At 42.1% G+C, this 144,179-nt stretch overlaps 2 protein-coding genes across 2 annotated transcripts in view; both read right to left on the minus strand.

The window, feature by feature from the left end:
* Positions 1 to 15,303: 15,303 nt before the first annotated feature.
* Positions 15,304 to 63,532, minus strand: LOC137881667 (PDZ domain-containing RING finger protein 4-like). The gene is made up of 8 exons (XM_068723701.1): positions 63,231 to 63,532; positions 33,757 to 34,010; positions 30,694 to 30,796; positions 24,690 to 24,788; positions 22,463 to 22,525; positions 20,631 to 20,732; positions 19,605 to 19,733; positions 15,304 to 18,556 (listed from the first exon to the last, which is right to left on the minus strand). Exons 1-8 carry the CDS (start codon positions 63,297 to 63,299, stop codon positions 17,084 to 17,086), a joined length of 2,292 nt encoding a protein of 763 aa, XP_068579802.1. The 5' UTR covers positions 63,300 to 63,532; the 3' UTR covers positions 15,304 to 17,083.
* A 64,292-nt stretch (positions 63,533 to 127,824) lies between these two features.
* The window catches only part of LOC137881140 (contactin-1a-like), a 62,400-nt gene continuing 46,045 nt past the window's right edge, over positions 127,825 to 144,179 (minus strand). The window contains exons 8-24 of the mRNA XM_068722922.1: positions 143,480 to 143,579; positions 142,792 to 142,973; positions 142,353 to 142,477; positions 141,734 to 141,851; positions 141,268 to 141,415; positions 140,203 to 140,330; positions 139,329 to 139,501; positions 138,354 to 138,477; positions 135,864 to 136,025; positions 135,410 to 135,559; positions 134,753 to 134,823; positions 133,481 to 133,715; positions 132,287 to 132,390; positions 131,886 to 132,075; positions 131,665 to 131,777; positions 131,399 to 131,555; positions 127,825 to 130,295 (exon numbers count right to left, since the gene is read on the minus strand). Of these exons, the coding sequence (XP_068579023.1) occupies positions 130,219 to 130,295; positions 131,399 to 131,555; positions 131,665 to 131,777; positions 131,886 to 132,075; positions 132,287 to 132,390; positions 133,481 to 133,715; positions 134,753 to 134,823; positions 135,410 to 135,559; positions 135,864 to 136,025; positions 138,354 to 138,477; positions 139,329 to 139,501; positions 140,203 to 140,330; positions 141,268 to 141,415; positions 141,734 to 141,851; positions 142,353 to 142,477; positions 142,792 to 142,973; positions 143,480 to 143,579 (2,357 nt within the window). The 3' untranslated portion in view covers positions 127,825 to 130,218. The remainder of the gene's footprint in view (positions 130,296 to 131,398; positions 131,556 to 131,664; positions 131,778 to 131,885; positions 132,076 to 132,286; positions 132,391 to 133,480; positions 133,716 to 134,752; positions 134,824 to 135,409; positions 135,560 to 135,863; positions 136,026 to 138,353; positions 138,478 to 139,328; positions 139,502 to 140,202; positions 140,331 to 141,267; positions 141,416 to 141,733; positions 141,852 to 142,352; positions 142,478 to 142,791; positions 142,974 to 143,479; positions 143,580 to 144,179) is intronic.

Below are 144,179 nucleotides of genomic sequence, written 5' to 3' on the forward strand. Positions count from 1 at the left end.
TTTTATTAATATGCAAATGTTTTATTTCATGTTGAGAAAAGACATTTTTGTCACTTTTTGTGCTCGTATCATAATGTTTCAGGGGCAGAGAGATAAGTGTACTTTTTGGGGCAAGCACTGTAGGCCTGCTATTAAAACAAAATGATCTGGGGGAAGTTCTTGAGTATCAGTAATGGCTTACAGTAGAATCAGTGTACTAAGTGACAGATGCTTGACTCTAAAGATCAACCTCATTGAGCCTCTCTGCAAACTTAATTTCCCAGATCCATGTGGCACGTGCCAATGCTGTGTGTGCAGAATACATTTCAAAATAAGAGATCCGAAACACACAGGCCACATTTTCAGCATTCTCCATCTGTTGTTAGATTGTTTGTGGAGCTTCTGAGGCCCCATGTATAATTCTGACAGGTGCCTTTCCCCATCCCACATGCAGCTGCCAATGAGTCTGTCAGCAAACAAAGAGGAGTTGGCATATTAGAAAGAACAGCTGGTGAGTGCTAATATACAGGCCCACTGAACTGCCAGGGTCTCTGTGGTACACATATGTACTCTCAGCGACATGCTCAACCTCAGATTTGAGCCCCTCCAGGACCTCCAGACAGGCTTGCTGTCTTAATCTTAAATCCTAGGTTCACACCTCCTACAGCTGTGTTGCCATACATACTTTCATCCAAAGGCCGATTTAAGCCAAACATACAGGCACAGCTGGCATGTAATTGGAAAAAGACATGATAAGGTACATACATTGCAGTTTGTAGGGACCATGGACACAAACACAGCGGTATCAGATATTTAAAGAACAAAGTTGAGTTACTGAAAGGGAGCATTATCATAGTGCATTTACTGTTTTATGGCAGTATTTCTTCTCTTCTTTTTTTCAACCCTTCTAGAACAGTGGGACAAGCTGTAAACAACACTGACATATTGTCATCTTATAAATTAATATGAAAAACATGTTCGTACAAAATTACTTATTTACAAATCCAGCACACACATTAGCATTCATTCGCAGCTGTGTGTTTCTGGCGTCCCAGTAAAGTCCACAATTAGCTAGCTCTGGTATGATCTCAACGGTCTCCTGAGAAAAATATCTGGCTTTGTAGCAAATGCTTTACTGTGTCCATTAGCTAGTTGCTAACTTTGTCTGCTGTTTGGTGCTGGTCCAGTAGCAGAGTGTGGGTGTTTAGAACCTTTTCATGAAAAACAGCTGCCATTGGAAATTGATAGTTGTGAAAGTGAATCAAAACAATACTGTACAGTTGAGGGCTGTGAAACAAAACGAAAAGCTGAAATATGCTGAACCACTTTGTTAAAGCTGAGGGGAACATAAGGGTCGGGTGACAGTTTTTTCCGTGGCTTCCTAACCCCTTTTGCATAACATAGTCATATGAACCATTGTTAAGGTTGAGATCAAATGAAATAATGCCTTTTTAACCCTTCCTAGATCACATCCCGATCATATTGTGCACCCATTGAATAATATATAGAAAAAAGATTCCTTTGTAGTTTTCAAATTCCAATCATCTTCCTGTGAAACAAAAATATGTGCTGTTACGTAAACTAGTATCAACAAATTTAAATCAATAATATCATGAGATCTATCCATCCATCAATCTGACAAGGGAGGAGTGTGTGGAGCACGCCCACGGCTTTGAAGCAAACTTTAGTAGTGGCTAAACAGTGGAATTACAATTTTTCGAGTCACATGATGCCATGTGGCCAAAAGAGATTTTTTTTTCCCCCCATAGACTCACCAGATCCCCACTCACATTGGAAAAGAGATGTTTGCTACTCAGTGAGTGATTTCTTTTTACGAACGCATGAATACCTCTTTAAATCAGGTCCTAAAAGTTGTAAATTGCACTAATATCCAAATCCAGAGTTATTTTTCCGTCCTCCGTTCTTGTCAATGAGCCCGAAAACGAGGCTGGACAATGGGATGGGAGGCGTTAAAGGAAACGTTAGTGTGCAGACTTTTTTTTTTGCTTCATGTGCTACTGAGCAACTTTCATAGGAATTGAAGAGGCACTGCCTCCATCGCTGTATCCAGTTCTCTTTTTCCATCCATGTTGTTGAGCCAGTCCTCCGTAGCTCTGTTTCATGCTACATTCTAAGCCCGCCCACTTTTTAGATGCCCAATCAAATGCAAAGGATTTGATTTAAATCCCTCTTGTGACCGCATGCTGCTCAACTATTCCGTTTCACTGGGGAATAGGCCACAGTACAGAAGCTAAAGACGCTAACTTCTGTTTAGCTCGTACTTTAATATTGATTAGTCAAGCTTTAAATAAGGCCCATAATAGATGTGACTGACACACGAGACCCCCTGTTGACATCAAGATCCAAACACACACAAGATAGGTGGAAATAAATTAATGTAGGCTAAAACTAGGCTCAAATCCAGTATCATTCCTTGTTTGAACCTTATATCTCCATCAGTCACCTTCTGCTCCAGTTATTCTCAGCCTCAATCCGTAATATCCAGATAAATGAAACAAAAACCACAGAGAAACAGCCAAGCACCATCCGTATTCACTCCAACCGGGGGTCCCAGCCAGGTACACAACCCTGTGATGTCACATTAAAGCAGCGAGAGTCTGGGGATCTGCAAAAGACATAGGGGAGCGGAAAGTAGGACATGAAACAAGAGGGTAAAATCAGCTTAGAAAATTTCCTCAAGGTCTTCTAAAGGTATCTTCACACAAACAGTTGCCACACACACGCTCACACAAACAGATGCAAGGCACAATGGCTGTTGTGATCCATTAGGGGATGGATAAGAGGGGCGTGTGGCAGGGAGAAGACTATAGATCTCAATGCAAATTCTCTGTCTCCTGATGGAATGAAAAGACTATTCTTTAGGGAAAGCATGCTGCTGTGGCGGTAGCGGGCGGCTTCATCGGGGCGAAAGAGGAAGGCTGGTAAACAAGAATTAAATGATGCCGAGTGTGCACCGAGGCTGCCGGCATGACATTTCTGCTCTGTGAGATTAATAATGAAGGAGATTACAGGCATCTCGATAGGGACACACAAATGAGACAAAACCCAGGAAGATTATTAGAAGGATGACAGCCCACGTCAAATAAAGGTGCGCCCCAGACCGCTGTTGTGACATTAATATTTTATGGCCTTCCATCAAAGCCCGCAAAGAGAGTTCCCGCTATTCACAACGTGATTGAATTTATATCGGCACAACTGAGGTGCATTTTTGTTGAGAGTATGTGCCACAAACATTGTTTTTGTAAAGCTCACTGTCTAAACCTATGGTTTTGTTAATCACATGGAACACCAGGTTTTCCAAAGGAAGGAAGCAAGGCAGCAACATCTGAGGAGCCAGGAAGACATGCGAGGGAGCAAGTGGAGGTCAGGAATGACTTAAATGCTGATAAAGATATATTACTATCTTTATAATGAGCTATCTTACAATTCAGAAAATGATTTGGAGGCAATCACACATTTTGTGGGCATCCTTTAAAGAAAGGGAAACAAATCTTTCTGTGCTATTTACAGCTGGCTGAAGGCGGACTAACACGTATGAATACACTTAGCATGCCTGTTTTCTAGTCTTCAAATAATGTTGTGAGGAATCTTGATGTAGACTGACAGTGAGACAGGATCACACAGATGTGGATTGACAGGTGAATTTAATTTGCAATTTTTTCCCCCTCATTTAGGGTGTTGATTTTGACAGACGCATCAGCTTTCACTCCCTATTCCACTCCTCCCAAGAGGTGGGGAAGTCACTGCTGATAGACATCTCATAGACCAGTTCTATTTTTTTTTTCTGAAACAGACAATGTCTTTGCTTAAGCAAAGCCCCAAAGGTGTCATGCTAGAGCAGTGTTAGGGGACAGGATGTTTGTTTGACATATTGTATCCGCATACCCGGCTAAACAGTCACCACAGAAAAATAATTGCCTCTTTTGCAGATGACAGGGCGTTGTGAAATGTAAGACAATACGGTCGCATAGCATCCCTGGTATTTGAACGTGCAGCCTAATGTAAATAACAAGTGATGGGTGGTGATCCACTGTTATGTCAGGCTCCATCTCAGTGTAGCCGAAGGTCATACAGCTTTTGGGAGGATTGTTCATCACCTGCCATGTTCGTGTTGTTACAATGGAGATAGAATTCATTGCTTTGTATTTGCCAAATCCATTTCATTTCACCAGACTATGAACCCCATAATGCATCCAGCAATGCGGCATCATACTTCAGATGAGATACGGCAGCGTTAAGTGTTATTGCACCATACAAGAAGCTCCGATGATTAACAGGAAATGTGTTGGGTGATAACTTTACTTTACTAACCAACAGAATCACGTCTGTTATCACCACTGACTTCAGGATCAATAGTTGAAAACCAGCTTCTTAACATTGGTTAACATGTCTGTCTGAGATTAACAGTCTTTCAATTAATATGATACAAACTAATATTTGCATTTAGTGAACACATTTCCAATTTGACCTTTTTTAGTGTATGCCAGGTCAGAATAGTTTCAAGGCCTGTTGGAGATTAATAGCAACATTAGAGTGAATGGGCCATGAGATGTAATGATGTCCATCATTCTCTTAAAAGACACTGGTGGATGTCAAGTTGTCCGCCAATGCATGTCTAGAGGCTGTAGAAGCCGAATAATGCCTTATTGTAGTACGCTTCATAGGCCTTATCGCACCTGTTTATCACCATATTGCTCTCATTACACCCACTCCCCACTTTGGGAATTGCCAGAGATGTGCTTATCTACATAGCTATAGTTCAGATTTTCGCATCATGAGGTTTCACTGATATGGCTGTCGGTAAACTCTAGGGTGTGTTTGACAAATTTATGTTTGTAGATCAAAGCCCATGAATTACGTTGTGTATTCTTTTTTTTTAACTTTGTGTCATAGATAAGGGGGACCAATAAAATGCCTTCCATTGTCTACAGTACAGAAAGGTTGGAACAAAGGAGGAAGACAAGACGTTAGGGAGTAAGTAACAATAAGTAGGATAAGTAACACAAACATTTTGTGATTGAGAGGCATATAGAAATAAATTACATCAACCAATCAATACTTGAAATATTTCAAGTATAATACCATTAGAATAAATTTGCTAATTCTGATAATTCCATGGCTGAAAATGATTGATTGAAATTGATTGATTGGAAGGTTTCACTTTTAAAAATCGGACCGTTGAATCATACAACTACGGGGTATTATTTGTTTACAGTTATGAATGAATGTGGCTGTATTACGCTGTAAGTAAAGACAGCAAGAGGGCGCCTTTTAAAAGGAAAGATGATGGAAGTAGCAATGATGAAGCTTGTCGCCGGCGTCAGAGGGACAACTGCAGGGGAAAGGACAGAGGACGGGAGAGGAAATGCAACGAGATCTTTATGATGGATCAAAATCATGCCTCTGCTCTCATGATGGCACTTTACAATAATTACTCATTATGCACCTGCTATGGTACATCCTTGGAAATGTTCATTTATAGAAAGTTAAACCTGTATTTATGTCAAAAATACAACATGGCATAGCCTACATTCATTTAATTTCAGATCTATAAACTGAATCATCTGTACATTTCTTATACCTTATATTTAATATTTCTTGTATTAACATCAAGATGCTTATCTGACCAAACCCTTTACCAGTACCTTTATGTGCCGGAATTCTTTGTGTGCACCGTTTTCTGATTCTCATAAAAAAACCTCCAAAGATATGGGAAATTAAAAAGGATGGGATATTTGAAAAAATATTGAGCTCAGTGGTAGAATTAATGCGATGCATTAGCCCAACAATATGACTCAAATGAATGGCTAGCAGGTCCCTCTGTGTTTCTGATCATCAAAAGAAATATTAGCCAAGCTATTCAATTCACTCTCCCTGTTGAATGGAATCTAATTTACAATATGCCTACAAGACCTTTTTTTTTTTTAATAGAATGAGATGAGCATGTGGATGTGCGAGAAAGAGGACTAGGCAATAGAATAAGAGAGAATATTAGAGACGGCTTCCATTTGGTTGCACCCTACAATACACTATGCTTATTTGATCAAATAATAAGACGAACAGAGCCAATCTGTGGCACACCCACTTGTCTTTTGTCTGAGCAGCAGCATATTATGTCAATGTTGAATGCCTGGCAAATAATAGAGTAACAAAATTGTATTTAATGTAATATAATTTTTCTTAAAGCCACAATAGATTTAAATATCCAGTTCAGTAGATACCCATTGTGCTTACAATATAAACAGAAAACCCGAGAGAGTATGATTCATCTTTTAAAAGAGAACACAAACAAAATATATTAATTCTGTTTTATAAAAGACAGGAAACATATCAAACTGATGTTGAAATCAGGAAAAAAAAATGTGTTCATTTGATGTGCATTTTTAAAATGTGTTACCAACATTTTCATCACATGTTGGGCAGCCTAAAATGAACCCATGTCTGTGTGTTATCTTAGCACACTTTCAAACCAAATAAAAAGGAAACCCTTGACAGCAATATTTTAGGTGAGCACCACCATGGAAGGCAACACATAAATAAGCTGTCTAAACCCATACTTATTCTTTCAGTGTGACTTGCCAACTCAGTCTCTAGCAGCTGCTAACCAGTTACCTTTACTGATTACTGATTTTTTTTTGCAAAGCAAACTGATTCCTGGTCTCAAAGGGAGGTAGTGGCGGTGGGGAAGAACTTGTTTGGATTAAGAAACCAGCTGGTCAAAGGGCAGATCAAAGGAGGGATGTGAAAGGAATATATTAAAGTGTCTGACATCTTGACAGTACAGGACCGTCATGTTGAGGACAACTGCTCTTTTTTCTTTTTAAGAGTTCCTAGAATCCGAGAAGGAGGTCTTTTAATGTAAAGTGTTGCAAAAATGCTGCCTGGTTACTGATTATATTAAATCCACTTTTTTTCAGAGCTGTCAAATGTGACAGCCTTTGAAGATCCTGCATTTAAACCGTGCATCTTTATTTGCATTTGTATTCATTCTGTTTAAACCTTGACACATGGGGCAAGGTGGAGCACAGCCTGAAAAATCGACATAGCGTGAGCCTACCACTCGTAGGGATAGGAATTGGGCTAGGCTGCATTGTGAGCCGGGCGGCAGGCAAAGGCGGGGACTGACCCCTTGCATTGTAGACTGGCTCTAGGGACGTGGAATGTCACCTCTCTGGTGGGGAAAGAACCAGAGCAAGAGCGGTACCAACTATTTATAGTATAGTGTATCCATAGTACTGGTTCTGAAATCACACTCTTGGAGAGGGGCTGGACTCTAGCCTTTCCCAGAGTTGCGGACCTGGGGATACTCACGAGCCCAGAGATCGATGATTTATGTTGTGTTCGTATCATCAGATCTGTGGCCTAAGAGTTGTGGAGAAGGTCATCGGAGCCTGTCATGGCGGCAACCTAAGAAGGAGGTTGTCAAGCTGAAGAAGGAAGCCTTTCAGGCTTGGCTTGTCCAGGGGTCTACAGTAACAACAAACAGGCACCGGTTGGCTGGAAGGGCTGCAGCTGCAGCGGTTGCCAAAGCAAAAACCCAGGTGTGTGAGTGCGGGTAGACTATTTAGAAGGACTTTCGGTTGGCCTCAAGGAAGTTCTGGAAAACCGACTCAGAAAGGGAAAGCAGGTAAGTGCGGACCTGAGGTCTCATTTATAAAACAATGGGTAGGATCCACAATGAATGTTTGCGTACATGCAAAATACACCAAAAACAGTGTGCAATTTATTTTTATAAATCCCAAATCAACCTGTAAATGTGTGCAGCTGGTTCAGCCTCACATCCCGCCCTCTCTACACGCCCACATTCAACCAAAAAGAGTCAAAGCACCACATGAAGGTTGATGCATAGAAATGAGCTGCTGATCAGTGGGTCTCAACAGTGAATCACAGTGAATCACGGCAGCTACCGAGAGGAAGAACACTCCTTCCCTCCACACATCACCAGTGTCACCGCAGTATTTATGTTTACAGCAGTCAGACCGATTGCTTCCAAAACGATCGCGACAATCATATCCACCACTCATTTGAAAAAAAAAAAAAAAAAAAAGGAAGAAGATTGATAGGTGAACACAATTAATTTATTTACTTATGTATGTTTTCTTATGGCATTATGGTTAGGACTGATAATGAGGACATGGAGTAATCGTATGAGAGCTGTCACTGGCTTTGTTCCCAGACTTTGCTAATTTACACAATCCTTATGTGCAGGTGGTGAAGATTTGCAGGTGAGGTGACTGGAGAAGGTGTGTGACATCACCATGGTTACTCCTCTGCTCCAGTGAGCTGTGATGCTCACATCAGAGCGCTGTTTACAGTTTGTCTGTGTACAGTATGCTGAATCTGGCACTATGGAATATAAACCATAACTGAATAAATAAAGTCGTGTTCACTGCAACGATTTTACTCAAAAAGACTTGATGAAAACTCATATCGTACTTGGTGATTCATGCACAGTATTTGAAGATTATTGAAAACTATGACGCTCTGTTCTGCAGTTCTTTAACACTAGTTGATAATAATTTTATCAGCTGATGATAATTTCATCAGCTGCTCCACAGCTGACCATGAGTGTCGGTGGTTCGCTCGCTTCTCTGAGCTCCTGGGTGCAGACAGCGCTGATGAAATATTAAGCAAAATTTGATTTGAGGTTTGAGTTGGTTTAAATCTTTATAATTTAAATGTGCTTACAGTTATCTACGCTAGTAGAAGCACACATAACACTGCTGGTTTGACTGTTAATGTTCAAAGTCACGTGTGATTTGAAGTGAAATTAAATGTGAGAGGCATCATCATACGTGTAATATTGCCTCTCACATTTAATTTCTACCATCCGGCTTCAATTCACCACCTCACCATCTGTGTCACCAGTTTCCCGTGTCTCCAAAATGTCCGTATCCATAAGTCAGAGTCTACGTACAAGTGCGCACATTCTCCCGGCAACTTAGATCACAACGTTTGCGTGGGAAGTGGCGTGCGCCTCTTTCAGACCCCGTTTTGTGCCTAGCGGTTATAAATTAGACCCCTGGACTGGGGATATTGTGCAGCCGTAGAAATCCTGAACCCGACCAACATGTTCTCCATGGGGAAGTCAGAGCTTGAAGACTCGCGGGAAAATCCATCCAGGGACATGGATAATTTCCTCACCAATCAGAGCTAGTGTTTTCAGATGCTCATACAGGCAGATTTTCCCTTCATAGGTGTTTCTTGTTTCCTAAAAATGCTGGCATAAACAAAATCACAGTCACTTAAGATAATGGAAATACCTACTCTACGATGGCTGTGTACACCAATCTCCTTAAAACATACCCTCCACAAGCTGTTTTAATTGATTGCACTGCAGCACACCAGTTATGCTCATAACTTTACATACTTTATGATGACATATCTTTTTCTCTTTTTGCTCATATCCCCTACTGGCTAAAGAGCAGAGGGCACACCTGAGGAGTTTTGATCTCAAGGGTATCCAAGATAGTTATTCTCAGAGTGAAAACAGAACCACTGCGGCAGAATATATGCAGCCAACGATTCAAAATGAGATTCAATATTGCATTAAAAAAAGATTGAAATCCCCAAAAGCTATTGCTCATGCACAAACAAATCCTGGAGTCTCTGATGACAACACATTTTTCATTACAACATTAGATAATTATCCAACTCAAACATATGAATTGTGTCTCCTTAACCTAGTTTAACAGATAAACAGAATTATCAGCAAAGTCACATCTCGCTGACATCTATTGGAATCCATGCATACTGAAGGTACCCACAGGAGACAAATCCTTTACAACCAGTGTGTCACGCAGATGGGATATTCCAAAAAAAAGAGCATAGAGGCGACAATGATGTATAGCCTGTTTGCCATTGGGAGCATCAGTACATTTTGTGGTGTATGTTGCTCCCAATGAGGATTCTACTGCTCCACTTTTTGAATCTGCACTGTTAGTGAGACTGCAAGTGTTGATATTAAAACTAATAGCATCTGTGACGTATGTGTTGCTCCACATTCCCTCAAAATGTGACCTTTTCTTTAATGTACCAAGGGGGTATCTCAATATTAGCAATGTTTTTTAATGGAGAGAGGAAAGTAAAGACAGGGCCAGGAGGATGCATGGATATAGTTTTAGCATGCTGTGCTGTGGGATTCTGACTCATTCTGTCAGTAGTTGTGTGGGCCACTGTCACAAAAAACTTTACTTTTTGACAACAAACTTGCCATTTGAAACCAGAAGCAGTTATCCTCAGTGGCTATAGCCACTCCTCCGTCGTAGACTTTTTTTTCATTTTAAAACTCAGCAGAGTCAAATGGTCTGCAAAGCACTATGAAATCAGTAGCCATGAATCATTAAGCCTGCACAGACTTCTGTAACCTAATGTAATAAAGTATAATGGTGCACTCCAGCCTCAAGGTCAGTCACTGTGTAAAGACTCACTGTCGTGCAGTTGAGTGTATCAGCCACCCTTTTGCATTCACTTAGTCCCTCTGTTGTTCATCAACCTCCTTTGGACAGCAGCGCACCTTGTTCAGCTCACTTCAAAGGCAATGCAGATAATCATATGCAGTGGACACCATCGTCTCTATAAGGTCAAATGATAAAATAGTAAATGCACTTTATAATGGAGGAGAAAGGTGCATAAAATAATGAGGAAGTTTTGAGTTGCAGAATTGTGGTGGCTAATTGAGCAAAGGCACTTTTTAGCTTTGATGTGTGCAGTTTTTCCATTCTTTCTCCAAACAAAGCACAAGATGAGATGGGGCCATTACCACTCCCACATAAGTAAAGGCTAACCCTCAATGAGGGACAATGTTGGCCATACTAAATACAAAATGTACTCTTAATCACAATAACATGTAAATCAAGCTGCACTGGGTTCAAATTCTTTGATCTGTGAAAAATGAACTCACTTAGCCTTGATGACAAACTGGGGCTACAGTAGAGCAGAGCATTTCACCCCCTGTAAATGTGAAATTACCCTAACCTTTGCTTTAATAAATGATCACACACCAGTTGGCCTGATAAAAATGCTGCTGTGTGCAGTTTCCTGATGTCACATTATGTAATGTGGGGACATTGAGGTTTGAATCTTTGAATGGATTCACTCAGTCATCTGGGGAGCTGTGCATGTGCAAAGTTCGTCAATGCAACTTTACTTATTTGCAACATGTAGATGATCCAAAAGAAGCGCTGTCTACATATAGTGAGGTCATTATTCACTCGCGCTCTCTCGGCAGACGCACTGTGTGGAACTTACCAGCTTGACTCGCCTGTGGCAAAGCCTGGAAGCAGTGAAGAGCTGAGCTCTGATCAGCAAGGCCTCTTGGCAAGATTCTCATTACTCACAGTGCAGGTGTTCTGCTACCCATAATGCAACTGAACAAGCGAAATATCCTGCCGCTTGACGCTGCACTGCATCAACTTTTAAAATAGCAGGAGGGCAGATATGAGTTTCACACTCTACAAGCTACAATTTCATTAGAAAGCACACTAGGAGCCAATTAAATCAATGTGAAGATGGGTCCAGTTAATTCCTTCATGACAGGACTACATAGTGTAATACACATCAATATGAAATTGGAACTGATGAGTTTACCGTGACTAATGAAAGAGGCCTCTTTTCAGAAACTGTGCTGACACTGAAATAACATGGGAAGGGGGATGGGGATCAATGTTTGCATTGTGTAATAAAAGTGAAACAGAGCCTATGCACTGACTGCCAGACATTATTTATTAACTCTCAAGCTCAGCGAGGCAATCACAGAGTCAGAATCACATTTGTAATTTCTATTGGATACGGACTCTGATCCACAGCTCATGAATAAGGAAAATAGAAACTTTACGGGAATCTTAATGGAATTCATAGAAAAATGAATGTGCAAAGGGGCAAGTGTTACATTTGTATCCAACATTTTTGTATGGTTGACTAAACTTGTCAATCATTTCCACCTGGGAGGTTAGTAAAAACACCGGGGTGAGAGTCGGTTTACCAGTTTCCATTGGGGAGGAGTGACTCCTGCAGAATTTCTTCAAAACATTTCGGTGGATATGATTTAGGAACTGTGAAAGGTAATACGTGTGTAGGGCTGAGTGGGCAGTGACAGTCAAAAGACCTGAGGACTTGCATTGACCCCAAGTTAAAGCCTAGCAGTATTTAAATGACTGACTAGTGAAATAGTAGTAGTTTAAAGCCGTGCTACATTGTTGTTTGGTTGTTTGTATACACTGCAGTAAACCTGTTGTATAACTTGAGTAATATTCTGAGCTGAATGTTGCAGAAAGATTATGTATCCACCAGCGGGTGTTACACAGCTCTTAAAATCTGCTATATCTAAAATAATATACTAGCCGATCTTCGTTTTGGGCTAACAGTAACACAATATTCTAATTGTGATCCAAATAGTACATGTTAGGAACCTTTGCAGTTGTATTGCAGTTTGGTGTACCCATTTTATGAATAATGAATTGTAATTAGAGCTCTAATTATGCTCTGAAATATTCACAGGTTTTTGCTGAATAGGTCCCCTAATGCATTTGGTTGGGGTGAAAATGAAACAACAAATGACACATAAAGCAGGGGGTGTGAAAAAAACAAAAAGTCCAAATTGTTCACAGAAGCAATAAAAGATCTCTGCCAATAATGACACACAACCATATCCAGCAGAGAGTTTGTATTCACAGAGTTGTGATGAAGCAAACAGTGAGACAACAGAAGATTAGACTTTCAAACTAATCCTTAAAACTATTAACTTGTGTAACTTTCGTATTATATTCACAGTCGGCTGTAAACACTTGGCTATAAACCAGGTTTTTCTGCACAGTTTTGTGATGCTGGAAATGAAGAGTGAAACAAACTTGTTTCAGCATAACTAAAAGTGCAGAGGCCCTCGAAGTGTTTTTATGAGTTTTTCTGGACCACTAACCACTGTAGGCATTACTGAAAGTGATCAACACACGCCATTGCTTTCCACTTTTCTGCAGCCTAGAATCTCCAAAGTTCATAGTACATGTAAAGAAAGAATATCTGAGCAAAAATGTCACCACTGTGCATTTTTAATGTGTTTAACATTTAAGTCCAAAGGTCTCTCTCACAGACACGTTTCTAACATTGTTCTTCTTTTTAGCCATGGAAGTAGCATTGACTGTAAGAATGGTCGGTCTGTTGGTTAGTTGGTTCTTTCCCCTACTTTGGTCCAGACTGAAATATCTCACCTATTGGATGGATAGCCGGGGAATTTTGTACAGACATCCCCCGTTCCCTCTAAGGATGAAGCATAGTGACTTTGGGAGGTGTTAAGTGATTCCATGCCCCATAATTCCCTATCAACGAACTCGTTATGGTCTTCTGCTTGATTAAGGCATATAAATTCAGAACAGCTGGCTCAGCAGAAGCAGTCTGTCCGTATCACCCGCATACACACCGCTACATCTGGCACGATAGGGCCAATTATTACAACACAGCAGTTACGATATCAAAGATCAAAGCTGCCATCAATTTCTAAAGTGACATCGAGAGACGCATGATCCGAGGCAATTACCAGTTTGTTACAAGCCTCTGAGATTAGGAGGGAGAGGAGGCACTATGAAGTAGATAGCACCATCACATGTCAAGTGGATCAGCATGTCAATAAATATGGGCCTCCATGGATGAATAATGGGAGAGAATTTGTAGTTTTTGCTGTTCAGGGAATCCTAAAGGTTATCAGCAAACATTTATAACCGAGGCAATGTGCTGTGCTTGTGTTTGTGTGGCGCGCTGAAGAGGAGATGAGCCACTGCTATCTGTTTGACATTTCTGTCAGTACTGGTATTTGAACTGCTGGGTAGCTCTGACAAATGCCATGGCTGTCACAGGCTGGATTTTAATTACACCTGACTGGGTCTATCAGGGGCTCAGGGATGAACTTAATTAGTTAGCGAGTACTCGGGCTAGTTCAGGCGTTAGTTGGTACCACTCACACTGCTTTTTCTTCTGCGGCTTTTCATTGGCATTTAAATGGTCTCTGTCTATACAGACTGGGATAATTAATAAATGAGGGGACAGCAAATGGGCTCGGGGGACGGCAGGAGTCTACTTTTCAATACCAACTTGGATGTTAATGTTTGGTCGCTGTATAATTGGAGATGCTTTTAAGTGCCACAGACTTTTATGGAAATGGAAGGCATTGTCATAGAGCACAACCTTCGAATCACGCTAGATGTGATTCTTTGGAATTATAAAACAGTATTGTATGTAAATTAAGTAGTGTGTGTCGGTAGAAAGTGCTTTCATAGTTAAACACAGCCTGAACAATAACCTTTTTGTCTTGTAAGGAGTTGGGTGGAGTCCTTCAAAGGCCAGTTTGAAAATGTGAAAATATTACATACATAGAAGAGTGAAAATAACTGCTTGGCTACAAAAACATAAGACATAATGCCCATGGGAAACAAGAACAATTTCTACTCAAAAGAAAACATCAGGAGAAAGACTTGTTTCATTAAAGAAACTAGTCAAATATAAAAAAGGAACCAAGTTTTCAGTGAAATGGAAACACAGAAGTACAGAAGAGTCTTCAGGCAGTGGCGTATCCGTGACACTCCAATTTCAGCTATAGCACACTGACAACTTTAGATAATACGGAGACTAGAGTATCCCAGAAGCTCTCCCCTGCATATGACAAGGCCATAGCAATGATTAAGTGGTTGGTACATTTTAATGAACACAAAGCCATCCAAGTGGAAGGTGCTTTTAATTGAAATCTCCTTCTGTTGAATCACTTAACATGCTCACAGAGGGGAGAAAAAGACGTCACTCTTAAGGAGATAGATGTGGTGAACGTGTGTTCAGTGAACAAGTAATTTTGTTTTATGTCACCAGACTGGTCTTTACCCCAGTGACTTAATGTAGCTTTGTTACTGTTGTTTGCACCGTTAACTTTTTCGACGCCACTATTTCCTAACGCCACCTCTCTTCTTTATCCATTGTCTCTCAGAAGAACAGCACAGACTGTTGCTAAATTTCACACTGTTCACACCAGCCGCTTTACAGGTCAAATTATAAACACATTTGAAAGAAAACTAGGAAAAATACTTTCATTTAATTACAATTTGTATGTGATGAAATCTGCTGGGTTTAGCATCATGTAAAGTTTATGGTCAAGGTTCATCATTCACCGGCTAAAAGCTTTCCTACACAGTTCAAGCGCCTCGTAACAACTGCAGATTAGAAGCAGATTCTGGCTCTCCACAACAAAAAAAACATGATCCTGAGCGATGTTTTTTTTACCAAAAAACAATAATTTATTATCATTTCTTTTGCAAAGATCACCATTATCACACATTTTACCCGGCTACAAATGTGCCAACTACGCATTACTCAAAATTAGACCATTGACATTGACTCAAAACAAATACAGGGATCGGTTTAAAATTTAAAATGTACAATATTTCAGTTAAAAATGGGGCATTTAGAATGAGTATACTGTACATGTAACTGGACTATGAAGTCTGTTGATAAATGCAACCCATTCATTTCACCACTTTAGTTTTTCAATGATCTCAAATGATGTGTTTCTGAGTCCTGCTCAGTGGCAATCATCCTAACACATGTTTAATGTAACTGCAAACATAATTCAGTAACGATTATATGATATTTTCCAGTTGCTTAAAAAACTCAAATTATACAATGTATGAATAAGGCTGAATAATACCTCACTGTTGCACAGAGATATCCAGAGACAGTTTGTTTGTGTATGAAATCAGTTTGCTACACAAACGTGTCATTGATTCAGTTTTTGCTGTTAAGGCTATGCTGAGTAAAGGTGTATGTTGATGATGTACAAATACTGGTATGTAAAAGCTATGAGCAGGTCCATCTGTTGTTGAATATGTAGAAAAAACTCAAAATATTAAGCCAAAATAAAAATACATACAAATGCAAACGCTACACACAAAGCTGCAGCACTGGCAATGAGTCAGACAACGTTGGGACGTTTGTGTTCCTTTACACCAAAGAATCTTGTCATGTTTTTCCATTGACATGTCAGTGTAGCAGCTTCTGAAGTATTGTTTACTTGTTTGTAACTTTGCAAAAGAAGTGGCTCAAGTTCACAAATTACAGAAACAACATAGAAGAGTTTAGCTGTAACATGAGGTATTGAACTTTCAACGGATGCTTTTATAAAATAGCCGATACAAAAAAAAAAAAGAATTGACCAGAAAACTTTTGCTCATATTAACATTTACAATGTTCAGTAATTTAAAACCTCAAGGATTTCTTTCCCCCCAAAAAGAGACATGGCAGTATGGTGAAACACTGGATTTGATCTCTTTCAGGTGATTGGATGAATTAAAAATTCCTTACATTTTCAGGATTAAGCACATTCTTGCTGTAGTTATGGTCAAACTTTTACCAGAAACAAGTTATACAGTAATATGATTTGGAATGTAAGATATGTGTCCCTTTTTAAAGCTGGAATTTGTACCTTATTTTAACTTACCTATTTATTTTATTTGTTAAAGTAAAATGTACTTAATCTATTATAATGCTCTGTTATGTGCATGGTTAACTGTTATACTTTGTGAATAGTGGACTTGTAGTCCATGTCTAAGCACCAATAGTCTGAAACATTACATCACCTGCCTCTCGACAACATTGAGACATTTACTGATTTCAGCTTTAAAGGATAAGTCGATCTGCAAATGTAAGGAGCATTCAAACGTAAGTGAAAGGCAGGAGAACCCACCGATTCATTTTGTGTACATAATGCATAAAAGAAAATACTTTTCTTAATATGCTCATACAACCATTTGAGTATATGGCTACAACATAAATATGAAAATAGAATTGAAAAGATAAAAATGTTAAGAGCGAAGTAATAAAATAATTATATAGTCATAATTTCATAGAAAAATGCTTTTTTTCCCGGCAGAGTGATGTGAAAAACCATACTGAAAAACATGAAGAAAATGCCATGACACCACTGATAAATTCTTTACAAAATGCTTTTTGGGTTACAAAGTGTGAAAAATATTCCTATTGTCCTCATAAAAACGCCACATTGAACGAGGCAAGTATATTATACCGCATGGGGTAGAATGTGTGTGTTTTTTTATACAGTAGTGACTGATAGGAAGGCGTTGTGCACTTTGGCTTCCTCAGGGGCCTTAGTACCATGAGTCATCAGCTCCTGGATGGTCATCCAGTTGTCCAGGATCTTCTTGTTGCGTTTCTTCATCATCTTCTTCTGACTGAGCTCTATAATGCTGACCTCCTTGCGTCCCTCACTGCTGCTCTGAGGGTTCTCCTTTAAGCTTTCCAGCCGACTACGCTGCATGAACTCTCGCCTTTTCCTCTGTTCTTTTGCTCTGACCAGGTGCTGCTTCCTCTCCTCTTTACTCCAGTACCTCCCCATCTTCATTTCACTCATTGCATCATCATCCGTGGTCATTCCCCCACTACGCTCTTCTTTAATCTTTAGCGCTCGCTCCCTCAGGATCTTGTCTCTCACAGGCCTCTTGGTGATGTAGCGTGTGCCGTCGCTGCGGATCTTGACCTTCCACTCCATCTTGGGCTCATCAGTGGGCCTCTGAGGCTCTTTACAGACACTGAGCAGGCTGAGCTGGCTCTGAGCGTACTCCACAGCTGAGCGCTGCTGGATCAGCTGCATGTAGCTCTGGTAGTGGCGGGCATGTGCTGGGATGTTGACCTGCCTCTGCTGGGAACTGTGCGATGGAGAGAAGTAAGGAATATGGGAGGCAAGTGGCTTTAATTCCCCCCTACTCTCCTCCTCAGCTTGAGTTGTCTGGTTTGACTCAGAATGATTGCTGTGGTCAGGGCTGCTTCTTTTCCCTGGGACTGGAGCGCGGCATGCTGGGATGGGGCTTGGGCTAAGAGAAGGGCCAGTGGCAAGGCCGCTGCACAGGTTCCTCTGGTTGGTAAGGCTGACCATTCTCTGGAGTGAGTGCTCCGGGGAGCGGTCCATTGCCAGAGGGGTGCTTCGTGAACTTTCCGCCGTGTTATAGGCACTGGAGCTGTCCTTGTCAGATTTCTCCAGCCTCCCATTAATGTCAGTCAGCTTACCCCTTGTGGGGTCACTTCGATGGAGGCTTTGGTTTTTGGTTGAGGGTGCAGTGTGGCCCGTGGAGGGAGACTGCTGGCCTTTACGAAGGTTATGGGCCTGCATGATGTTCTGACATTCTAGTTCGATGCTGCGCAGCTCCTCGTTGAGCATTCGTAGCTCATGCTGGACGCCGCCCTGCTCCCCAATGCTGCACTCGATGGTGCTGCGGTGGCTGTAGAACAGGTCGTACTCGCCGCTGTTGCGTATCTGACACTTCAGCTCCAAGAGCTGCTGGAAACGATCCCCCTCCGTCTCATCATCGTCCTCATCCTCTTTGTCCTCCAGCCGCGTGGAACCGGTGATACGATGTGTGTCCCGATTGTCTCTCAGGCACTGGGACAAACGTCTCTGGATGTGAGCCAGGACATTATGCTCTGAGCTCTCCATTCTGTCTTTTATACTCAGTACGCTATCCTTATGATGGGGGAGTGTGGAGCAGGTGGGCTTGTCATCTTCTGCTCTCTGAAAATAATGAACAAGACCATACTGAAATAGGCAGATTTTTTGTATTGATGTATAGAACACTCAACACATGCATAATAATGATGATTATGATTTCTTTCTTATAATGATCCACATAAGGACACTTTATCCGATTACTTTCGGTGGCTGTTTGCCTTTATTAGATACACTGGAAACTTGTTGTTATCTGTATGTTAGCCTGTTTTGATTATTTCAACTCATATGCAATTTGCAAGTATGCTTGCAAATATGCTTGCAAATTAGTTTTAAGTGGTTAAACATATTTAAAAATGTTATATATGGCAATGAACTTTGAATGGCACTCCGGTGTTTTCTGTTTTGGCAGCCTTTTTGTGAAATGAGGGCAGAAAACAACAAAAAGTCTACAGCATTTAAGAGTTCAAGAAGTGCAACCCTATTCTGCATTCTCCTGAAGGATTACATATGCTGTTGTGCGTAACTCTATTATACAGCTCTTTCACTTCAGGGATTGTTTCCTCCCCGCCATGTCTTTGAAGTTCCGTGGATGTGGATTTTTGTAGCATGCCATTCTCCCGACAAAACAGAATTTAAAGTTCTGATTGCTAATGTTTGGAATTTAAATGGTTCAACAGTCCCCTTCCATAAATATTCATAATTATTATTTTTAGGGCTGTCCCCAATACGATTTTCTGGGCTCTGGAGCTTCGGTAGTAATCAATTCAAAGGGCAGAGCTTGCTTTCACCGTTTCAAAAAAGTAAATGAGTTTGATTCCATCACTGCCACCAGCTAGATCTGTAGTCATTTTTAGGTTAATATTGACTGTGAAAGCAATTATTGGTCAGTCTGATGGCATGGTATTCATAACACACTGGGTACTATGTTCTGTCAATCAGGGGAAAGGTTACCTTACATCTATTGCTTTCTGACTCATTAGTTTTTAGGGGCTCTATTCTTACTGAACAGAGCAAATGAAAAGGGCTCTCCAGAGTTTCTTAAAGCCAGATAACAATGCTTTGCTATTGACTCGCTAATCCAGTTAGGCAAAGCATGTTTTGTCTGTCTGACCTGCTCATTCTCCTGCTCCTCCTGTAGGGCAGCCAATTCCATCTCCTCTCTCTGTTGTTCCTCTAACATTTCCATCTTCAGCTGCTCCAGGAACTCGCTGTGCTCATCATCCAGCCAGGCCTCCTCCAGCTAATGGTGAATGAAGAAGGAAAGCATATGGAGAAAGAGAAAGAGAGAGAGAGAGAGAGAGAGAGAGAGAGAGAGAGAGAGAGAGAGAGAGAGAGAGAGAGAAAGGGGCTGGTGTTATTTGTCAAGACCTAAAGCTTGGGGCTACATGAAGTCTCAAAACAAATACTTTAGTTAGGTGTTCCAAATGGGATTTTTTGACAGATCCCCCCCTTCCGAAAACCCCCCAGCAGGCATTGTTTTGAAATAAGGCACAGCTAGCATCAATATGATGTGGCGTTTGACTGATATGCTGCTCCCAATGTCTTAACCAACAAAACGCCACCCCTCATCTTTAAAACATACATTCTGATCTTAAAATCAAGCCAATGCAATTTAATGGACATAAGACTGCCACCTTTGACCTATTTGCTCCAAACCATCCATCATCTGTTTGTCTGCTCGATGTGAGCCAAATGGGATCCATATCTGAAGACATCAGATTTACTACTGAGGGACACATTTAATTACAAAGAGTCTACTACTGCTCCTAGCTCATCTGCACTGCGGCAGAGTCCCTTCACTTATTCGCCATCGGCCTTGGGCCTGAACTCACTCCACATTAGCATGCCATTAGCTTTTATGGCTTACCGTTGGAAGTCAATTACAGTGGCGCTACATAAAAATAAAACATGATGAGGTGTCTCAGTGGTGGCTTCCACTTGGAGTGGTTTTGGTGGAGGGGAGGGTTGGCTACCCCAGATTGCAAAAGGTTTACTCTGAGCAAATATAATGTAAATGACAAACCTTCAGGGCAGTAATCTGTGCTTCCCGTTCTTTCTTTACCCATGCTAGGCCAACAGTAGGTGTTTTAGTCAGTGGCAAAGAAAGATACAATATATCAGCGTGGTCATTTCTAACCTGCATCTCAGGTCTGGCAACCAGCAGTACGATGTTCCTACTCTCGTCATTGGAGAGTGCAGCCATTGCTTCCTCTCTGTCTTGTACATCTTGGCCATTAATCTGAGGATGGCATACAAACACGATAAGCACACTCATTATTAAGTCGGACACAAGCGAGCAAACATGTATTGTATACACAAATGAAAATATTTGAACACAGGCACATATATATCCACACACACTGGGGCAGAATTAATTCTCTCCAATACAAAGACCCTAAAGAAAAACAAAGTACCACAATAAAAGTGGCTCAGCACAATAATGCCTTTTTTCCTGGGGAAATTGTAAACACTCTGTGATGCTCTCTAATATGAAGCAGGACCCAGCAGTGATTATGAATGGGACAGTGGCCGAGGGCCGACAGAGCTGTTGTGTTCACCAAAGTATCCGGCAGCGCACATGCATCTCGCCGTACAATTAACTGCCCACTGACAGGGGGCGTCCATCTTTTTGCAGGCAGAGTAATGGCCCTGTCACTGGTGGATAATAGTGCCAGAGTACTGGTCTGCCTCACAAACACACACACACACACACCTCCCTCCACTGGCTCAAATCAGTCACACAACACATGGTAGACACCGGTAGACAATTAGAATTAAACAGTGCTTATGCATCTGCCCCGCGCATGAAATGATCACTTGCACATCCCGTTTCCCCTCTTGTTCCACTGTATTGATTAAAATGCATTCTCTCCATAGCATACTACTGTGTTTCTCAATGTATAGATCTTCACTTATGTTAGAATAGTTCATTGCCTATTTGTGTTGATAAAATGACCAATCCCAGTACACTACTTTCAATTGCTAATCAGCAGCTAAAGCTACACTAATCAATAGTGTTTATATTAGCAATAGATCAAACGATGTGTAATTGGAAGGATGTTGTCTCTAGTGACAAACCCACAGACCCTCATCACCCTACTCTGCTGCCCCCCCCCCCCCCAAGCTCTACTGGTTTTCTGGACCTGCAAACTCCCCTCTCATCACTCATGTTTCCAGCAGCAGCAGGCAACTGTGTGTGGTGAAAATGCTCTGATGAACCTGGGAAGGTAGGAAAGAGTGCTATGCTACGTGTCAAAAATTGTTAGCATCTAGCAAGCTAAATAGCCTTATGTTTCCCTCAAGAGACGGTGGTGACCAAAACGTAGCTTAAAATACAGTGAATATCAGACTTGTATTCATCAGGTGGCTAAACACACTGCTCCAAGAAAATGCTAATGTTGCTCTGTCTCCAGAATGGTTAAATGGGCAATTGTTTGTCATAACATTTTAATAACGTTAGAAATGCCATTACAATTACAGGGTATTACTTGTCTAAACAAAAACAATAATTACCCACTTTACACACAGAGGCAACACTATATAGCCATCAACCCTGACAACTGCTGCTCCTTGTTGGTAGCAGAATTCCTCTTAATCTCAGGCCTGAAGATGAAGTTAGGGGCTAATAACAGTCATAGTCTCTCAGCTATCCCACAGGAGCACGGCGCCATCCTGAACCAGAACTCTTAAAAACCCCTGTTGGTGCTGAGTCTGTAACTAAAACAGCCAGGGGGGCAGTTCTCCCCCTCTAACAGTCACAGCGGGGCAGAGTTCCCCCTTTAATGTGCTGCCATTAAAAATGAATGGGCACTCGTGCTGGGAGACAGTGGTTGAGTGCGACAAAATAAAAGCAGGTTTTTTTTTTTTACATTGAATCTAATGAGAGCTGGTGTGGAAGGGGGCCAGTGAGAGAGAGAGAGAGAGAGAGAGAGAGAGAGAGAGAGAGAGAGAGAGAGCGCCCTGCTGTACCTGTAAAATGCGATCCCCCTCTCGGATGCGTCCATCTCTGGCAGCAATGCTGTTTGGACTGATCTGTGAAGGTAGAAGGAACAAAATATACCACTTTTAGCCTTCATTAAAGAGAACCAAGGAGTGCCTGAAAAGAAGGGGTTTCAACTCATTATGTAGACATCAACCGGCTAGACATGTCGAGACTGTTATTATTAATGTGAGCAGCAAACAATAGGTATGCCAACATGGGAACATCTTAGATGTCAAATGGCGTTCCTGCAGCTGCCTGGTGAGTTTTCAAAGCCATTAACTCTGAGCATCACCTTAAAACCTCAAATGTTCCCCGCCTTAGTTGTAATATAGCAGAAAACTCTGTATACAGCATTTACAGCCTGTAACTGCGCCTCAACACATGATGCACATGCTTCTCCTGTAAATAATGCCTGTGGACAGGAGGGCAGGACACTCTTTCATCGGCCAATCAATCGGTGTCTGGGGCCATTCGTTTCACTCTATCCTAACGGGCGGGATTTCTGGAGATGGTGAGGTGCTGTGGTACTCCATCTTTATGATAGTCCACTCCTACACAGAGGGACACTCATTAAAGTGGGAGGAAAGTCACTGGACAGAAATGGAGGGAACAGAGGAAATTGAATGTAATCTTTCTGCAGTTAAGGGGAGAGAACCCAAACCCTGAGAGATCTACAACAAACTGGAAAGTGAAATACAGATAAATTAAGGAATCTATTTGTTGTTGAAGATATCATTGTGAACGGCTTTGGTTACATTTTTGTTAGACTCTCAGCTTTGGTCCTTTCTGTTTAATTTAAAAACAATCTGGAGGACAACTAAAGAAAAAGAGGGTGAGGATGAACAGAGAACTCTGAATTGTCCCATCGGTGTGAGCGATTTTGCCTGTTGGCCCTGCGGTAGACAGGATCGGTGACCTCTCCAGGATAGACTCTGCCTTTTTGCCCTTACATGCTGGGATAGACTGCAGCCCCCTGTGCTCCTAAACAGGATTGAACAGGTATAGAAAACGGATGAGCCTAAGGAAATGTACCTTTCAGCTCTTGTTCTTCTGAATTATTTAACCACTGTGCTGTGAGGTACAATGGAAACAAAGGGAGATACACTTAACTACCAACATGGAGTAAAAGACAATGTGGCCATTCATCAAGCGCTACAAAGTTGGGAAATTTAGCTTGTTGTAAAATGACCTTGCATTGTTCTTAAGTCCATGTTGATGTGCTCTCTCTACTTATGCGAGATCAGAGTAACACCTTCTCGAACACATCCTGTATACAGTGACATTCAGCCACCTCATCTAAATGCAGCACACACCTCTTAGCCCTACTTTTTTCCAGAACGAACGCTTAAGGATGCTGCCGGGAGCTACGGACCGCAGTGATTTATATTCTGCTCAGCTCTCAAAGCGAACACCTTGCAGGGTCCGACTCAACTTCAAACGAATCGGAGAGAAAGTTGAGCAGAATGGAATACAGTATTTTTTTTATGCTTCCAACAAGTGGGAGATGAATGGATGCAAGAGTAAATTTAGCTAACATGCATATCACAACAACAACAAGACCTGAAAGTGTTTGTTTTTTATCTGTCATGGCAGTCATTTCATATTTAGAACTGACAGTGTAGTCCTGCAGTTAGAACATTGCCAAACTGTCCAATAATGCCATTTGTGCTCGATGAAAGGGTTCAATTTTAATTGCTGTACCCAATAAAAAAAACCTGCTTTGCTGGCATGAATACTTAAGTAAATCATAAATTGGAAGATGAGTATTAAATGTCACAATTGATTTAGTCTTAATTTAGCTCTCTCAGTTGTTTAGGCCTACTGACGCACTCTAATCTAGCCAAGATAACAGTCTGTTTCTACAACAGAGTATGATATGTAAATGTAAGACTTCAAAGAACTGAAATCTGAAGAAGTCTGTAGAATATGCATATACCTTTGGCCCCAAGAGTATTCATATTTCATTCAGCTGGCAGTCCTAACTGTGGTGGTTGGCAAAAACAATAGCTAGCAGGAGATGGATACATTTATCTTGCATGTTTCTCTCACACTATCTCCAGGAGCAAAGCATAGCACAAAAAGATGAAACAGAGACGATTCTGTGTTTAGAGAGTTCTCAAATGAAACACCTGAGAATGAAAAGTTCATGCCAAACCAAGTTGGAGATACAAGTCATTCGAGTCTACAATCTTGAGGGGGACGCTATCTACTCACCTCACTGACATAGATGGCTACATCCTCCTCTTCATCTGTTCTGTAGCACAGAGTTAGTCCCAACTTCTCTTGGCTGTTGAGTCGACACAATTCCACTTCCTATGTAGATAAGAGGGAAAACACAGAGCATGTAACAACAGCAACAAGAGCCTGCAGACTTGCGTGCTTTGAGCTAAATTATTGTTTGATGCTAAATATAGTGATGCTAACATGCTGATGTTTACCAGGTATAAGCTTTACTATGTTCAACATCTTATTTTAGCACGCCAGCATGCTAAAATGTACTAGTTAGCACTAAAAGTATACCTGAAGCTGATGGGGATGTCATTAGTTGAAGGGGGCATGAATGTCTTTGCCAAATTTCATGGCAATCCATCTAATAGTTGTCGAGACATTTCAGTCTGAACTAGAGGTGCATCGACAGACCCTGAAGCAAAGGCAACCACGAGGTCCATTTAGCAGCTGTTCAGGAGTTTTTTGATCACATCACATAATCTTCCTCAGGAGATGGGGATTGTCCAGTTTTTCAATTTCCATTTTATGATATTGTTTTGCTGACATAGAGGACCTCTGTAACCTTTTATGAAGAAACAGAAACTGATCGGACACTTGAAATATATTCTATACACTTATCATGAAGCTCGATGCACTACACAAAGACTAAGTTTCTGCTCCACTGAAGATCAAATAACATTGTTCTTCAAGTTTCAGCACAAAATCGGACTTGTTTTTGAGATGCTTATTGAGTGTGGATTGCCAACTCCCGTCTGAGGTTTTTGAGTCTGAAAGTGTTTGATCATGAAAGACATTCTCAGCTCAGAGTTTGATCGGTGGGGGCTTTGATAAATGCCAGAGGACCTCAAGTGTTTTTCTTTCATGCCTTTGCCAAGATGTCGAATATTAGACTATAAATAAACTATAATTATGCTAATGCTACGAAATATACATATTTGCTGCAGCGCTAAAGTATTCCTCATCTTCCCTCGGGTAGAAATCAACAAACTATTGACTTACAAATCAGTGGTCGTAAAATTTCCCACGAGCCTCTTGGAACACAGCAAAGTACCCTGGCGTCAACATGAATTCTTCATTTAAGTTCATAACAGAAAGTGAGATTGCTAGAACTTGAGTGAGTGGCACAGCCCCCGTTCATCTAATATCTAAAGTATGTTGTGAAGATGGAACCAAATACAAGTTCCAACTTTGAAAGACAGTTAATGTACATAAACCACTTTTCACTCTGGGTTTCCCACAACAGAGGTGCAGCCAAACACCAAACAGCACAAGCCTGTGGCCCATCTCTAAATGCTGAAACATATCAAGGGTGTTGGAGGGAATCAAGTGTGAAATGGCCTCGCCTCCCAAAGTCTTCATTAGAGCAGAAACACACCAATGCGCAGCAGCAGGAGCGAGGTGTTTGAGTGGAGAGGAGGATGGAGGCGGCTGTGATGGTTCTGGTGGGGCTCGGAGGGGCCTCACATAGAAACAGAGAGATTAATTTCCTCTGTGACAAGCGTGGGTTGGCTGGTTACACGTGTCAGATGTGGCTTTGGGAATGGGACAAGGAGGGGGGTGAAGTCTGACCACGGATAGATGAGGGGAAGATGGAGAAAAGGCCAATACCGCTGCCAGAGAGTCGCCACCTGCTGCCTCTGGCTACCCCTGCAAAGCTGTTTATGACCCCCCCACTTCCTCTCACACACACACACACACACACACATCTTTAGGCTCAATTCCCGTTTCCTCCTTCTCCCCTGTCACTACTTTCATTCTCCACTTCTCTGCCTCTGCTTTTCTCACGTATCGACAGACTGTTGAGGTGTTTTTGGACCAGGGAGCTGCTGTGGCTGGGCTACACACACTTCCATACTCACTCATACACACAAAAAAAGTAATTCCTCCATCCCTGTGCAATCCCCATGCTTACACACAAGTGTTGTCAGCAGAGCACACATATTCGCACAGACACAGTGAAAAAGAGCTGAAGTAAAACGACATCATCTGAGCTTTGTCGTTTTATCTTTCGCGACAGCCTACACCTGACGGGGAGCTCAGATCTTTAATTGACTGTCTCAGAAGCGATGATGACAACTTCAAAACCCGGCTGATAAGTAAGGATACAACGTGAAAAGGGTAAGAAGTTCTGGTGCTGACTACCTGAACAAAGGTTAAAAAAAAAAAAAAAAACACTCATTAAAGCTCCATTAAAAATATTGCTAATGAGCTACCACCATTTTTGTTGGTAGAGATATTATTAAAGAGGCACATCTGATGCAACGAAGCAGTCATGGAGGTAATGGGAGCTACGGAGACGGCGCGCATCTTGCATGCTAATATGATGTGAGAAGATGTCGGATAACCGTGAGAAATATTGAAATCCCTAGCAATGTCTTGGAGACATCTGTCTAAAAATAAACCACACAAATTAATTGCTGAGATGGAGGCATAGCAGAGGTGTGAGCAGGTAGTACATCATCTCTATGTGGCTCTGTGGAACAAGCCTAAAGTTACTTCTGACTAATTAATGGCTAGATATAGTGCAGTAGACCTGAGGCTAAATGATCAGAGAAGATAGATTGCTACAATTACTGCATGTTGGATGAAACATCAAGCCTGTGTGTTGGTTTAACTATGTGCAGCACACTTATTTCACCCATTTTTTTTAACCAGATGTTCCTTTGCGTTCTTGTTTTAAAGACAATATTGTGTGGAGAAAACACCCACTCACACTCAGATGCCTCAGTAAAAGGAGGTTGTCTCCTGATCCATCAAAAGTGCATTCACCAAACTCCATCTCTCTTCTTGCCTTTTGATTTTTTTCCCCTCCATTTTCCAGGCGAGCTCTCTGCCTCTCAGGCAGGAGATTGCAGCGTGGCACGGGGACGACGGCTGACAGTAAATTAAGGACTGCGATGGCGTGATTAGGGGAAGATTGCCGCCCACCATCAAAGCACATTGGATGCTGTCATAATAATCCCGCCTTTGATTACCGGTAATTGAAAAAGCAGTCAAAAATGCATGGATGGCTACCACTGGCAGGAAAAGAGGGGACACTATCTCTGTGCTTGGAGTACTTTGCTTCTTCAGAACTCACCGAAACTAATCAAAGGAATGGTTACTAACGTGGTGTTGTGGCTGCATTCACATCAAGGGTTTGTAGAAAATGTATGATGTTTCTGTGTGAAATTCTAGCTATCAGACATGGCCTGTGTTTTTTTTTTTTTATGAATCCAAATAAACCAACCATCAGAAAGGACCGACAGTTTATGGTTTGTTCAGTTTTTGGGGTGGCAGAGAAATTCTCCATCGCCTTTCCTACAGAATGAACAATTAAATTAACTGAGATACAATGTACTTTATAATTCCACTCAAATCCTCCTCTCCTGGCTTGTTCAGTGAAGTAGGACTTATTTTAAAGAGGTTTTTGAGATAGAGGGAGTCATAGTGCGGTAGGGAGAAGCACTTGGAAAATGTTATGGTGGAATACGACTGTCAGTCCCTGTTGAACATATACAGTACAGAATTAAAGGTTGCTGGGGGAAAAAAAATCAGCATATGGTGGGAAATTGGAGAATGATTTACATGAACTGAGGTAACTTGGTCAATGTAAAACCAGTCCCTAATGAGATTTCTTGACCCACTACCCCTGAACATATTTTAAATCTATGCAGCCTTACTGACCATGTATACGATTCTGTAGCCGCAGACTTAAATTGAAAATGTCTGACTTTCACAGATAGTCAAATTTTCAACTGTGGAAATTTACCTTTACAGATATGTCTATTGTCATTTCAGTTAGACTCGGATTTGGTTGGATTTAATTACTTTGGATGCAAATGTGGTGCTTCCTTTCATCTAGCTACATAGAAAGGACAGCGATACTCTCCCTGTCTGCAGTCTTTCATGAACATGTGCTCTTGTAAAAACCTAGTTAACTCATTTATGCTACTGTATGAGTACACGAGTCTAGCTGCACTAACTGAGTTTCCCTAATCTTGTACTCCAGTTACATTTTAATCACTAGCCATAGAACACCACAAGTAACCCTGCTCCATAAACCTGCATTCACTTTTTTGCCAAGTAGGTGCAGCACAACAAGCTGTAAACAGCAACACATCTGCCTCTTTAACTGCTAAATGCTCCACTTTTCATCAGCTAGTTGCTAACTTTGTCTGTCTGCGTTTTGGTGTTCTGCAGGTGGCATCCAGAGGATCTATCAAACCTGTTTAGCTGGAAACAGCTGCCTGCACTGGCTGACTGGCTTAAGTCTTTTGATCGGATAAAAACTAGCAGAATGTGGTGTATCCTGTGGCCGTCAATCTATTAAGTACAGGAAAAACAAGAGTTATCACGAGCCAAAACAGCTTTAAAATATACAGTAGAGTATGAATGTGTTTTTCTGTGGTGGCATCTGGCATATCTCCACCTCATCAACCACCGTACTCCACGACTCTAACATGTTGATTACCCTAAACAGAAACATCAACGTCCCGGTGTTTTAGAAAGGTGAACTAGATTTAGATGGTTTCTCTGTGATGTGGTGGCAAACTGCTCTCACCCACTGTGCGTTTTCAACTCAACAAAAGGTAATTTAAAGAAATGTCTTTCCTTTATTCTCTTTCGTCTCCTTCAGCGGGGAGTGAGGGATCACGTCGACTCTGAAAGTGGCTTTTCAGCTTTCGCCTACATCCCCCTCGCAGCGTTTTCAGTTGACATACAGTAAGTAGGGCCGCATTAGCTTGATATCTAACTCACAGAGCATGAAATAAAAGAACGGTGCAGGCCACAAAGCATACACAAAATAATAGGATTTGTTAATAGCAATGAGGCATAAAGAGAGGCTTTAATATATTATATTTGTTCCGATTTGACTCTGGGATTCAAGCGGGTGCACAAATCTCTTTAGGATGTGAAGAAACAGCTTAAGCTCAGTGGGTGGAAGCATTCAGAACAAATTCAAATGAAGCAAATTTGATGAGGGAGGGGTGAGCAATCATCATACATCAGACCAGCCGGGGCCCTCGCTGGCGATATGCTCGCACCTCAATGACTCGGAAATAAAGGATATTGGAGAGCGGAGACAAAGTCTGTTTATCTCTTCCTGTCACACTTGAGTCTGCTCATCAGTATCCATCTGTATGTGTCAGAGATCAACAGCCTTCGAACCATCACCTACCCAACTGCTCCTGTTACTTACACTCCGGTAAAGATACAGAAGCAGAGAAATGTGTTTCTATATTTATTTTTTCTTACTAGCACCTACCATACACACTTCCCTTTAATTGGATCTGATCAAGCTCATGGTTACTCGCTGTTTCCTTACAGAGTTGTGAAAACAATTAGTGAGTCTCAGGTAACAACGTCGCTGTTTGAAGGTTTTCAACTTTCTCTGTTTGACTTGTCGACAAAAAGTAAAAACATGGAGGCGTCTCATCATTTCCGACGGAAGCAAAGGCTTTTTCAAGCTGCCTGCAATGTGCCTCATCATCTGCCACTACTGTCCCCCTGGGATCTGCCTGTGGAGTCAATTAGTGTTTGGGACCTTCCACCAATTGCTAAGCATCATTAAATATGGAGTGTTAAGGGAGTGTGTGTGTCCACGTACTGGAGAGGTCATATGTGTGTTTGCTTTTGTACACGTGGGTGCAATTCTGTGCTAAATTTCATCAATTTATCACTGAACTTGTTTGTTAGCAGTAAAGCCCTACTGATACTGGACTTTTGAGTCCAATATCCATAACAATAACAATATTATTGGCCACTACTCATTTTGTAACCTTAACCCAGAACCCTTAAGCCACTACAGAGCAGTAGCTGTTTTCATTGATGATGTGTACTAGGCTTACATTTACAGTCAAAATATAAACTTTTCCGTGCTTTCTGGTGTACAAACTACATAATGGCAACACTATTTCTCTTTCCATCGTTGGTATCCGACAATATAAGCCATGCCAATGAGTCTGTGAGGTTTTTAGAAATCAGTGGTGTGAAGTGTGATTCCTACCTCATACTCAAACTCCTCTGTCCTCTCTCCGTCAGCTGGAACAGGGGAGAGGTAGCCCGTCCCTTCATAGTAATCCTGGTCCATTGTATGAAGAGAATGACAGCTGACGACAGGCAGAGGGAGAAAAAGAGGGAAAGACAGATGGGGAGAGAGGCAGAAAGAGGAGGTGAGTTGGGCGTTACTTTCAAATGCATTCAATACCTCTAAGTGACAGAATTCCCTTCGCCTTTGTCTTTGCTGGAATCGGACGAATAAAGGATTTGTCAAGGGCTTTCAGCGCCGCTGGAGTGTGTGTGTGTGTGTGTGATAAAAATACAGCCCCTTGTTAATAACAGCATATCCACATAATTTGCTTCCTACTATTGACAGACAAAACCCCCCACAATGTACAGTGTAATTCTATTATGCTTCCCTGAGTCACTGAACAAGACAGCATTGTGAGGGCCTAACACGATGAGCAGCTTCAGTGCCACACAAGATAATCACGGTGGACAAAAACTTCAGAAAGAGACTCTGTTGAACACGTTGAGTGATGTGTTCAGGGGCTGTCTGACTCTCAGATTACCCGGCGCTGTAAATTTGTCTCAAACAATCTTCCAGTCACAAAGGCAGACTGGTAAACGTCAGATTGCTTTATACTGTGACGCTTCGATATTACACATATAACAACATTTGGCAGAAGGTGCAAAGAATATAATTACAAATTTACAATCTAGCCTCAAAAATAGGAGTGACAAACATTTGTTACATTGATGAAATCTGCTGTATATTGGATTGTGCACCTGATCTCAGATGAGGAGAAGAAAATGTGAGTTTTATGGGACACATTGATTACATTTGGGCTCGGCCCGGGGCTGTGAGTAGCCTGCGAGCACACGATGCACGTGTTGCCTAGCTTTTTATTAGCCCATTTGCTTTAATCACCTTGTAAACCCTCAATGAGTCAAAATGGATACGCCAAGCAGCTCCAATTATGGCAAGAAGGCCCCGTGGGGGATTGTATGGTGATATTGTGCGAGATATATAGGTGTGGCGATGATTTTGATCAGGTCATGTATACGGTACTTCAAATCTAGCGTGTAACACTGACAATAACACGTTTTTTTAAATGTTTTTTATAATGATCGTCTAGGCCAGCAATAATCAAAGCAAGTCTACAATAACAAATGGCAACAGATACTTAAAGAATTCAAGATGTTTATGATTGTCGAGACCGTCTTGACTTCCCTGTTCTGTGCTATGAAGCTCCTGCATTGCCACCGTCTCAGTTTTTCATTCCCAAGAGGTGAAACCCAGATATTCCTTTATGCTAAACTTTTCTTGTTCTCAGTTTACTCCTCCTTTGAGATGAAGAGAATATAAACTAAAATGCCAGAAGAGGAAATAATGAACCCTGTTCCTTTTGTTGTTCTCCAGGAAAACCTCTAGCTGATACTTAAAACTCTCAAGATCATTTTTGTGCATATTTTTATGCCTTCCTCCCACATAAACAATAAAAACATGTCTTTGAGGTATTGTACTTCCCAGCATCCAGATGAGATGTGATTAGACTTCTAGTGATACCACACACACACACACACACACACACACACACACACACACACACACACACACACACACACACACACACACACACACACACACACACACACACACACACTGTTGTTTTGAGTCACTTTGCACACAAAGCAATCCAAGTATGTCCTTTCATCTCTTCTATATTTATAGACATATACAATTAAACAAACATAATTCATTTCACAGCTGAGTTATGTTTCTTTGCATGATCATCATCTGTAAAAATAGTACAGTATCACAAAGAGGGTGAAAATTGTAGAACAGTTAAACCGCATGTTCTATATAGTGACTGGGGAAACCAGATTATAAAACTGAATATTAAAGTCACTTCAGGCTCGCTTCAAATGTTGTCATAAGTGACAACATTTAAGTGGACCTGAATAGCTTATGATATTCTCAACTTTATCATACTTAGTGATACATTTAAATAAATGCTAAGCATCGAAAAGGCCCACACACTACACACATGCATTCTGTGTTAATGTTTAATTGGGAGCAATTAGCCCTGTCCTTTATTTCTCTTTCTTTTTATTTAGTGCGTCCTATTGGTGAGAAGACTTGAAGGACATTGAGAGGCTCATTCATCAAACAACTCTATATTTGTCAGACTATACAGATGGTTAGATAATTAATTTATATTTTACAGACGTCTTGCATACTTGTGATGCTAATCCTGCAAACACTGATAATTCTGCTTCATAGCTCAACGTGTCTCACTACCCCCCCCCCCCTCCCCCCTTAATTACCTCAAGTCTCAGCCAAAGTCATAACAAGGACACAACAACAAACTCTTGAGGCATTAAACAGAAATAATTTGTAATTGTATTGAATTAAATAAGAATAAGCTAAATGACATCAAATCACTGATATCCTTCAAACTATAATTCCTGTTTTGAGTCACAATCCTGATTCACATGTATTTGACCACCCATGGGTGAGCCTCGGAGCGCCATCTAGTCGGCAAAACACAAAGCTAGTTATTTTTGTATCTAAATGTGCTCAAGAATTCACATAAATAAAATATGTTAAACTAAACATAATTTCAATGACAAGTTACGTTTGGATATCCCCGATATATCGCAACATCATCGGGGAGATAGAGAAGTGTTTTGCCGCTGTTAGCTCACTAATGTTCCCTTGGATGCAGTGCCACAAAATGGAGAAAACACTGTGCTAGTAAAAGCTCCAAAGCCTGTGGTGAGGAAATATGACTGAATACATTAAATATGGATTCATAATGGAAGGCAGTGATGGGTGAGGGTAATTTATTTTGGTCATTACAGCTGACAGTGGCATGACAGAAATTAACAGCCCAGTTTATTTTTTTCTTCTTTTTTTTTTTATCATGATACTTTGTTTTTTCCTCATATATTTGGGAAGGTGTATGTCAGAATTTTTGGGACGCCTTAAGTTACAAAAGTTGAGAAGCCCTGATTGACGTAGATGAATAAAATGAAAACAAAATGCATTTCCGATTGTACGTACCTGTCAGAGAGCAGGAAGGGACAGACGTCAGGCACAGGAGGGGTCGAAGGCCGGAGCTTTGCCAGCGCCATGATGTGTTCAAAGGTGATGTCGGTCTGAGTGCACACATCCACCACATGGATTTCCTGAGGGGGGCCATGGGGGCGGCCGCTAGGGGTCCGCCTGATGACCTGCACCACGACGGGGTCCTTGGCAGCGCGAAAGGCCTCCACAGTCTCCTCATGGCTGGACTTAGACAACTCCTTACCATTCACCTTTAGAGGACAAGGAAATATTATACATAGTGTGTGTATTTTGTCTGTGAAATGAAAACTTTGTGTGCTTTTTTGTTGACTGTTGCTATAGAAACATTTTATGGAAGCAGAGCCGTTGTTGCCGATGTGGTTCAGCTAATCTCAGTATGCGCAGCCAAAGAACCAGAGTTTTCTGGCTGAGTGACATTAAACTAAAAGCCAATGAAAAATCCAAGAGGGAAGACTAGATGGAGCTTATATTGCTCCTATTCCTGCTCTTTATACCAAGTAAAAGATGCAGGTCGGAGAAATGGATGTAAAAATTCGATAGAACGGAGCCTCAGGCATACACCCCCACATACATCCGTGTCCGTTAGTCTGTATAAACATTTGGTGCTCATTCAGTCCGCATACAGAAACACCGAGTTCTACATTCTCGCTACTACACAACTGCCTGCTTTCAGAAATGTACCTCCCCAGCCTCCTTTATTAGCACATAATCATATATGACTTTTGGTTGTTTATTTTAATGTGTTGTTGATCATTTAATGTTGTGCATCGGAGCCTCTGCCAGCCTCAACCTTTACTGGAAAACTTTAGTATCAGATCCCAACAAAAGACCTCCATAGTCTCTGAAAGAATTTGCAACAAACTGTATGAAGACAACATTGTGCGCTCAGGGCTGTTTCGCCGTATTGCTTCTGCAGCTCTACAGTTGTGTTCAGGGTGAGTGCATTTAGAAAGAAATGTATGTTTGTTCCTGAATATCTTCTTAAATGATTATCAAAAATGAAATCTGTACAAATATAACATTGGAAAACTCACACACACAAGCATAGTTTGATGCAATAGTATCTGAATGTTGGTTCAAAGCCCAAATGGCTTCTAGTTAACTCTGTCCATCTTCAACCTCATCTTCACAAAATGAACTGGATTTTCTGGCAGGCTGAAACCCATTTGCACTACAGCTGGCACATATAAAGAAAATCATTGCTTCATTTAACACCAGTAATTTCTCTGGAAGAGAAACCATGATGGGAGAATACCTTAGAGAGTGTGCTTTGGTACAAACGCTGAAACCAGAGATTATAATATAGATAACAGCAAAAAGAAAAAAAGAAGGTAGAGAGCATAATTACACTTGCTTTTGTATTGAAATACAGTTTTAAAGTGGGGCATTTTGCTCACACTGCAAACTGAAATCACTTTAAATGATAACTAGAAAAGCCGTGGAAAAATACAACAAGGTCGGGCCTGAATTCAGTTTGTATATTTGGTGTCTGAAACGATAGAGAAGTTATGGGGGAACTCCTACAGAGAGAGCGTTCATTTTCAACCCTAGATGTTCCACCACTTACTCTTCACGAGTGCATGTGCTATGACACATCTCACTGAATTTGACACGGTAGATTTTGAAAAATGACTCGACATGTTTCAAGCAGCAATAAAGTATTGACAGAACCTGACAGCATAACTGCTAGCAGAAAGCCAGGCTCAGCGTAGATGTTTTGTCTTGTATAATAAATGTCTGTCTTGTTTCTTTGCACAGATTTCCTTTGACTTATAGTAACAGATCAGTATGTGGTTATAAAGTATTGTCTGTGCTTCCAATCTGTTTTGGTTTGTGACTAGGGCTGCATTTTACTATTTTCTACATAGATTTATGTACTTAAGTTTTGATTAATCCATTTGATCTTTGTAAAAAATATTAGTGATATTATTTCCTAGACTCCAGGGTGACATCTCATCTTCAAGTGTCTTATTTTGCCCAACCAAAACTCTAAAGCCTACAAATATTCAGCTTACTATACCGTGTATGACAAAGAAAAGTAACAAATCCTCCAATTTGAGAAGCTGGAACCAGACAATAAGCCCCTTTTATTCTTTGATTGATTATATTGATTATATATTAATATATTATATTATATTATTATTATTATTATTTATTATATTATAATAAATATTATATTATTATATTAATATATATATTGATTATATTTGATTGATTATAAAAGTCAAAATTATTTTTATATTGATCAATTTCAATCAGCTTTTTGCTTCAGCTTTACTTGAAAACATGTCTATACCAATTTGGTATCCCTCATTATAGGATGCATATCTCTGTAAGCATTTACAACACTCTCAGACTGTTGTTTGTTGAAAAACAGAAAATATGAAACCACCCAGTATTAAAAAAGACTAAACACTGAAGAAAAGCCAAGAAAAACAATTGTGGCAAACATTGATACTTATCTTCTCTATTGATCATGCCCAACCCCCAATTTAGGAACCGCTTCATTATGTGAACAAAAGAAAAACAAAGACAACATATACACCAAAATGTGTCTCTGTTGCTCGAAAGACATGCAGGTTAGGTAAATAGTCGACTCTAAATCACCTGTAGGTGTGAATGTGAGTGTGAATGACTGTCTGTCTCTGAGTGACAGCTCTAAATAAGGATGGCGACCTGTTGGTGTACCCTGCCTTTGCCCTATGTCAGCTGGGATCGGCTCCAGCCCCCCCCCCCCCCCCCGACAGATAATGGATGGATATATGGGTCTCTCTCTCTCTCTCTCTCACACACACACACACACACACACACACACACACACACACACACACACACACACACACACACACACACACACACACACACACACACACACACACACACACACACACACACACACACACTCTCAACTGGATCTTTGCATTATACAGCTGGTGTCCCAACTTAAAGAGGTACTGCAGCAATTTGGCATTGCACCTCTGTGAAGTTGAAGAAAAACAAAGAATGTTCAAAATCTTTCAAGCTTTAGAAGGCTCCCTACAGAAATTACACAGAAGATATTATACAACTCCAAAGTCAACTGATCCTCATGAGTAAAATCAGTGGAGAGCAGTGAATTCATTTTTTTTATTTAGCAGACTTCCTAACTAATTCAATCATTATCTGCTAACTGAGGACATAAAAAATATGTATGATGTAATAATGGTAATAATAATGGGTCATTTGTATATTCAAACATGTATGTATGTGTGTGCGTGTTTTATTTGATTATTTTTTACTTTCACTTCTCAACGTGTGTCTTTGGAGACGGAGTTATGTCCTACAAAACAACAAACAACGTGTTCTTCTCAGCCCCAACAGTAGCCGTAAACAAATCCCTGAGCTCTTGTTGTGCTCCCCTGCATCCTGATGTGACCTTTGTTTGTAGCGATATTGCATTAATCACCTGAGTGGGAGATAAAGTGGGTCAACACCACCCCAATGGAACTGCTGGGCAATTTAGAGGAAAAGTGCAGTTGCGCAGCCTCCCTCATCCCTCGTTCCCTTATACTCCAAACCTGCTTTCATTCAGTTTTTAGCCCAGTCAGCAGGTATTAAGCACAGCAGCATGTACATTAGAGTTAAGTACTGTATTAAAGAAACATGGAGCACTATAAGAATAAATTATAATATAATAATTTGCTTATATAGTTCCTATAGTACTCTGTCTCTCTCTCGGTGTTATTTTCCTGCTTTTGTCTCGCTCCAGGCTAATCCTGGAACAGGGAGCCTGGTGGAAACAAAGGAGTTGGAGCAGACAAATGAGGCAGCCTATGGCGTATGACAGTCCCGAAAAAAAAAATGATCAAATTTCCCAGCTCTCCCTCTGGTACACCCTGTCCGGTCCAGGCTCCTCCTACCAAGCCTCAGTGCTTGCTAGCCATACTCCATGACCATAGTGAAACAAGAGGAAACACGTCAGGAAAAAGAAGAGGGAGTGTCGTTTTTTTTTTTTTTTATTCTCTTGAATGGTTTTCATAAGAGCCAGATGGAACAATTAATCCCCAATCACCAAGAATATAAAGTAGTCTTAACTACTGCATGAGGGACTTTTCCATCCTTGCGGTGTCCCGTTGGCTGATGTCTTTCCAGCTAAACAAACTGCCTCCGTTTGCTGTGTAGGATCTGTAGTCCTATCTGACAGATGGGAAGGGTTTCTATAGGCCTGGCTGCAGCTTCCTAGATACTCTCAGATATTCTCAGAGTGATGGTCTGTCTTCAGCACAGTCCTCGAGATGTCTTGCGACAGCTCTGCAAAGTGCATCATCAGCTAGCATGCCTAAAGATACCGAAGGTGACTACACAGCAGAATTTCAATGGGAATCATTTTTGCAATTGGCTTATTTCCCAAGTATCTTTAATCTTATCAAATTTAAAACACCATTTCTTCCCACATTCACTCCCTAACACTCAGTACAAGCTTTAGCCTCTTAAAAGTTTCATCACACATATGTTGATGTAGTCACACTAGCACGAACCGTCCTCTTCAAGTGTGGATGCAACGTATGCAAATACATATTCATTCATAAACACTTGCTGGTAAACAAAATCTGTTTGCAACAAATTATTTAGCAGCTGTTGCGTTTATCAAGTGAAATGCAGCTCTGCAAGTGCTTCAAGGCCGAAACTGCTCCGTAAGCACAGAGTCAACATGAATCATCTTCTTGGTGTGGAACAAAAAAAAAAAAGGTGATTATTCACGAGGGATCATTTGCTGTACAACTGGGCCAGGTGATGATCAGGAAAAAGTGAAGTTGGATAGAACTTGGGGCGTTGGGATGGAGTAGCTGGACCAAGACACATCTGCTGGCTGTTTGAACATGGATTTTGCAGCAGCTGTAGCCAGAAGAGAAATGTGTTTTCACTGAAAGCCCCTGAGACGACCACCAGCCTTCACACAACAAATGAAGTAAACCAGCTTAGTGGAGTGTAACGAATGCATGAAACCTCTCTTTCTTTTCTTTCATTTTCTCTGTGGCGGAGTCCCGTATTGACAGAGACATCCAAAAATTGTGCACTTGTGACGCAGCCGAGTGCATTAAGTCTGCGCCTCAGTAAATATCACGCGTCACTTTAAGCTCTCCTGAGCTGTTGAGCGCAACAAACAGACTCACTGGGAAACTTCACCAGAAAGTCACTGTTGGTACAACTATGAGCCTGTAGTCGCCTACAGCAAAGCACAATCCTGAAGGTTCCCTCATCTGTGTCCCATCTTATTGAGCATCCTCCAGGTATGAGGACAAGCAAGAAAGAACAAACGCGTAACAGCCTAGCTGGACTCCTCAGGCGTCTCCTTTGTCAGTGCTTTTGTCTCGTCGACTGCTGCCTTCCATCAATATCTCCAAAGACCGAGGGCAGAATGTAGTGACAGTGGTTGTAAAGTGGGGCCAGTTTATCTGTTAAGATGTCAACTTCAGCCACATCTGATGCTGCTTCTGCCGAGGGACCATTTCTATGGCAGGAGGCACAGACTCCGCCGGCAGCTTGCAGGGGATTACTGATAGAAGTGATTGATGTACTTCTTCTGCGAGGAGAAACGGCAGCCCCAGGCAGTAGACTCTAATAGTCCATTAGCTTTTTTATGCCTTCGAATTAACTGCATACATTGCTTTATGGCGTGCATGTGGCACTTTGAATCTTAATGAAATGTTTTTGTTTTTAATTTTATAGAGTTGAGGCTGTGCACAAGGAGAACGTGTCCGTCGTCACTCGTATCGTGGTTTACCTGGAAAAAACGCTGAATTGAATGAAGGTCATCCTTTCTGCTTCAGCTACACAGACTAGTAAACATGGCTTTCAGAAAGAGCATCGGAGGCTATTTAACCAGCGTGTGTAACCTTGGGTGTTGTGCTTAACATCTGTACATGCAGTGCGCCTCCGTTACACAGTCTATATCTCCTGTGTGCCGTCACCTGCTGGTTTGAGTGGCAGCCTGTGGGGTGTTAAGTGTATGCAGGCAGATGGAGAAAGTGTAACATGTAGGTCATCCAGCCCCAGGAGTGGAGCGCTTACAGCCGTCGATTACACGGCTGTTCTCGCTCCTCATCTTTCGAGGGAAAGCAACCTGTCAGCGTTAGAGAGCACGGCCACTAAAGCTGTGCTTTGGAGACAGAAGAGGGACCGCTGCCACTGAACTGAAGGCTGATAGAATTATGATAGAACTCATGAAATGTGGATAGGTCAACCCACTCTGGGTGAGACATGACAAGTCATAGTGTGGACACGCCTGCTCACACAGGCAAATAGAGTTGGGAGGTTGAAAGGGGCAGTGGTATTCTTCGCTTCTGGAATGACCCATTTCAAAGTTCTTCTCTCAATTGTGTCATCAGTAACTCTCAACAGAGAACCACACGAGTCTCTAAGATAATGAAAAGCCCCAATTTGTGCGGATTTTGATACCTTGGGATAGAGCAGGCAAGTGGCTTCCTCCTGCTTCCAGTCTTTTTGCTAAGCTAAGCTACTTGGCGGTTTGCTACATCATCATAATTAGCGTAGAGAAGTGAGTGGTATCCATATTATCCATACAGATGAGCATATTTCCCGAACAAAGTAGCTGCAGTCACAACATTTTGAATTTCTGATTGGATTTGTACTAAAATGCTCCTTTGAAGTCTTAGTTATTTTGGGGAGCATTTTATGTCTCAATTTGTGAGACAACAGAAGAGAGGCGGCAGCAAATAAGGGAAGGAAGAGGTAGGGAGCACTACGCAACAAAGGGCTCTGGGCGGACTTGAACTGAGGATTTTGCAGGTCATGGTTCATGCCCTAAACCCCTCGGCCACCAGAGCGCATCTAGGAAGTCATAGCTGACTTCTCTCCTTAAGTGTTTATGTATACAGGCCCGCAGCTTTGGCTTTTTATCAAAAAACAGATATTTTGGTACGCAGAGGCTCATCTTTTGTACTGATAATTTATGTCCACACAAGCCTCAGAAATCCTTCAACTACCACTAATGTCACATTGTCTATGCGGAACATGAACTTGACTTCGGGACCCTGAGTGTCAAAAAAAAAAAAAAAATGCTCTCACTTTGCTACTCTATTGTTTGTTGATTTTCTCAACTGAGTCTATGAAACAATAGAGCTGAGACCACTGCTGCCTGACTGTTGCCTCTTCTGCAGCTCTCAGCACCTGAACAGCAGCAGCTCAACATCAATGTGTTGCAATTCCATCTTTAAACCGGTGAAACTCAATTTGCATTTTCAAAGATAAAAAATACTGTACACGAGTGAGAAAGGGAGCATTCAGTAGAGACGTGGAATTAAACACTCCCTGATGTAATTCCAAATGCTGGAAGGCTGAGTGTTCATATGAGCATGACTACCTCTCTGTGAGAAAAAAAAAAACGGCTTGGGTTCCTCTTTACACCCAAATGTCTCATTTCAATAATAAGTGTCAGAATAAAATATGGGCTAAGGTCCACTACAGTACAGCCCTTATGACGGCATAAATCACTCCCAGACAGCCAGCGCTACTACTGTCTGAGCAACTCAAGCAACGCTCCAATGACACGAGAGAGAGGGACAGTGAGAAAGAGAGAAAGAGAAAGAGAGAAAGTGAGAAAGAGAGAAAGAGAAAGAGGAGAAAGAGAAAGAGAGAACCACTGGGGAAATCTGACAATCCCTCAACATCTTTACATGAACCAATGTACAGGCCTCCTTTAACCCCTCCAACCATATAAAACACACTCCACACAGCCCCCTGGGTTATTTTTCACATTAAAGGCTCTACACGCTGCTGCTGCTGCTGCTGCTGCTGAGGTTTTATGCCCGCAGAACATTTGATGAATTCTGCCAATTTTCTTCTCTGAGCACCAATCGTGTGTGGAGTACTCCCTTTATTGCGCAACCCGTTCTAAGTGTATCAGCTCATTCTAGCCGCTCTAAAATTCATGGTCCGCCTTTTTTTACACGCTTTTATTATCCAATCTCGTTCCGCAATCGCTCAGCGCAAGGACAACTGGACAAAGGGAGATGAGATCTTATGATGAACTCTCCCAAACACTCAAAGTCAAAAGTGTTGAGTAGCAGTGTTAGTGAAGAAAGCTCTAAGCTCTACTACCACGGCCTCCACTTCCTCCTTTGCACTTGGCCTTGTCTGCTGTGTTGTGGGCAGTAACACATTACCTTATAATGTAATTCATCAACATTTTCAAGTAACTTGCCAAACACTGATTGTAGGTCACTGTTATTGCACTAATTAAAAGCTGCTGTCGAAACCTGCAACAGCTTCTCCAGAGCATCTGATACTCACAGCATGGCCATAACACACGCACACGCCCCCACACACACACACACACACACACACACACACACACACACACACACACACACACACACACACACACACACACACACACACACACACACACACACATTGAAGTGTGCTCACAGATAGGACAGGCAGAAAGGCAAAGACTCACAAGCATCCAGTGGTGCTCACAATGCTGCAGCCGAAAGGCTGTTGGGTAAACATTTCATCAGATTTCATGTTGTGCTTTGCCCTTTTTGTCAGATGCTCAGTGTAATAATTTCCGCGATATCCTCCTGTTCTGCTTAGGATCACTTTCCCAAAAAAATTAGATCAATACGACGTTCCATCTTCATCATTAACAGATTACATTTGAATGCGAGATAATTGCGCTATCCTATTTTGGCTGGATTATGAAATTCTGCGAAATACGATTTGGGACTGGTGAGGGAAACTGAGTGCTAGGTTAATCAGCTTGTTCAAGGTTAATGGTACATGCAGAGTATATTTGTTAAAGAGATTTAGAGATGTGCAGTTAATCTCTGTGCTTAACTTCTAAGATCTTGCCATCTTGGAGTGAGTTTTAATGTAAAATGGAGGGAGAAAATCGAATTAGAGTAAAAGCGGCACTTGGGTGGATGAATAACTAATGGATGAACAGCCTCCTCCTCCTTGGTGATAACTGGTAATTGGTTTGGGGGGGGGGGGGGGGGGGGGGGGGGGGGGGGGGGGGGCAGGAGATGGGTAGTCGGATGATGCTATGTACTGTGCAGATCAGCAAAATGGCCTGGCTGGCGTGAAAAGATGTTGTAAGGAGTAATGGTGCCATCCATATGCTGACTGAAGAAAATCAAGTGGGTACTGTCATGGAAAAGCCCTAAATGTGCTGGAGTGAGGCAGAAAGGAGGTACGATAAATGAAGGGGACTAGTAGGAGTATTTTCTACACTAAAAAGACACAAAGTACACACCAATCATACCAAAGTGCAACCACCGCTCTTTCCTCACTTTGTCTGTACCCCATTTCTGCTGTCTTCCTGTGAAAAATACTTACAGAAGATGACCTGCCTAGATTTTAAAGGAACATTCTGGTTTACAACAATTTGGTTTTTAGTTTTAGTTTTGACCATAATGTATCAACAATGAAAACATCGGCACCAAAGTAATTGCTGATATCTAGGGATGCAGCACAGGTTGTAAATAAGCCATTTTGGGAAGCTGCGAGTTCAATGAGAAGACACCACTCTCATATCTTTTCTTTTAAATGTGAAGCTACAGCCAGTCTCTCCCAACCTCACGGTGACAACAAAACTCAAGGAAGTCGCTGCAACCAGCCAAGAAATATTTGCACTTCGGCTTTAGTACAGATTACTCAAACTTAGAACATGTCAATTAGTGGAGCTGGTAGGCTGATTTTTCGTATCTTGGAGACAGAGTTAGGCCAGCTAAGCTAACCAGCTGCTGATAGCAGTGGTGTCAATCTTATTGTCTAACTCTCAGTAAGACAGCAAATAGGTGCATTTCCCAAGCTGTCTTCGTCAAAATGTCTACTATAACTACTGCTTTGATCATATTATTTTATTTTGACTTGAAACGGAAGGTGGTTGCACGTGACATGTCAGTTATAACCCCTTACTGCACAGGGAAATGTTGTATACAGTAGATGCTGACAATGAACACTTTGTGTAGTCATTTTGCTGATCTCCTTGGATGTTCGCCACATTCCCAGATCACTGCAATCAACTTGACGTACAATGTTCTTATTATAGAGACAGATAATGGTAAAAACTAAAAAAATAAAACCCAAGTTGTAATGAACCAGATTTATCCTTTAATTATCAGCCATTTCCCATTACGTTTTAGAGTGCAGATGAGATGACACAGGTAGCAGATGGTGCTAGCAATGCCTACAAATGCAGGGCCGGTCTTATTCACGGTGGCCTGGGGAGACTTTGAAAGCGGTAAATTGTTTCCTTCACGTTTAATATGCTCATCCTAGCAGCAGAGGCAATTAACACCGGATAAGCACTATTTACATAATGCCAGACACACTCGTGATCACAACAAAGGCAACTCGTCTGACTTCCCCGTCTCGCCCCTCTCCTACCGGCTCTTTGTCTGTGAGGCCGTCGCACGGTCGCTGGTTTGGAAATGAGAGCTGAGGTCAGACGGTGGCACGTGGAGCTTTGACAGTGCAAATAATAAACTGGGAGGGTTTGAAAGGTCATTCAGGACCCCTGCGGCTAGCCACTGATCTGCCTGTTAGCCATTAACTGGGAGCCAGTTCAGGTGGGGTGTCAAGGAAAAAAGGAAAGAAAGAGAGAAGGATGGAAGAGGCAAAGTGAGAAGATGGAGGAAAAAAAACGAACCTAAACTACAATTCTAGCCTTCCTGCGGAAGAAAACAAGATGTCACTCCACAAAACAATTCAGTTTTGCACATAATGTGTGTGATTGCGAGTATATTGAGCCTGAGGCTGCTGTTTTTAACCCCCCCCCCCCCCGCCGAGGCAAATAGAGTCATTAGTGTCCCATCACAAATGTCAACCACCACAAAGGACTTGACAATAGAGCGGACCGGTAAAATCAAGAGTGCCTCATGGGCCGACAGCGAGCAGGTTTGGTCAATGCTGCCAATGTCAAAGAGAACAAAAGGACAGGATTACAGATGATAGCCTGAGGCAGAAGGGCTGAACTCTCATTCAAGCTTTCTTTGCACCAAACTCATCCTCAAATCCTAATTCAAACACTGGAAACGTTTCAGTGAAAGCAAAGCTGAAGGGGATGTCTGGCAAGTAAATGGCTGGTGTGTTTTGATGAAATGACAGGTTTATGGAATATACTGTAAGGCCTCTCTGGTGCCCAATGAGTAAACACAAGATTATTGACTTCTGAGCACTCAGCAAAGCTCAACGCCACAGGGATCAAGCTAACATACTGCAGATAGCGCTAACTTTTTGATTCTGCAAAGAGACGTTTTAGAAGTCCAATGGAGTCATTACATTCACCTAATACCTGTACACTCCAGCAGTAACAATCCTTGAATGTATTTCTTAGAAAGCGAAGCCATTACATTCGACTTCTCTGTGTGATGCAGAAGACGGCACATCGACCAGAAGACGGCAAAATGTAGGCATCCAAAAGTGATCCCATTTTAGCTGAAGGACGGTAAATAAGATCAAAACTTCCAATGGAAAGCAGAGCTGTTCAATTAGGAAGGCATTTACAATGAGACAGTGATGAAGTTGCTGATGATAATCTTATCCTTGTAAAGAGCAGCGGCACAAAGCATGATTAAAAGGAAGGACATTATCTTAGAAGAGTGATCACAAGTGTAATCAATCTCCTTCAAGGCTCCCCGCCGTGTTGTTCACGGCACAGGGAAAGTGCCAGCGAGAGGTTAGGAGAAGTCGATGTCTGCGGTTTCCTCTCGACCCACTCGAGTCTCACTCCTTGTCAGGTCCCTGAGTCAATAAACAAAGGGAAGTGAGAGGAAATTGGAAGCAATTCAGTGCTTCCTACTGTGTCCTGATTACACAGTGGGAACAGTGGAGGCAGAAATGATGCACAGAAGAGCTACAGTATACTTGATCAAAAATACTGTATCTGTGTACATCAGACCAGAGAAGGACATGAAATCCTTGCCGCTCACATCGGCCTCATTTTCTCATGGACGGCTAAACAAATGCCATGATCGGGCCACAACCCACAAAAACTACATTCAAGTCAGCCTCCTAGTGGTGAATACAAGTACAGTACTGTAAGACAAGGCACGTCTTTTTAGGGCCTTCACTAATACGACTCAATTTAATTACTTTTTCAATTTTAGTTACTTTTTCAATTTGAGTTACTGTTCATTATGGTTTTTGGATATTCCAAACAAAGAACACAACTGAATTTTTCAATGACATTTCAATCAATTTATTTATTTCCTCTAAGAAATATAAACTTGGAATTATATAAAAAAAAAATATGTTGTGCAACTCGGGTCGATTGGACCCATTTAGGCACATTTAGCTGCAGTATACAGTATAGCCTACTTCAGGAGAAGACCGTTAGCCGTACATAAGAAGTGGACTTAGTCACCATGCCATTTTTTAAACCAGAAGGGGAAAAAAAACAGACCTGTGACTAAGACATTTAAAGGCAACCGAAACGTTACACGTAACTTTCAAGAACTGAAAACACACTGTGAAAGAGTTAAAGTTCTAAGACGAAAACACTGACAACTCCCTGACCGAACAAAGCCGTGGTAGCGGCATGTCACAAGATAGCCACGCCCTAAAGCATACCCTGCTTTATCGTCTTTGTTACTCTAAATGGGATCATAATTTACTAAATCAACATTATTCTGTATTGAAGAAAACTTGAAACTACTGATTGAGACCATAAACTCATGTTTACAATGTTTAATAAGGTAATAAATCACATAAGAAGTAGGGTCACTTTCTCATAGACTTCTATACGATAAGACTCCTTTTTGCAACGAGAGGCGTCGCCCCCTGCTGGCCATTAGAAATAATGCAAGTTTAAGGCGCTTTCGCATTGGCTTTACTTTTCAGACAAGGAGGTTTACGCCTGTTGCAGACGTAATATAACTGATGAAGGTTGAATGTGAAACGCTAATGTGTCAAGTTCTGGACGTTTTGTTAAATTTTGCCCCTTGCTGTCTGGCAAAGATTTGGAGAACGTTTGTCATTGTCAATCCTATATCCAAAAAAAGTGGTGAGTCAGTTTTGTGTTATTAGTCTTTGCTTGGAGTTCTGGCTGTCTCACAAATGTTTAGTTGAGATCTATATTACCAATGTTACTTCATCATGATGGACATATTATGCTGATGGTTAAATATTGGCTTAGGGACAAAGCTTTTATATGTTTTTTTTGTATAATATTTTGTTGGCCCTGTGCCGGACTTGGCACAAAATGTTATCTCTATCTATTATAATCAATTAAATGGCATTAGAGCTCTACAGGCCAACTGCTATACTTAAGATTTCATGACACAGTCCAGTGCTTCAAACGGAAGTCCCTACATCGCTGTCTAACAGCAGAGATCAAGTAACCTCTGATAGAAAAATGCAACAAACAATGTCAGCCATATTCTGGATGTAATGAAACACCTGTCAAAACATGTTTATATGACCTGAAGCTTTGCACAGTAAATGAGCTGTAACATTACCGTGCTCTTGATGGAGAATACATTAATGGAAAAGTAGTCCACCTGGCAATTTTAATGTATGCAAAAAACAAGCAAACAAACCAATCTTGATTAACAACACCTGGCGCTGTTGTTGTTTGAAGGGTGCATCCAGGAATGACTGAAATGATTTACAGGCAATACACAGCAAAGTTCCTGATTAATGATTCTGCCATCGCTTGAAGTTACTCCAAAAAAAAAAAAAAAAAAAAAAAAATGTGTTGATGAACATATTGAGCTTGTGGAGGCACTCCAGAGCTGCACTTATTAGCCGGCACTTCAGTAATATTTTGACATTACAAGAAGTGCGCAGACGGCTGCAACGCATTCCACTGCTTGTGCAAACGGATGGGAGATTGGGGGCGGTTGGTAAAGTGGTAATGGTATGCATGTGTGGTGGTGGTGGTGGTGGTGGTGATGATGATGGGGGTAGTGGGGGTGTTCACACTGTCATGGGAACCATAAGTAGGCCACGTATGTGACGACTGGGCTGCGCGTTTGGTGTCCCCTGCTTCATAAGGCTCGGCCTCCTCCGCTTAATGGGTGTCATAAAGGATTGTTCATGGCAGCGTCCGCTCATTTATTCTCATTCCTGAGAGTGAGAGGGGACCGCTACAGCAATCAGCCACTACTCACTGGTTAATTCCAAAGCAGATTTATCGTCCGGCTGTGTAATGGATGCTCCGTGTGCACGAGCATGTGATTGTTTCTGCGTGTGTGCGCGTACAAACTCATCCTACCTGTGCACAAAGTCTTTATTGTTTTACAAGGTTTTATCTCTACCACTGCGAGACCAAGATTAAATTTTAATCAGCTATTAAGTGCAATCACAGCCATGATTTGGATCCCAATGAAGCTTATACCCGGAGCCCACACCGGGGCCGTAGAGGCTGCAGCGGGGCTGTCATCTGTCCTGGCTCAGAGACAAGAACAGGTCACTTGTGGCTGTGGTGGAGAGGAGAGACTCTCCTGCCACATTGAAATGACAGCTGCTCTGCCTCCCCAGAACAGGGTGTTTGGTACGAGGGGTAATGAGGCCAGGAGAAAGATCTAAACACCGTAGGGAAAGAAGCAGCCTAACAAACAAGTCCCACTTTTCCACTACAGGAACTTAACTTAAGTAATGGAACAAGTAGCCATCTTCATGGGCTTTTATTTCCATTGTTCTCTGCACGCTTTGGCAAGGCATTCCTGGAACTAAATCCTGGCACTACATGGAAGTTAATACTCTTATCTAGATTCCAGGTACGATTAGGCATTGCCAGCAAAGCTGTTCATTATAACTGGTCAAGCAAAATGTGCAATTAAAGAGAGCATCTGCAACAGCAAGAGAGTTATTTTATCAAATGGGACAAGTTGAATATGGACTATTAATGACAACTAAGCGATGACAAGCATGTGGGGAGTGAAGGGACATGGAATCAGATCTGTTTTCTTTCTGTCTCCCCATCTTCCCCTATCGTCTATTTTCCCTATTTGTCTTCCACCGCTAATAGCTGCCTGATTGTGGCACGTCCCTGCCAAATGGAAGGTGCAAGGACACTGAAGCTATTATTCATTAGACGGTAGTGCAGCATCCTCTTGACACTGTCACACTCATGCCTGCTCACTGCAGACTTCTAAACTCCACAATACGAGCTTTAGAAGTGAGCCACGGCGGCAGGGTGTAGCGCACCACTTTAGCTGAAGGGGAAGTTTTTCTTTTGTTCTCGTCTGCCGGACAGTGTGTAGAGCTGGCGAGCGATTAGGTTCATTTATACCACGGCAGCCACTTGGCAAGGATCACCACTCCATGTGGAGCCAATGTAACACTAGAATGAGACCAAATGTCTCTCTCAATTGGAAGGCAGAGAGGGGGGTGGGTGGGTGTATTGGTGGAGGGCATCTGCTCAACATTTACCTAGTGTTTTATAATTAGATGAGCGCAACTGCTCGGGAGCAAAGCGTCTGTTCCACTGTGATTTTCTGATAACAATTCTATGACTTGGAAACAGGCGGAGGAGGGCTGTAGATGGAGACAATTAGTGAGGCTAATAAAATATGAACCATATTGCAAGTGAAATGAAATCTGTGTTCAAAACATACAGACTGGTGCTGGGGTGGAAGTTGGTCATGACAAATGCTAATTGTTCCCAAGCAGCAGTAAGGCAACCTGTTAAAGCCCGCTCACATCTGGCACTTTTGGTTTCCCATCTCTCCCTCTCTCTGTTTTGCACATTTAATGCTTTGCCAAACACCAACATTTAGCACGGGAGGATAACAGCTCAGTGGGTGCAGAAATATGTCCATGTGAAGACAGCATGATGCTCAACAAAGAGCCTCCCCACCGGTTCATGGAAATACTTAAGTCACACAAAATGTATTTTTAGGATAATCAGACCTTTCCGTCAGCAGGCAGTTTCACTTGTTACTGCAGAAAAAGCACAGGTGTAACGGTAACATTAATTAATAACGGCTCTGTCCAATTTAGGTGTGCCAGTAAATCATTCTAGAGAGTCCGCATGCACACCACCAGGGCCGTACAACTGGAACACCTGAATGGAGTGCGACCATTATTCATGTTATCAATTACACCTGCGTTCAATGTATCAAAATGTCTGTTGTAAATTAGGTCAGCTGCACTGACTAGCACACACTGTGTTGGTTTTAAATACAAAGATTGCAGTTGCATCATAAAGCAACACCACAACCAACACACTAAACGTAAACATCTTTCAGCTGTGAAATAACATTTTACATTTTGGGACATATGCCCATTGCTTCTCTTTCCAAAAGTTAGATAAGAGGTTAGATACCACGCTCACACAGTATCTGTCCATCAAGTTATGAGGAGTTATGTGCTGTAACCGTTTCTTGGCAAAATGACTTCCAGGAGTCTCCGCTCAAGAAATAATCCAGCGCAACTAAAAATTATCATTTGTGAATGGATTAAACAAAGAAGATATGAAGATATAACAAGATATATGCCTCCTCTTGTGGTCTATCTTTCAGCTAATGCCATTTTTTGTTTTTTTAGGACATAGGAGATTAAAAAAAAAAATAACTGTATCTAATCGACTTTCAAATTAACCCACCTGTTCACCCAGCAGATACAGCATTCATTAATAAATATGCTGCTTTTGCAATTTTGCCAACACATGCTACAGCCAGAATTTGGCACTCCACAGATGAGAGCTCTTCTTCTCTCACCCACCATCAATATTTAAAGTCACCTCAAGCATTACACATGAAGAGGACCATTCATGATTTACCTGTTATAATCCAGCAGATGGATTGATTTTCATTTCATAAAGAATGTATCTTTGAATTACCTTAATGCCTGTATGCCAGTCCTTCTAGTGGTTTAACCAAGTGACCTCCCATCTAAGCATAGACGTCAACTTTATCCTGGATGCTATTGTGTATTAATGTTAACCAAATTATACAGCATGCTTTTTCTACTAATTTTTTTTTTGCCTTTTTATATGCCATCTGTATCTATACAACGTTTCATATTGAGAGGGAGGACTTGTCCTCCGTTGTAGGCTTCAGCCTTGAGTGGCCATTTTCTGGCATAAGAAGACCTATAAATCTCAGATTCACCCGGGGCCTTCGCTGAGGTTTGGGCTGTGGTCGCGTAGACTTGTCAGACAAAGACGGGGAGGAAAACGGAACTCCCTCAGTGGTGTGACTGCCAAATGCATTCCTGTACAAAGAACACGCAAGTGTGATAGATTTTCCCCAAGCATCCAGGATATTTCCAGGCTGTATGTTTCCTGAAATACAACTCTCTCCCCAGAGCAGGGAAATTTAGTGGAGAGCTGAAAGAGCATTATGCGATGCGCAGACACACAAACACAGAAGCATAATAGGAAGTGGGAGCTAGCTATCAGTTGGCTCCTCAACCTTTTTTCAGTTCCCTGATGAATCGCAGCCTTCAGGTAGAGGAAGCATCCCATCGTGATCCCACCCCCTTCTCTCTCTATCGCAAAACATGTCCTGCTATTGATTAATTCACAAACAGTCTAAAATACACTCAGTGTCTAAAAACAGACATTCCTGTATTGATTACTTCTGTGCTATTCCCTCAGGCTCCCTCAGTTCCAAAGGCGCGCCCGACGCCTCTGAGGAAAACACTGTTTCCAAATCAAATTCACTTAAACTGCTGTTACTATCAAAATGATGGCGGTAACCGACCTTTTATGCAAAAACACACAGTGTATGTAACTTGCATAAATCACAGACCTTGTTTACGGTTAAATAAAGCATAATTTGCTGCTGAGTATGTTTGGCTGAAGCAAGCTTTGGGCTTCACTGTGGTCCTTTGGCACTGATCAGTCACTGTCTGTTGTTTTTTTTTTTAGGGAACTCTCAGCGTGTCTGTGTGATGACAGCAGCCACTGCTTTTTCACATTTGACAAGCGATGGAGAGAAACTGACATGGAACGATGACACTCACAGTTGGTGATACGCCAATGACACTAATAGACTACTACTCAGCGATCCCCTGACGTTATCCAGTCTCGTTTTTCTTGATCTATGTCTCTCTCGCTCACACATCACCCCAGAGCAAAGCCGGATCGAGGAAAAGGAAGTCCGCATATTCACGTAGGCTCAGATACTGTACATTCATAAACAGTTTGTCAACAGTTAATTTGGCTTTCGCCAAGTGACAGCAACAGGTTTGACTTTTGAAGAAAGAGTAAGTTATATATACAGTATATGTCAACATCCGTCCACTTCTCCGCTACTTATCCAGGCCGAGGTGGCTAGACATCCTTCTCTGCAGCCCCATCCTGTAGTTCTTTCTGGGCTAACATGAAGTGTTTCCCAAGCCAGATAGGATAAGTGCAGTAATCACTCCAGCATGTTCTGGGTCTACCGGCTGTCTCCACCCAGATGGAGGTTCCAGAACAGTGCGAAAAAAACAAAAACACAACAGATGTTGTACTAAGCAACCTCAACCAGGACTGTGGTGTAAATGGACCCAGAGACACGCAAAACTCCTTCCCTTGGGACCGAATGTGAATCATTGAATTGAAATTTGATTTCATGATGGAGGGCATATTAGTCCCAGTGAACGGCCAGATTAAGAGCAATTCAAACTATGATTTGACCAAGATAGAAAAGACTAACTTCACCCATAAAGGAAACAAAGGCCCTGAGGCAGACTATTGATTGGAGCTCCCAGGCGGGTTGTCCTGAACCAGTGGACTGTGTAGTGGGTTCACCAGAGATACATTATAAAAGAAATGTATACTGGTATGAAGTACGTTTATAAATTATTCTCTCAGGTAAAGCAATTCCTTAAGAATTGAGACAGAATTGTATAGTTTGTATGAAACCAATGCATTTCAAGACTTAAGTCAAAAGCAACACATTTTTACGCTTTTCCAACTAAATCTCTCAACGCAACAAAACAGGGGGCCGAATAAGGCAGGTGGCCCCCTCCTCAGTGTGCCAGTCTGCCTGCTAGTGTTGAGGCTGTGAGGAAGGAGGTCTGACTGTGAGAGGATCTGGGTTGTGTGGGAGGTGCTGGGTTGACTGCAGTGCTGCAGGGGAGAAAACACGGTCACCATTCCAACCTCACAAAGATTGCATCTTCTTTCTGCTGTGAACTTCTGCGAGCTGCTTTTTCACAACAATGTGTTGTCTTGTAAAAATAGTTTATTTCTCTCACATGTTCATATTGATACATAGAAAATGAAGTGTGCCTCAACTTAAAAACGGCACTTTCATTTTTGCATTCTTCGGCAACAAACACGATTTATCATATGGAGATTAGCGTTTAACAAACTCTATGTGAAACACTTCTTGCAAATCAATTTAACCCAAAGACCGCCTTATTTCAAGTTCTAATGCAACTGGACTTTTGAATTGATTTTGCAATCCAGTTGAATTACATTTACACCGAGACGTCACCTGAAACTCACCCTACATTGATGCGCCATTGATTTCAATTGAGAGAGGTTAGAGTTTTTAAAAAGCCATTGTGATGCTCTCATTGTAAATGCAGCTCATTAAAAGCGAGACCTTTGGAACTGTGTCAGTGTGTCGGCAGCGGCAACATTAAAGCCCCAGCTCAGCACACCACTGTAGACTTAAACACTCAGCCACATTGCAAACTGAGAAACAGAAACCCTCAAGCTTTATTTTCACAGCTATGGGCTTGTTGTCTGGATTTTGTACTCTGGCTAATAATACCTGATATGGCTCCTCGTGTTTTCTTAGGATTTGTCGCTGCAGCAGCTGCATTCATGGAGCTTCTTATCGCTTTCCTCCCCAGAGCCTGGCTCTATGAGCTGGGGAGCACGGAGGTGTGAGTGTGTGTCACCCTTCCCATCAAACCGCTGTCAGGCCGGGCTTATCATGGGAGCCGCAGGGGGTGCCCGCTGACCTGTGGAGTGACACCCAGCATGGCTGCCTCACCCGTGGGAGGGGCTTTGTGTCACCCTGACACCCCCCCCCAACACACACACAGACTGATCTCCTGACCTGCTACAGAATCAGTCGCCCTCTCACACACAGACCTGTCAGAGACAATCCACACCTTGTGAGCCACCGCACAGGAGAGGTTATATAGCATAAAAGAGCAATGTAAAAAAACAAAACTGGAGGTTGTGTAAAAGACAGACAAAAGAGTGAAAAAGGGCCGTCACTGAGGGTAGCCACCACAAGAACTCAAGGCTTTGTCACCTCTTTTTATCGACTATAGATCACACAGGCAGCCCCGGTCCTGACACCATCCTATTTCTCCAAATGTCAGCGGTGATGTTGGAGCTGATATCTTGCGGCGGCGGGGGGTGGGGGGTGGGGGTGGGGGTGGGGGTGGACTGGACAGTGAACACATTGAATGGAACAGATAAGAGAAAGCCTGTATATTCTGTCAGGTCCTCCCTCATTTCACAGCGAAAAGAGGACCTTGTTTTTATCACCATCCAGAAGCACCTGCAAAAATGCACATCTCTGACTCATGCGTAAATGAAGATAATATATTGTATATCTTTTGATGAGGCCTTCTACAGCTCAGCAGGTACTTATCCTGTAACAACTCTCAGTGGTATTGTATCTTGAAAATGAACAAATTTTGTATCACTCTCTGAAATGATGCGATTGAATGATTCTAAACTCATTTTGATTGAAAACTAACTAAATCAGTTATGGATAGTTCTCTTTCATTGTCTCTGCCAACAAGTCAAGTTGCAGTTTACATCTATGCATCTTCAAAATGTTATCACTTCATAATTATATCCTATTAGACATGTGTGTGACATTGTCATAACTTCACAGGGACCTTGAGCTTTGACGACTAAATTCTAATCAGTTGCTCCTCGACAAAAAAGACTAATATCTAACGCTGAGAGAGAAGGGAAAAAATAAATTCCAAGAAAGTTGGCCTGCTGCATAATAGTGGAAAACCTTTCCAATGCTATGCTGTGACACTGGTAACAAAACAAATGTTAATTGCTTAATTCTGAGTATTGCACCAAAATACTAGACTTTTTTTTTTTGGACACGTTTTCCAATAAGACCCTACTGACATAACCAGTGAGAAGTGCACAAAAAAGTACAAATACATACATCTCTCATGTGAAAATACACAAACTTTGGTAGAAAATTGTGCGTTGTGTTGGACCCCATCACACGTGTTTTCGTAGCTTTAGGTTACCTGGCGCTTCACAGTTGTTAAGGTTTTCATGTCTGTTTCTAGCTGAATTTTCTTTCCCAGCACACAATCCCCACTAATTGGGAGGAAAAGGGAAGATGTGTTCTTGTGAATTGCAATAAATTAATGAGGGCCCTTCTGTCTGCTTAAACTCAGATAATCAGCTAAGAGGCACCCTGGATGCAGATGCACAACCCCCCGTGTGCGTCCCATAGCTCTTTGTTTTTCACCAATGTTTGTAGTGGAAAAGCACAAGCTGTCAGGTCTTTTCTCACTCTGCTCATGAGAAACACACACACACATACATAAATACACACTCTCTCAAACACACACGGACAGAAGTTGAGAGCAGAGTTTCCCATAAAAGCGACCACATAGACAGACACACATGCACACATACTGTAGCAATCACACTAAGATACAAACCAAGTTAGACAGGGACACAGCTAGTCATGAGCGTACACACACATATCTACTCACACATACGCATACTCGTATTTCCAATAAACAAGCATGCTTGCACACACCAGTGATGTGTCTGTGTGTGTAAAGGGAATAACTAGCTGCTTTGAAATGCATTATGTCATGTTTTGAGTTATACAGAGGGCCACAAGTCATGGCTAATAACGATGGGGGCAGAAAAATATGGCTCCTTTGTTTACCGGCAAAGGTACGGTAAGAAACAAAGAGAAGAGGACAGAAAATATTTTACATCCCCCCCCCAAGCAACAGTAACATGCCGTTTCCCAGCTTTTGACACATGCACACCCGCACACGCACACGCACACACACACACACACACACACACACACACACACACACACACACACACCTGAGTCATCTCACGCCGGGTTCAATTCATTAAATAGACGCTCTGGTTCACCAGGGATTGGCATTGAGATACTCAGGCATGTAGTTCATTTTCTCCGTCGCTCCTCCAGTCTGATTGAAGTTGACGGCCTTTGATCTTGATTAGCATGTGAAAGTAAAACACGCACTAAGACAAGGCTCGGTGTTACTCATGGATGACGCCACGCTGATGTCATCCTCATCCGCTTAAGGGAGATTTACCCAAAGTGAGATTACTTTTATCCCAATGAATTAATGAGGTGATGGAAATTTTTAAAAAAAAGGAAGGTGAATGAGTAGCTATAATGACCTCCAGGACTTTGTTTGCTTCTATAATTGGTTTCTTGTTTCTGTGCAGGTATATTAGACGATAACCTCCTATCACAGCCCTTGTCTGAACACCTTAGGACAGCAAACAAGCACTTCTACAACCGACTCGCAGCAGTGACATGTAGAGAAATTAGTTCTCTGATGCTTTAGTTCCCTCAGGTAAATGGTGTGTCATGGTTTGTTTGTGCAGCTCTTACTTGGCGGTAGCTGTGAGTGAAATAAATCAGCACGGACGGAAGCACAGGAGATAAGACTAATTCTGAAGAGCTATGTCCATGTTCGGTTGGAGAGGCGGAAGGAGACGAGGAGGCCTGGAGACTTGATTTGAGGGCTGAAAAGGTCAGCTGGGTTATTATTGAGATAAGAAACAGATGAAAAGGAAAAGGTCAATTTATCATCTCCCTCCTAAATCCCTCCTGCTCCTCCACGGTGAGGTTTAGTGGACTGACTGATAAAACTTATTGACTTCATGTCTTGTGGCAAAAGTGGCATCATCTGTATCCGAGAAGTACAGTGCACATATCCAAGATGTGTGACCTTTCTCTTATCTAAAACAACATTGTGTTTTAAAAAAAAAAAAAATATATATATATATATATATATATATATATATATATATATATATATTTGCTATCCGTTATAGCGAAGCAGCCAAGCGATTGAATGTGTGATTCACACAAAATTAAACTGTGAAAATCTCCACTTACGCAGCCAGTGTGATGAGGTTGTGGTTACGCAACGCTGTCTGCAGAGTCTTCAACCTGATAAGTATGGGAATAGCATTAGAAGCTGAGAGGGGAGCTATAGAGCGAGGACGTAAATACTAATCCTTTGTAAACAGCTTGAGTGGAAAAAGATCATCTCAGCATATTTATATCTCAATTTCAGATGCCGGGAACCCCGGGACAGACAGCGGTGGAGCTCGCAGACATCCATTTGTGTTGTAATCAAACACGGCTGGCTGACAGATCAGGCTTATGGCTAGAAGCTGTAGGATGAAGCAAAGAAAGAGCACTGGAACTGATGATGGGTAATGGGGCTGACTCAGAAATATGGTTCTTTATATTAGCAAGGCATGAAAAGGATTTGTGGGTGTATGCATCTGTCCATCTGTCTGCCTATGCACCTGAAGAGAGCTTGAAAAACATGGACCTTTGTATTGCATGGGAATTGCAAAAGCAGCCCTGAAAGGTCAGATTATATTTGGGGCTAATCTTTCCCAGGTGGACACACAAGATCAATCAAGCAGCACGCCCCCCCCCTCCCCCCTCCTCTTTCGTCACTCCTATCAGTTTTAATGGTTAAGGGACATCCTTCAAAAAACCATAATGGAAAAATAAGATGGATGGGGGCATTTGTAGCTAACTGTCTGGAGATAGTGCTGAAGATGTGGTGGGGGATGAGAGCAAGGTTCAACAGCATTAATGTACCATCAAAGCCATCAGAGGCACAGGTACGCTCATAGTGGTGAGGTGGGAGGGTTCCAGAAGCATTATCTCCAATGTAGATTACAATTTCAAAATAGGCCTTCAACGAACACTTTTTCATTATTAATTGATCTGACAGATTTTCAGAAAATAGTGAAAAATGACCCTCAATAATTCCTAAAGTCCACAGAGATACCCGGAAATGTCTAAAATGACCAACAAACAGTCTTGATTGGCTTGATGATTTGACTGTTTATCATAAAAATGCTTGTATCTTTATATACCTTTAGTAATAATACATTTTTTGTACAGCACCTTTAATGCAAAGATGCAGCTCAAAGTGCTTCTTAAAACAGGATAAAAACAAAAAGAGGGAGCATGTATATAGAAAAGACGATGGGGTCCAAAATGCTTCCTTCAGGAGCCCCATAATCACAAAATCACCTGACGTTTTTGATTGATTCAACAGGGAGAGCTCCTTGACCGTTCACGCTGTTGGAGCGCTCTAACTGTAAGTCAACTTACATTGTCTGAGCAGAAAATGAACTATTATTGTCGGAGCCCTAGACGTTCAAGATTAGTCCTCTCCAACATTCCAATTCTTTAGACTAAATTCAAAACTAATACCCTTGCTTACACAGATAACACAAATATACACTCTGCTGGCTTTTGTATGTGATGATCCATGCAGCCCGGTGAAGCTTGAAACCCCTTTTCTCAGAACCCCTGGCTCTTGTGATAGCTGCTCAACCTTTTATTAAATGCATATTCATTACACACATGGCCGGTGGTGTCGCAGGAGCAGCAGCAAGTCAGATGTGTCCTCCTTAGACCTTCTCCGGTCCACAGGTTTCACATGTGGCGTCACCACACAGAAGAGCATATCCTCCCCCCGCTGCAGGACCGGACTCCAGGGAATCGAGCTTCACTCAAAAAACAAATGAATTTCAGATTTGCTTCACTTCACGTATGTCTGTCTGTCAGTCAGTCTGTCCCGTCCCGCCAACCTGGTGACACTGCTCAACATGACATCGCTAAACTCTGCGATTCCATTACAATGCACTAATGGGCGCTGTCACACTCCAAAATTCATAAACACAGCTTTCTGGTTTTATAGTTAGAATATTCACTAAGAAAGTGTTTTTGTTTCCTGTAGAGAGATATGTGTGTGTGTGTGTGTGTGTGTGTGTGTGTGTGTGTGTGTGTGTGTGTGTGTGTGTGTGTGTGTGTGTCTCTCACATTCTCATTCATATGCATCAGCAAGTTATCAGGGACTGCTGTGCCTCATTGAGCTGGAAAGCAGCTTTCCATTTATTTCTCAAATGCAGCGGAGAGTGATTCTGGTCCTGTTTAATACAACTTATAAAACTGGCTGTGGTGCTTTCAAAACTTAGAGTAACAAAAAAGAAAGCCAGGATCATTGGAAAATGACTAAACAGGATAATATATATCAATATATCACACAGCAACATTACCCAGCGATGGCTCATCATCAGCGCTAACCGTTGACACCTAGAGGAGTCTTTTCAGCCCGTTCTCATTCCCAGGGCGTCAAATAAGAGGCTCCGTCACGCCCCTCGGCATCCGATGAAGGCGCACAAGGCAACCGCTATCGTCTGTATGAGACGCACCGGGCTTTCAAGGTACTACATTCTAAACCCATCGCCTCAGAGAAAATGCTCCTGGAGTGTGAAATGGTCACATATGCGATCATTGAGTATGCAAGTTGAAATTTCATGTATTCATGCGAGTGCTTGATAACCATTATCATTGGTGCCCCTGTCGGAGCAGAGACAAAAGCTGCTGTCTATTCCACCCCTGCTCACGCTCGTCACAGCCCCGTGCTCACGGGACAGCATTTATACACGCGGAGCAGAAATTCTACCACGTCTCCTCCTCCTCCGACCAGCAGCACAGCTTCGCCTCGCTGCTCTGCCGATCTCCGCTGGGAGCCAACAACGACATAACACTGCTGGAGGCACAGGTCGTATTGCTGGCCCCGCTGGAGGGAAGGGAGGCACGGAGAACCTGAACCAGGACTGATGGGGGGATGACTGTATGACCTGTTACAGTAAAATGAGGGGTTTTCTAAAAGGGTGTTCAGAAACACTACCACTTTCATCCACAGGGAGCACCGAAATCCACACAAAATGAAAGTTCCTTGTAGTGGCTTTAAGTAAAAGAATGCAAGTATATGATCACGAAAAAGTACTACATTATCATAGATTGTTATTATTATTGATGCAGAAACATGCAATGCAATGTAATGTTGTAGCGGGCAGCAGTCATTTTAATAATTTATATACTGTTGGGTGGTTTCATCTATTGTTGCAATGCATTGTAAAAAGTACAATATTTCTCTCTGAAATGTAGTTGAGTACAAAAGTAGCATCAAAACTGTACTTTAGTACAGTTCTTTTTAAAGTTCCACTATTGATTAATACTAAAAGGGTGTAACCAAATCATGTGCTGGTGCGACAAATTGAGAAGAGGGAAAGTTAGTCCGCAGCCCCGAGTAGATGACGAGAATGTGCTTGTCTTTTTGGGTCCCTTTGTTTTGATTGCAACCCTATTTGCAAAAAAAGGCTTTTGTCAAAAGACAACGCAGACCATTAATGCATAAACACACTTGCACACTGCAGAAATCTCATACGACCCACATAACTCTGAGCTACGCTGCGTTGCTTCGCTCATCAACATCTGCCATCCTGCTAATTAGCCCCCAAAAAAGCCACACATCACTGGGTTTCAGCGGTGCACAGACAATGTGTGACACTCACGAGGGGAGCTCACGGACACAATGGGAATAACAAAGCTCTGCCAGATCACAGAGCGAATCTACTACAGCATGCTATTGTCTGCAAAAAATGGCCCAAGCAGCAGCTCGGTTAAAATGCAAGCTATATGAGTCTGGTTGAGCGAAGTGTGAGAGCCGCTGGATCTCGGGTCAATAGGTTCAACAAGGTTTCGTCCTTGTTGACCAAAAATGAGAAAAACCTTCCTACTTCTTCTCCTTCGCACCGTGACCAATCACTGTAAAGTTAAGTGGACGGGAATCCAGCAGAGAGCAGGCTGGAGCAAAGGTTTAAACAAATGGAATCAGAGAGATCAGAGGAATCAAAAAAGAGAGTAAGTAGTAAGTATAACAATAAGAAAGTGGGAGTTGGGGTGTAAACAAGTGCAAGGCTACAGGAAGATTCCTGTGTCCAGGCAAGAAGGCTGATACAATAAATAAAAAATGTCAGCCCTGTGAGATGGCTTTGCAGGCCAGCTGAGAAAGGTGAGCACATTTCCATGCAGAACACTCGCAGCCGTGAGAACAGAGAGAAAGAGGGAATGGAGAGAGACTGAGGGAGCCATCTAGTCATAAATCTCCCACAGCTACTGGGGTCAGGCAGACGGAGAGAGTGTCAAAATTGTTCCTGAGTGTGAAGGGAAGGGGAGGAAGGTGGCTAACCAACCACTGTGAATGACTCCGGCTCCTCGAATCAACCCGCTGCAAGGCCGGTCAGTCACGCTGTGACACCAGGAAACCACTTCTACCTCATTTGCATACACACATTCAGCAACTCTGCATAATCAAAGAGTAGAGTGCCGAGTGCGTGTGTGTGTGTGTGTGTGTGTGTGTGTGTGTGTGTGTGTATCTATGTCTAGGTGAGTGTGTGTTTCCGAACAGCAGACAGACGGGAGAAAAAAGATTGAGCAAGGACGGAAAAGAAACGAGAGGGTGAGAGCTGAGCAAGCCGGACAGATGAGACAATATGTAGGAAAGAGGATTAGGATGCCGGCGGTGTGAGCGCGGCTTCCTGCTGTCACAACACACTTCTCCTGACCACAAAGACATGGCGACACACTTTTATAGCTGCAGGGAGAGCTCTGCTCCCTGGAGAAGATTCTTCTCCCTGTCTGTCTTCCATCCCTGTTCATTTCTGCCAGTTGTGTTGCTGTTTTTATGTGTTTGCTGTGCTGTTGCTGAGGGTGTACTGCTGGTTTTGTTGTCTCTGTGGACATGTGTGAGCGTGTGCACGAATATGAGAGTGAGAGGAGGTGGTTTGTCTGTGATGTACGTGTTGTTTTTTTTATTGATAAAACAGTATTTCAGACCAAAAAGTCTACTTAATTACTTCCCTTCCTCCCTCTTTCTTCCTCTTTAGTCTTCTCCCAGCATTGGTGGGATTTCACCTTTGCTCCTTTCCTTAATTTCCCTTTTCCCTAGCACTTTCTTTAACAACTGTATCTTTAACGGCTTACTCTCTATTCCCATCCCAGTCTTTATCTTCCATGCTCTATATCCTTCCTGCCTTACCTCCCACAGCGGTGATCAGAAAGTAGGTGCTGATATTGCAGCTCCCGCCTGAACCGGCTCAGTATATCAGTGGGTGGACAGACATGCCAGAGAGCCTCCTGTCAACAGTGAGTGTGCCCTGGAGACTGGCCCACTTGGCGGACACTGAGCCCCCCAGCTAAACCACGAGAAAAAGGAGTCGACGCTATTTCTTAACAACTGGTGCGGAGAGAGCCACAAAGCCAAGATAAGCACCAAGACAGCACTATTTTTATGGTCCTCCTGAGGAGAGGCAGGCACTTCGGTGGCTACCTATTCATCCTTCATGGTCCCTGGACAATGCTGTCTGTCTGCTAATATTAAACAGACCATTAGTGAATGCAACCTCCTTCACTGCTGATCTAGGAGCTTGCAGCACGGCTTTCTCCGACCATTCATGCAGTTCCAAATGCGATGGACAATGTCCACCGGCAGAATTTGGCAGAGTCTCAAGTTGCACACGAGGTGAACGCTACAGGCAGTGGTTAACCCAAGCTAGTTTCAACCTCCCCCACTTCATCTCATCCCGTCGTTTCACAAGGGTAAAGAGACACATTTCACGTCTAATTAATGCACAGGATTGTTGTATAAAACGGCTAATGAGGCTGTGATCACAGTGGCGTGAAGGCAGGCGCTATTGGAAAGGAGGGTAAGCACTACCTCACTTCCAGGAGACACTAAGCTTCACAATTATTAGCCTATCACAGGAAGGGAGAGAGTTGAGGTGGTGAGGTGAATGCTTGTTTATCTGCCTACCCACAACCTGAGATATTGCCCTCTGCCTATTTATCTGCCTCTCAGTAAAATGCAGAATTATTCTGCAGACGTCAAACAAAATCATGAATGATTCGGAAACTGTAAAGTTGAATGCATGAATGCATAATGCGTTTGAGAGATGAGATCAAGATCAGTAAGAGCAAGTGTTCTCAGAGAAGTCAAAACAAATCTGCCGGCGCAACACTGACCCGTCTCACAGTGACACCAGAAGTGCCGAAAGAAAACTTTGAATGGAAATATGTTCAATGACAATTCTATTGAGGACTCAAAAGTTGGCAAAAATACATCATGTGAAATATGTCCTGTACTAGGGTATGACTAATTCATAAATACATCTGGGCTGATAAATGGGCTGAACACTACCTACTCCCTAAGCAAGTGCTAATTACTGGAAACACATCTGTTGGTGAGCAAAAAGCATCTCTCGCCATAATGCTGCCTCACTTTCATTTGAAGTATTTATCCCTAAAACACTCGCTACAAGGAACCTCTTTCCAAAAACAAGCAGCAGCAGCAGCAGCAGCCTAGGACTGCTCACAGCACAGCTGTCATAATGAACCACATACAACAACACACACAACATCGATGCCAGAGTCGGCCGTGCATCTGCTCACCTGTGCAATCTCATACAGCAGCTTGTAGTGTTCCTCTCGCTTCTGTAAAGTGCACAGATTGCAGCCCATTATAGTCGTCGTGGAAACGCCAGGCGTCCAATTCTCCCCGAGTAGTGGTGGTACGGACACAGGGGGTCACCCTCCACACCGGAGCGCTGGTTCTCATCAGTCACTCCTTAAGCAAGCATCTCTTTCAGCCATCCCATTCACACACAAGCGGACAGAAACAAACCCCAGCTCAAAAGGAACAGAGAGCTCCAGCTGAGTCTGACAGACGAAGGTTCAGATGTGAACAGTGTGGCAGCCGCTTCAGCAGTGGTACAAGTAGCAGCATCAGCCGGCGGGTCTCCTCTCTCCCGCTCCCTCTATTTCACAGACTCAAACACACACACACACACACACACACACACACACACACACGCACGCCGGAGTTGTGACTCTCGCTCGCTGAGACACTCCCCCCTTTTCCCTGCTCGGTGTGGGCTCGCATGACGACGCTGATACCAGCTCATGAATAATGAGGGAGAGCACTGTGATATTCATGAGGGAGGCGGGAGCAGGGGAGGGCACCGACTGAAGAGGGAGGAGTGAGTGAGAGCAGAAGCGCTGGTTCATTAAAACTGAGGCACAGTTATACAATAAGCTCCTTTGTGTGTGCAGCTCCCGTGAGGAGCATAGACGGGGCCGACTGTGCCGAGACGATAGACACACACACACACACACACACACACACAATGTGGGCAGAGGAGGTTTTCTAAGGCTTATGGGTAACCTACCTGCATCTGAGGTTATTCGGAGTATTTATCTGCTTCGTGAGTTGAGGATGTGTTGTGTGTTTATTTCTGAAGGAAATTAGGAACCACATCGCTTAAGGAGAGCGGTGAATACAGCTAGGGCTGCGTATGAGGAAGATATATGGTCACTGATGATGATGGAGATAAAGATATTACTTCATGTTAAAGTGTTAAAGATGTTGAAGTGTACTCAGTTCTTCCTTTCTGCTGCTTTCAGTATACTGCCAACATAACTGAACACAAAAGGCACCCATAAAAAAAAAAGGCTGTTACATTTTGAAGTGCAGTTTTCTACTGACACTCTCTTTCTACTAACTAAAAAAAAAAAAAACCTGAGTGCAAAATCCCGCTCTTTTGTGCACTTCGATGACAATATATAGTGCAGCCCTAATCACAGCTCACAGGCATTTGACAAGCAAAGCAAAGTTGACAGTTGTTGGTTTCCAGCTTCCCCAATGTGAGGATTTGCTGTGTTCATCTGCTTTCTATCACTTTGGACTGTAGGTCAGAAATTGCAAAAAAAATAATCAACAGATCACCTTTTGACCTTATGTGGGTTCCTCATTTCCTATTTGATACATGAGATGAAACTGGAACAATTTTGATGATTGTTTAGGTATTTTCCTTTAGACAAATTGTGTATTTTGTCATGATTTTGCTGCTATATGATGATAAACATAATATCTTTCATCTTGAAATGTTCCAATGCAATCCAATGACATTATCTTAGGCTTTTTTTTTTTTACTATTTTCATATATTTTATAGACCAAACCGATTGTTTGAATAAGAAAATAATCTGCAGATTAATTTTATAATGTTACAATGAAGAGATGTGAGCTCTAGCATTATAAATCATCCCAATACAATGGAAAGTATTTCAGGAGTGCTAACACTTAATGGACCTCAACGTTGCAGTGCCAAACTATCTTATAAGAGAAATATGAATTGACACAGACCTGTGAGATATAAGAGGAACCACAATCTATTGCATATTTATAAGTGAGTAGGCACTACAGGTGTCACTGATAACGGGAGTCCTCACAGCAAATTGGCAATCAGCAAAGCCAGAGACTTCAGAGACAATACGTCAACCACTGCTTTCCCTCAAACTGCGATAATTGTAAAACAATAGACCTTGACTATTGTCTCCACCACGGAACCCCCGTTCGCTCGCAGGAAGTTTCACTAACGAGCAATAATTATTAACAAATTGGTCTCCGAGCCAACAGTGGGACTCGCTGTGCAAAATACAGCTAAGACTAGATGAGCGCTCATCAGCTGGCTACTGGGCATCCCACCCCGGGGGACTCCGTAATCCGATTTTCTGGGCTTTAATTTTGCTCCACTGCCTGGAGGCAAGCCAAACACACACGTTCATCATACAGCACACCATTATGGTTAATACCTTCTACCATCCTCCCTCTTCGTCTGCGCCACCAAAACCGTCCCCGCTACCATCCGCTCCTCATCCTGAAGAAGCCACAACGAGTGTGTTTTCTGCAGTTGCCAGGCAATATCCAATCCACGAAGTGCTGTTCACTAAAGTGTCAATTTGACATCAAAGGGTCTTGTTGGGAGACTAGGGAGCGGGGATAGAATATTGCATTTGATGAACAGGGCTGCCGTGTTTGCTTGCGGTAGAATGGACTGTGAAAGAAATGTGACAGTCTTCTGAAATTGTATATTGAGGACTGAAAGCTATGAAGTGCTTGTGAGCGAGAAGGACTACTTGTCTAGTTGTCTATAGTCAGCACAGATGGAAAATGGGAAACCATCAAGGGTCAAATACAATGTCCTCCCTGCATAGAAGGACAAATATTAGACCCAGAATGTGCTGACGGTATCCGACATTAGCACAAGAAGTGTACTCCGCGTTCAGGTCTGGATGACCGTCACTCTGTGATGTTGGCTCTCGCTGACCTCTTAAGGTTAAGATGCTCATCGGTCACCTAAATGGTCTTTCTCATCATCTGTACAGCGAGACCAATACAGTAGCTTCTGCCTGCGGTCAAGCAGCACCTCTCGATGGGACATGCAGAGTGAAGGATGCTCTTTGAAGAGTGCATTAAGACTGATAAAAGCTCTCCTGAGGAGCTTTATGGCCGAGAGTTCTACATTGTGACGGGGTGAATTTACCTGAGACTGCATTTCCAATGCGACCCGAGGGCAAGATTGGCACATTATAGATACATTTAGTAAAACCATTTACTTTCGGACAAGGTGAAGCAGTACTGGATGTGTGATTTGTCTTTTTGCCTGTCCCTGGTAGACCTTTTAAGTGGCAGTTGTGATCAATATAAGAAACTTACTCAATAAATCTTATTGTTTAACATTTATATGGAAAATGAATGCAGCTATTGTGTGTTAAGTCTGTATATTATAAGATGACCACTGATTCTGTCTCCTTCTCATGTCCTTTCCACTTCCCCGCTGTCCTTTCCTACTGTCCAGCGGTCGTTTATCATCCAGTCTGCCCTTTGCCTGCTCGGGTAGAAACAGGCCCTCAATCGTGTTCATTCTCTCAGTTAATGGGCCTCACATCGCTGGGCATGGAGAAGCGATTTGTCCTCACCGTGATGGGTGTATTTTGAGGTTTCTTCAATTGCATTTCTGACAAACTGATATTTGAGCTCACCTTAAATCTGGAGGTATAACCTTCAGCCAAGTGTGTAATGCAGGTATATAGCTGGGTTGTAAACCTCCGTGCCCTCAGACATCCCCGCCTAATGCTCACACAGCCACAGTCTTTTTCTCTTTACGTCTTGTCACACATATGCAAAGTACACACAAGCACACACACCCACACACACACACACGCTCCCCCCCCCCACACACACACACACACACCACAACAACAACAACAACAAAAACTCAACTGATCTTGACGCTGCCAGTGTGTAATATGAAGTCACAATCAGTACCCTCAAATTGTATTTGCATCGATTTCTTGTCCCGGGATAAATACCGCCGTCCGTCCCTCCGCAGAGCAATGAAGTTGGATCAATTCAATATTCCACTGCATCTGGTTCAACAACCTGACATGCATCCCATCTGAATGCCAATTAAAACAGGTAAAACGCGGAGCGTATTTTTCATTTCCGCTCTGACAGAAACTTTTCAAGACGATTGTGGCTGCTAATCACTGCTGTTGTCGGGGAAGCTCTTGGCAGCAGCTTAGGGGGAAGAAGACGCTCGTCATTTGAGAAGCTGATATTCCACATACCGCAAATATGAGATGAGTGTTATTAAATCTAATAGAAATAAAGCTTAGGTTCGGGACAGGAAAGTGGGGGGATCAGTCGAAGAGATGTCTATATTCCAACACGTCTGTAAGCTTATGGTAACCTTGACAACAAACAAGAGAGCATCTTAACATGGCTGGAGATTTAATAAGAGGCTGTTATTGCTGTGATTACTTGTCTATGGCAATGTCTGTCAGGAATATCAAGTCCCCACAGTGTTTAATACATAAACAGGTTTATTAGTCCAGCGCTGACACACCAGGTGGGCGTAAATCTCTTTGGTGTGAGCACTAAAGATTGAAATCCTGTTCACGTGAAAGGAGAGCCGTGGGGATCTGAAAGTGGTTTGTGATGTGACGCGTGGCTCAGATCTGATCGCCCACTGCTGCTGTAAAGCAGCCGCTCCTCCTGGGTACCCATGTGACCCGATTTGGGAGTAATTAAATGAGGCCCTTTTGTGAATGAATCATCGTAGCGGCCCGCTCCTCTGATGAGAGCTTTGACGGGAGTTGGTCCATCGTGCACGCATGAATGCACAGGTGGGTGCTTCAAAGCCAGCGTGGCCAGACCGTGGGAAGCCAACCAAAACATCTTCCTCAACGACAATAAATTATTAAAAAGGCTTGAATTTTTTATTCATGTGGGAACGTGATCGTGGACAAAAATAGCACGTCGTAGGCTGCCCTGCATGATAACAAGTGCAATGTTGCTTTTCAGGCAATCAACATAATGGCCGTCTAATTAATGTCCTGAAAAGCAATTTAAACTGATATTTCTGCCCACCCAAAGTGTCTATGGCATTACCTTCAAATTATACTGATTCATTATGAATTACTGGGTTATTTGACCCTCTGATTAGCACATTTAGCTAATTAAGTGATTGACTTTACAGTACGTATCTACTTCGCTAATAATCTTCTGAAAGATATCAGTAGGACATAGACATTTTTGAGAAGCAAAGATCAAAAACCCTTTTCTCGTTTCTCATAATACGGTGACACGTAAAAGTAAATTCTAACAAAGCTTATCTTGCTTAACATTCTTTTGAAATTCACACTTGTTTTGCCGCTAATGAGCCTATTCACCGAAAGACATCACACCACCTTCGAAATTTTCCCCACTCAAAGCAGCACATGACACACACTGCACGCACCACGCAACGCAGACACCCGACATGAAATCTGGTTAACCCTGATGCCTCCGTCTGCATGAAGATGAAACAAAGTGCGCATCAGACAGGAAGCTCTTGCTTTACACTGTCTGACTATGAAATTGTTGAAGAAGTGACATATGCCAAGCATTTGGTTTAGTCTGGAGTGTTACCTACACCAACAGTATCAGACCAGAAATTGCCTGTAGATACCGTAAGATGATAGAAACATTTTTCAATTTCAAGTTTATATCGTAACTACTACTTTTATCTCTTTGGTGGTTTTAGGCCATTTCAGGTAATACCATGAATCAATAAAGACAAATTACTTATGCAATGACAACGTCTTCATCAGTTAACAAATCTCAAAATGTGACCAAGAAGCTCCGAATCTAGACCTGATTCAACCCAGGCGTAGGCAGAAGAAGAGACAAAGAGAGCGCCCATCACTGAACAAGGAGAGGTACACATGAGTTTTCTCCTTTCCCTTGCCAATAATGCAACAATAACATCTTTTCATTAGACCCTCCCTGCCTGGTAAATGCCCTTTGAGTGTTTCCCGCCCCTTTAATCCAATACTCCATCAATATACCAAAATAAAATTACATTTAGCATCATAAAAGATTTTATCCACATCGCCCACCCTTGATTGGAATAATATTTTTTCATCACTTTTATCACGTTTAGCTGTGCGCTTTTCTCGGCGGCCATAGAATTTCTCCCGGCATGTCAGAAGTGCCTATCATGCGTGAACCGGGTGTGTTTTTGGCGAATGAGCAATAAACACTACATCGGTTTAAACGTGTTAGAGAAGTGACCTTTTCAGAGAGGAAACAGTTTGACGCTTTTAGCTGCATAAGTGGAGCGGTGAGTGAAAGACACGACTTCTACTTTCTCTGCTGGATGCTTCTGTCTGCTTTCATATTCATTCATCCCCAGGCTAAAGAGTGTGTAGCCTGCACCAGCTTCTGCCATGAAAACGCTCACGACCACGTGACACTGTGACCCCGACACCACCCGTGTAGCAGGACACCCTCAGGACATCCTGCTCTACTGCTGCACCAGCCTCCCTGCAGGTCTGGGGAAACAAAGGTGAAAATGTTGGCTCCCCTTATGTTTAGCCTTGATGGTTCTTAAAATCCCCCCCTGCCACCCTGTGATGAATAGTAATCGTTTCAGATGCATAAAGCACTCGAGCATAGCTGTGAAGCATGCGCTGTATATCTGTAGATCTAACAGAGACACATTAGAGGTCCATAGGTCTGCCTGCTCTTGTTGCCTGAGGTGTTAAATGATATTTGTGGCCAGATACAGCCCCTCTGTGTGCTGGGCTCCACCCTTTTTATTATATTATCTGACATCTGACATACAGTAACAAGACCAGAGAGATCCCCCGCCGTATAAACCTCCACTGGGCATTAAAAGGATTACATAGCCACCCGATTGAGACGACACAGAATAAGAACAGAAAGAATGTCTTAAACTACAATAAATACTGAGGACATACGGTGATAAATTCAGGGTTCCAATATGTAGTTTCAGATAGCACTGTGCCTATAGGAAATCTAATCTTGTGTTTCCATTATTAAGGAGGGCAGAGTGTAGCAGACGGTGGTGCAGGTATTTTACATTCAACGCACACTCAATGCAAGTATTAGTGGATTTTCTGTTTAGAAAATTAAAAAAAACTGACGGATACAGAAATTAAAACTGTAAATATTTCATGTTTCATGTTCTAACATTTAAAGCACTATGTTTAAGAGCAAGTAAAGAGAGTTAATCAATTTGAGTATTGTCATGGAAGCTCAAGGTGGCAATTCTCACTGAAAACAAGAAGCGAACATGTACAACAGGCATGTCATTGATTCCAGACTGTGCCCATTGCTGGCTGAGTACTCGTCAATACAAAGTCAATACACCTTTGATTGTGGATGAGAGTTTTGTGTTCCTGAGGAGAGAAAGCAGATCTATAGAGACAATCAACTCAGAGGGCAAACGGGTTAGACTCCATACCAACCTGTTCTGCTCCCTCTATTCAACTCTTATGCTGATTCTAGCATAAACAGAACACCTGCAATCTCGTATTGTGTCCTACGCAAGGCCTTTTGAGGCAATGTCACAAACAGGTCATCTCATTTCGCCGACACAATACCGGCGTCTTCATGTTCTTTCAATGTCATGTTGAGACAAGGTTACATGAAGCACATCCAGGCAAAGGATGGGTCAAACATTGTCAAGCATGCATCAAAGCAACACTATCAAATATTCTTATATCAACAATGGAGTGAATGACATTTGAGGTGTGAAAGACAAATTCACAGAAAATTACTCTGCAGCTCTATGGGGCTTTGTATTATTATCTGACTCTGCAGCTCTATGGGGCTTTATATTATTATCTGACTCAGGCAGCTCTATGGGGCTTTCTTATTATCTGACTCTACTTTTATTTTTTGTTCTTTTGGTTTCGCAGATTGCAAACTCCCATGAAGCCATTTATCTTTCTCAGGAGTTGGTTGAGACCAAATTAGAGCTAAAAATGAGAGTGAATATTGGACTTACATGCATCAGGGGGCCAAGCACACGACGCCAAATGAATGCTTATGTTGCTCAGTGTCTGCCGAATGAGTAAATGCTTACTAAAAGCTTAGCCGTATAAACATTATACAGTGATAAAATGTCACATGTTACGTTTTTGCTGCTCCCAAGTTGCCCAAAAAACAACGATTAATGCAGCTTTAACATATATCTTGCTTTCAGTCATATTTTGAGGGTGACAATCAAAGAGAAAAAGAAACACAAATATAAATCTGTGTTTCGTGAGCAGCAAGATTGAATCCTAAATATTACGTGTTGATGGAAAAGATTTCATAAAGAAATGTGATGCTGCCATTTTTCCTCTTAACTGTCATTTTATTTTCAATCTGTAGCTTTAAAGTAATTGCGCAATCTGCAGTGCGCATTGGTAATGTGACCTTGGTATTAAGGTTTACTAAAAATCAACTGATGCAATTTTCGCAGTTGCACCAAAAGCATCGAGGCAAAAATAATGTGATTTAGAAAAGTTGAAAAAACAAACAAAGTACATCTCAATCTTGTCAGACATGGCAGCACAGTAATTTGTGTTTGCTCTACATCAGTGCAGCAGCGGGCCACCGACGGCACACAGTGGGTGCACAAACACACCTCCATTTCCTATACGCTGTTTTTTTTTTTTTGGTGACTTCCATTTCTTGTCATAACGGGTGGGAGAAAGTCATCTGTGCGCCTGAGGATCAGCTTAAAACCTTCACCTAAACTGCAATGCTCCAGAATGAGAATGGCGACAGATCCGGTGGTAATAACAGACCTGCAGATGGGTCGCACGCTTGTTTTTTCTGCACACAGATTAGTCTGGAATTATGATGATACCCAGGGGGCAGGAATCTTATTTTCTGTCCTCCTGATAAGAAAACAAGAGCGGACGAAAACCAAAACGCAAAGGGAGGGAGAGGGAGATGTGTGATTTCACATGCTGTGCCACATGCTGGTGTGTTGGCACTCCAATTTACAGTAGTGGACTGGATCAGATAGCGTCTGACAGGTAATGTTTCAATGTTAGCTAATACAGCTTCATGTCCTGTGGCACACTAGAGTCTGTTGTGTTTGCATCCATTTTGCACTTCATAAAAGCATGTCTAATTACATGTGCTGTTATCTGAAAACATCCATAACACATCTGGATAAGTGTGAGTAGCACAGTTGATTAAACCTCACACATATTCCTTTCTTGTTCAAAGCCTAAAAACTACCACGGTATTGTTGGGGAGAGCTTTGACGTTCTGGGTTTTACATCGGTTATAAGATGGATCCAATTTCAAATTAAATACAGCCAGATGACATTATTAAAATGGCAATGAGTGTATTTTATGTCAATTCTGTGTCTCATCCTGTACATGGTAGATTGTGTGATGAGATGTTAGTAACTGTTGTCTTCTCTGTAGTAAAGAGTTTCACCTTTAACTTATTTTATTTTATTTATTCAATGTCTAAATACATATGTGTGTTGTAATAAGGGTGGGAGTGAAACACTTTCGGTGGTAGATGTTATTTCTAAAACAAACTTGTGTAGCTGCCTGATGCTGGATCCTTATGTGTTCCAAATAAAGACAGTTTCAAAAAAGTATAGGTCAGGATTTCAAAGAAAACGACCTTTTACTAAAACAACGGGTCAATTGATGGACAGAAAGAATAATCGTCATTTAACATTCAGTTTCCTGTTTTCAGTGTGACTTGCTGCATTTAGTAGTTTAACATCATTGAATATTATTTGGGTGTTGGACTGTTGAATTGATGAAACACAATTTGAAGATAACACTTCGGCCCCTACTTCAATTGGCATTCTTTTTCAACAATGTTTGAAGAACACACACACACACACACACACACACACACACACACACACACACACACACACACACACACACACACACACACACACACACACACACACACACACACGTACTTCCATTCTTTTTTGCTTTGAACAAAGTCATTGTGGTTCATCTCTGTTTGAGGAAAGAGACAATTGGATCAAAAATGAGTCTATGAATTATTTTTAAGGAGGATGTCCACAAAAGACAAGGCAAAAACAATTTCACAAACCACTGAAATGTCTGATTGTTTCCCCTTCTGTCATCTCCGACAGAACAAAGAGTAATCTAAGTCTACAAGGACTTCAATCTTGATCTAAGAATGTCTTCCTTTGCAGAAAATAATCCACCCGGTAACAACATTCACAATCATAATATAAAAGACCTACTACTCAAACTTAAAGACCCTGTATTATATTGTGTCAATTAAAAATGTTTTCATTTCATTACACCTGATCATGGATGTTTTTCAAGTGGAATATAAATGTCCCTGTTGATTTGTACTCCTGGACGCAGAAATAAATAAATAAACAGGGTTGACTCCTCACTCCTCCATCGCCGTCACTCTCTCCAGCGCTCTATACCCCAAAGGACAGCCATTGATTTTCCAGTTATAATCAACACCAAAATTATTGAACGTCAGATGACAAAGTGTTGGGGTCCACGGGCACTTCTCCACGATGAGTTTTCTGAACCTGGTCGTATCACCCCCGCAACCCCGCCTGTTTGACAGAGCTTATGACAAATAACTCTTCTGCACAGATTCATCTTAAAAATCTCTTTCAGCTGGAGGCAGAGTCCTGGCGCACACACACGCACACACACACACACACACACACACACACACACACACACACACACACACACACACACACACACACAACCCATTCAGAGAGGCTCTCAGTATTTGACTCTCTGAATGGGTGGACCTTTAATCAGTGGGTCCCAACAAGAAAACTTCCTATCAACAGAATTTGAAATCCTTGGACAAGATTTGCAGTTACACATTCGGTACAGCTGATGCATCAAAACATTTTACGCAAAAGCATCGATCAGGACGGACAACCCAGGGTCAACCAGCAATAAAAATCTGGGCTCTACATCTACACTGCGGACAAAAGCTACTACATAATCAAATGAGGCCATATTTCTTTGTAGCGGCCATCTAATGAGATTCTGCGTCCTGGACGTGGTGTTTTATTGATTTGTCTGTTGTTATGCTTGATGGACCTCGATTTGCCGCAGGGCATCCTCAACACTCATGTGGGACAACAAATCTGCTGTGACCCTGAACTGAAGCATCGCAGGACTTCCCGTCCTCATACAAATATGTCTTCTGTCCGGTGGAGAAATCAGCGTGTTGGTGATCAGATACTGCAGTATCGAACCCACAGGAGTGACCCCCATCAGGTCTGGAGCGACACACAAGGGGGTAACTGGCTGTGTATCTCTTGATAAATGTCTGCCGGGGGGGCGGGGGGGAATCATAAAAAACTCAAACTTGACCTGAGATCGCCCAGCTCGTCGTTTAAAAGAGTCCATCTCAAGGTTTTGGGTCATCACAGGTCAACGTCCCCCCCTGTTTACTTTGGTGAAGAGAAGGTCGAGGTGCACTCCCCGAACCAAAGACACCGTTAATACGCAGGAGATAAATTAACAACCCCCTCCGGCAGCCTACTGGGAATAGTTTCCGCCTCACAGCACACAGCAGATTAAACCAAAGGGGAACAATATTCACAAATCAGCCAATGGTTATGAGGAAAGCGGCAACACTATCCGTCAGGGGGCTCTCCGTCCTCTCTAACCCCTCCTCAATGAGCTCACAGCAGTCTCTCTGATTCTCAGAAAACACCACCATGTAGATGTTGCTGGGAGGGCCCCAATTCTTCTTTCAGGGGACATTATGCTTGTGACAAGGCAGGCGCGAAGGATCCCTAAGCTACCAAATCACACTAATAACATGGAAGTGTTTCTGTGAAAATATATTGCTCCTACACATGCCCATTAAATTAATGTAATGTGTATATGCAGCCTATTGATTACAGCAGCATCATTTGAATTTAAGACCATTGTTTGTTCACATTGGTCCCAAATATAGGAACATGTTTTATTTCTGACTACATTTCAAAGCATTGGGGTGTATTTTATGTACACATTAACATATTCCAAAGAGCAGATGCTTTTTTTTTTTTTTTTCAATGAAGGGAGTTCACGCTCTGTGGTAGTGAGACTGTTCTATAAGGATAGTGTTGTATTACAGTGTGGGTTGTTCAAACATCTTTCCGTCCAACTTTTCTGTCTCTGCTATAGTTAGTCAGCCCAAGTTTAATCTACAGAATTATTTCTGATGGCTCATAATTTGTCATGTTTCTGCCTCAGTGGGAAGGTTCGACCGACATCTTTCCGCAGACAGAGACGAGCAGAGAATAGGACGGAGAGACGGACGTTCATCTGTCAAGCTGCCGAGAAATATGGTGTCACTGAATGTCATATTAGCCGGTGATGAGCTCGAAAAGACAGTTTGAGAAATGCTAACAATCAGAGAAAAACCTTTCTGAAAACCTGCAAGAAATTGACGGGAGAATGACAATGTGACAGGAAGAAAAAGAAGAAAACCCAGGAGTGAATCTTACCAGTCGCACTAAAAACCTGAACAAGCTGCACAGGTAGAATTTAAGTGTCAAATGAAGTAAAAAAAAAGCTGTGTTTTTATGATAAAACAGGCTTCACAACATATGTATTTAAGGTAAATTTCCTCACATCCAACAATGGCCAGGACTAAGTCGCTAACCAAAACGCTGCCGATCAGGAATGGGCTAGCTTATTACCAGAGTAAATAAAGGTAGAGCTGATTCTCTTTGAGATGGGGAAAAAGAAAATTGTTTAAGTTGTGTTTCCACCAAAAGCAGGTTAATTAGTGTGTGTAGAGCTGAAAAAAATTGTAGATTAAACAATAACTTCATTATCAAAAAAGTTGCTGATTCATTTTCTGTTGACTGACTAATGGATTAAGTCAGCTGTCAAGCAAAAGCGCCAAACGCTCTCAGGTTCCAGCTTCTTAAAATGGGAGGATTTCTGCTTTTCTCTAATTTGGATATTAGCAAATTAAATATCTTTGGACTTTGGACAAAACAAGTACTTGAAAGACATTTACCAGGGTTTTAGGCAACTTCGACAGGCATTTTTCACTATTTTCTTTGATTTAAATAGACTAAACCAGTGGCAGACAAGGAACTCAAGGTACTCAACAAGGAGCTCAACTAACGGCACACTAGAAATAAGTGTACAAGGAAGTTTTTTTTGAAAAAACATTTGCATGCCAAATGATCCCTTTCACAGCCATTGGCTGTTGCGAGGCCTGTTATTTAGGGTAGTTAGATTCACTTTCTTCTTTATCTGCTTTCTGCAAGGAACCACCCTACTCAGCCTTAAAATTACAGATCTGTTCGCTATTTAAATTTTAATGGTGTCATAATTAAAACGTAACGTTAACCTTAATGTTAATATGGTACACTGATTTCCAAAGAAAATGTAAAAATGGCACCTCATATTAAAAAGGTTGCCAACCACTGGACTAAATAACTGAACCAGGAAAATAATGAACCTATTAATGGATAACAAAAAACAATTGTTGGTTGCAGCTCTATATGAGTTTCTACCTGTATATGTGTTGAGTAAGAAATGTACAATCAAGTACAACAGAATGTGAAAATCTATGCTGACAGCAACACTGTTGAACCAAACAGTATTTTTTTCATCTAAATAGTTCAAGTTGTTTTCACCTGAGTTTACTTGCTTCATGAATCCTATCCAGCTGTGTTCAGTTGTTTATAATGAACTTCATTATATGGTACATCTCCTGGATACAACACATGGACTCTCCCTCAGTGAGTCCGCAGAGGAGCATCCTTGCCCCATTCTCTCACCCTGCTCTGCTCCTCACATCATAAAACTGCTGTTGGCTAATACTGTGTGTTTAATTCCTCGTTGTGGAGCTCACCTCAGGGTGCCCCTGCCAAACCCTTCCTGCAGGAGATTTACAGTCAGCCATTTTGTGGACTAATTGCCCAGTCCTAGAGCAGGGAGGTCAGCCATAGCCAACACAGGGAGCCAGCTCACACACCTGCTACAGGCAGAGGGCAGACTCCTCAAACAGCAGGACACGCCACACCAGGAGTCTCTTGAGTTGTCTCTATGTCAGATGCAATCTCTCGCACTGTGCTCTATTGTTTGGAGATAAACAACTGCCAAATCATTCCTTTCCCACCAAACATAAATCAAAGTCAGATAAGAGGCGGATGTGTGATAGTGGAGATCCGCTGCATCCTCTTCTTGATATGGATCTAATCTTCTCACTTTGGATCATATTTGTTATTTATCTTCTCCTTCTCCTCCAACCATATCGTCAGCCTGCTGTCCTCCTAACCTCCGACCAATCTCCTTTTGATTGGATGGAATAGACCGACGCACCGACCGTAGAAACATGCACACCCGAGCCATTCCGCCACTCAATCCTCCTCTCACATTAACATTTCAAGCAGATCACGCAGGTATTATTACATCTAGCTGTCCACCTCATTGACTCCTCTTATTGGTGCTAAAGAGTTAACAGATCAGTCCACTCCTCACCATTTACTCCACAGACTGGAGTGGTTCTGCGGATTAACTGACAGCTAAGCACAGTTTTGCCTTTGTCTGATCATTTTTAATAGCTCTTAATGACCATCTATTAAAGGCTACAACAGACGCCATGCTATTCTGAGCACTTTCCCTTTATTAGCATCAGCTGACACCCCCATCATTCAGTGGTTCCCTTGACTTTATCACTGCCGGTGACCCTTTCATCTATCTAATTAGCCACAATTTACTAATCACATAGGCCACTTTCCCAGAGCCATGCGCCCTCCATCAGTGAGCAGGGACAAAGGCTCGTTAATGGGGCCTCCCCACCATTGCCCCTGAGAGGTAGAAAATAGGGATTCCTCAGGTCAATTTAGAATCAAGAGCCATAAGATATGCAGAGGTACTGCCAACGTGCAAACTAGGCACGTATGATGGCACCAAGCCAAATACACCACAATATGAAACAAGACCGTGGTGAAAATAGACCACCTGCTTTCCTCAAAAAGAGAAGCATTATATAAATCGGAGGCTGCGAAGTTTGTCGAGAGCTACAACCTGCAAAGTGAGAGAGGAAAGGGAGGGGGACAATTTCAAGTTTCATTTTACAAGAGGAGGTGGTGAAAATCGATAGGCTGACTGTTGGCTTATTGCCAACTTGCTGAAGGAAAAATGAGAGGAAAACACACAGCAGCAGCCAGGTTGTTTTCTTTCCCCCTTACGCCGCACTCACAGCCCAGGATATTACATCACAAGCCCAACAACAATGTCCAGTTGAGCTGCGCTCCAACACACACACACATTTATAGCTGGTGGAGGGGCACATATCACTGATGCTAGATCCAACAAATGGCTCTTTTTTTCTTGTTTTAGAGAATCCTTTGCCATATCGCAGGTGTCTTTCCAATTATGCTGCAATATCCACCTTTCTTCCGGTTTAGAACGGTCCAATTTCCAAAGGCACTTTGTTTATACAGCACATGAAAAGTTAAGCAATTACTAAGCGAAAGGAATTGTGATGTGCAATTTTCCTGAGCCCAACATATTGCCATGGTCAAGATTCTTAGATGATTTCAGCTAGTCACAGATATACAGTATCAGTGTAAAGTTTACACTATGTGGTCCGAAACTGCAGTTCAGTTCAAAATCAAGTAAATTTCAGTCTCTATATTCGAAACCGTTTTCTGCCATTTTCTGCCTTACAAGAATGTGTTAATGTACTTTATGAAATGTGTTCTTGTTTCATAGTTCGGTGAATCTGACAGAGTTTGGCCCACATTAGTGATTGAGACCACAACCCTGTGCAGCTGCTCATGTCAGTGATGGGCATCAATAACAAGCGCCAGGCCTGTGGTTCGTAATTGTGTTGGAGGGGTCAGTGTGGGGTCAACAGGGCATTCCCCCGGCTTGTCTAATGAAGGGAACACAACTCTCCCTCACACCAATACTCTGCACAGCCATCTCCAATCCCAGGCTCCATTGCCTGTGTCAATCACACCATCAGTAATAGATGGTGGTACAGCCTAACACTGCCAGGAGGCCTACAAGCCATCACAATATACAGTACTCTGGACAGTGAAATCAGACGTCACATAATACACTGTGTCATGTTTGTTTACTTTACGATCAGACTGCAGATATTAGTCTTGATAGCACAAACTAGGGTGGCAAGACTACAAGCTGAGAGCACCGACATAGGGAATCTCCGATTTAAATCTAATCTTATCATCACTTAAATCTAGTGTAATTAAATTGAGGAAAAACTACAAGAACCAATTAAATCTAATCAGATGTTAAACCAATCATTCAATCAAGTTAAGCTGGAGTAATCAATATTTTTGCATTAACAATACGTCAAATGGCTACATGTTATGTGAAAGGTGTCATTTGCAGTGATTATGAACTTACGTGAGAGACACACAATTCAAATCAATGTTAATGTTGCTTCTTATCTGCTTGTTACCTAAATAGGCAACTGCTTACTGACATAATTGCCAAATCTTTATAAACGTGATAATATGTCAATGATGCGTTTATAGCTTTTTCTGTTGCCCCCAAACAGCCAAACAGCAGAAGTGCTGCTATGAAAGCTTCATTGTTTGTTTTTGTTATGAAAAAGTATTGGTCAGGTGATGGTCAGACACGGGCAATGAAAAAATAACCAAAAGTTAAGAAAGGACTTGCCACATGTCAATTAAAAAAAAGAAAGCTCAAGAGTTAATAAATAACTCCAAAAACCCAGAGGAGCTGCTTATCACGTAAAAGAGAATAGCTGATCCACCAAAAGAGCTGGAGCCGGGGTTGTTGCTAACTTCTGGGCTAACCCTCTTCACTTTAATCAGCATGTAGCATGCAAGACATGGGTGCTTGGCTTGGTTCTTCAGGATTTGTAGCATTTGTTCACCGACAAATAAACTGTAGACATGCCGCACTGTGACGTCCACAGCGATAACCTTACTGCTACCTTCATACTCATCATAACACAGACTCTTGCTAACTTTATGCAGGGATTATTTCGTAACGATCAATTATCGATTAATACTGTATCATTACATGTATTGGTAATTGTTAGACAATCTATTGTGATATGCATTTTTGATAATTGTGTTGGGCAATACCACAAAAATAATGTTCCTTCTGTTCTTTCATTTTCTTTATAATGACACATTATATTCCATAGTATTCCTTCACTTACAAGAAAAAAGCACTTCTTTCATTCTGATTAAAGCAATATGAAGTAGCCTCACAGTTAGTTCTATTGATGCATCAGTGATGAGCTCATTTATTTAAAACTCTAATTACTTATGGAGGGGCCGATACTGGAGGAGAGTCCGACATGAGGTCCACCACCCACCCACCCAGCTCAGTGATGTATTACAGGTCATCCATCACCATTGGCTGGCGAGAGCCGGGGGGAGGGCCCGATACACCCATGTGTCAGACATACGCCAAGGCTAGACGTGGTTCGTCTTTGAACTCTTAACAAGGCTCATTTTGGCATGATTGAATTAGTCTTGAAATGCCTTCAGGAGTTTGTACACATGGGAAATAAAGTCAAAAAGCTTATTTTGTTAAAAAGCAATGCCTTATTAAGACCTGAGAGATAATGAGACAAAGGGAAACTATGGAAATGTTGTTGTGCTGAGATATTCACAGTAATGAGTTTGTTTGATGATGAATTAATTGTGACACAAGTAAACAAGAAACCTAAAAAAAAAGTTACATTATATCCATGTCCGGATTCAATTTTCTTCTGCCTCCAACTGAAGCGCCAATAGATTAGGGTGGGAGTCTAGCTGGAATTAGATTAGCACAAAGTGAATGGCTTTGGCTCCATGAAGAACAAGCTCTGTCCAATCAGTGTCTCCTTTCCAAGTAAGACGCACTAAAACAAACATCAGTCAATTACGCTTTGCATGAATAGCAGGACGCTGGAAAATGCTGCAGAGGAAAAAACAAACGGATGAGGGTGAACTGGAGGGAAGATGGAGGGAGTAAAGGTGAACGGAAGAGAGAGTGAGGATGAATGAGTGCATGTGTGTGTGGCGGGGGGGGGAGCATGGAGAGAGAGAGTGAAAAAGAATTAGAGAGAATTTTTGAGAGAAATATGGCTACACATGTCAGCAAGCATGCCGAGACGTCAGCATTGTGTAAAAATAACCTGTCCAATTATGAAGAGAGACTGTTCGCCTTTCTATCAGGGATGCTTTACTGTACACCCCGTCCGATTCCCCCTCTCTTTCCTCATATGTACATCTCCTGTATACATTTAGATGCAGCCATATATTGCCTCTGATAATGTGATTCCAGAAAATAGATTGGAATTGTTCACTGTCTTTTATGAAGATGGATTGTTCTGTCAATATCCTATGGCTGGCTAGCGTTAGCTCGCCACGCGGCATATGACTTTCCATTCCCCAGAAAAAAAAAATGGTGTTTAATGCTTCCTTGAGAATGTATGGCTTCTGCTGTTTCCATTATCCATTTAACAGCCTCTAAAAGGAGGATTTATTTCAGTAAATTAGCTCCTGTATAACATGATTGTATCATGGATCATAAACTTTAAGTCAATACAGCATGGGGATATCGTGGTTAGAGGGAGAAAATACCTAGCTGACCCTTTCCCTCTCCTGACTGCTCGGTATCCAGCAGGCCCGGCAGGGGTGGTGGCAGCTGTTCCTGGTAGAACTTTATCTCTCTCTTCCTCCCTCTACAAGGCTCCCCAATGTCCCACAGTAGCCATTTGCTCATCAGCCTATTACTTTCAATAGGCATCGGAGTAATTGGCTATTTCACACATGTAAGGGTTGAGCTGGCAGAGGGTAAAGGCCAGGCAACCAGGCTGTCAGTGTCCTGCACCGCAGTCATCCATCAATTATTATCAGGCACAAGGAAAGCCACTGCAGCCCTGAGCCGGCACTTTGTCAACCCTCATCCAGGGCTCCCTGGTTAATCCATTAACATGTGTGAGCTTTAGTCGTGTGTGTGTGCTTTTCTGTGTACCGTGTATATCTGCTTGTGAGCGTGTGACTTTGTTGCTTTAAAAAGGTGCTTAACTCGATATTCAGAGCATTAATACACTGTAGCAGCAAACAACTAGTAGCTATGTAAAGATATAGTGGAGTAGTGTCTACCTCGCTCTGTGTGTGTTGTTATCAGAGCTTCTCCCCGCTTTGTTTACGACCTTTCGCGGTTGATTTTAGTGCACGATTGTGCATGCGAGAGTGCCCCACTGGTTAGCTCACGGCCGTCGCTCTGCACTGCGCTCATACGGAGGTTACAGCTGATAACGCCGTCCTGACGGACGTCGCGAAAGCGTGGCACCCACCCTTCTTTTTAAAAAGGTGGAATTCTACTTCTGCATCACGTTGGAAATCAATCAGTGGTCTCACTTAGTGAATAGGAGACTTTTGCTGTGCAATCATTACTAGGAATGTTAAAAGTAATGGTGTTTTCCTTCTTTCAGTCACTTTGATAGAGAGATGCAATCACAGGTGAGCCAGGATTTTGCAGTGGAGATGACTTTTCTTGATGTGTGATACAAAAAGGAAAAGATTATTGACCATTTGTGTCATCTTTACATGCTGGTATTGTTTTCACCGTGTGAGTCTAGATTTATTTAATTTCTAAGAGCTGCACGTCAGCTATGGCGGCTACGGTGTTACCCCTTCACACATAACTATAAATCCACCTTAAGTCCCAATAATCATCATCACACTCATTGACAGGAGGCAGATGATTACACAAGGCGGTTGGATTCCTGGCCGGCAGTACCAGCGCCACTGAAACTCTGAATACGAGATAAAACAAGGAAAACAGTACAACAGATGGGTTCTAATTGTTGTCTCAGCCTACAGAAGCAGGAGAGAAGCTGCTTGGCAGGTTTTTCGGTCTGCGCTAAAACACAGCCTGTTCCTGGACACCAATGAAACAGCTGATCCGAAGAACGAAGAACGTTCTTTATCTGGATTCCTCATTCACATTCACTGTGATGTTGATTTACATGCAGCAGCTTCAGGGAGCATGCAAACGGCTGAAGACTAACCGCTCAAACATCGTTTCAGTTCCTGCTCCAATGCGACTTTTATTTATTAATTCAACCCTATGATCTGCAGACATCCTGCTTGAGAGACGAGGCACCTTTTTTATACCACGTTTGGGTCTTAATGCTGCGAAGTTACACAATGTTGCATGCATCTTTATATTCATAAAAGGCAATGAGTCACTCTCTTTGCTCCAGCCATCTCTCCATCTCTCTCAGCAGTAAAAACTGGGGTGAAGATAAAGGAGACCAGGCTTCTGGTTGGTTGGCTAGTTGGCAGGCTGGGTCCCTGCTGACAGGTTGTGATAGGTGTCATCTATCACCTATGAAAAGGCCTGAGGGCTCACCACACCAATCACACTAGTGCCAGATGTTACAGCCGAAGCGCTGCACACATTCCCCACACAAACACACACACACACACACACACACACACACACACACACACACAAACAAACATAAATCACACACAAACAAACAACCTGACACTCAAAGACATTCAGAAATGTGCCATTGTTATTCACAATGTATACACCAATGCATGAGAATAATTTCCTGTATATTGTGTTGTTCCATTCACAAAGACATTGAGGACAATTTGAAGAGGAAATTCATCAACTCTAAATTCCAGGAAATATCTTTAAGATCCATGAGAGTACAACAAGACTGCTGGAAACGGGAACGGGACGCTTTTAAATGCTCCACATGCAGAATACAAGAGGGGGAAAACAAAGCACAATGACTTCACTATGAAGTTATCAGCACAGACAATGAAGAGAAGCCCCCCCCACCCTCACTGTCGCTGACGGACCAGTGAAGACAAAGAGAAGGCCACCTCGCTGCATGAGCAATTACAGCAACAACTTCACATGTCTCTCTATCCCCAGGGGCTAGACATTATGAGCCCACCTGTCAAGTACCCACAAGCCTTTCCACGGTTTCACTGGATGCACGCAGGAGCAGTAACTCTCAATTAGTCTGAAGGGAAAAAAAGAGCCTTTTGAGCTAACACTGGCATCAAACCCTAAAAAAAAAAATCCTAATAAAAACAACAAGGTGGAAAACTAAATCTGAAATTTAAATCGTAAGATGCAAAAGCTGTCATAAGTTGAAGAAGGTCTAAACTATTTTGATGAACTGGTTGATACGCACACATCCATACACACAAATAAGATTGCTTTCATAAGTCCTTTCTCTCATGCTATGCTTGCTAACAACGCCATCCAATTACTGTCTGGAAATAACCATATTAGAATATGTAATAACCCCTCCGAAAAGCATCTCACCCCTAATATGATTGATCGCTTCTGCTTAGCCACCATACGCTCTGACTGATTCATTCACTTTTTTTAATCTGCAGCATTATTCAAACGCAGCCCTGCGAGTCTGGGTTTGGTTTCAGAGAGGCTGAACACTGGTCGGGTTTTCCCGTGTTATTTCTGCTGGTGTGTTTCGGAGCTGTGTGAAGGAGGGGGGGGAGGAGGGACGGTGTAGAGGTAATGGACCTCTTCATGCTGTGCGTTCCAAGCATAGCTGCGAGGTATGAAGGGCGATCCTATGGCTGCCTCTACATCACACTCAGGGATCTGTGGAGAGCAAGGCAGCTGTAGGAATGTTAATGTTGATTTATCAAGATGGACTGTGATGGCTGCATTAGACTGGGGCTTGAACTTTTGTATGCCGATGGTTTACAACATATGAATCAGAGTATTTATCTCTTCTACTCCTTGAGGACGCCAGCGTTCTCGGCCAACTTTACTGTCTTTCAGAGGCTGTAGCAGGTTTTAGAGCTGAAGGTACAGGGGTTACTATAATACAGGATGTATTTTATTTTCAAATGAAGTTGTGGCAAGGGCATTTTAGTAAAAAAAAAGGATTCAGTGACATAATGAAAATATAAGATGCACTTTATTTTCATACAATTTTTTGATTGTGTTTATTGTGTTCTCTGCACTGCAGGCCCAGCCCGGCTACGTAAACAAAGCAAGGAGAAGCTCGGATAACAACACACAGGAAGAGAGCGACTTCTGCTGTATGTGCAACACAAATACCTTTTGAAGTAGTGTGTATGTATGTATTAGACTATCCAGGGAGTATACAGTGAGTTGTATTTTAAGCTTTTTTTTTTACATTTTTTTTAAAGAAATAGAGTATTGTAACATGCATCGTATCTCTTCGCAATATATCGTTTTGTGACACGTGTATCGCAATATGTATCATACCGTGAGGTGCTTGCCAATATACAACCCTAATGTGGCAGACACTGCAGGCCTGCTATCTTCCCCTGAAGATCTCCTGCCCCCCCCCACCCCAAAAAAAAGAAATGGGTCTATGGTAAAGAGGTGTAGTAGAAAACGTTAGAGTTCATTTGCATTGCAAGTTCCACATCTTACAACACAGCAAACCTTGAATGAATCTATTGTGGCTGCAGATAGCTTGTAGTCTAAAGTATTTGTTGCAATCTGAATAATTCATCTGCAATTTCATGAAAACATGTTAAAATACCTCTTTTCTCTTTTTTGATTATCTGTTTACTAACACAAGTTACAGCTTCAACACCGTAGAAGTGTGAGACACATCCCCAGGCTCAGGAAAGACGTTGCTCAATAAATGATGTCGACTCGTCATTGTGGTGACAAAATAAATTTCAATTACGGCCATGTGAAATTGGATTTCCTTGGAGCATTAGGGGATTGAGAATCGTTGAAAGGTTTCACGCTTCTACTCAGGTCCTTTTCTTCTAGACGACGGCTCGTCTCGATCACAGGACCTGCAGCTTGTTGCTGCTGAGCTTCAACGCCGGCTTTACAGGCGGTCTTATGAAATCAATAAGTCACTTTGGACAGATATGTTTTTTTCTGGTAACAGCTCACACAGAATTAATACAGATGGTTAGAGGCTGCAGCCATTATGGGTCATTTTCCTCAATCTGGTGACCTTCCGTGGTGACTGGGTCCTCTTTGCGTCCGTTCCATCACATTCCTTGATCAATAACATGCAGAGCTGTAAATTATTGATGTAAATAAAATTTGTCAGCTCAATAAAGATGTTTTATTGTAGATGATGGTCTACTGCTAAAGAACTCAGATGTTCCATATTCACCAAGTGTTAACACAACAGAGACGCTTCCATTTTTCATTCTCAAATTGACTGACAAAGGTACAAGAATGTTGGAAGCGTTTGCCTCCATGTGCATGTCTACAAACGTTCCAGCAAACCCAACATCTATTGGTGGATCAATCCACTTTGGATAGATTATGAAAAATTGACAACAATCTGGATGATCAACTACCTGTTCAAGTCCTTTCTCAACAAAAATGCATTCGTTGGTTCCGGTATCTCAGATGTGAGGATTGTCTCTGATTCCTATCGGTGAACATCTTTGGATTTTGGACTGTTGGCCGGACAAATCAAGCAAGTTGAAGAAGTCACCTTGAACTATAGGAAATCCTGAATGTACCGCAATAGAGAAGCAAATAAACTTTACTGTCGAGTAAAAGTCTGTATTCAATCAGTGTGGACAGAAGCTCTGTAAAACTTCCACCAGACAAGTCGTTAGGGCGGTCACTGAAGTGGTAATGCCAGCTAATTGATACAAGAAGGATAGAGGGATTTTGGAAGACTCCATCTGGACCGTTTCACCCCAGGGTTAACTTCAACTACACATGACCCTCTTATCTAGCGACGCATGACCCTGGCCTCTGGGTGCTTGGAGCACTGAGCAATGCAAGCATCTTACAAACCACATTCATTGTTCTCTTTCAATCTCTCTCTCTCTCTCTCTCTCTTTCTTCTTTAAAGTAGATCCTCGCTCATTTCAGGTGACATTTCCTTTTAAAGAGTCTTATTCTTCAGTCTGTTGCACAGTTTCACTGTTGAATGGTTTCCCTGAATGAACCCAAATGTGCCAGGCTTCAGTGAGAGACTCATTTTCACAATGGGCAATAACGATAAGAAATTCACCCCGAGTCCTGCTAAAACCTGCAGTTATATAGCATCCTGCTTGAGGAAAACCTTTTATGAACCCAGGCATTACTGTCAGTGAAGACACTCTCGGTGCTGTTGTAACATTCATCTGTGCTGCTGGTACGCTTTACAGACAAGTGAACACTGACTAGGAAGTGAATCACAGTATAGCCAAGGCTTGCAGTGGTACAACGTTCTAGGACATATTCTTTACCATAAAGCAGACACTCTACTTTCCAAATTATAGTCGCATGCAAGTCTTGGAGCAGACAGCTTGCGACGTGTCTCAGCAAGCTCAATAGGATGTCAAGATAAGGTTCCTGCTGCAGAATTCCTCAACTGCGCTGGCATGCCGAGAATCACGCTTGAGAATTAACAGGTCAGATGGGTTGATGTCAGGGGAGCTGGCACTGGATCACAGCCGCAGAAAAAGAGGGTCAAAATGAAAGATAGGCTTCTGTTAGAACACCTCCTACAAAGCTTTTTGAACTAGTGAACTCGCTGTACTAAAAGTGTCCTTTCAGCCATCCAGAGGCTGCAGATCAAGGACAGCTTGAAATGCACTGTACAAACTCTGGTAATTGCTGTTGACACCCTGTGAGAAACAATTTGGAAATAACCTCAAAAGAAACAATTGAAAACTGCAGCATAGCAAACAGATCATGTACCATTACCCTCTTGCCTTTCCTGTCTGTCTCTCTCATCATCCATTAAAGCAGATATATCAAAACAAGGGCAGATCTCACTGCAGCAGACTGTAAAGTGTCGGATGGTCAAACAGTGTCTGAAACCCCTTCCCCAACACCTTTCCAACAGCTGAACAGGGTGGGATGTGTTCAGCAATTTCTGAAACCGACAACCCAACGACTGCATGCGGAGGTGAGCGGAGATGAGACAGTAAGCCGAGTTTAAACTTCTTTTCTCAAGCTCCCTTTTAAATTCTTCACACAACTACTTCTTGAGTGAACAACGGTGCCACCACAGGCTAGTGATCAGATTTATTTTTTTCTCATTATGGTTACATTACCCGATGCCTAATTGCTTTTTCTTAGAAAAGACAAGCAAACCATTGCATCACGTACAATTATTTCAACACCCGCACTTACTGGAGGCATATTGTTACATTTCATCAACTATTCCTAATCACCCGCTGCCCATGTGTTCCCATGCTGCAAGATTTGCTGGATATCACCGAGTGTGTGAAACGTCAGCCTGGTTATGAATTCCTGTCAATGACTAGACCTCATTTCCATATTACGCTCAGGCTGCTTTTATTTGAATATCACTCTTCCCAGTTCACCACTCCAGCCTTTAGAAGCAGGATTGGAGGTTGAGGGCTCTCAGTGGGGAGTACTCAAAACGTGGAGATGGAGAACCGAGTGTGTCAATTTTTTACACTCAGAAAATTCTGACATTTCACCTGTTAAATTGAGTGCTTTATAAGAAAGATACCTCCATGAAAACTGATTTCCCTTCATTTTTGACAACAATATTTAATTGCATGAGTTTATTATAACGATGCACCGATCGATCATCAAAAGTTAGTATCATATTTCGGATATGTTGACAGTCACATTTACACATGCGTCTGCACACAGCGGCAAAGACAATAACGTCAGAGTCACACGCACACAAAGTGTCGTCTTCAGCGCGAATGACAAAGAAATAAAGTTTGCAATTTGTCAAAACTGCAAGACAAAAAGGAACAACCTTAAAAACATTCGGAAACAACTAACTTAATCAGACACTTGTTATATTGCAATTAGCTCCCAACCGTGCATGCTGTTCAGAATAATCGTAGACCTTAATGGAGATCGCTTTGACTTGCATTATGATGCGTTCAAGCTCTACTCAGTTCAAATGAGTATGGAATGAAGATAAATTACAACACTATCATGATGTGCTCAAATGTAATCTAGTAAAATGTAGTTTTGTGTGAGAAACTTGAATAAATACAGTTGTCTTAAGGAAATGTTTTCACAGCAATATAAAATAGATATTAGAAATGATGACCTGTTTGACTTCCGAACACCAACGTTGGCTCTAAGCAGCTTTTAATACAGAATTATTTTTTTTTAAACTACTAATGCCAAGGTTTTTGTGGGGGGATTAGTAGCTTTCAGTCATAGTTCTCAGAGAAAAAATCTGAAATGTAAAATTGAGAGTATCAACGTTATCCTGCTCTGTATAGATGTCTTCATGGTTACCCTTTTTCCAAGCAGACATATTGAATTGACATAGCAGGAAAAGCAGGTGTCACTAATAACATGAACGATTGCTCAGTTCTACTCTCGTGTCTAGTGTCAATCAGGCAGTCTGTATCCCCCCACAGCCCTCAGAAGAGGTCTAATCAGGCACAATAAGTGAAAACACCTGTGTGAGAGTGTCCCACGTGTTTGTAGGACCTTTATAACCAAATTTGTTCCCAAAAATTAAATATTTTGTACTTGTGTTACACAAATAATTCCCTGCACTATTCGACTGCTGGTAGCAGTGTAGCAGGACAACTCCATAGATTCCTCTGATCCTACATGTTTTATTACCTTTTATTACCTTTTTCATTTGACCAGTCAACATTATGCCATCCTACAACAATACAATTTTGATAATCATGTCACCAAACACACTATGGCACACCCATCTGTAATCCTGTGTGTGTGTGTGTGTCTGCACACGGTGTCAGGGTTACTGCCCATGTATAATGCATACCTCTGCCCTCACAGCTGGCTCTGATAACACCCTCCGATGGCTTCATCTATCAGAGGTTGGGTAATGGCAGCGTTAGCCTGCAATGATAGTCAGTCTCTATTACCATTCACACTTTCTTCCCCTCAGATGAGACACGAGAGGTGAAGAGGGCTCCAAACAGACAGGTTGGAGGAAAAGAACAGGAAGGACAGGTTTACCTGACATTACCTGCTTTAAAGTCTGCCTTTGAAAGTTGTTGAACGGTTTTCAACATGCGCTGGTTGAAACGTAACAGGAACATAACAGGAAACGCCTTTAAAGTGTTTAGTGTTTAGGTCCTCTCCAGTTCAATTTCATCCATTTAGATGGAGCTCATTACCATAGAATGGTTCAGCTTTTATGTGGCTTGGTTAATTAGAGCACATTATCATAGCATTATAAATCTGATATTTAAGGACTTAATTCATGCAAAGAGAAAGCTGCTAACAATAACATTGGAGGACAGCATGTGCCCATTTTTCTACTGACGATCACCTTGAAACTAAGCATATTTAAGAAAAGAGAATGTGTTTTAAACTGTTTGAATTTATGCATGGGATTCTGCTGTAGTGGTTCAAGAGATAACTGGTCAAAGAAAAGCCGAATATATTTCTGAGTCTAATGGAGACACAGTAGACTATTTTTATGTTGTTGGCGTCACAATGAGGTCTGGGCATTCTCACTATTTTCTTATGTTTTACAAACGAAACAAATAATGGACTGATCGAGAAAGTAATCAGCAGATTAAACCACAATTTAGATTCAAATTAGCTAGGGGTCACTTCCCTGCATTGGGTAAAAGCTAAAGGATCCTTCAGTAGAGGATCTGAATACTTCCTTCAACACTGACTTATATACATGTTTAGATACCACGAGGGTCAGGTGGGAACATATTGTGTCGAGATTTGGTATTTCTGACCCTTTAAGGTGAAGAAGTGAAGAGTTCAGAGGCCATCAAACTAGAGGTATGACCTTCTCTACATAGGCAGCCTATGATATTATTCACAAGCTTCTTCTGAATAATTGGAAGTCACTTCAGCCACCAGGGAAATTTAAAAAGTGTCTGTTCAGAGATCGAAGTCTCTGCTTTGTCTCGACAGACTGATGGCAAAAATAATACAGCTTCATCAGGTGTTTGTTTCTTTTACTATGTCATCTCTGAATCCTATCAAACCAGCACTTTCCCTGAATAATGATCAGACTTTAATTCCCAAAGAAGTAATACAAATCCGAAACAAACTCATCCAGAGGGATAACTGCTGTCATCATGTGTCTCATCCCAGTTAAACACCGGCTAAGCAAACATATAAACACAGGAAAAACTACATGAAAAGAAATGAGCGACAATCACATAGCGACTCTGAACCTCTGTTGAACTTCTCCCTCAACTTCGGCTGTGTTCACGCCGGCACTAGCAGTGCAGTCATTTCTTTGAGTGCCATCACAATGCAGAAGACCTTGGAATCATGTGAAGGGAGAGGATAAAATGATGTTCACCGTGATAACATTACGAAGTCTGATATAATTAGAAATCTATAATTATAAACCACTGTGCAGCTCTTCGGCATCAGATAAGCCTTAAATCTATTGCTCTAACTGGCCCTCTGGATAGTACTTAATTTTCTCACAGTTATCTGAACCTCTCTTTACTTTAAATAAATAGATAGCCCGGCTCTCTCCAAAGGCATATTTATGAACTTTGATCAGAGCCAGGATAGCAGTCATTTACAGACTTAAGAAAGTGAATGCGAACATTTCCCAAAATGTCGAGCTATTGCTTTAAAAAAGGCGATTTTTAAGGTTTGGAGATACCAACCTTAATTATTTTAGAGGAACTGGTAGCTAGCATGTCCTTCACGTCGCGGAAAGAGTTCCCCTTCCACTACTAGTATGTATGCGGATGTTACCAATGTGTGTGTGTTTATGTACGTACATCTGCATCATTTGGGCATCCATCAGAGCCTCTCAAAAGCCCAATGTGTCATTACAATGTCCGGTTGAGTAAAAGCAGTAACACAAATCAAAGCTAGGACGCTGAGTGACGCCCTCTATCTGCTCCCCCCTCAGAATGCATTGATAAAGGGCATGGGCGGCATAAATTTAGTGCTAAATGGGCGACTGTCATGTAGAAGGTGAAGGATCACATCACGTTGCAGGCATGAGCAGATGCCTGTGAAGGTCTAATGACGGTGACCGTGTCACCTCTATGTGTGTGTGTGTGTGTGTGTGTGTGTGTGTGTGTGTGTGTGTGTGTGTGTGTGTGTGTGTGTGTGTGTATGTATATGTGTGTATGTGTATATGTGTCTATATGCACATGCATGATGCTCAGACAGGCAGCCCACACATACGCCCACACAAACTACACACCAGACTGAAAGAACGCCCACAGTAGAGAACCTTTAGCATGCATACGAGTCATCTTATCCATCGATTTCACAGACCTCAAAATTGTTCACTCTGATGTAGATGAGAGGAGAACAAAGACAAAAATACAGCGGACGCGATTAGCGATGAACATCCCGTTTGTCATTTAGGACAAATGTGAATGGCTGGTGATGTAAGCCAGATGTGATGATGTAATGCATCTGTAGATCCATCTGAGTTAATACAATGGAACTTAGCTCGCCATCAAGGTAACAGCAAGGTAACACACACACACACACACACACACACCAAGCCTATTTAATTATTAGCACGGGCAGAGAAAGGCGGCGTGGGGAAAACGTGTGACTGTGTGTGGGAGGTGGGCAGACTGGGGGGGGGGGGGGGGGGGGGGGGGGGGCATTTGTTTGCCCTAATTTGTGTAATGCACAGTGACAAGAGAAAAAGACTGAGAGCATTAATACACCATCCATCATCAAGCTAACTGTTGACTGGTTCAGGCCGCGGACGGATCAGACCGGCTTCCTAATGTGAACCAGACCTGGTGCCTCCGAGCACTCGGTGCATCAGCTGTCTCTGACTCAAATTAAAGACTAAAGCAGCTGTTTTATTGTCCATTTGGCCGTTACGTCCTTGTTGTTATAGTATACATTCATAGTCTAAACCAAATAGATTTGCCCGATAGATTGGACAGTCTGCCAGAAGTAAAACTTACTTTTTTATCATTTAGTACATCACAATAGTAATTCACAGTTTTGATTAATCATTATAGTTGTTAAATTAAGAAAAAAATATGACTAATTGCTGCTTTTCCTCTGTATTAAATTATTTTGAACAGAATATTTTGTGAATTTGTAATGCTGGATGGACAAAACGAGGGATTTGAAAATGTCACCTTGGACTCTCAGAACTTGTGACAGGCGCTTTTCACTATGTCTTTGATATTTTAAAAACCAACTATCCATCAGTTATTTAAAGAATAAATAAACAGATTAATGGCTACTGAAAATATTAGTTGCAGCAGTGATACATTTTATTGTTATTATAGAAGAATGCAAAACAGTCGAAGCTTAACCAGCACATGACTCGACCAATACATTTTCAACCTGTGGGAGATTTTCTAAAGTTTTAAGAAAGTTTCTTAACTCATAACAATAAAAGAAAAAGCCTTTATCCACTTGTCCCAGCTCTTGTGCTCTTTGTTGTAAAAGCTGGTGAAATATCTTCAATCCAATAAATCACTGAGCAGACAAAGCCGGCAGATGAGGCTACGATGTTCTGCAAATCATGGCTCGAGGCTTTATGAGATCATCCGATTCAACTTTGTACATAAACAGGGGCAGCTTCAGCAAAACAAACTGTTTAACCTTGCTGTGAATAGATTTGCATCCATTACAGTCAGACACAGTATTGTGTGAGGAGGACAAAGAAAAAGACTTTTCTATTTTTCTTCCCCTACACGGAGGAAAGTCACATCAGTATCTTGGAGGATAAGCAAATTCATTAACGGCTTCTGCCAGCACAGGAGACAGGATTAACAATCCCTTTATGCTGAAATGTAATTGAAAATATGGCCCGTCTCATTTTTCACACAAATGTGATTGGATATGCTCCTGTTGTGTTGGGGTTAGCTGCAGTTAAGCCATAATTCGATTTTGAAACTACCACAGACATGGAACGTTACAGTCACCTGGTTAAGATAATGTCAAGCGATATCATTAGGATAGATTGGTGAACGATTCCACTATAGGAAAATGTATTCCTTTTTTGTTCTATTGAAAAGACAAATGGATGGCTTTTTAATATTCTAGACTAAATCCACATCTTTAACTCCATGCATTGCAGTGTGCAGCAGGACCAATAAAAGAGAAAACATGCATGGCAGCTAAATGTGATCAACTGCAGATCTACTGTTCCTTAAACAAAAACTCACAAATCACTGCCAATAAATGCAAATAAATCACATATTAGGGAAACGCATTCAGTCATGGAAGGCATATTTTACATAATGGAATAAACTCTTGGCATGTTCATATATATTTATATATATGCTTAACATGCTTCCATTCCTTTGTGATGAAACTGCAACAATCCTAATCATGACAGACGGCTGTCCCCGTCAGTGACACCGCCTTATTTCACCAATAAGCCTCACCGGGCAAAACATGCTAAACGACAGCATCCAATCCTAATCAAAGTGACATTCAGGTATAGCTACTCTCAGCTACCGTGTTCGCAATCAAAGGTCACTGTAAGGACATGACAAATGTAATGCATTGTACGACACACCAGGCACATTTTATTATTTGATGAGAAATGCTCTAGAAATCAATAGTGTGTCTGGGACCATGGAGCTATTAAAGCACCCTGAAACTCCACCTGGCATTTCAGAAAGAGATTGTATGCTAAACAGGAAAATGCAATTTTCCATCTTTCTGCTTGGTTATAAGGCATCTGTACTGTAAATTAGTGAGAATATTCCAAATCAAGATTCATGATATTTAAAAAAATGTATGACGGAAAATCTCCATGTCCGTCCGTTCATCAAACTTGTTGTTCAGGAGCGGCTGTACACCTTAAATTGCTGTATCTTGCATGATTAACCTGGTGAATCTGTATTGGTTGCTGTGGTAATGGCATGTATGTACATACTTAAGCAAATTGGTGAAGTGGTGGAACAAAATGACACAATACAAGCCTGAAGAACATGCACCCACCTCACTTCACACCTCGTCACATCTAGTCACATGTGGTCCTCTGTTGCTCCAGACAACAGAAGGAGAGCAGATCCAGCCACGGTTAAAGTGCCACTTTGTGTACTTTTGTGGATGGATTATCAATTTATAATTTGCACATAATTTATACAACGGGACAGAAAACAGCTTGAATACAACAAGTTGACGCAAATTTCTTGGACTGGCATTAGTGGAAATGTAGGAAATCGATGACTGAAGAAGTAAAAGACAAGGGAGGTTGACAGGAAGTGGATAATTGAAGAAAGAAATTACTAGAGCTGAAACAACGACATGTATCAGATACATTGGAGATCGCTAGTTGTACAGCATACTTTATAAATAGAATTGACATACGTGTATCATCTAGTTCAATGCAGCCTCTTGCACTCGGGTTCATATGTACTCAAAGGCCACTTACTGTCATTATTCAGAGCTTTCAATTGCATATTTTCTATAATTTTGTTAATTTCTGGTTGAAAACAGGATGTTGGTTCATGACAGCACACAAATAGGTGAGATGAACCACGACAAGCATTAAAAGCAACTGGAAGTGCTGGATGCATTATGTTGTAGAAGACTATTAACCACACATGAGGAGTCGACTGGAAGGCTGCCCCCAACTGCAAACCCCGATTATTGAAGCAATGGAAAGGTGTGGGGTGACAAAAGCCACAACCCAGCCACAGGAAAGAAGCAGACAGGGCCAACCAAAGAGAAAGAGGTGTCAGATCTGCCCAAGTAACAATAATCGCAAAGTCAACAATAGGTGTGGGAAATGCAATGTACCTGTGTGCAATGATCACAGCCAGAAACAGGTAGTTTGTCTGAACTGCATACAGTGATGAGACAAGAAGGCAAAACAGGGAAAAGAGAGAGGAACTGTCAATGACTGGACAGTTACACACATACATACACACAAACACACACACAGACAGACACACACACACACACACACACACACACACAATGGATGTTCACATTTTTCTATTGCTGTTCTGGGTAATTTTCTTTTTCAAAAATGTTAAAAAGTGAAAAATAAAGATATTTCAAACATGAAATCATTCTTGTGTGGTCCTAAATATAATACTAAATATTATAGTATGTGATTATTCTTAAGTGATTATTCTTAACCAAAATGACAAAAATGGCATAAAAACACATTGATTCTAATATGGGTCATTTTTGACCCACTTATGGAAGAGTGTAGGGTCCAGTCACTCGTGCATCTAAGGGTTAACTGGTGTACCGGTGGACAGAGGATTGGTGGATGAAGGACACGAGCGATTCTGTCCTTTATGTGAGCTCAAACGTTCCCCAAAAATGATCGCCAAGCCCTTTATGCCACTTGTGTTACATTGTAAGTGTAAATAAGATCGGGTCAGTTTGTAAAAAAAAAAAAAAACTGGTGGCAAAATTGGTTGGTATTTGATATGTACAATTACTGGCTGTATTTCACATCATAAATGAGACTTTCATATAAAAGGCAGAAAGCCTGCAGGTAAAACGTTTCCATTGTGACTTATGACACTAATATAAATTTGACACAAGGGTCCATCCACCACACAGCAGAGGTAGCAGAAACCTCTATAATGACACATGGAGAAAATAATAACTCCATTTTCAGGATTGTTGTGATCGATATTTAATCCATTGAGCAGAGGGAGCATTCAGGATGGAGACGACGAGTTGTCTGGTTATCTCAGAAACACAACGCTGAGGCCTTTTCTTTCTGCGGGTGGCCTGAGAGCCGCCTGATTGGCAGCCACTGATGGAGCACGCCATGATAAGACGACGACATCGGTGGCTGATGCACCACCTCCCACTGACCCTCCATTGTTTCTGCCATCAACCCTGGCACAGTGCTGATCCTCCGATAAGGACGAGAACTTTACTGCTGTTTTTCACTGTGATTGGATAAAAAGGCAAAAAAAAAAAAAAAAAGATAGAGAAGAGGCACCCAAATAGCGAGGGAGGAGTAGCTGAGGCAAAACCTCTTGTGTCTGTATTTATTGGCTCATGAATCAATATGGCTTTTCTTATACAAAAAGGCCCGGCTGTCATGGAGAGTGAGTATCTATCACTTCCACCTGGAGCCCGGGTGCAATGGCAAGGTCGCCGCTGATAGCCTCGCATTGGTTTGTGAGAAGAGGCTGAATGAAGGGGATGACAGCCAAGCGATATGAGGAATATAGCTCATATAACTCATATTATACACGACCAATGGCAATGGCCCTGATTATAAGGGGTGATTTACTGTATCACCAGCTCAGGGCTCATAAACATCCAGGCACAGGACACTGCATATGGTCCCTGTTTTATGTTGATTTTTTTTGCACCATTAGGTCTATTTGCTGACCTGCAGATCTAACGCGTGGTAATAAAATATGGCGTCCGTGGTTTATTAAGCATGAAACGCAGATTTAACAACATTTGCTGAATAAACTGTATGCAAAGATTAGTAAAGGATTCTTGACTCATTGTACAAACATCAAATTCCACTCAGAGAGACTTTACTCTTTTTTTTGTTAGAGAACAGAGATAATGAATCGTGTTTTATTCTTGTAGACAGTCAGAAGTCCAACTGGGGCCTAAATGTCCAAGTCTATAACTTAAAACGTAAGTCGGAGCACTTCCATGACCTGAGGTTTGGAGTGGTTGCTGGTTTATGTTACTCTCAAAAGGGAATAGATGTTGTGTTTTTTTTCATCTTTTCATTACCAATGCACTGCTTTGGAGCACTGTTAAGACAATGCAGTATAAAACATGAAATGAATGTGAAACAAATTTAGGATGAAGAGAAACTTTGATCAATCTAAAGTAATCTAACTGTAAATGAACAGATTCACCACATTAGTGTTCAAATACCCTTTACAAATGTTGTCTTTGTTTACATTCTGTACATTTTGTTAACGGCTACAAGACATTTTAAAACAATCTCTATAAACTAAAATTCCAGCACCTCTTGTAGTAACAGAGAACTTTATTGCGAGACAGACGTGTTTGTGTCCTATAAGACGAAACGCGTTCTTTATACTACCCATCCTGAAAGCAGGAGAAGTTGTGCCAGAAATCCCTGCACTGGGAAATAAAACGATGACAGGAAAAGAAAAGGAAAGTTTTCACAGCAGTGCCAATAAAAAAAAAAGATTGATAACTTCAACCTTATTCTAAGCCCTAAATAACCTTTCACAGTATACTGTAGTACGCACATTCATTTATGTGATATTGCTATAAAGTGAACCATTTATTGAATTGCTATTTACTGACCTGCTATTTTCTGACTACTGTAGATAACCCATTTAAATTCCCTGACTTTGCCTTCTGGAATAGACCTCAGGGAATTCTGTAACATCGCAGAAATCCCACAGGGAACGCTGTACGATGGCAATGAATTGTAGTAGAAGTAGCGTGCTGTAGGAGAGGATACAAAAGAAAGAAGAGACGCTCCTGCAGCAACTCATCTCAAGCCGGGGGGGGGGGGGGGGGGGGGGGGCATACATCTGTAGCAAGGCCTGCAGCACTGTAGACACTCTGTGTGTGTGTGTGTGTGTGTGTGTGTGTGTGTGTGTGTGTGTATTCATTGATCTTGTATGCCGTTAACTCACACTACATGTTAGGATCTGTCTTTCTGCACAATCAAATGTTCAATCGACCGGTCATGTGGTGCTCAAAATAAATGTAAACAGAGAACATCTGAACAGTTTTGTCCGGAAACACTTCCAATAAAGTTTATTCAAACAGAACAACATTGACTAAATAGAGGAAGTCAGCCTTACTACATGTGATTCTATTAGAAACAGAAAGCAAGAAGTTAAAAACAATAACATGCATCCGGATGGTTGGGAAAATGTGGACAATGAGGTCTGTGTAGTGTAAAGTCTTTAGCCGCAACATGTAAAATACTGCTACGGTAATATTAAAACAAGCTCAATGCAGTTCATAACTGATCTTTTGAAAGCAGTCATGAGGGAAATAAGACTGCGAAACAATTCAAACTCCAAGACAGCCAATCAAGATTTCTGACGTCAACAACCTGCCAGAAATTCGACCCAATTCTGGAATGATTTAGATGCAACCAATTTGGGGTTAATCAGTACAGCGTGGTCGAGTGACCAGTGCGTGTTCTGCGGCTTATTATCGTGATCTCATTACCGACCGAAAACAATCGTGATTATGATTTTTGTCATAATCAAGCAGCCCTAACCAAGTGATGTAGTCTCGTGGCAAAATGTGAAGAAGCAGCAATAGTGAAGCAGGATGCTTGTACTCATATTCTCAGATTCTGCTTGTAAGACTTCACTCGGGTTCCTCAAAGAGGGTAAGAACAAACACAGCCCTGCTACAGTATTTCCATTCTTCCGGAGGTGTGTGATCAGATCAGGTCAGTGCCAGTGTAGTACATTTCCCTCCCTCTGACTGTAATTAACTGTCAAGACCGATCTGGAGGAGAGGTCCCATGTCAGAGTGTCAGGATGGTTAATTAAGAACCTTAAAGGTGTTTGGAGGGAACAAAGACCAATCCACCCCGGCAACGACTGCGACATGCGGAAACACTGCCTCTGATTAAACTTCAATTAACCAAGCTCTGGAAGATAACCCTGTGTTTTTTTCATGTTAATGCGCTCCCTAGGCTGATGGATAATAAAGAGCTCCATCTCTCCCTTTCCTTTCTGCGATAGGATCACAGTCGATCAGGAGAAAGGAGAGGAAATCAAAAGGATGGCTGTTTGTTTCTCTTCCTCTGAGCATCAGGGACATGAAGCCTCCGCCTTTGATGGCATCGGTAATATTATTACATATATACATATCTGTCAGTGATATTGCTTAATTACACCGCTGTGGACATGAGACGTTATCATCTGTATTTTGTTGCGCCTGCCTAGCAGCTACTATCTCATTGGACATCAATGAGTTAGGATATTATTCAAAGAACGGGAAAATATTTCATATACTCCGAACTCGCTTTCCATTTCCTTTTATATTTCTCATTTTCATCCATTCTCTTTTTTCCATTGTCAGACTGTGTTTTTCAGGGCTATCATGTTCTATTAAAGTGCTTGTTTACGATTTCTTTTTCTGCCTGTCTAGCTGTGTCTGACTCTTTTCACTCCTCGTCCCCTCTTTCCACCTCAATCCCACTTTTCTCCGTGAGTTTGAGCACCACCTTAATGAAAAAGAGAGTGTGTGTGTGTGTGTGTGTGTGTGTGTGTGTGTGTGTTTGGGGGTCCTTAACAGTGGTGAGCAAGTAAGAAGGCACCGTCTCATCCTGCTCGCCTGATTGCAGACTGCTGTGACACAGTGAGACGGGACGGCTCAGAGCCAGCCCTCCTGACCCCACCCCAGAGATCACCTCCAGCCAATCAGCGCTCTCATCAGCCGCTGGGAGAGACAATCAGAGGGAACGACACCGCAGGTAAACATGAAGAGGCAGGGGGAAAAGGCGTGGGGGGGGAAACAGCATGAAATTAAGTATTTGAACGAGAGTAGGAATCGAGAGGTAATCAAAAAAGGAGAGGATGAGAGACTGGGAGAGAATCTCATTTAGCCGAATAGATTATTGTACAAATATGCATCTAACTAGGGGGTCAATTGAAAATCAAGAAGGAACACCAAAACAAACCAGACAAAAAGCTCACTTGCCATCAAATGCTAGCAGATGGCTTTGCACTATTGGAAAATGAAAGCAATCTAATCCTCATTTTAAGATCCTGGTCACTCTCCCATTCATGGAGTACTGCAGCCAAGGAAAACCAGCTGGATATTGCTGCTGTACTAGTCTCCTCAGCCATGGCAACCCAAAGTAATCAACTCCGTATCTTCTAACCTTCCTGCTCATCCACCCACCCAGCACCATCACACACACACACCCTGCCTGGTAACACCACAGATAGGTCTCCTCCATGGCAACCCCCAGCAATCTAATTTATATGTAATGACAGCCACCCTCCAAGCCGGCCTACTCGCTCATGAAAATGAGATTTGAAATTAAACGAATAACAGGCAGGTGGACCGTGGATGCAGATTCTGCAATTTTGCATGGAGATTTTTTAAACAAAAGCATTGACAATAAAAACTCTTTACCATCTTCTCTTTTGCTCTCATTACACTAAAGGTTTGGCCGCTTCAGACTGCTGACCAAGCACTGCTTCACAGACCAAAAGAAAGCGCCCATGAATAAAGTTGTTGGGAATTACTCGCTGAACATTTTACACAACAAAACTTGATACATCCCAGCACTTCTGTGTGCCAAATCAATACAGTTGCGCTTAACAGAGAAATTTTAATCGACTACTATTGTCATCCTTTCTGCAAACTGATTTCCTAAACCTGAAGATGTTTTAGTATTGAGAATGACTTCTCAATGACTCATCGGTGTCCAGGCTACGGTCACTCAAAATGTGGTGCGCGTGTGTGTGTTTAAAAGAAGTGATGCTGAAAGAAAGGCTGGCTGGAAGCACATCGTCTCTGACTCAACTCCAGTCGGCATCGGCCGCTAGCTTAAGCACAGGCCCCACTATTGGCCAGCTCAAATGGTGTTCATTAAAGTTGTTCTGGCTCATGTTGTGTTGTCGGTAGACGGTCCAAAACGATAACAAATCTGGAAGTTTTCGTCTTAACGGCTCTCAGCAAAAGACAAATGGACAAACGGGCATAGGCTCCCTCCCACTCGCTGAGTCGTATCCAACTTTAAAAAGGACGCTGCAAAGCCTTGTACATGCGGTAATACAATAATATATACAGAATGCAATTACACTTTGGACACATACTGTGTTGATTTTTGTCATTTGAAGAGCACCTTTCAAAGTCATTTTTTAAAGCGCCATTCATACTACATAATGATGCATATTTCCAGTGTAGCCTCCAGAGGACAAAGCACTTGTTATTTGCAGTCTCTTACATCTAATAACTCCAAGTGACAGTATCCCTGTTACAGACCTTCACTACACGGCCTCCCATCCATAAACATAAAGGGCAAACCAATGACATTTCCATTGCCGACAAGTGTTATTTCTCCAAGGACTCAAAAATAATACAATCCCGTCTTAAATTAAATCCCACGTTTCCTTGTGTCACTTCTGTCAGGGCGGAGAGGGGAGGGGTATCCTCGAATGCAACAAGGTCTGGCCGCTATCTCAGGTTAGGCCTCGGACTCCTGCTAACGGAGCTAATTGAAGGGTAGTTTGTGACAGAGAGCAGGAAGATCTGATGGCTCGGAAATGAAGTGACAGGACATGTGCATCCGTAACGAGGCTGAGGTGGAACGTTTTTAGGGGAAATTGGATCGCTTTAAAAATGAGACGGTACATTTTTTATTTTTTTCCCCCTCAAATGGAATGAGATGAAAAAGGGGTTGACAGAATTATTCTTTACATTGATTTCAGAGGACATGGAAAAGGAATGGCTTCCATCAGTGGTACTAAGGGCGAACAAAGACTTCTCAGCTGTGGTGCCTACGAGCAGAGATAAATGTTTGACTGAAGGCTATTCTCCTAGCTGTGGGATCCTAATGATCTGCAGCCGTCACACTCCCATATCTCTTGTGGTACATGAGGCCCAGTGACATACTCGACGCTCTGGTCCATCGGTCAGAGCACAGCCATATCTTGTGGGTCCACCATTTCTCTGCGGGTCACAATTACGGCGCCCCACAAAAAAAAAAAAAAAACGAAATAAATTGTGCAGATTTTGCAAACAGCTCTGCACAACAGATTGATTATACAACAGTTCAGACTGTTTAATGATGGCGGATTGTTGGGGCCTCGGACTGGGCGAGATACTATCAACATTAATATTGCAATTTATCGAACCAAAGAGGATTAATTATGTTTATCTTTTAATCCTCAAATGGAACTGTGTGCATGCCCCGAAAGAAGCGGGAGCAATAAACTCCTGGGCTCCCAGTTCTGTCAATAACAAGGAGGGTTAGCTCTCTGTCAAACAGCGTACAGTGAAATTAGCTCTTAATGTCAATTTATTTCTATGAACACCCTAACCCTCCCTTAGCTCTATAAATGAGCAGCAAGCCACTGCTGCCGAGCCAACTAGCTGAAGAGTGAACCTCCATTAGACTCGCAATTACTGCCATCCTCCATTAAAAATGAAGTAAAAATGGTCCCTGTCTCAGCCGCAGAAATCAAATGAAATACAAATATGAGCTTTAACCGTAACCTTCGGCCACAGCATCCTTATTAGCGCTGCATTCACTCCCTTCTCTTTCCACATAATATCACTAGAGCCGGCAACCAAACGATGCCGGTCATTAAAAACATATCCATCTCAATTATGCAGTGCATTAGGACCATCGCACGTGAGGTATTTTGCACGACTACGTCTCCATTCAGACTTATGACAAAACCTGGCACAGTAATGTAATGATCCACACACTCTACAGATGGTAAATGGGCATGCACTACCACTGATTGCCTAATTAAAAAGAATTCTAACATAACATCCATATTATTTTCCATTATTTTGCTTCCATGCAGCTAAGCATGCACAACAGCATCAATGCAATCATGATAACCCACTGATTCTTTAGCAGCGTAAGGAGAGGCTCTCTTACAGTTTCCATTTGTTTGCATTGGCAGGCTGTTAATGACATTTACTGAACTAGTACTCTCCCAGCAGTGTGCAAAGACAACTGCAGCTACAAACTTTAGAGTAACTTCCTGGCACGTCAAGGTTAACTTCAGTGCCTGTCTGTCCAGCTTCTCCCTGGCTACCCGCTCCCATTGATTTTGATTAGCCACTGTCCCCCCAGTTGGCTACAGGGGAACGTTGGTAATGACAGCCCCTCAGATGTCTTCATGTCAGCGACAGAGCCATCCGTCAGCCTGCAGTACTGTGAAAAAGTGGCTGACGTGCCACCTCTGTGTCTGATGGATGGAGCCCGTCTCTGTACTGCCAACCTCTTTTATCTGCTGAGGCAGGCCAATCCCTCTGGATCCGTTTATAATCAGCTAGACCCCTTCTGATCCTCGGCGAGAGCCCCCAACTTCACATCTATTCATGCTAAATGTCAGATAAGAAATTGTTTGTTTAATATATAGCCCGTGTATGGGGAGCTCTTTTGAAAAATTACAGGTCTTCAACCCGGTTGAGTGTATTTCTCTGCCGTTTTTTTTGATTGATTTGATTGCTTATTTAACCTTGATAGAGACGACACAGCAATAGTGGGCAAGAAGAGACTGAAAATAGACTTGCTACTGTTGGTGACCAGTTTGACATATCGCGGCGACAGGAGGAGGAGGGGCAGGGAGTGTGTGGGAGATATGAAATCATGGGTGCTAATGTGTTGTCTTGAGGTGCAACATGAGCTCAAAACACTCCTCAAGAAGACCGAGCATTTATCAGAAAAATGCACTTTGCTTAACGCATTCCACTATCCACTACCAAGCATTTAAACACACCGAGATGCCAACACCCCTATTGTGTTCGTGATTACCTTTGCTTCAATTTCCTGTGATAACACGATGTGGTAATACATCTGGAGACATGGCAAGCTGTTAGCAGTGGGAATGGAGATTAGGGCATGCATGTCCCTGCAGGACCTTATCTAATTTTAGATCCAGCAGGTGCCTTTTGGTCTTTGGTGAACTAAACCTCCAGCACCAGAAGGAACAGTAGGAGGCTTGCTCTGGCAGAAATAAACCATGACTACCACTGGTGATACTGGAATTAAGTAGCTACAGATGAATCAAGTGGGAGGAAGTCGACCCCAACAAAAATTCACACATTTTTTCCATCCTTTGCATTAATTCATGTTGGTTATAGCTGTGCTGGCGGCGTGGCACTAAATCTGTCGACCGTTCTTTTACTTTGGTCCAGATTGAAATATCACAGCAGCTATTGGATGGATTGCCAGGAAATTTGGTACAGACACTCATGTTCCCATCCATCCATCCATCCATTTTCCTCCGCTTTTCCGGGGTCATGTCGCTATGGCAGCAGGCCAAGCAGGCTGACCAAGACTTCCCTCTCCCCCGCAACCTTTTCCAGCTCATACTGGGGGATCCCGAGGCGTTCCCAGGCCAGCTGGGAGATATAATCCCTCCAGCGTTTTCTGGGTCTTCCCCGGGGTCTCCTCCCAGTTGGGCGTGCCCGGAAAACCTCCAGTGGGAGGCACCCGGGAGGCCTCCTGATTAGATGCCCGAACCACTTCAGCTGACTCCTTTCGACGCGAAGGAGTAGCGGCTCAACTCTGAGTTCCCTCCTGATGGCCGAGCTCCTTACCAGATAGGGTAAGGAGCTGAGCCCGGCCACCCTACGGAGGAAACTCGTTTCGGCCGGTTGTAGCCGCGACCTTGTCCTTTCGATCACGACCCAGAGTTCGTGACCATAGGTGAGGGTAGGACCGGTGCAGCGCCTGCTTTACTGCTGCAGCCGCACCGATCCACCTGTCGATCTCCCGCTCCATCTTACTCTCACTCGTGAACAAGAGGTAGGCACTCCGTCCCCACTTGGAGGGAGCAATCCACTGGTTTCTGGCAGAGCACCATGGCCTCAGATTTGGAGGTGCTAACTCTCATCCCCGCCGCTTCACACTCGGCTGCAAACTCGTGTTCCCCTCAGGATGAATTGTAAAAACTTTAGAAAACTCTTAATTTCTCATCTAGCACAGCCATCAAGACACAATTTTAATTTGTCCAACACTTTTGCAGGTATTTGGTCATAATGGAACCAACTAATGGCATTCCCATCAGCCTCAGCTGAACTTTGTTTTTAGTGCCAGTAATACAACTCTAGCATGTTAACACACTGAACTAAAATGACAAACTGGCTGACATTAGAATTTAGGTGAAATCACCACAGTGCCTTGACAGAACAGCTGGCATGGCTGTAGATCTGACAGAAATAGTTTGGACTATGTTGATTATTTGAATTAGGTTCTTCAAACTACACAAGTGAGACCATATACATATTAGCTACAGGGCATCCAAAAAAACGATGTCACGGTGCTATCTGCAGACATGTCCACACAAAGGATCAACAGCGAGTGGGAATATGAGCTATTATTCTCAGAAAAGGGTTTTATTTATCGCCTTGATACCTCTTGAACTCTTAATGACTTTTCCTGAGCTCCAGTTCACGGCCCTTCGTGGCTTTGTGAGCTGGTCTCTTGTCTTTCTGTACTCTAATAAAACCTTAAGTGAGCAAAAATGTCTTTCATAAAATGTGTCGGTTCAACAGCTTTATCTTCCTGGCTGTAGAAAATGTCAAACGGGAGAGTTTCATTGGCACTCTATCAAAGTCTCTCGTAAAATGGCCAATAAAGCTTTACATGATCCATGAAATCATCTATTTATTACAAATGTAGTTACACTAGTCAAATCTGTGTTGATTTCTTAAACCCTTCAGGAATTACTGAGCAATACACAGTGTGTAGAAATTATTTAAATCTTAGCTCACACACTTAAGTTAAGAATTGCAAGAGATTTTCCAAATATTTCATTGGATCTGTGGTGTTGTTGGAGGGCACAAACCTTCCCAAAAACATGGACAAACAACAGCCAATGGAGAGTCTTTTTTTCCCATAACAGACTGCAGCTTGTTAGAGTACCTCAAATATTATTATCAAGAACAAAAAAAAAAGTTTTCTCCATTTTTTGTTTCACAGACAATACTCTTCTTTTGCCCTTTCGAACATCTCCGAAAGGGCACGTTAATTAGCTCTTCAACAGTTAAGACAGCTGTTAACCTCTGTAATCTGAGCAACCAGGCCTCATGACATGAAAAATAAAAAACCCACACTAGTGCAGCCAGGACAATAGATCATAAGAGGCATCAATAAATAATTACATTTAAATGTCTCTTAATGAGTGGAGTTTGCTGACTGGGCCAATGTTTATGGCCTCTGATGAAACTGCATGCACAAGGCATCCATAATACAGAATGTCATAAAAGACTGGCCTGTTAATGGCTCTCAGTGCTCTGACTGCCATGATAACAGCATCCTCAATTACACACTGACGACATGCTACAACTAGATATGCAAACACACCGCTATTTCCTTTGAAATGTTTGCAGTCTCAGCACAGCAGCTTTGCATTTATTAGTTATCGTAATTATGCATTTTATGGCGTGGGATTTTGGGAAATAGCAATTAGTTTTGATAAAACAGAAAAATGAAGAAGTTGGTTCACCCAAAACTACAACAAAACCCTTTTTCTTCACTTGCTACTATGGCATCTAGCAATTCAAATCCCAATACTAGTGCTCACAGTTTCTGGATAGTGTGAGTTTCGACAGTGAAAACGGTTGACAGTGAAGACTGTCGATTATCCAGAGAAACCAGTTTCTGGCAAGAGATGTCGGTTCAGTGCCGTCAGTACCACCAACAAAATGTATTCACCCCCATTGAATTGGAGTGAAAAAAGAAATCTCAGAGATGTATTAACTAACTAAATAACTAACTATTAACTGCTAACTAACTGGTTAATGTATGTAGTCACATACAGTGTGCCGTGTGTGTGTGTGTGTGTGTGTGTGTGTGTGTGTGTGTGTGTGTGTGTGTGTGTGTGAGAGTGCCCATTAAAAAAAATATGTCTTTTCCTGAACCTTGACATAACTGACAGACGAGAAGCCAAACGTATGACTGAGGAAACAAAGAACGTTTAATCCAAGCGTGTTCGACATGACGGCTGTGAGTGAGATGCTCCTTCAGGTGCACTGGCCTCTTATCTACGTGGCTGCCTTCTTAATTATTCATCAACGTGTGTGTGTGTGTGTGTGTGTGTGTGTGTGTGTGTGTGTGTGTGTGTGTGTGTGTGTGTGTGTGTGTGTGTGTGTGTGTGTGTGTGCGTGTTTATTTCTGGGGCACTGGGACCTGTAAAGGCTTCGTGAAATGATGAGCGCGTTAAGACACATGAAACAGGTGCAGCGGCGCCCCAGCACAGCATGTGACCACACACAGACACAATCAGACACACACACGCACACACACACACACACACACACACTAGGGTAAACAAATACACATGCACGTGTCACTGATAGACAACTGTGTGTTACAAAGCACAGGGGAGTGCAGCAGTTTGATGGTGTCATGCAGGGAAGGGGTGTGAGGAAATAAGAAGACAATAGGGTGACTGCTGTTGGAGCGCTGGGGCTCACACACACACACATACACACACACACACACACAGACTCGCATCACTACCTACAGAACAATGTGCCGTCTTTCTGCTGTCTGCTCTGTGGCATCAGCCAGGGTCTCCAGTGAACGCAGTTGACAAGCCGAGAACATCCCGTCACCTTCAAACAGATATACAGACATCTGCACAAACACACGGGTACACTCAAACACACACGCACTCCTTTCTTCCAACATCATAGAAATTTATCACCATAAATAATAAATGTGGTGTGCTGGGACTGTGCGGTTACCAAAGCACTACCATGCTGAAGATTAGAGGGGAGTGCAGAGGTGTGTTTTGGTGAAGGCTTACAGAGGCAAAACAACAACACAGTAAAAAAAAAAAAAAAAAAAAAGGAAAAAGAACGAAAAAGGAAATGACTTGTGAATGGGTATTGAACCAACCACACTCTTTATTTATGCACATTTACACAATTCATCAGGAGAAGTGGTCAGAGGACAGCAACAGGACACTTCAACCAGGAAGGACTAGCAGTCCGCTTTAGGTACTATCACTATTACTACTACTACTACTACTACTACTACTACTATCTGCAACTATCAACTACTTTCATTATCAAGCAATGATGACTGTGACAGATCCAGTAATTGGATAGGAGCCTTTTTAATATATATATATATATATATACACACACACACACACACACACACACACACACACATATATATATATATATATATATATTTTTTTTTTTTTTTTTTTTTAAAGAACAGGAGACAAACATGAAAAACAAACTGTTCCCAGTTTACCAAGCACAATTAGCTAAACGTGATTTGATTTGTTGATTAGAGAGGTGCTGATTCAACTTTACGGTCATTTTGAGGGCTGTAGTTTTTGTGCCGTTGAACCGTGTTGCGTTATACTGATATAATATATATAATATAACGGCACCACAAGCTAAAGCCTCCAAAATGACCATAAAGTTGAATCAACATCTCTCTAATCAACAACTAATGAACAAAATCTGAGCATTATAACCTTCATAAAGGTAGAATTAATTGCAGGGCTGTTGCAGTCGACTGCATTCGTTTTCGCTACCTGTACCTAATAAACTGGAAACAGTGTGCACTAAACCCGCTATGTGCAGAACTTGAAATTGCCTGACTTCAACGGCCGTCTGATGTGTCACAAATCCATGAGAACACGAGGAGTAGAGAAAGTATAAGGTCATGGAGCAACAGTGTGTATTGTTTCTGCACTCTTCTGTTGTTCCAAGGACCTTTTTTTTTAATTACTTCTGCAAGCAATTGTTTCTGCCTATTTGTGATTTTCTGCTCATAGGATGATTATTAACAGGCCATAATGTTGCCAGTCCGAACACTCTCACCATCACCGGCTTCCCCTGTGGCCCACTGCAGTCCTTTCATTGCGTCGGTGATTAGCTAATAGTTTGTCGCATGCAACCGTCCGGAACACTCTTACTGACAGTAAGAAAGGAGATTAAAGGAAATATGAGATAATAACTTGGCTGACTTCACAGACAAACATTTGAAGACGAGCTCTTTTATCACATCATCGTACTTAAACATCAAACGGCAAACGCTAATTCTGCCACGGCTCGTTGAGTTGAAAGATGCGTCGCAATTTTCTTTGCAGACGCAAATTATGTTTAATGTTTCCTCATCTGCTCATGATGTTTCTGTGCGCGGCAGGTCAACGCTGAGCTTATAAATTATTACAACTCGCCGAGAGATGTGTGTATACATCGCCGCGGTTTGTAGGAGCTTTGCATTGTGACAGAAACATGTGCTGGGAGGATAAACTACCAGCTTGCCTGGTTAAAGACAAGAAAAGAGGTTACTTACGCTTCACTCACTTTTACCAGGATGCTTCACTCCAAGGCAGTGAGGTAAACCCCTCCCCCAACCGCTACTGCTGTATGGAAATGTGTGAAAAATAGCCCTGGATTGGCCCAGACAGCAGCCATCCATCAGCACAGTGACAGAAGCGAGTCTCCACTCCATTGTCCCCCACTCTGAGCGTGTGAATGAAGACGGTCAGATTTTGGGCTCAGATAACTCTAACCACCCCGGGCTTTGGCCCTAGGCACATCAATCAGTAGGCGATACAGTAGCTGATCATTAGACACCCTCCCCCAGCACAGACACAAGCTGAAAGTATATCAAGCAGCCAACCCAGTGGGCCCTTAGGAGAGCTTCGCATCCAAGAGACAAGTACTCCTCACAGAGTAAACAGACTCATAAAATCCCCATAGAAGAGCCAATTATGCCAGGAACCTGACATCCCCTTGTCGTAAAAGCTACAGGAGGCCGTAACTATCGGACAGCGCGTGAAATACGGCCAGTTGTTATCGCCGCCCATTTGTGGCGATTAAAAGCCACCCTGGAGACCTGTGGTAGCGGGTAAGGAGGGCATTCTGAATGCCTTGCCTCACCGTATGGCACCGCTCCGGGAGGCCTCCGGAGGGAGCTCCATGTGCCAAGCAATCCTCTCTGTGAATGCCTGATTTATCACCAGCCATCCACAGCTAATGTACCAGGCTCTCTGGCTCTCCTGGTTGGCCCACGTTGATAGAAGCCTGCTTTATTATTATCTGCACTGGCATCGACGACTGAGCAGCTTGTATTATTCATAAGATCACCCACATGTCCTCATTCAAACACGGGATACATTATGCAGAGTGCAAATGCAGGTCTGATTTATGGCCTTTTGTTGTGTACAAACACACACATTGATAAGATGGAAAAAAATCTTTGAAATAATGTAGCTTCTTAATGCAGAAAAAAATAATAACAGAGATAGACGGAGAAACTGGAATGAAAATTCTATGAGTATGCTACCAAAATGATGAATCACGCTGCCTCAGCCTCGCAAGGCACGGCAAGTTCTCTGTCCACGAGCAGCTGACTCAAGACAAAGAGAATAGCAAATTATAGAGTCGCTCAATATCATGCACTGAACGAGGGTGAGAAATAAAGTCTTATTCTCTCCACTGACATCCTCATCTGCTACCGGCCTGGTGAATTTTATGCACCACAAAACAACACAGAATTATGGACAAAAAAAAAAAAAGCATTGTCTCTCTGTTCTTTCCAGCCCATATCGGCTCAAGCCAATTACACAGCCCTAAAAACAATAAGGAGCAAAGCTGCCTTCTGCAACAGGGGGCCAACTACTCACTTTGATTAGCCACCGACTGCTCGCTGACATCGATTTTCGCCCATGCTCTGTAGGGAGGAGGACATTTCTGTCATTTGTATGGAAGGAGATTTCCAAAGAGAAGTCAAATCATTATCATGGAGTAAAACAATCATGCATGTACACAAAAAGAAAGCATGCAGAAAAAATGCATACCATCATTATTTCTCATTTTCTCTTTCAAGCTCTTTCTTGCACACAATCATTATCATTGTCTCCAGCCAAAACACATACACACACATTCACAACTAAACACCCAAAAAAAAAAATCACTCTCATTAGTAATCTGCCAGGGTTTGAGGCTCTGATAGTCCAAGGCTATTGATTTCACAGTGCAGCAGCACTCAGCGGTCATTTGCAGTGATGAGGGAAGACAATCGCGGCCAAATCGTCCCTGGCATTTATTAGGAGGCTAAGCGGAGGAAACCAGCAAGTGAAAGTCTATTGAAACTTAATCAACAACTGGTGGGGGTTAATGGGGAGAACAACAGGCGAGTTTGCCTTGGTTCTCCCAGCGGGTCAATCTGTCCGGTGGAAGCTGTTAAACAACTAGAAATCAACACTCTAGTGTGTTTTCTATCAATAATCTATTAGGTAGTTATCTGTGCTGATCAAAGCGATGCAATACCGCATATACACCCTCTTTCTGTGGAATATATAACATGAAAGGCATGGCGTGCCGCTATGTGAGCGCTATATGATCCCCTTTATACAAATGCACAGAACAGAAGCAGAGTGCATAGCTTAGATGAGTCACACTGGGAGAGAAGACGAGAGATGAGGGAGAGCAGAGCAGCACATCAGCACCGAATCCTTTCAACTGTTGGAGAAATGGTGCTCTTCTGTGCTGTTGTCTTGAAGAGGTTTCCTATACAGAGGAAACCAGGAGCAAAGACGCTCAGAGGGAGTACATTTCACAAACATGTGCAAACAGACACATGTCTATTTTTGTACGTGTACTGTTTTTCACTTCTAATTTGTATCAATTCTCAGAAAAAACATAAAAAAGAGCAGATTAGTTACACCACTTTTGGACTGATTTGTATGTCTTTGTGCATCTAAATGTTCTTTCATGATGCAGAAGTTGAAAAAAACAAAACAGAAATACTTAATTTTGACAGGTTTCTCTTGAAAACTGTCTCAACTCAAGGTTGTTCTGGAGCTTTTGACTGTATCACATGGTCCTTATCAGCAGTTGACATTGTTTTTACAAAATAAATGGTTAAAGTTCAGCCCCGCAAACAGTATATTTATAAATTCTGACTTTTAAAAGTCTGTATAAATAAATATTTTAGCTGGATTTTACCCATTTTTTTATATTCAAACCTTTTTATATATTCAACTCCAAATGATATGTTGTCACTGAGGACCACACTTGCAGCAAAAAGGCAAAAACACATCAAATGCACACAGCTGTCAGATGTGTAGAAAAACATCCAAACAAGTTCTCATGATGCAATCTATTCCCATCCATCCTAATTAGTTTGGTAACTACAAATCAACAGCCTCACCAACATCTGTAGCAGGCCGCACATAAATACTGCACACATGTGTGCTTTCTGCCATCTGCTGGTGAGATAGCGCTGTTACACCTCCCACATGCATTCAGACGTACTAACGTGCAGGTTAGTTTTTGAGTAGTAGATACTGATCTCAAGTCAGTGCACAGGAGAAATATCCACCATTACACTTGCTTTACTCAGTTTCTTTCTAATCTGCCAAACAAACAGCACTTAATGAGAAACACATGACGTGCAAAAACAATGTGTCCTCAATGTGGGGAGGCTGCAGCGAAGCCAGACCCAATCTGGAGCGCTGAGATGGAATCAGATTCGGTGAGAGATTGGCGTCGCTCTCTGCTGGCACGACCAGATGGAGGTCTGGTATCAACAGCAGTGCTGTGACCTCAACATGCTGACTCAACACCACCAGCTGTACTGTGGTCCAATAGATCTGGCTCATTGTTGGCGGTAGTTACACAACACACACACACACAAACACACACATAAACACACATGCAGATTGCTATCGGCCTCCTGCTTTGCATGCTGGAGATCAATTAGCAGGAAATGAAGCAGAGTAAAAAACGGACGTATGTGCCCTGCCCTGTGAAAACACTGCAAATTCAAACTCAGACACGCATTTCCAGGCTGCCGCACTCTCACCTGCTTCCTTACTGATGAAGAAACATGTGATTTTTGCAATGATACTCCCTTTGAGGGAAAACACTAACATTAGTTTCTCTTAAAGCATTTGCACAGGTGGTGCTTATAGGGAACCAGTCATCACATTTGCCAATTCAAAAAAAGACTTTCTTGCAATGAAAAGTCTTTGCTCTCATTTGGAGTTTGGCCACCGGTAGCGCTAAGGAGCTACTGTATGTTTTTACGAGTGGATCCCCGTTTTCTTTTGATGTCATGCGTGTGCACCAGTATGCAGCAACACTAGATACACTCTTGCTAAATGTTTTGTTCTATTCCACAACTGGTGGCAGTTACACGCCAAGAAATGCAGCAATGCAAACGTAAGTACTAGTAAAAAAACGTTTTACGAGAAAGGAAATGCTTTAAACACTATATTTAGACCTCAGGAACACTCCCAATCGGTTTTAAATACTGAATGTGAATATAACTTTGGAAGAAAACTATACAGGATACCATTCAGAGTGATTACAAGTTGGATAAAACTTTGACACAGCATGTTGCAGGAAGCCTGACAATGAGCTTCTACTAAATGGTATATCATACACTTGTGAGCAGAACCATGAACTGGAGACAAAAAATGCTGTGAGACTTGAAAGCAAAACTATTCAAGCTTCAAGCTTCAACCTGATAAACTCCCAAAGTGATCAAACTAATTAGTGACAAATATGGCATCTAATTGGCAAAACCATTTCAACTAAAAGGTCAACTTGCTCTGGAGCTTTCAGTAGTGTCACGCAGTCCTCATTAAAAGCTCGAGTTTTCTCCGTTGCCATTGAATTGTGGGTGTTAAAACGTGCCATGATTTCGGAGAACTAATCATTAGTGCTCATGCAATGAAAGGTCTCTGTCTCACTTATGTAAAAATATGTAACAGAGCTTTGAAAGAAGAATGCTCCAGTGACATTTTCTTTTTCTTTTTTTTTTAATGGTCAGCATACAGGGTCCTGAAAACTAAAAGGCCTGTGTTTGACTCGTGACTTATGGCTTTCCCTTTTAGTCTTGAGACTCTAATTGACATTTGTTATTATTAGAAGATTTGAGACTTGATTTAAGTGCCTGTAAATGAATAGTGCAATAAATAAGCCCACATGAATATTACTGAGACTTTAAATACTGTAGATGATATAGTCAATGGTGATGAAAGGACTACATACTGCCTAAGATTTCATTTATGTGCCTGACTGGAAAAAATATAATCTATGTTGATTTGAAACAATTACTTTTAAGATATCTAAACTTATTATGATTAAAACTAAGCTCCATCTGTATGATAACAGTGTTCACAATGAATATTCATACTTCTCTGCGAGCCCTTACAGCTGATTAAAAACATCCGTCAGAGCTTCCTGTCTCCATTCCAGCAATAACATGACGGCGATGATTGGAATAGAATTAAACAGCTCCATCAGACTGTAAAAATAATACTCTGAGCCTGTCACTAACCAGCTCCTAAGAGGTCACACTACAACAGGCAAACACCACTCCGGGAAGAAGCCCGCTCATTCACTGTCATGAAGACTTGAGGTTTAATGTTGCTGTTCAAATAATATTATCATAGAATCATGAAATGAGTCTTTAAAACAGAAATAACAGTCCAAAAATAACAGAACAAAAGTAATATTCACGAGGTAGCGTTTCTGAAAGAGGAAAACTATGCTTTTATTGAGGAGTGGCGATTGTTATTTTGGCTGACTAGGGGTCAAACAAAAAACTATTTGTTAGGACAAGCAAGACAGGTGGTAAAATGTGCACAGAATTTCACTTTGTACATGCAATGGAGATATTGAAATCCTCTTCCTTATCACTTTATCCTAAAATTTTTAGCCATGCTGACAGCGGCAGAGATGGCAATGCTGGTTGGTCAGTGGGTCACTTTGGTTTAGATTGAAATATCTCATTGCCACGAAATTATGTCCCCAACATGCATGGTGACCAGAGGATGAATCACAACGACTTTGGTGATTTTGAGACTTTTGAATCTATCGCCATCGTGAGGTTTACATTTGGAATTGAGCACCATCAGAATCAAAGTTTTAATACTTTGGTTTGACAAAATACCTGCTAAACCACTGACAATACCATCAGACTCAGCTGTGTGTTCAGAGCTAATTAGCTAATGTTAGCATGCTAAGATTTGCTAATTAGCAAACATGTCACGTAAACATTACACCAGCAAACATCCACTTTATCTCACTGTGAGCATGATTGTATGCTAATGCTATCATTTAGCTCAAAGCACCACAGTGGCTAATTGCAGCCTCACAGAGCTTCTAGCACAGCTAAAGACTCTTAGTCTTGTTCATAAATGATTCACCTGATGAAAAATGCAACCTCTAAAGAGTTGGTTCAGACACCGGTTTTTTTTTTCTTTTCTTTTTTTTCCCCTCTACTCCCTTTTTAGACACAGATTTTGACAAATAGTTTTGAGTGAATTTGTCCAGGTACTGCCTTGCTGTAAACTAGTTTTTTTATGAAATCTTTCTCAGTAAAAGTTGTTCAAAGTGAGGTCTGTAAATTTTCCAAAAGAAAGAAGAAAAGATTTTCTGACGTAATTTTTCAGTGCCGTGCGGACCACAAACAAAAGTCCTCCCTTGTACTGGAATGAAAGCAGAAACCTCAAAGATGGATATCTTCAAATGTAGACAAAGAAAACTGTCTGCATGACTAGATACCAATAAGCAAAACTTACTGGTACACCAAAGCAATTTCTGCCAAAATTTGCCTGTGTGTGTGTGTGTGTGTGTGTGTGTGTGTGTGTGTGTGTGTGTGTGTGTGTGTGTGTGTGTGTGTGTGTGTTTGTCTGTATTTTGTGTGCTGCTGTTTGCTGATCTAAAACTGTACTGTTTTTTTCCACCCAACAATGCCTGACACAGGCGAGTGTGTTGTCCTTCTCGAGGAAATCGGAGCGAGGATTCAGAAAGGGCTAGGTTTGTTTTGATCCCTTGTCTTGGCAGGCGCACAGTGCCGTGCCAGTGTTTGCTAATACCCTGGACGCACCTGGCATATTACACAGGCTTATCCCTCTCCTCAACACCTCCCTAATGTACTGCACCGGTCTCCCACTGTACAGTTGTTTCCCCGACTATATGGCAGCCTCTGCCCAGATGTAATTAAGTCCTAATCCTCCTGTCGACAAAAGCAGAGACAGCCTTAATTCAGTTTGCAGATGAATGTGCAGTAAATACAGTCTGCAGGCATGGTGCTTTGATGATACTGCGCTTCCAGTGAAAGGCCAAAGGTAATATCACGGTCCTCTCTGACAAAGGCCATGATGTGCAGCCCGACATGATCCACAGAGGCATTTTAAACTCTCCAGATTATGTGTAATGGATTCAACAGTGTGAGGCCCCAGTTTTTTATGGGTTCAGGCTTAACTACAATAAACTTGCGGACAGCTCTGGCTGCTACTCCAGCTTGTTCTATGTATTAGCGACCACGACTAATAAAAGTCTTTGATTCAAATCAAAGTTTTGTGCGTAGACTGCAATACGATAATACATGATCGTAATAATGTATGTTGTTCATATTCAAGAGAACCAGTGATCAGTGTTTGGCAACTCCTGTATTGTTGGTAGCATAAAAACAAGACCCTGAAGACAATGCATGCTAATAACCAATGCAACCATGATGTCACAAAAACACAGTGAGAACTAGAAGAACACTCAGAGAACGCAGACCCCCACCAAGGCCATGCCTTATGTCGCAATGTTAATAAAAGGGAAACATAACTACTTGTATCCGCCCCATGATTCAGATCCGCTTCAAGCTGTGATGGGTTCTTCGTTGGCCCATGCTACAGCCCTCTAACACGGCCTCACACTCAACTCGTAGAATGCCAACAGTTGTTAAGCGACCCTCTGTGTTTGATACCAACACGTCGCACTTTCAATTAACTCCACTGTAAACCCACCTGCATCAACATTAGACGGTCAAAGCATCTGACGTAATATAAAGAGCGAGATAGTCCACACAGTGTGAGATGGAGGCGAGCTGGATGGGTCAAACAAACACAGGAGACAGCTGTTTGTGTCCTGTGCCAATCTAAACGTAAATGTCAAGGAAGTCGTTAGTCGCGTGAATAATTAGACACCTGAATTCATTCAAGTTAATGTCAACCCCACTCTCTTCCTAAACCCAACTACGTGGTTTGGTTTCCTAAACCCAACTCCCTGTGAAGACGGAGGTTTATTTTGAAAAGACATTATGCATGTATTGAACTAGAGAGGTACCATGTTTGACCAAACGCTGGTATTTGACGAATTGGGAGCAAGAATGTGCTGACCCTTCCACCAAGTTCCATGAAAATCAAGCAAGGGCTGGTTGATATGGAAAAAAATCAAATCTCACGATATTTTTGATTTTCTCCTTAACATGAGTAATGTGGATATTATGACTAAGAGGGTAACATAAAATAAAAAATAATAGAAGAGCTAAAACAGTCTGGTAGGCTCAGAGAATTAAATCACTTTACTGTAATGCAGCCTTTAAAACCAGAAAAAGACAACACTTGCGCCATATTACGATATGCAAAATCAAAGACAATATCTTGTCTCGTGTCACAATATCAATATGATTTGAATATATTGCCTAGCCCGAAATAAAGCCAGTAGTTTTTCTGTACCACCTTGGAATAAGTAATACATTAAATGTCTACATATAGGAGCTTTAAGGAGACCTGGTCATATTTCTCATATTTCTTTAAAAAATATACTTGAGATTCTTCTTGATTAACCATCAAACTAATTATTAGAATACTTGATCATGAATAACCCCGAGACACGCACTGGCCATGTTGAGTTTAACTTGGTAGTAGAGCACCGGCTCTTAGCTCTCCCTGAGGAAGGTCCAACCACAACTTTACCTCATTTACACACTCATTACAAGCTGTGCGGTGAACCCTGATGATAGAGTGGCCACTGCTGTGTGTGTGTGTAGGTGTGTGTGTGTGTGTGTGTGTGTGTGTGTGTGTGTGTGTGTGTGTGTGTGTGTATGCACGCATGCAGCTGGTTGTGTACACGTGTGTACATGCTGACTCAAGGCTTTTGCTGTAATCTCCCTGTAACAGCTGTAAGTTAAAGCCACATGTTTATCAAGACTAGAGGGGAAACCAGTAGGTCCGTGAGAGTTCAAAAGGCATCAGGTCACTGACTAACCAAACCCCCCAGTGGTGGTAAAGATGGGAACAGAGGGGGCGACTGAATTTAGCCTGCACCACAGATATGTAGTCGGTGAATCAACTTCACAACAAGCCATTTTCTCATCACACAAAGAGACAGAGGTTGCATGAGAGCTCTTTTGTGTACAGTGGAGCTTTCCATGACATCATTTATAAGGAGGTATACATCATGTGTGCCAGCTGTGTATAATAAGTGTGTGTGTGTATCAGAAGAGTGCATATATATATTACACATTTCTGTTAGTACATGCATGTATGAACCTATGTCTGTTCATCGGAGTATAAATAAGCAGCTACATGTACGCAGTGGGATTCCTTAAAATACCACACAAGGAAGTGACCTGGAAAGTTCATCAGTTTCTATTCAACCTCCCGGTTTACGGCCTCTTTGACACAAGGCTTTTTTTTTCCAGATGTCGGCTGATGAATCCTGAACTCGGGGCTCTCACTATAGAAACGCAGCAGAGGGCGGCGGGCTACAGTCATTAAGGTGTGAATAAAGCCAAGCATTCTCCTCCTGGATAACTGAAATGATGAATCGCTCCCGTCACCGAGCGCTTCCTGCAGTACACCCGAGACCGGAGCCTCAATATAAGACTGAGCTGCAATACATGAACATCTGCTCAAGCCTCGTTCCTGGGAAAACATGCACAGAAACTGTTGTAACATTGTAACAGAGAAGCAGGCACAAATGCGTACACACACACAAGCACACAAATTAAGTTTGTCCACTCCATTTACATGAATGACGTAAGAGTAAATACAAGAAACACCTCATGAAAAACTGACCGTTACTATAACCTTCATAAAGAAAGTATGTACTGCTGGCTGCTGTGTTAGGCTGCATTAATATTAGCTCGGTGTATCTAATAAACCAGCAACACAAAGGGGCTGCTTTGTAGTATGGTTGTATATTTCACTCAGCTAAATAGGGACATAAATTGGCATAAAAGTGTGAAAATAAAATCGGTTCACCTGAGCTCAGGTTTTGATGATTTACTCTCCAAACTCCCGCAGACCAAACAAACCAACATCCCACTGACATTCAAAAGAGGCCTTTCAGCAGGTAGGGACAAATTTACCCAGAGTGCTCCTCTTCTACGAGCGTGGTGGTCTTTAGCGGAGCGGTTTTCTTTTTCACACCTCCAGCCTAAAACAACAGACCTGGGCTATTTAAATAAACACATGCAAACACACACAAACAGACGTTCACAGCTAAGGACAAAACCCACACAAAAGGTGCATGATTTACTCCACAGCCACTGCCCTTGGTTGGCCCAAATCCACAGCCTTGGAATCTGGAATATCCTAATCTGAATATCTGCCTTATTAGCAAACACAGGCACATGCCAAGAACTTTGGAAAAACATATTGTTTGCCAAAACGACACCTGTGAAACTTAAACTAAATTAATTCCTATAAAAATGCATGGAGATAAGAAAGAGTAAGACATTAAACAACAAGTCTGAATGCTGCTAAAGAGGCCTTGAGTAATGACGTGCTTATCTAAATTGAATTCATTTTAACTGATATAAATCTAAATTAATGCAGGCTGAAGTTTGTTTTCACAGCTTAGTGTGTGTGGAATTGGAGAGGAAATAGGAAATGGGGATCAGGGCGGTTCCTGTCTCGCAGGCAAAGGATAAACAGCTGCCATGTAAATTCTGGGGCAAATGACGTCCCAAACGGAGCAGAACAGGTAGAGAAAACACCTCCAGAGGGTGAAAGCACACAGGACATGACCACCACCTATTCAAGCAGAAGCTGAAAGGGACTGTTGGATCGACTCAAATACCATATACACCAATCCCATTTTCTTGGTCCGTCAGCTGTGAGGGAAACAGACAGCAAGCAGTAAACCAATGACTTGATACCATTTTATCTGAATACAAGTGTTCCATTTCTTCCATTTTCAGCAGAGTGCTTTGGAAGCACAAGGAGACTATAAAGCTGTCTAGACGAGCAGTAAAAAGATGTGTACAACAGTGCGCCCAACTGATTTGACCGTTAGACATCTGCCTTTGTTTGCAGCAACATATAAAAATGTTTTTTCCATATTTCTCAAGTAGTTAAACTTGATTTCCCCCCCCCCCCCCCCCTCCAACCACACAAACATCAAACTTCAATGAGAAAAAATATATTCACGAGTTTAGCATTTTATTTCGGGGCTCAGTTGGTGCAAGAAAAAAATCAAATCAACTGACATAAAAGCCGAGGTCATAAATCTATCTTTTCTCTTGTCGCGAAGCAATCTTTTCTTGCCATCTTTTGTTATGGAAGCAAACAAACTGGCCTGCTTTTGTCCCCGACTGTCACGCAAGATTGGATTTTGATGAGACCAATACTCGAGCTGTGTACTATTTGCTCCTTGCTTCCCTCTTTCTTTCCTCTTGATCTGAACAAAAAGAAGAATTACCTGAAGCTACTGAGCTCACTCTCACACAGGGGGGAAAAGGCCTTGGTGTTTCTGCCCTTCACTCAAATGTCACAGGCACAGTTTGGGTCAGTGAAATGGATTTTTTTACCCTCCTGAGCTGTAGACACTTTCTACAGCTCTGGTAATGGATGATGAAACCAACGATCCGTTTGTGTATTCCGGGAAAATCTTTCCTTAGTTTCCGAACTGACTTAGGATTCGGAGGATGTTTGCTGCAGACAAGGGGAAAAGTAGGACTGTTTTACCTCAACTGTGGTTTCATTTGTGTATTCATCTGGTTTTCATCAAACATACGGGAGACAACTGTATGTTTTTGCAAAGGTGACTAATCCTGTTACCGTTTCAATGCCATGTCGTGCTTCCATTATCCCTTTTCAACGTAGCAGAACAGGCCGACTCCCACGCGGCCGACGACTGCGTTCAACGGTCGGCCCAGTGAGCAGATCAGCTGGATCTAGATCAGTACATCTCTAAAGGTGCATGGGAAAACATGCTGTGATTCGCACTCAGTCAGTCTTGTCTGTGTTTCTCTCCTTTCACACACGTTACTGAACCAGCTCTCAGCAAGCTGTTTTCTACAGCAGCCTTCATGTTCATTGACAATAAAGAACAACTGGCATCTGTGGAACTGCTTAGTTGTTGGAGCCACTTCAACAATACACTCAAAGGCTTCTTTGTTCATTTTTTTCCACAATAATGTCATTGTCCACAAACCATCAGGCAAGATGTAACTTAATTAATTAAGCCGATCGGAACATCAATGGACGGTTTGCCAAACGCGTCCCCTGAACAACGATTGTCCTCATAACTAATCATAACTTAGCAACGGTAACTGGGCACGACAGGCCTGTAAAGCTGTAAAATGGTTCCCCCACATCGTGGAGTGGCGTGCATGGATCGCAGTAAGACCGACAGTCAGCTTTTCCAAAACCAAAACACAAGTAGCAATTGTTAGGAATGGAATACAAATGTCTCTTTGCTTGTTCGTAAGCTGCAAACCTCCGCATGCCCAGCTTACTACATCCAGCAGTAAGCAAGTGTACCTCAGAAGTCAAGGAGCATATCTTTGACGCTACTACATTGGTTTGTGCGGCAGCATTACAAAAAAAAAAAATCATATTCAGAACTGGCATCTGCTGGCTATCGTTGAGAAACCCGTTTTTATCTACCTGCTGGAAATCACATTTCCCTTTAACATTGCATGTGTGCCATGCCAGAACGGAGAGCGTGACCGGCGTAACAGCAGCTAAAGGGTCAATTAGACTTTCCAGCCGCACAAAAAGACCTTGAACTGGACGATCCATAACTGCTACCGGGTTGTTTACTATCCAACTCTATTGTCCATTACAGACTGAAAGCCCATCAATCTTTTAACAAAGTGGAATTCTGCTAAACTGTAAAACTCTGTTTGATGAACTGCAACCCAGCTCTCTCAAGTGTTGGAAAATCCATTTGGAAAACAAAAGAAGAAAAAGGCACAGTGAGAAAACTATTAAAGAGGCATTACAGTGGAGATTTTGGATGAAAGAGAAAAAAAAAGGGGCTGAAAATAGATGCTTGCTGTGTTTCTGCCCAGCACAAGCAGAGGAGAGTGAACAGTTTTCCACATTAATCAAAAGTGAGTCCGTTGCACTCACAGCATGCTGTAGGCAATTAGAGAGATACTTTACGCGACCGTCACCTCGGTTAAACCCATCCACCCTCAGCAGCAGCCCAAAGACAACAGACTCTGTGGCTGGAGGGTGATTCACACAAACGTTCAGGCTACCTTCTGAGCTTTCTAGAACAGCTATATTTAGATTTGGCAGCCACGTGGAGAGGTTTAATAAAGGGTTCCCTGCAATAACGAAGATCGAGCAGAAGTTAGAAGCCGTGTCCACGTAGTTCAGCCCATCATCATTACATGCACCAAACACATTATGCAGAAGCACAGAATGTAAGTGATGATTAACATTTAACACAAGCGGTTAACATCAAAAGACAGTTTTTTTGTTCTTTAGTCATTTTTCATTCTGGCGTGACTACAGAAGGCATAATGCAAAGTGTCCATATGGGGCTCAAGGCAAAGAGCACCTCGAGAAGATGCTCACTCATATACTGTTTGAATAAACTACAATCCATAAGTTGCATTTAATATAGAGCGCAATGTCATCGAATTTTCGACTGAGAAGTTTTGGTTTCTGTTTTTTCTTTGCAAGTGAGGATGCAGTGATACTAAGTGAAATGTGAGACTCAAACTTTCCACTAAAAAGGTAGAACACTACACAGACAATGACATCAGAACAGCTGAGACCCAAAGAAGAAGAAAAGGACAAAGACCACTTCAGAAGGGTTTCTCAAGTCACACAGGATGGACAAAACAGGTTGAAATTCAGGACGGATTGCTCCACAGAGGTCTGTGGCAAAAGCTGCAATCACAGCACCGAGGTTATCACGTATTACTTGTAAAGATATACACCGACTACAAATATATGCAAGCTAAAATATTTACTTGGTGTTAACAAATCCAATTCAATAAACACACATTATCACTGTGAGAAACGCCGAACGACAACAGGGTGCAAGGAGAGATTATCTTCCTTAATCTGTCCTCGCTCAAGAGTTTGCTACCACTTCCATAGCATTCACCGTGATCCCAAAGTCAACATTTACACAAAGACTTGTCCAGCAGCAGGGTTAAGTCTGAGCTGAGTCAGCAGGTGAAAACAGAGTCCTAGGGAAGAGGCAAAAATCCTGGAGCACAAGAAGCTGCTCTTTAAAAAAAAACACCTAAATCCTAATATCAACAACATGTGGGTAGTGTTTCACCAACAGTGATTCTGACTGCTGCCTCTGGGCATTTCTGGATGAGCACAACCGAGCTTGTGATCTGACAGTTTTATGAATGAGCCATGATACATGTCAGTGTTTCCAGCAGTAAAGAGTACAGATGAGCTGTGGGTGTGTGCTTCTCTTCTTACCTCAGGTGCTTGGAGCTGCTCCTGTGGCTCTCCCTCTGCACGTGTTGCTTCATCTGATATCTGGCTCTGCGTGGCATCAGTTGTCCTCGCATCTCTCTAAAATCAGCCAACAAACACAGAAGTGTGTTAAGTTGATCTGCCGTGTATTCGCTGTGTACGATCACACTTGTCCATGCTAAACAGCATACGGTTGTTGCACCCCATGCTCGCGCTAAACACATCCCTCTCACCTTGTAGTAGCCGGCGACCTGCTCTGCGATGCTGTTGATGTGCAGCATGTATTGGTGCAGCCTGCGTTGGTACCTCAGAGCCGACAGCTGGGCCTCGTTCTGCAGAGTCGACACCTGGGCCAGCAGGGACTGCTCCCTCCTGTTCCACCTGAGCCTCGCCATCCGGGTATTGTGCTCCAGAGCGGCGCTCCTTTCCTCCAGCGCGTTGGTGACCGCGCGGAGTGCGTCCACGCAACGGTGCTCCCCTTTGTCGAAGTCCTCGCCGGACAGCAGGAGCCCGCATCCTCTCTGGCAAACACCTTCAGCACGGTGACCCGTCTCCGGCTCCGTGTGTGACTCCATCGCGCCAGGGGTTCGAAACTTGACAGAAGTTTCGGCAATCAGCGCACATAGTTTGCGCAAGGCAACTTTTACCGTGCGGCACAAGGAGACGGGGGGGGGAGCAAAGTTGCGTTTAAAGTTCCATGAATGCTTGCGCTAAAAGTTTGTCTGCGCCGCTCGCGCTGGGCTGAGCTGAGGGGCAGCGCCACTTCTCACACATGTGATGAGATGTTGCTCTGAGGAGAAAACTTCTCCCCGCTGACGCTCGCTCTCTCTCTCTCTCTCTCTCTCTCTCTCTCTCTCTCTCTCTCTCTCTCTCTCTCTCTGGTCAGTGTGTTTTTCCTGCTGTTCACATAAACTAATATCATGTGTTTAAACTTTAGTTTGAAGTCAGGTGTAAAGGCTTATCACTCTGGTGGTGTTTTTCATGCAGTTTAAATAAATCAATCTTTATGCGCAGAGATTGGCGCTGTGCACTTGGTGTGTGTTCTAAAACCTCACCAGCAGAGGTCGGTAATTCTCTTATACACTCTCACAGGGTTTACTTAGCAACAGATCCCTCAAATGTAACATTCCACATCATGATTGGCATTATCAGTGGGGTTTTATTGTGCCTCATCTTGACCCCGTTAAATTAATTCAGTCTGCCTCTGTTCCAGGTTCTGCAGTGATGACACATGTCAGGGGAACTTGTCTCAGGGGATGATGGTCCTTCGGTGGTTAAACCCCGGCTTGAAACACGATATCTGCACGGAGACCTTCACTAATAAAGCCTTCCTGCATGAGTCTGGGCCGGTCTCGCTGCCTGACACAGCATGACATACTGCAGGCCTCTCAGAGAGGGCGTCACGTTTCAGGTCTCCCAGAGCAGCAGTCTGGTTCTAGTCTGCTGTGCACCACTTTAAAGTATGTTTTGTGTTGTCTGAGCTGTCAAAGAACAGGTGTAGACTTACAAAGACAATAGCACAATCTGTCCTGGGACTGTACACCTGTCTGCCAAAACACACGCACAAGGAGGTCAGAGGAGCCTGTTTTTCCTCACGTCAATCACTGCAGATTAAACAGCTCTTGTATTACTTTATGATTTGATATTAAATTAAATTATTTTGAAGTCGACTGTCAGCAAGTAGCTATATTTCCAGAACAGTTTAAAGTGTGGAGGATGGGATCTGGAGGAGCAGCAGCAGCCTGGGTAACAGTGATTGCGAGTGTGTTTTTGGGGTAAATTGTTACTCAGCCACCTGGGATCAGATCTATCACACAGGCCGTATGCTTGGACCGATAAGCCACTGACAAAAAAAAGAAGTTATCTCTGCTGTTTGTTCTCTCTGTGAGCTGATTTCAGTGAATTACCATTAAGAGCCCTGATTGAAACGGAGAGGTGGCCTAAAGCTCAATGAGAATCAAAAATCGGATTGATTTGGCCTGACCTAATCCATGAAGAGAAGTGATATCAATCTACTTTTCATCTGCTGGATACCTGATAGGAGACAAAACTCCAACAGCTGTTTCTGCCTGAAAAGCTAGACATCGACAGAGTTGGCCTTATCTGTAATGGAGGACAGATTGAAAGGCTATCTCTGACATGTTTGGTATTGGTAAATAATAGCCGTCTCCTGGAGACAGATACGGTTCTAATAAAAAGGAAAAATCTACTCACAAATTCAACACTTGTTGCAAACGCTTGAGTTGATAACGAAAGATAATCATAGATTATAAATGAAGCTTTAGTTTTGTGTTTTTGTTATGTGAGAGCTGAAACACTGCTATGAATGTGTCACATGTCCAGTCTAAAGTTACAGGTATACAATACTTTAATCCCAAAGCAGTAATGACTGGTGGGGGGTTTTTCCAACAAAGCTTCCTTTTTGCAGATTTTTTTTTAATTTAAATCCACCTCAGGAGTGTGGGCACATCTAAGAGCAGAGTGAAAAGCACCTGAGACCACCAGTTGTCCGACCCCAGTGGAGAATCTGTCTGGATTTGATAAGACTTCTTACAACCTTTGACACATTTTCTTTTTGGTATGTGTGTTTAAAGTGAAACTGTCGACATCCCGGACTGGAAATATTCTCCTGGGGTGTCTGCATTGCTTTAGCTTTCATGGATGGACTTTCAATGGAGAAATAACATCACTATTTCAGACTCAATTCATAATTCATTCAGGCTGACTCGCTGTGAGCTAAAACCTTTAACTGGGACTTTCTCATGACATTTTCAGTCAGCCGTCCTTCACAAATTCACAAACTTTATTCAGTGCAATCAATATGATAAAGATCATGTGACGTGATAGAAAGCTCAAGACGGGCTACTCAATGGACCCGGTGGTGAGATTTTCTTTTCTCAACTGTTTCCGAGGTCAAGAATGAACTTTGGACCTCAACTCCATCTGCTGTTGAAGATCATGTGATATGAACGAAAGCTGCAAAACTAAATAGTGGTGAGATTGTGTTTCCACGACTAATAGTGTTCTTCAGAGGTCTAACAGTTATTTCAAAACTTTGGTTGAATTTATTGGTATAATTTCATCATGCATCTGTTTAAGCTCCTCATCTGTATATTCGTGTTCATTATAACAATAAAAATGACATTACATGTATGGTCGGTGTAACATACTGTGTGTTCAAACTGTAAAATGTCAGATTGAGAGTCAAAGTCATATTTGAGACATCTTTATGCTGAACAGTGACGACAACCTTTTGATTATAGTGGAATGTAAGTACATTTCCTTATAAACTGTTTCAGGTGTTTAACTCTATCATTCCAATTTCTCCTCACCTTGTCAATCAATTTGTTCCTAATGATTTCATAGCATTGTTTTCTATCTTTGTATTTCTTTCTGTAATTTTAATTTGTGCTTTTTGAAAATACTAATTTATTAAAGGCCCAAAAGTACTCAATTGCAGCTCTGTGTATTTTCACTTTACACAGTATGGAAATTTCCTGCAACTTTCCTAAAATAAAAGTAATGTTTTTTTTCTTCATATGACATTTATTACAAGACTATTGTTTTGAGAAGAGATAACTTACCGTTTTTTACTATATGGTTGTTTCTTATAGTAGTTAGGTATGTGAACAATGTTGGTATTATGAGCTAAGAAAGTAGCGCTACCAGCTCCAACATTAAAGTACTGGGTACAGATTTCTATTAATGCATTCTTTATAAAGAGATGACAAGTTGCATCCATATCAATTAAGACTTTAAATAGAGAGAGGAGCCATTTAAGTTTAACAAGTACTTCTAATTATACTTCTAATTATGACACTAAATCACATTTTCCTGATAATTATATACTTTAATCTTGTAAATGTAATGGAATATTTCTACATTGTCATTTTGCTTCTTTCACCATGGACTGTGAACCTCAGGCACACACTGTCAGTTGTTAGCTGCTCTCACACTCAGGCTTACAGTAAACTCACAGTGTTGAGCACTCATGTCAGACAAATTACTGCAAAACAACAGAAAAAAACACCAGAGCACTTTAATAGTTAACTACACTTTTATTGTGTCTTGTCCAGCCAATGAGAGGTTCCAGTTTCATCCCTCACAAGTCCAGCGAAGCACTGAACGTCCAGCAAACAGCCAAACATGCCGCCACTGCCACCAGTGACGCTATCAAATCCCCACCATGGTGTGCGCTCTGGACTGCAGCACCATTTCTGACCTTGAATGAGTGAGATTCCTTTTGTCAGTTTAATACTCTCTCTAAAATCCTCTCTCCAAGACTTCATATGAAATGACTGGCTTAACGTAGCTTAGCAGCTAATGCACACACTAGGCTACACTGTCTCGGACGTAAAGGGATGTCACTCAGGAATGGAATGTGTTTCATATGAAGCTGAGAGTTTGACAAGTTGCGATGATGTTGATTTGTTGCAAAGTAACGTATCGCTTCGTCTCCAGTGTCATGCATGTTAGAATGTAGAGCCGCTGCTTCTTCCAAAACGTCAAAAGTTCAAGGCATTCATGCATTTGGCAACTCTTTTCTATGATTTGTCGCATGAAGGAAAACTGGGAAAAGCACTTTGTGGTGGATGTTGATATAGTCACAATGTAGAAGCATGGCCAGCGTCAGTCACACAAGAAATGACTTGGAGGAATTCAAAAACGCAGCGTTTGTTCTCTTCCATTCGAGGGAAATAAACTTTTAAACTGTCCAACTAGAGGTGGATCATGACATACAAATATGATAATCATAAACAAAAAACGACAACAGTTGATAATGTTTATATATCTCTGATCACATGTTAATAAAAAGACAAAACAAATGCAGTAGAAAGACGTTTCGATGGGCTCTTGCCACTGACATGGATGGCTTTGCTTATCATCTGTTTATGCCAGATAATTAAAAATGAAATTAGCTTACTGTTATAGGAGCTAGGCAAGTTGTGTCATTAGAAAATATAAAGTAGCCACAGATGAATCATTCATTGCACGCTTATTGAAGGGCATGAGCGTCGCTACCGTTCACCGTAACTGTTAATAGTGACTCTCACACAAAGCCATTAACGAGTGAGATGAAGTGAAAATGTTTACACATAATAAAATGCCAACATTCTTTACAAAGCACCAGCTGGTACCACGGAGGTCCTAATGATACAGTCAAAACAAAAGCTGTTTTTTTTTTTTTAGTTTAGGTTTAGTTCAGCAATGACTCAGATGTTGTGGCAAAGCATTGCTCATTGCACACTTGGACAAATATTACCAGAGGTGACAAGCACTAAAAAAGAGCCGCTGTCACACGATGTTTGCTGCAGTTCTTTACATTTGAAACTGTACGCCTGATATGTTGTTCAGTTTACTTCCTGCTTTTATGGTTTGCTTTACATTCAGCTTTGCAAATATTAATCCATGTGCCTAAACTCCTAAACACTTATGAACCATTTCAAACTGTCCTTCCATGTAACAATGTTGACATGCACACATTATGAATGTGGTATTCTAGCAATAGAGCTTGTGTTATGATTTGTAAATATGCATTGTTTACAGGTCAACCCAATCTATTTTTCTTCAAATAACATCCATAGTTTATTAGATAGCAAAACAATACCAATTATTGGATATATTATTTCAGCATGACATAAACTGCTCTTTCCTCTAGAATGTTTGTTATTAAAAAGCAAGTATGAAAGGATAAGATTTGCTTTGACTGTATCTCTGTAACAAAGGGTGTGCTTCATTTTAAAAAGAAAATAGAAGACAATGCCACTGAACTGCAAGTAAAGAAAGACATAAAGACATTTTTATAAAGTCATACACTTATCCTTCACAGCTACTTGTTTACCTTTTACTATGGAATGCACTGTAGAATAGCTTTTCCTTAAATATCACAGATCAAATGAAGCCCACATTTCTGAACAAACAGCAACTTTATCCATGTGAGAAAGGTCGGCTTCATGATGTAAATAGAGTTAACAGACAATCCAAAGTGTAATGTTCACACTTTCAGTCATGATCCATTTTAAAACAAGTTATTGTGAAAGATAAGTGCAGTCATTTATATAAGGCATATTTAAAAAGTTGACAGAACTCCTTTGATACTCCTCCAAAGAGGCCTTTTGTGGATAAATAAGGGATGTCTTTGTCCATTTCCAATTTTTCCATTTCTGTGTCTATTTTCACAAACATATTCCAGAGGGGAAGAGTTGGAATATGACGTCCCGGGTTACGGGGGTGGAACCAAAAGATTGTGGAAAGAGTCCCAAAGTCGTCATAGGCGTCAACCATAAAGAGTCTCCTTCACGGGAAGTGAAGACAAAGATGGCGCTACATTCAGAGGTTCAGGCAGAGGGGAGCCACCAGGAGCAGGGAGAGTACGCTGAGAGACGGGGCGGACATGACACCTCCACCTGGGAGACACAGAGACAGAGGTATGTCAGTTTTTGCTTAAAGAATACCTGAACTGACGGACAAATTTGCTGTTGATTTGAGGAAAAAAACATTTGTCTCTCGAGTGTCCAGCTCTCATCCATCAAACTAAAGACCATGTTTGGTGTGTGAAGTGTGATATTATAGCCCATCTGTGTGGAGATCACCCTAAATGCCCCTCCATTTGTCAATGCCCTGCATTTGAAATCCCCCACGGCTTAAATTCCCGGGTCTGTGAAATCAAGCTGTCAGATGGGTCTGGACTGAGCGATAAGGGATAAGGAAAACCACGGGAGGGGTTTCCTCTACTCATCAAGATCAATTACAGAGGCTTAAGGCCTCCTCCATCCAGTCAGCCTACCTGTCAGTCCATCAGCCAGTGAGGGGATCGAGTCAGGGGGCTATCAAGGCTTTAGTCACGGATCGTAAGGTTTCCCATCTTAGCCCTCCAATCTAAGGTATGAAACTTGAAGTGTCGGCTCTGCTTTGGCCCATGGTAACCCTTCTAGCTGTGACAAATGATAACCCAACGCCAACTTTGAACCTTGCATAATCTCACTAGCAAATGGCAGGCCAGCAATGAACCGTCACAGTGTGTCACCTCAGCACTATGGATTTAAAATGAGAACAGATGACTGAAGGCTTTCTTTATTTTCGATCCCCTGATGGAACTAAACCTGGGTGAAAACACAATGCAGTGGTATTTTTCTCCCACTCACTAAATTTGATGATCGAACAGAAAACACGATTAGTGTAGTCAGTAATAAAGTACCAGTTGCTTTTCTTGGACCCAACACTTATTAGAGCGAGGATACATCTTTGCTAAAAAGAAAAGAATTTAAACACTGAATAAAACTCAGGCACCTAAATTGTACCATAACCCTCTAGAGGTTGACTTTTGGTTAATCTTGGACTTTGTTCAGCATTTCTTTGTATATGCAGGCTATACCAGGAGAGGCTAGATTAAAAATAAGTTTTATTGATATAGCAAAAACCAGGATCATGAATGTTTTTCAAAATACTACATTATACTATTCAGAATTGTTAATGAAGGGGACAAGTAAATGGTGGATTCTCGCGTTACCTGTGATGCTGATTTGTGCCACAGCCCCGTCTCCCCCCTCTGAGTGCGCCCGGACCTCCGCCACATAGATCTTATTTACGTACAGGGGAAGGTCGATGTTCCGCCTAGTGGTTGTGTACAGATCGCCTGTGGAGTGGCCCTGCTCCCTGTACAGCACCTAGGAACACACACACACCCTTCATAAGATACGTAAGGTGCCCAGAAGCGACTGCTTCGCTTCAGAGAGATTATAATAAGTGTAAAAGTAAATATAGAACTGTACTCACTTTATAACCTTCTATTGATGCCTCGTTAGCAAGTGGTTTCACCTGTTCCCAGGCAATATTTACAAACGGGCCCTTCAACTTTTTACCAAGTATTTTGGGAGCTCGACTTGGAGCTGTTATAAGAAAGAAAAGGGTTTATGAACATCAAGTATATTAAAATGACTCGTGTTGTTGTTACCCATGCAGATCCCCGGACTAAACTGCTTTAAAGCACAACATACGGGGTCTCTTGGTGTGGATCTGGAGGTGTTCGCTGGCCGGCCCGTATCCTGCAGAGTTGTAGCCTCGAACCTCAACAAGGTAGTGGGAGTCTGGCTTCATACCCTCCAGCCTGGTGTGGTTCTCACTGCCGGGTACCACCACCCTCTGGGCCCCCCCTTCACTGTCTTCCTGATTCTTCCAGTACTTCACCTGGAACACAGATGGACAGAGGTGAGATGGCTACGATCCAACACCAGCTTGGTGTGCAAACCTTGCTTTTACAGCACTTGCAAGAACTGATTTAAACCGATACAAGCCAATTTATACCAATAGGTGTTAGAATTTGAGGGGAAAAAAAAGACAATTATCTTTAGAAAAATTGCCGATTATACACTTTATATATAAAACATTTCCCACAGACCTGGTATCCATCTATGTTGCTCTGGGCGAGAGGCAGCCACCACACGATGGCGTCCGTGGCAGAGAGAGCTTTGCCGTCAACCCTTGCGGGAGCTTCAGATGGAGCTAACGAAGACACAGAGTACAGCTTGGTAAACAGGTTGCAGTAAGAAAACCCATTTTCAAGGAAGAGTCCTTCAGAGCTAATCTTCATATTGACCACGCAAAACTCCAACGTAGCATATTCTATATGTATGAGCATATTTTATATGTATGAGCATATTTTGCACTAATGGAGCCATTACCATAAACTATCTAGTGTTCCTTTTGCTGTGTCTGTTGGCTTTAATGAAGCCATTTTTCTCTCAGCGCTGCTCAGGCATCATTTTAGTAATGTGAATTAATCACTATAAGGTACAAGGAAAGTGACACGAATCTCTCTTGGCCCACATTCCTTCACCGGGCACTCCGACACTTTTCCGTGACTTATTGGGCAGGTTCACACTTTGAGTAGGCTGTCCCTGCCAGGAATCTGTCCTTGAATGTTAAATTGTCATGCTGGCCCTCGAACCAGCAGCCCATCACATCACAGTCATTGTGTTGCACAAAGCAACAAATGCACAAAAACAATACTGCACAACCAGCGTGCAAACAAATAGAAATGCTCCCAACCCTGGAGGCAAAGTGCTTCTGCAGCCTTAGCTATAAAGTCATAGACACTCAAACAAACGGCAAGCGCTCCCAAAGTGGGTTACCGTGGCAACGGGGCATCTCTGTAACCCATCATGTCTGGGTTGCCAGTGGTTATCTCAACTGTCTGTCAGTGGAAGTTAATAACTAGGCTAAATGCTTTGCATCCTTGGGCGAATTATCAGCTTTCTGGTTCATGCTACATAGATCATGGTAATCCCCCGGCAAGGAAAGACGGAGCGAGGGGAAGATAGGTTCACTTTCAAGGGGTATTAAAATTCCTCACAGCTATACATGAGAACTCCTATTAAATGAGTCCTACTCCATTGAAAACCCTGCTCGTGATAAGTAGCTGACACTGACAGATTGAAATAGCAGAGTGTTGGCATATTGAAGAACTCCTCATTCTCTGTGTTACTGAGAAAACAGAAGCAGGTTGATCTGTGACATCGTTTTGAGATCAGTTTGCCACATTTTCCCCTTTTATGCTTCAGCGTTGAGAGCTGGAGATCTCTTCAGTGCTTACCGTCCTGTGCAGAATAAATGGAGGCTGTTAGGCTGAAGGGTCCCTCTCCTTTGCCGTTGAACGCTTTGACTTTGACTTGATACTCTGTCAATGGAGGGATGGAGGAGTCTTTGTGGACGTAGCGCTTGGCCTGGGGGTCAGCTACTGTGACCCTCATCCACTGGGATCCATCTTGTGGTTTGAAGGCCACAATGTAGCCAAAATCAGGCCCATAGTAGTACTGTGGCTGCACAGGCTGATGACAGAAACATCAAACATTACTTTAATGTGGCAAATGTTTTATCTAAAACACCTCTCAAGCCTGCGTATCCCTAATGTGAATTAAATGTAATCCGGTCACAGTTCGCACTATGAATATCAATATCATTCACTTATGCTTGTGCTGTATACGAGGATTAACAGCAAGACTCAAAAAAAGGACAATTCCACTTATCAGATGATTTTTACACAGTGTTCGGTAAAATGACTGCATTCTGTGAGTGATACACAAGAGTTTAGAGTTGTGACACTTTGCCGGCTCGTCCCTCTTGATCTGTCCTCACGCCTCATTTCCTTTGTTGGCTTAATTCTCATCATCATATTTCCAGTAAGACATGCCTGCACTTAGGCACCGCTAACCTATCACTAAACGCAACGCCTCATCCTCCAGCTGCTGGAGAACTGAGAAGCCAATGCTTCAGTCAAGCAAAAGGCAATTTACCTATGAGAGCTAATTTATCAACGGCTGCAGCGGGGAAATAGAAGATAATGATTCAGTTCAGGCATTGATTTTTGTTGATAGTGATTGTTTTCGTTTGGCAAAAAGTATGAGACTATGCAATGCTTCAGTTCCTCTGCTCATCTGGTGATATACTACATTGTTGTGTTCCAAAGTGACTGGAAACTTATCAATGGCTCACTTTAAATTAAGGGACCACTTTTATTTGTTTCGTCAAAATGATGGCCCATTTTGCCAAAACATTGATCAAAGTTGAAATAAATGCAACTGGACTGATGAGCGTGTAACAATCCATTTTCTGTCTTTTTTTGCTGTCTGCCTGTGAGCCGGCACCTCACTGGAATAGATGTGCGATGTCTTTCATCGTTGAAACGTCTGTTTATTCTTCATTGTTCTGGCATGTTCTTTTTTTCTTCTGTGAAGCAACAGTGCTCTAAAGGTTATTATTGAATACATTCTGACTTAAAATGTGCTCGAGGTGAGATAAGGGCGGCACGTCTCCTTTCTGTGAGCTTTAACATGAGCCCTGTGTCCAGTGGAAGGTCCAGACCTACCGTCCACGTGATGGTCAGTTCTCTGCTTGTTCCTCCACCGCCACCGACGTCCGAGGGCGCCACCACAGGAACTACAATGAGACAGCAGAACTCTGAGGCCACATTGCTAAGAATCCGCACAAACATCGCCAAACCCACACAGGCTGCAACCTATCCCTGGCAGCAGTACTGAAACATCCTTCCTCTGCAAATACAATATCGATGTCTTGACCTGTGCCAAATGCAACACCATTATGTCAATGCGGGAACCTTGCCACCAAAGGAGGCAAAGGTTTTCTTGTTTTGCCTCGAGTCTAGTTGCTCACTCTCAAATGAAGGTTGTTTTTTGGAGAGGTCACCGTAGGCCTGTGATTTCCATTTTATAATTGAATTTCAGGATACAGTTTCAGCAAAGTGCTCATTTGTAGAGGTTTGTGTGGTGAGTTTGGCAGCATGCTTCTACTGTAGGAAGTTCAGATTGATGGGATTTCTGCTGACTCATTTCTACAGCGATACTTAACGTAAGTAAACAGCGCCATAATTGAATGATGAAGAATAAATATCAGGATGGAAAGCTAGTCTGTAGGACCACATTTCCATGACATCTTAAGTTACTCTGAGTCCTACTGTAACTTATATGTACCAAATGTTAGCTCCAAAGTCAGGACATGATCTTACATGCTTCCAGGGTTTTGTCTTTAGGTGACGGGCTGCTTGGCTCTCCTGTCCCCAGAGTGCTGGTGGCTATCACTCTGAACTCATATTCTCTCCAGGGGAACAAATCCACCACTGTGGCCATCTCTGTATTCCCCTCTACATCTGCGGGAGCTGGAGCGAAAAACACAGATTTCATTTTACGATGCCAAAAATTCAGGGTCATACAGCACTGCAGTGTAGGTTGTGCTTTCCCTCTATTTAACACAAATATCTTTAAAACAATAATGAAGTTCCACTTTCAGAATACATTCCTATATTTCAAAGCCTCGATGCATGACGAAATTCTATTTTAGCCATCTTTAAGAGACATTAACCACTATGTAGGCCTGACCCAAATTATTATAACACTGGAGCCAGCTCAGCATTAAGCTAGCAGTGTTTATTTGACCAACTAGTGTGCTGAAGTTCTACTCACATGTAGTGGCATTCTTCCAGACATCCTTTGAGAAGGAGTCCCTGTACTGGATGGTATATTTGGAGATGGGGTTGTGGTTGTCTGCTCCACGGCTCCACTGCAACGTTACATTACTGTCAGTTTTGTTCACCACTCGCAGCCCACCTGGGGCACCGGGTGGACCTGGGGTAAAAACGAGAATAGGAGACAAGTTAAAAGTGTTGTTTGATGGATGATGAATACAAGTGGGGCGGCACAGTAGTGTTGAGAACAGTGACACTGTCCCTCGGCCTTCTCAAGTTAAAATCCCCACTAGTAGCCACTTTGACTTGTCTCTCAAATTGTGGACGGACAGAAAGTGGATGTAGCGTTTCTGAAAAAGCTTTATCTTTATTCAAGCTCATGAGGAAATTCTTGGCAAAAGTCATGAGCCGTGAAACAAAGTAATGCTTCAACATCAATCTCCTCTGTTTGATGCATATGAAACACAGCACATCAAAGCTCTTACATTTTCTCTTTTTAGTCTCTTCTTCAAAAGACACCAGCAAAGACAGATGTGGTATTACAGCATTAGAACCCATTAACATACATGAACTAAGGCTGAAGCAAAAGCTTCTGAATCCAGTGTTTCTCTTGGTCCTGCTGCAATTCTTCCTTTGGAACATAAAAATGGCCTAATTGAAAACCCAGACTGTGTTAAAGTTAGCCTCCCAACCCACAGCCTCAGAAATCAGCCAGGATTTACTTTTTCCAAGTCATGAATATGAGCCGAGACAAGTAAGGCGATTAGACATAGCTGGACAGCCCCTAAGCTTCCCCTCTCCTCTACAAGTCAGGAGAGAAAGTAAAGTAGTGAAAATATAGGGTTTGTACAATTCAGTGTCAGGGATGAAATATTGTACGGATTTCCTGCGTCTGTACAACACTGTGTCATATGGATGCTGGGCACAATGTGTTTAAACTGATTAGCTTCAGTGCTTTTAACTAAGTGACATCCTTCACTCCCAAGAACCAAATTTAATCCAGCTCACGAATAGTTTTCCCAATTCACAGACAATTGCATAAACACAGCCACATTTCAACGCTGTTCCAGGCAAGCATGTAACATTATGCTACAATAACACACACACCCGTCATATGAAAACAGCTCTTCTTCCTATCTCAAATCCCCACTAATAACAAGCTACAGGTGCAGAGCTGTGTTTTTAGCTCGGACAATCTCCCGAAGCAGATCTGCTTCCTCATCTGCCGTGATAAATAGCCGTCTTTCATCTCTATCTCGCTGCAACCCGGACTGCTGGCATTTGGCACTCCATTAGGAGCGGCCCAGGGCATGTGTTTTGGTTCCACTCTGGGAAACGTTACAGTCAGTCGCTGTGCTTTCACCTGGCATCTGTCAACACCTGCTCAGAAAGCAGCAGCGGTGGCAGCACACTCAGGGCACAACAGGGATCACTGGCAACCAGATCACTGCTAGAGTTCTTGGGTTCCTATCTGAAGAGACCCTTTGTCCCCCAACACTGGGCCTGTTTCAAGAGCCAAGGGGAGGCTGTAAGGCATGCTCTCGCTCATCAGGAAGTGAAGGGTGAAAACAAGCTGATGAATCATCCAGGAGGTGAAATATAGTAAGTGACAGACGGCGCACTGCGGAAGAGTGGCGGTGTTCATTTTGTGCGTGTTGATATCTGTATGTGGCTGGAAGAACAAGTGCTGAAATCAGCAGCTCTCCGTATCAAAATATTGTGGTGAAAGATAGAAATCTATGATGTCCTACACACTTTAGTCATCAAATACTTAGTACATGACATTACACAACTAACAACCACAAACATAGTCGTTGCTGTGCTGTCAACAGCTCTCAGGCTACCCTATAAAAGCGCCACTTTGTTCAGTTATAATGAAGACAAGTGGAGGCTGACACTCTATTCAAAACACTGCATAATGATACAGAAGCATTGCTTGTCAGTTGAACTAAATCTGCAACTGTTTCTAATTAGTCAACCACAGCAACAGCTTATCAAATAAACTACATGTATATACTTTGCCTGGCTGGAGGCACAGAGTCTTTCTCTTTTGCTGTCCTTTTTTTACACGTAGGGTTTGACAACAAGGAGTTGGGGAACATTTTAATGAGTAGTTTAGAAATATGTCTGAGGTACTGTGAAATTCTTTTGTCTTGTGTTCAGTTTAAAACAATAAAGCTCCTGAAAACTTAGCTTTAAATCTTAAGTATTTCTCTACAACATTAAATATTCACAAAAAAACATCTTAATAGTTTAACACTAACAACTGCTTCATCAGGACTGTGTGGGCTCAGCTTAATCAGATTTGAATGACAGTACAACAGTGAAGAAGAGCACAACCAAAACACAAAATACAGAAATCTGTCATGTCAAATAACTAAAACTGTTAGAAATTTGACAGAGACTAGTGTGTTCATGTTGGATGTTTGAGACATTTTTTATACATGACTGCATGTGTAATTGTGCAATTGTGCCACTCATGACTCACCCCTGACGACCAGGTTGGCAGAGGCGGTAACATTGTCAATGGGGGTCTGCGCGGTGCAGGTGTAGCGTCCAGAATGCTTCAGCTGGAGGTTCTTAATCAGTAGCTCGCCGTTTGAGCTTCCATTCTGCAATAAACAACACAACAGTTAATTTAGGAGAAAGCAAAACTTCATAGATCACGAGGCAAAGCCTTCCCACTGTGTTCTTGTCAGAGCAAATTTATAACGTTAGATATTTTTTCCCTCTGCCTGAAACTTATCTTGAAATATGGAAAAGGAGATATTATTTCAAACACTAACGTAATTCTGCAAGACCAGAAAGACTGAGTTCTCCAACTTGAACGTGAACTGGACATGGGCATCACCTCTGCTCCTATGAAGAAATGTCAACCTGCACACAGTGTTTGCACTCTAAAAACATCTTCTTAAAAAAAAATCTTGACTGCATAGAACTTGCAGCTCGAGACTCAAATATGCTTTGCTAATATCACACAAACAGTATTAAGTAGAACTGGACCACATTTTTACGAGGGGAAAATCCTCCTTGTGTACAAAAATGTGGTATCATCAATCACAATCATAATAGTGTTTGCCTAGTGGGCAGAGTGGCAAATGAGAAATGCTAACCGCTAAGTGATGGTTAGAGCTGCACGAAGAGAGAGAGTAGGTCATGTCAACAATAATGGATGTTAGCGGAAATTGCTATTAAATTGATATACAATGCATTATTCCTCTCAAGAAGGAATGTGAAATGGCTTTTAGAGTCATATTCATTTAAAGCAGGCTGTACTTTTCCATTTCAGGTATTCCAATAAAAAAATACTACAGACATCAACCCGACCTGAATTATGATTAGACTGGATGAACTCCCAACTAGAGCTGAGATTTGCCAGAGGGGGCAACGTTAGGGCTATCAAGCTAAACTTTGACGTTTCATTTCCCTTTAAAATACTTCATTAACCAACATGTTGTCTCACCAGGGTGCGTTCATAATGGAGACTGTTCTTGTGTAGGTCAATGACTCGGCCATCCACGGACCAGATGAAGGTGATGTCCAGGGATTGGTCATGTGACGCGGCGCACTGCATCCTGGTGTTCTCACCCACTTTAACGTCAGCATTGGACGGTGCCAAGGTGATCTTTGTGGACTCTGAGGAGAAACACAGGAGGACGAGGGAATCAGTGACGATGAGAAAGAGATCAGTCCATCCGCTGAAACATCGTCATTTAGTTTATTACAAATGTGACGTTATGGATGAAAATAACAGATAAATGACTTCAATGAAAAAGGGGATCTTGAGCAGTCACATGGTGGACAGCTCAATGGTAAAGCATATGGCGTTAACGTGAAATAGCTAGAATTCTTCAATGTGCACAAATGTCCAGAAGAGGGCAGAAAAGAGCTTTACATCCAGAACCACATGAGAGCAACTGTAAAAAACATTTGACAGCTGAGATTGCATGTTTGAAGCAAAAAAACTCATATCAATGTTATTATTCGCTATTCAATCAAACTATCTCAACAGGTCCACAACTCAAGTCCTCTCCTCATTCCTCATTGCACTGTGTGTCTCATCACATCGGATCCAAAGCAATCCCGTCTCGCCTTCTGTCCTTGGAGAATGACTGAATATCCACCAGAAGCCCGCATACTGTCACTCTGCTCAGAGGGATAATACTTCAACGGCAGACATTTGGAGGTCGGGACTTTAGTAGTGGGACTGAGAGTGACGGAAATGATTGGCAGCGAAGGCTGACATCAGTCAAAGCAACACAAACTGTCCTGGATTACAAAAAAAAGAGGTATGAAGAGAGTTATCAATTAAGCATTGTTCATTAGCTGGAACTTGCCTGTAACCACCAGAGAGCCCGTACTGTTAGCCTTGCCCCGGTCGTTCTCGGCGAAGCAGGTGTACCTGCCTTCATCTGTTCGCGTCACGTTGAGGATCTCCAGGCTCCCATCCTCCCAGATGAACACCCTAAAGAGAAACCAGAATTAATTTCTTCCACACTGACAAGAAAGAGCTATGCGATATGAAATATTCAGCACGATATGAAGGTCAAAATTCTGCCGTATGTTATTCCATAGATATGTGGATAATGATAAATGATTAAAGTACTCTGAATGTTCGCCGGTTCCCTAATGGGATATATGTTTTTACAAGAAATACAAGTACGTCAACTTGAAACTATTCAGTAAGATTCAACATTGAATTGCGCTAAAAGCGAGGCGACAATGTTTGATTCATTTTCATCTGCATATTTCATATTCATGCATGACAAATAGCATCGTGCCAGATGCCCGTCACTACTCCACACCACGACAGCCACCATAGAGGTTGTTATGAAGCATATGCTGCATAGTAATTTGGCCACTGCTCCTCCTCTATGTGAGTCCCCACTGGGGTGCATGGGGGTGTGTGTAGGTTGGGGGGAAGGGTTGGGTGGCTTAGAGCTCTCAGATTAGGCTTGTTTTGTCAGTGAGGTGGACATGACAGAGCTTTACCCATCCAGTCTGTCCACGGTGATGAGCTTGAGAATGAGTTTAATGTCAACTACTGACAGACAGCAGAGCAGTGCACAGCAACCACTGACAAACAACAACACTTAAGATTTTCTGGCGCAAAGTAAATTTAGGAGATCTAGAGCTTATTTAGATCCCCCCCAAAAAACACTAAACTGTATGTGTCAAGCCCTTCTAGTGTAGTGAGACATCACATTCTCAGTTACTCGTCCTCGTGTTAATATGACCCAGATGCGTCTCTCAGTCAGAGAAAGGTGGATGAATATTTGCATTAAAAGCTACAGTAGAAAGGAAAATTCATGATAAACCAGCCTCTCTAGATGAATACATATCCACACAATATTTACAGATCAGAAGAAGGAAGTGTGCCATTTTGTTAGGAGACTGCTCACCTGGTGGAGTTGTAGAGCAGCTCGGTGTCTTTGCTCCAGGAGAAGACGGGCTTTGGAGCCGCTTTGGGTCGACATTCGATCACCACCCGGCCGTTTTTAGCTACCAGGACTCTCTTCACAGGGTTGTGTTCAAACGTGGGAGCACAGGCTGAGGAGGGACAGTTTGGATTATTCATCACAAACATAGCAGAATATGCATTGACCGCAGAAATGCAGAAACGTATGGTCCATTTTACATTGATAAAAATGTGTAGTGTGCTGATCTATGATACTTTGGATGACCAAAGTCAATTTCTAGACAACATTCTCAAGTTATGTTTTATTCCGCTGTGTAATAGTTGTTTTTCTGTATAAAATCTGACGTTGCACTCCATAAATCCTAATGAGCTCCAATTAGCCAGCTTGAAACTTGCCCTTTAAATCTCTAATGCAGCCGAAATGTGACTGTAGCCAAAGTGTGACTCACCATACACACGCAGTTCAGCATTGGCATATATGACTCCGTGGTGATTCTCTGCAATGCACTGGTACATCCCTGAATCATCAAACGACAAGCTGCTGAACCTCATCTCTTTCCTGTGAGACTGTGGAAAATAACAGGAGTGTGACGTTAAAATATCATCATATCTACATTTCACCACATCCATACAGTTTCAATTCTATTAGTAAGAAAATGATTGAAATCATTGTTGACATCCACAGAGGTACAGAAGACAATTAGTTTATTTGACTGGGAGAGGATTTCATTAATACATAATGATTTATCTAGCCGCATATATCAAACAACCTCCCCCACTCTGCTGCCACTAATTGTTACTCTCTTGGGTTTTTCAGGCCTGATGACAGGTGTTTCTATGGTGGGTTACACAACCCATGCTGGCACACACTCAATACCAACAGGTACTTTCTCCTGACATGATGTGTACCCACAGTGCCAGCTTCCTGTCACTGCTGTGCTTCTGTAACAACCCTGGGATGCACACTGTGCACCTCACAGTGATGCTAAGAGGGGCTCTGCTAATATTACAGCTAGAGCTAAATTAAGGTTTATGACACAAGACGTATATTATTAGTTTGAATTTTACCGGTTGTCCATTTTTCAGCCAGTGGATGCGTGGCTCAGGTATGCCGCTGGCTATGCAGGACATAGTGTAATCCCTGCTGAGGTCCTTCTCCGTGCTGCTGATGTGCTCCACCCACTCAGGAAAAGCTACAAATGAGCAAAATCAGAGGTACAGTGTTTGGAAAAAAAAAATCTAAGCAAACTACAAAAGCTGCTGAATAATATGCGATATGATACTTCAGGTATAACAGTAGGTGTTAGATCTAAAGAAAGAAAAACATGAGAAATTATACTAGGCATTGGAAAGAACTAAGGGCTGGTACATTTACCCCACGCAGCAGTGTCCAGAAGATAACAAATACAGCTGATAAAGAATAAGCCTTACATTTGATGAATGAGTGTATTCCCTGTTATACATTTTATAAGAAGAAGGCTGACATGTCTAACAACACACTTCTTACCTTCTACAGACACACGAGCGGCGTGGTAGTCCTTCCCTCTCGAGTTCACCGCCTCACACTGATAGCTGCCCGCGTCTTCAAACTGCACACTGTACAGGTGCAGATGAGCCCCCGCCATCCGCACCTCGTGATTGGGAGGAAGCTGTCCGTCTAACTTCTTCCAGCGGATCTCGGGGACAGGACTGGGAAGGGCAGAGATAGAGAGAGAGAGAGAGAGAGAGAGAGAGAGAGATGAAAATAATACACAAGGCAGGCAGGCAGGCTTCAACTTGTAATGCATCACTGCACTCAAGTCCTCGTCTTTCTGAAACATGCTATATGAATGATTTAGCTCAGAGAATAGGCAGTGAATCTAAGGCAATCTAAGCCACAGTAAACAACATTTTACTGGGCATTAAGGGTGAACCATTGAGAGACTGATACATCATCCCTATATTTAAACGTTTTTGATAATCAATATATATGTAGTGATATGCTGCATCATTTCAATTAACTTAATGCCACAATAATAACAAAGAGAAACCTTTCCTCATTTAATTACTGAGTGAACATAAAAAACCTCTGAAACTTTAACTATATTAATTTAAATTCTCCTTTGAGATCCATTTTATAACACTTGGAATTTAGAAGAGACTCACTGGCTGATACCAGATGTTCACAGATGTAAGCAATGAACTCTCACACTTACTTCCCCAGAGCGAAGCATTCCAAGGTGATGTTCTGCCCCACCAGGGCAGTGGTATCTGGGAACTTGACTTTGAGGTCAGCAGGGTATTTCCTGATGGGACCTAAAAGGAATAAGAACAAGCCAGAATCATGACTCTGGAGATAAGACACTTTCCAGATGCTAAGCCTGTAACAAATAGAGGTCCCAAATGATTTTGTGATGATTTGAACCATTGTGTGATTCAAGGGTTTGCTTAAAAGCCTCTTCTTTCATTATTTCAGTGGGTCAAATGAAACAAAAGATACTTCTTTGTAAATGTTCTTTACTCAGATGTCCCACTAAAGCGCACACACAAAAAGCATTACATAACAAGGTTTTTTAGGTTAGCAACACAATGTGTTTTTTGTACAATATTTGGGTTATGACGTTTACATGGAACATGAGAGACCGGTTTATTTGCCTCCCTGTATTCCTGTTTTTCTCAGGACGTTGTAACGGCTCATTTCAACAGGGTTTTGTATCTTGCAGCCTAAGTCAGAGGAGTTTGTACTTTTAGAAGGAAACCCGTAAACTTGATTTCATCTCGGGGTTGTCAGGATCAAGATTTTGTGTGTGGATCTAGCTGTGCCTTTGATTTCTAAACACCTCAGCCTCTCTGTCTTGTCTGTACTAACAGATTCACCTCAGCAGGTGAGAATGAAGACACAGTTAAGTTCATACA

The sequence above is a fragment of the Cebidichthys violaceus genome, unplaced genomic scaffold (genome assembly GCF_023349555.1).
Source record: "Cebidichthys violaceus isolate CVI_PGR_0920_01 unplaced genomic scaffold, fCebVio1.0.p SCAF_3, whole genome shotgun sequence".
NCBI classification, from domain to species: Eukaryota; Metazoa; Chordata; class Actinopteri; order Perciformes; family Stichaeidae; genus Cebidichthys; species Cebidichthys violaceus.

What these genes read in the sequence shown, in the direction of transcription:
- LOC137881667 (XM_068723701.1), bottom strand. Translation starts at nt 63,299, where the DNA reads ATGGGCTGCAATCTGTGCACTTTACAGAAGCGAGAGGAACACTACAAG. An exon ending in CAGAGGAGTTTGAGTATGAG is followed by an intron (nt 24,789 to 30,693) that starts GTAGGAATCACA and finishes TTATCTACATAG; the next exon opens with GAAGTGGAATTGTGTCGACT. An exon ending in AGGAGCAGGAGAATGAGCAG is followed by an intron (nt 18,557 to 19,604) that starts GTCAGACAGACA and finishes CATTATTTTCAG; the next exon opens with AGAGCAGAAGATGACAAGCC.